At 45.2% G+C, this 144,179-nt stretch overlaps 2 long non-coding RNA genes across 4 annotated transcripts in view; both read left to right on the plus strand.

The window, feature by feature from the left end:
* Positions 1–4,953: 4,953 nt before the first annotated feature.
* On the plus strand, positions 4,954–103,825 carry LOC122187714. Its single transcript, XR_006181391.1, has 3 exons — positions 4,954–5,057; positions 96,587–96,820; positions 102,163–103,825. It is a non-coding gene; the product is annotated as an uncharacterized LOC122187714 (long non-coding RNA).
* Positions 103,826–105,805: 1,980 nt separating this feature from the next.
* LOC122187719 overlaps positions 105,806–144,179 on the plus strand; it is a 135,450-nt gene continuing 97,076 nt past the window's right edge. For all 3 annotated transcript variants that reach the window (XR_006181393.1, XR_006181394.1, XR_006181395.1), the window contains exons 1-2: positions 105,806–106,086; positions 122,590–124,020. This is a non-coding gene — a long non-coding RNA (uncharacterized LOC122187719). The remainder of the gene's footprint in view (positions 106,087–122,589; positions 124,021–144,179) is intronic.

Consider the following 144,179-nt stretch of genomic DNA (forward strand, 5'->3'; position numbering starts at 1 on the left):
GTGAACTGTTTTCTGTGAAACCAAATGGATTGCCCAGCTCTCCTGTGGCTCGATGGGAACCAGCAGCGTGGCAGCTGGAAGCAGGAGGTGCCCTGGGCAGCAGGAGGCTGCAAGCAGACGGGGCTTCCTCTTCCATGTTACCCCAAACAGTGTGAAAGGCACTGCAGGATGTTCGAGTGCTGCTGTCACCTGAAGGATGTTTCATACTGCTGCAGACCAGGAAAAAAGGCCTCTTCTGGGCTCTCGAGCCTGAATAACAGAATGAATGTGGATTTTTCGTGGTTGTCTCGGTTGTCTTTGCTACCTCCTTATGTTTCCTGACGATGGTACCTCTTCCCTGCCTTTTGGGGTGACTTTAGCTTTTCCCAGTGCATAAGCAGAGAGTGTTAGATGCTTCCTTGTCAGAGCTGTACATTGGGCTGACCTGCTGCTGCTTTGCCTTGCAGGAAGCACTTATCGTGCAGATTCTGCTGGTTATTTCATGGGGAGGCAGAAAGTGCCTTCATGCAGCATTGAGCTGGGGGTGATTGCTTCTGTGTAGAGATGGGGCTCTTTGGAGGAAATCAGGGCTTTTGCTGCTGCTGTTCATTCTTTTGTGCAAAGCTTCCTATCAGAGATGAGATCCTCTTGTGCTGAGTATGTACAGATAACATGTGTGTGAGCACGTGCCAGAAACATCAGTGTGCAGAGCAGCAGTGGAATCAAGACCAGCTCTTCTGAGAGCTGTTAAATTGCACCAACCATTGCGGTTTATTTCCTCCTGCTGCCATTTCCTCCCAGGATCTCTCGAGTTTCTACAGTTTGCAACAGACCTCCCCAGTGAGTGAAGAAGTGGAGAGCAGGCAGCAGCTTTGGTTCCCTTCTGCACAACGATGTACCAGCCAGCTGAGTGGATCGCAGATGGGGTGCTCCTAAAGTGAGAGCCCAGTGTGTGTTCAAGTTTATGAGCACTGCTCACAGAAGGTGGCCCTGAAGTGAGAGTTGATGGCTTACAGTCAATCCAACATGGATTTCTTTTTCTTCATGGATGAGGAGTTTTTGCACTCTCCATTCTGAAGATGACACAGCAGCAGCTCAGGTAGAGGCTGCTGTTAAATCAGTTGCCAGACTCTCACAGTTCTTACCAGGCCTGAGGTTTCATTTCCTTTTCTTTGGGCTAACTGCATGCAATGGACTGGAATCACAGAGTTTCCTTGTGCACTCTTTTTTTCTGATGTTTCATCACGTCTCTCTACTCTCAGAGAAGTTATTATGGCTGATGCAACACTGGCTGCATGAAACTTCGGAGTGGAGTGGCTTTGCAGAGTAGTTGAGGAGGACAAAGTCATGGGTAGATTGCCTGGGCAGGCTGTAGTGTCTCAGTCCCTGGAAGGTTTTTGGAAGAGGCTGGATATGTGCCTCAGCCGTGTTAAACAACAGTGGAACCTGTTTTAAGACAGGCTGTGAACTTGTCTTTGTACCATTTGTTCACCTCTACTTTGCAAATAGTATTTTCTAGTTAATTGGTAGTGACAGATGCTCATGGAATATTGCAACTGGGTGAATAATCATCAAAGAAGTATTTGGAAGTAGTTGTTCCTGGTATATTAGGCTTGAGTTTCCAAACAAGAGCTCCCAATAAGTGAGCAAGAAGATGGCATTAGCTGTGGGTACCTTTTGCTGAAAGGGTGTGGGCAATAATCCCATGCAGAAACAGTTACTAGGCCTTGCAGGCTCTGATGTGGTCACATTAATCTACAGGTTTGCTTTATATGTGAATGCAGTCACTTTACTTTCTAATATTTGGCTGGTTTTAGATACGATCTCCTTTTTCCCCTTGTTTTTCTTACGTGAAGCCTTGTTTTGTTTTGTTTTATTTTTTGAGGTGATTTAATCACTAGGGAGGAGTGCAGACTTCTTAGAAACTCAGAAGATGTTTCACTCTTCAGCACTATCCATCTCCTGCATATGGCAAACAGGGGATCTGGGTAAAGAGAATCAGTCAAGAGACCGAGGAGAGCTACAGGCATGAAAGAACACCTCTGAAGAGAGTGAATGGGATGGCAGAAAGCCTGTATTTTTTCAAGAGATTTGTGCATTGCATGAGCAGGGATAATCTTGCAGCCTTTTCTCCAGCAGGTGACTGCAAGAATAAGCCTTGCTTATTCCTTGTGACCAGAAAGTGTTTCTCTTCCAGCTCTTAGCTCTTCCTTTGTTGTGAGTCTTGATTTTTGCTGTTTTTTTTTTTTTCCTCCTCAGCTCTTCACACATGAAGCACAAAGCAGAGGCCACATGTGCCTGCTATACCCCATTTGACATCTTCACAGCATGACCGATGGTAGCTGGCCTTTGAAACAGATGCAGCTGTGATGACACAGAGCCTACCCAGCAGCTCTCCTGTCCTGCCTCTGTTCCAGCTTCATGCATGCATTCAGAGCAGCCAGCCTGCTCCTAATACCATGCCTATGGCTTCAGCCAGCCAGAAGTCATCTACAGTTTGCCTCCTGTGACACTGAGTCACAGGGAAGAGGAAGATCTTGATTCACTGTCTCATAGGAAACACTCTGGCTCCAGGCTTCCTTGGGCATTTCCTCACTTAAACACCAGTTCAGCAAAGCATTTGAATAGAGCTCATTCAGCTGCTGTCTGCACCTCACCACTCCCCACTGTATGACAGTGAATGTTCTCATGGTGCTGATGGTTGTTTCTTGAAGAAGTGTCAGCTATGTGAGGTGGAGTCGATTGCTTTGGAGTTCCCTGCTCAGGAAAATTGTTAAAAATACTTCATTAAAAATCATGAATCTGGTGGCAGAAGCTTTCTTCCTTTTCATCTTTTGCAAGCTTTGTCTGCTGAGCAGCATGGAAATGTGCATGAATGATGGAGAGAGGCACTTCTTTGTCCACTACCAAAAGAAATTCTGGAGAAAAAAGAAAACGCGGTGTTGCTTTTGTCAGAAAATGAAAGTTCAGAAGAAGTCTCACACACATCGTTTTGGAGGAAACTTTCCACTTAGCCACATTTTTGGAGGCACTAGACAGGTCTGCCTTGGCCTTGGTACAGAAATGTCTCAGCTCTCCAAAACTGCCCTGGAAACATCACTAGAATTGCCTCTCCTGTGAGATTTCAGCTTTCTGCTGGGTTGACAGTGCAGCCAGGCTCGGTGGGATTTCCCAGCACTGTGTGTGTCGTGCTGTGGCTGCGCAGCAGCTTAACTCTAAGGCTCCTCCTGAGCAGGTGCAGAATCTACAAAGACCGAGATCAACTTAAATGCCCAACATTTTCACAATCAAGTGTTTTACTGATGGTAATACTTCAAAACCTTCACAGTTGAAAGCAGCCTTTACATTCGTTAATCTTATGGAAAACATTAGAGTCTTGCATCAGAGCCATAGAGAACTACATTGGGCAGGCTAAGAATACAACACCAGCCATGTCTGGGCCATATTCCTTCACTCTACTACTGTCAGCTCACCTCTAGCAGGTCATATACTTGGAGCTACGCTGACAGCTTCACTCGCTCCTCAGGTGCTGTGGCTGGTGTTAGGGGCCACTGGGTGCCTGTCTTAAGCATCGAGGGGGAGGACAGTTCAGACTGCTTTCCTGTTTTATTTCCTCCTTTCCTAATCAAGATACTGAAGTCCTGCAGCTCCACCTGCGCAGCTCTGGGACTCAGAGCACTCATTCATTTTACACTGGTGCCTCAAGCGCCGTTTGTAGGTAGTGGTCCTGGTGGCACTCAAGATGATGTAAAATCCCTGCAGTCTCTTTCTAAATGCCTCATGCCTCCTGCCTCTCTGGGATCTGTTGCACTGCAGGCCGTGTTTTAACAGAATCTGCTGGGTTGGAAGTTGCAGCTGTTCCAATCACAGAGGGCTCATGCTAAATGTGAGCCCACATGATGTTTGTTCATCCGTGATTTGTCTTGTACTTTGTCTGGGAATTCAGGCTGTGTGCCTTGGCCTGACTCTGTCATATATATTTAATCCTGGTTTCTTTGCAGAGACTTCCTAGGGAACAGGAAGCAAAAGGAGAGTTGGTGAGACAACGTGTAGGGAGAGCTGGCAGCCAGCCAAAAGCTCCATCCAGCTACCAGAAGTTTGTAAGCAGAATTATTTTCTTAGCACCTCATCATGTTTCCTGCAGAAGCTTGGGCAGTCAGACAGGTTTTCCATCCTGGTAGGCTAGAAAACATGGGGTGACTAACATTTAGACAAGATGTTGAATGTTACTTGATGATTGCCTTGCAGAGAGGGCTGCTGATAGGGGAGAGGGGAGAAAAAGTCTGGAGGCATGAAAAGGGGAACACTTGAGCCAAATCAGTACTGGGTATTTGAAGTCATATTCCTGTCTTTTTCCTGTGCCTGATAATTGTAAGTCCAAACTAGAGCAGGTTTGACTGCTTTTACAGCTGGATCTGGGAGATGTGTAAGTGCATGTCTCAGGCTCAGCAGAAAGCAGGAATTTTCCTAGGTGGTGAGCTCAGTTTTAAGTTCAGGACTGGCTTTATCCTGGCTCCAGCCAGGAAATGTGGCCGGGAAAGCAAAGCCTGGTGGCTGTTTTACTAACACAAGAGCAGTTCTCTGCCAGTGTCCAAGGGTCTGTTGAGGATCTGCTGCTTTTGAGTACTGGTACGGAGCTGCAGGGACCTTCTGTGTGCCCACCTCTACCCTGTATGCTCATGCCCTCATGGGAGGAATGACTGACCCATGCAGAAAACACTTCTGACACAGTTTACAGCCCAGTGTTAAAATAATGCCAGTTGGTGCCACTTCCTCCATGGAGTTGTTATGTGTGGACTGACAGCTTGTGCACAATGCTGCTGCTGTGATCCTCTGTGATTGTGAATGGCACAGCTAACTTGATGTGATAGAGTGGGGGACTACAGTTCACAGAGAGACCTGGGATCTCCTTTTCTCCTCTCTATGCACATGGCTCTAATTTATGTTCTCACAATTCTCATTCTGCAGCTTGGTTCTGGCTGACTGTTGTGCCCCACACCAGACTCCAGAATGTCAGTGTCACTGGATTACACCATTCTGCTGGGGAAGTCTGTTCAAGTTTCTGTTCAGATCCTCAGGTAAGGCTGAATTTATTTTTATTTCTGAAACACAGAGCAGTTAGAAGCAAGCTCAGGGTCACAGATGGCAGCACAGCCTTGCAGCAGAATGCAGCATCCTTTTCTTCCTGGCCTAAGCTGTTGAGTATCATTTGCTATGTCAGCCTGCAAATGCAGGGATAAATTTCATTGCATGAAGTAATGCCTGAGCATGGATGAAAAACAGATGAAAGCTTAGCATAGGTGAGCATACAGTTAGATAAATTTAAGCTTATTTTTTAATGGTGATGTTTAACAGTTGGCGCCAATTACCAAGGAATACAGTGCTTTTTTTTCTGTCACTTAAACCTATGAAGAAACCGTATCTTTCTGTCTCAGCCAAAACAGTTGGTTTTGGGACATTAGAGGAAATTCAAGAACATTTCTATGCAGTGTAAGTGATCATTAACAGCCCTGGCTGGTCTCTTGAAATCTGGAAGTCTAAACCCTGTCGTTTTCAAGCTGCTTGGCATTCTTTAGGATAGATATCACTGTCTTTAGACAATCCTTCTTCCCCTCTCCTCAACCTGTTTTCCCAATATATTACCATGGGCAAGTAAGCACGTCTTAATGAAACCAAAAAGCAGTCAGGAGCTGTATTTGTTAAAGGCTTCTGTATGTCTGTACAACGTGAAATGGTAGCTTACACCAAACACAGAGGTTGGTGTTTGAAGAGGCTTTGTGCTGAGGTCATGGCTTGCTAAGAGTTTCTTCTGGTAGCAGTACTAACATAAGCATCTACCATTCACACCTGCTGGTTTTTTTGTTTGTTTGTTTGTTTGTTTGCTTCTTCTTTTTTTTCTTTTTCCTTCCAGCTGCAATAGCTTGTATCTTGAGGGCTTTCTCACTGACTCTGAGGAATAGTTCTCTTTGTGGGGCTAGCTGATCTCGTGTCTCAAGACCAGTTTAAGAGTGTAGGAGCTAGGGAATAAACTGGCTACTCTTGAAAGAGGCTGTTTGGATCTTCTTTGTCAGGTGGGAGCAAATGATCATAGACAGAGATCAACCAAGAATCATAGAATCACAAGGTTGGAAACAACCTGCAAGTTCATCTAGTACAGCTGTCCTCCCATCACCACTGCTACCACAAGCACTAAACCAGATCTTGCAGCTCCTCATCCAGACGCCTCTTGAACACTGCCAGGGACAGCAATTCCACCACCTCCCTGGGCAGCCATTGCAGTGCCTGACCACTGAGAGAAAAAGTTTCTCCTCATGTCCAACCCAAACCTCCTCTGGTACAACTTGTGGCCATTTCCTCAGGTCCTGTTTGTTGCCTGGGAGAAGAGGCCAACCCCCTCCTCATCACAACCTCCCTTCAGGAAGTTGTAGAGGTCTCCTCTGAGCAGTGAAAATTGCAGTGAGTCTCTGGTGTCAGTACAACGTGATGAAATCAGCTAGACCTATGGCACCCTATGGAGAAATGTTAGAGGTCAAAGGTTTTGAGTAATAGGAGGAGGAAGTTACAACCCCATATCTGAGTCATGATCTTTGTTTTTCTCTTCTGAGGGGGAGAAATCTGTGCTTTTAGAAGAGCGTTGGTTTTGCTTTGTGAGAGTTCCCTTTGATTTCAAGGGGAGGAAAAGTAGTTGTAAAAGAGGCATTTTTCTCTGACTTTCTCAACTTGCTGCAAAACACTTGAGAAAGTACAAGTAAAATTCAGCGTAGAGAAGTGGAGCTAATTCAGAGAATAGGGTGCTTTCCCCCCCAGCTGGTGAAGTTTGGGCTAAGTTCATCTAAAGCTGAAAAAAAAATCTTCAGCTAAAAATAGCTGTGAGCTGACTGAGGAGGGAAGTGCAATATATTCTTGGCCAGCTCTTGCTCTCACCTAGGTGCCAACTCAGTCTCTGCTGGAGACTGTACTGGGCAGCTGCTGTGGAGCTGGCTGGCTCATCTCAGAACTCTGGGACTGTTAAACCTGGAGAGAGTTTTGTTTCTAGTGCCCAAATAGAAGTGTCAGCACAACTAAAGCTTTCTAGAGTGTCCCGAGGGCAGTGTGTCTCTGTAGAAATGATGCCTAGGTTATTTCTACGTGTTCTGCAGTCTCAGTGATAATTTCCTTCCCTGACCACCTGGCTACAAACTGGCATGTGGTTGGAAGGGCTGGACAGGAGGACACAGGTACTGCTCTGAGCCCGTGTAGGAACCTCTAAACTGGGAAGTGTTGGTGTGTCTCCATGGTTAGCTTTCTCTTGAGCAAAACCAATCCAAAAGAGCAGTGCTGACTGTTGTTTTTTTTTCAGAATGTAAAGCTAGGCTCACTTCTTCCCAGGTATTGGTATTGGCAGGTCTGATAACTCCTTATGTTTGGAGATGTCGGGGAAATGAATATTTCCATAACTGTTTTGCTGAAAGCAAAACTCTGGGGCTTCTTTCTTTATTTCCAACTTCTAAAAGATTAGCTCCAGAAAATATCGTGCCTGGCAGAGCCTGTCTCTCTTTGCGATGGCTGAAGTATGCCTCTGCAGCCAGTTCTTTCTACGTGGGGACTCAGAGAGCTCGAAGAACAAGCCAAGGCAATACAAACGGGACCTTCTGAGAGGCTGCTGCAGCTGCAGAGCACAGCCCTTACACTGGCCCCAAGGTTTGTTTATCTTTTTGCCTTCGAGGAAGCATCGGTTAGGGGGAGCTCCCCAAATGGTACGGTTTAGAAATCTGTATCCTCTGCTAGGAAGTGCACATGCATCTTTCTTTATAAGCCATTTGATATATTTTTCCTTCTCTTCCCCTCTCCCCCTCCTCCCCCCAGGCAGCAGGATCTTTGGCCACTGCATGCTTTTAATTAAATCTTTCTGAATGTAAGCTTGTATGTTCTGACACAGAGTCAAAGAGTACCATTGCAGGGATAAAATCAGCAGCAGAACTGAAAGCATTTTCTGGTTTTGATTACTGGACAACTCCAGTTACTGCGCAGTGTGTTCTTGGCTGGGGGCTGGAAACTATCATGGGAGCATTCCATGATGCTCCAGGAATGCTGAACTTCCCCCGGAAAGTGAGGGGTATATGTGGGTGTTGTCTTGGCCTGTTTCCAACCTTTCTAATGCTACTGTCACTCCTATCCTATGCATTCTGCTTTCACGGTATCCATTGGTGCAGGTTATTTATCTCCCCTCGCTGTTAGGAATAACTGCCACTGTTGTGCTGTTGGGTTTAGTTTGTTTTGTCTCTAAAGAAAGCCCCATGCTTAGTGATGAAAGTGGATAAACAAGTGCTTGCTCAGCTTCGCACCTCTGTTACCTGAAGGTATAATCACTTTCTGAATCTGTTTGCCTTTGCCTCCATGCTGCTGCACGGATGCTTTGGGAGGAGCACAGTGCTGCAGCTGCTCTGCTCTGCCTCAAGGCATGGCAGCATGTTGGGAAGAAGTAGCTCCCTGAGCTATTCTGATGGTCTGATGGTACTGCCTTCACTCTGCACAGCCCTGTGCCCAGCTCCCATGGATTGACTTGCTAATTTGATCTCTGAGCTGCCTGCTGATAGCTGGGCCATGTCTGACCCTGTTTATTGGCACGGGACTTGGACCTGCAGCTTGTCTTTTTGGCTAGGAACTGTCTTGTCACCATGATCATCTAGACTGTTCATTGGTTCTCATCTCCTAGGAAGAAGATTATTCCCTGGCACGAAGCAATATCCTGCTTCTCCCTTTAGAGATCTCTGAGGAGTGGTTCTTCTGAGTCTCATCTCAGTCTGAAGCACTTCCTCAACATGCACCACAAAAAGCAAGAGCGTGTGACTTTGGGGATGCCTGGTCAGTAGAAGCAAATCACCCTTTGCAAGTAGCTTTGAGGTACCCCCTGGGGAAGGTGGCACAGTGCACTGAAGCTGTGCTTTCCTTCAGATCTCCAGTGTGGCAAGTAGGTTTCCAGCAACTCATTTGTTGCAACGTTTGTTATCATTCCAGCCATGAGATGTGATGTAGTTCTTAATATTTCAAGGTGAGGAGACAAGCACTTCTCTCCAGCCTAAGGGAAGGATGCTTGGGAATCCGGGGCTTTGTTTCCCGTTTGTGTTTAAAACTGATAATAATTCTAATGTCTTCTGATGGGATTAGTAATGTGCCCTGCACTGTGGTGTTTTCAACCTCCCGGGACCAAAAGAAAAAGTCTTTTACAGCATCCTACAGGATCCATGAGAAACATGGGGAATTCATGGTTACCTGTTTATTGGAAGCAAAGATCATGACCAATACAGTTACAGAGGAATTACAGTAGCAATCAATAACAGACAGGAGGAAACGTTTCCTGAGAAAAGAAGTCGCAATTAGGGAAGGAAAGCACTTGGATCAGATAAATGAGTTTCCTTGTGAGAGGCCCTGTGCCTGGTCACCCCTCTCACTGTTCTTGTTAGCAGCGGCACATTTCCTCCTGAGGGACAGGTAAATACTCAGAGGCAATTTTTCAGAGGGGACCAGTCTTCCCCTCTACCACCCCTCTACAACTCTTTTTTTTCCTCTTACGGGCTGATGTTCCCTGACAGCCCCTGCCCACTTTCCTCCCAGTCCTCCTGCTACCTCTTTTCGGATAAACCCTTAGGTACCTTACCAGACAGTGTCTGTTGGCCAGAATGCCTCTGTTTCCTCTGTCTTGGAGCTCTGCTGGGACACAGCAGATCAGATTGTAAGGTATACAGCCTGCAGGGAAGCACGCACCTAGGAACACATCTAGAGCGACACATCCCACCTGTTCAGTGGATGCACACTTCTAAGCAAGAATAGTATGTGCCAACTAAGAAGGAATTGCTGTAGCTTCTTGAGCTCCCCTCAGCTCTTGCTGAATAAACTCAGTCCAGGGATGTTTTCCTGCATGGGCTGTTTGAGCTGTCATTGCCATGGATAGGGGCAGCACTGGCACTGTGGCCCTTGGCACACGGTAGCTTCCAAACTCACCTGAGCCACTGCCATATCAAGAGCAGCCATGCGATTTGTGCAGAAATGGTCTGCATGGGACTTGCACTGCAGGAAATCTGATTTCACTTGTGATGTGTACTTAAGTCTGCACTGTTCTGCACTAAATCCCTCCTGCTCCCCTCTTTCCCTGCTGAGCTTGTGTTGAGCTGATGGCAAATAAAACCTATTTTTCCTACTTTTCCATGAGACACTGTAAGTGTAGAGACTGGTAGCTCTTTGCTACCCTTTGAGCTTTATACAAGATCTTTCTGCATGCACTGTGCACCTCATGGAGCAAGCTATCAGCAGCGTTCTGGGGATAGCTGGGATATGTCTGTGTCCTTTGGGAGATCCCCATTTGTCGCTGACAGATAAGATGGGCTCGCCGTGCTGTCTCTGAGACACTCTGCTATCTCGTTTGTCCTTGAGTTGGGGGGTTTGGGTGACTCAGCAGCCCCTGTTGTGTTTGCATGCCACTGCCCCAGAGGAGCTTTATTGGTTGTACTGCATGCAACTCACAGGACACGGCTTCTCATCAAAGTAATTATTCACACCGTGCTCCTCTGATGCCTGTCTGAGTTCTGCAGAGACAGTTCAAGACTGAAAGATCTTAGTGCTGCAGAAAATTGGAAGAATTGTTTTCCCCACACAAAGCTGCAGAAGAATGCTGCAGTGTTGTTGGAGATCTGGGACTGGATTAAGCTGGAAGTAGGAAGCTGGGGACATGAAAACAATGTGAATCAAAACTGTAGAAAATATTCTTGTGAAACGTAATTCACTTACACAGCTAGCAGGTGTTGCGTGGCTCTTAATAGCTGCAAACCCAGAATATGTTCCTGCTACTAAATTTGGCTCACTTTTCTCTTGAACTTTAAGTGGGGTCTTGCTTTGAAGGTGTAAAATCTTGTCTGTATTTATATGTACCACTCTGCCTAAGTAAAATGTAAAGTAACACAATCCAGCTGTATTATCGGTAAGATGTTAAAATATCCCTAGCTTATCTAAATTTGGGCTTCTAATGTGGCAGCTACATTGGAGCTGACCTGGTGTTAGGAAAGCGTTTCCAGCTGTTCCAGCACTGTAGGGATCCTCTGTCAAGGCATGTTCCTGCAGACTGCCCTGTCAGCACAGTTGTCACAGGAGAAGAAGTGAGTTTTTAATATTTTTTTATTTATTAACATGCATGTGTACAACCAGGTCAAGGTGGACCCTAAGCTTCCTAGCACCTCTAAATCAACACACTATTGTGTATACAGAGCTACACCATTTGCAAAATATCTCCTCTCACCTCCTGACGTAAATCAAGAACGTGGGTTTCTTTTCAGATAGCATGCAGCCACTTAAGTGCTGTCCTCTTGAGTGATGGCCTTTTGAGGAAGCTCTGCTGTGAAATAGTTCTGTGAAGCTTCCCCACGTGAAATGTCTTACAAACTCTGCACCCTCTGCTGAGAAGGTGCTTCTTTTTCAAGTAAGCCATTGCACGTATGGAAAATTATTTAGCAAAAAGATCCCTCCTGAAGACAAGCTGCCTGAGCTGTTCTGGAGAGTCTTTCAAAGAGTTTGAGATACCATTCAATGGTGTCAGACTGAATTGCCCTGAAGATTTCAGGGTTAGTGTTTGGTTGGTTTGGGTGTTTTTCTGTGATCATTTTTTAAAAAAGACATCTGAATTTTTTTTTCTCTCTACTCAAGCAACTACTTGAGCAGTATCTCATGTACTCTGGAACCTACTGATCTCAGCGATAGCTGTAAATGTGTCTGAAAGATGGAAGCAGTTGCTGAAGATTTAGAATGAATACTTTAGTACGAAGTGGTTTGTGGGGAGGAATCCTCAGGTACAAAATTACATCTGCTACGATGACATTTCAGCTCCACCTTTTTTTTGTTGTTGTTGTTTTTCCTTGGCAATTGTATGGGAACTGTTGAGTCTTTGCCCGAACCACTGACTGAGCACCCGAGGGAAGGACCTGGTCAGCACTGGGAGCACGGGTGAAGGCAATTCAGCTGTGTGATAGGAAGGGGTGGAGCCTGGCTGCACCTCTCTTAGACCGCATTGAAGGGCTGACTGCTGATGGAGAAGGAGTTCTGGTTGGAGATTGTTCTTTGGGGAAGCTTTCCCCCTCAAACCTGGAATCTTCTGATACAGGTGAGCAATCTTCTTCCCCTCCTCCATAGCACCTCTTTCTTGTGCTGGTTCTCCCATCATCACACTTTGGTTGTAATGCCTTTCCCCTTGTACTGATCCATCCAATTGCTACAGCAATATTTTAAAATCAGGGCGCTGGTAATGATCTGTGAGTCAGAGGTCACTAATGCTTTAGGATTGGTGTTGCAGCTTTTAACGAGTGTATTAGATGGATTTTAACGAGGGTATTGGATGCTCTTATAACAGAGGGAAAGGTTATGTGTCTCCTGTTACGTATTTTGTATTTGTACAAGAAGGTGGTGCAGGTTTGTAGCGATTCAGACTTGCCCATTTCTTATGTAATATGGAATCTGGATGCGAGGTACCTTTTAAAGAGCTGGGTATGGCATAGATTAGGTTACTCAAATTGCTTGGTGAAGCAGGGAATCCAAAGCAGATCTCCTCTTACCCTGCCTGAGAACTGTCCAAGTCTTGGGATGCAGAGCTGGGCCTGAGTAAAATCTGGGACTGCTCCTCTCCATGGCAAAGCCTTGCATCTTTTACAACAAAGGGATGAGGAAACTCACTTACAGTGTCACCAAGATATAACAGTAGGTAACAGATGGTAATATCAAATAAATGCATTTGGTGTGAGGTTTTGTGTGGGGTATACAAGTTTCCTTTATGATAACACCTGACACATAGAAAGCAATCACTGCAGCATGATTTATCACTTGGTCATTTTTATCTCAGCAACAAACAATCTAAGCAGCTTCCCTCAGGATTTGTGACTTGGTTTCAAAGTTGTGTAGCAAGCTTTGTACAGGGCAATGCTTTTTAAAGTTTAATTTGGGAAAATGTTACTTTGAAAAGACTTTAAACCGTCTTTAAATTGAATGTCTTAGGTTTCTCTCCACAGGAAAACTTTAACTAGATCGATTATGTCAGAGTAATCTATGTATGTTGTCGTAAGTAAGATTGTTTCTGTAGGGTGTGTGGAATTTAAACTATCAAAATATAAACAGTTTCCAAAATTTTCAGGAGTCAGAGAGGTCACACATGCTTGTTGTTACGCTCCTCAAGTTCCCAGCCAAATGTGCTGGCAGAATAAAGCGTTCCCAAGTGTTCCTGCACTGCAGAGATCCTCTGTTGACTCTTGTTCCTTCAGCTTGCACTGTTCGCACTTATCACAGGGGAAAAGGTGGGTTCTTTATATGTGTTTTATTTTTGTTCATGTACACTGTCAGGCTAAGGTGGACCTTAAGCTCCCTGTCACCTCTAAATTGAAATGCTAACGTATATTTAGAGCTTCTGCATGTGCAACATGTCTCCCGTTCTGTGCTGACTGAATCCAGGAATGTGCTTTTATTTTCAAATACTTAAGAACTGCTCAGATTTGATCTTCAGTTTGCTTGACTGTCCTGAGCCAGGACAGCAGCTGTTACCCCCGTGGGGAATATCTGCTCTGAAACAGACATTGCTCTATGTGAATCAGTTTCCCGTTTCTCTTGTCTGTATGGATGTGGATGTAGTTCCCTTTGAAAGTCATGAATCTGCTAAAGTTACAGAACACTTTTTCCATAGGAGCTGACTGTAGTAACAATCTCTTGCTTTCCCTCACATTTTAATTCTATTTGGAGGCAATTCATGATTACCACCTGGCAATTGCATATACTATATTACGATTGCAAAATGTCTTAGAGTATACATTTTCATATATAATGCTGTTTTGCCAAGCATCTCTGCACGCTGGCTTGCAGATCCTGCTGTTAAAGACTGAGATGATTTGCTTTCAGGCTGACCAAAGAAAAGGTCAGCTGCTGAGCTCTTCTGTGTTGGCCTCTCACAGTCAAACATCTAGTGCCACTAGCTACAGAAAAGAGATATTTCATATATTCTTCTGTAGTAGTAGTAACCTCAAACTATCCATCATTTCCAACAGCTAGGAGGGACTCTTGTGCTATCCTACTTCACACGTCACTGGAGTCATCCAATGGCTTAGATTGGAAGCAGCAATCAAGACCATCTTGTTCCAACTCTGCCTTGGGATGGTTGCCACCCACCATCCTAATGTCAGTGGGGTGAGAATGCTTTCTCTTCAAGACCGATTCTGGACTGTGCAAGAGACAGGATTCAGATGTGATGAAGTTTTATTCTGTTCCAAATAATGGTGGAGGCCAGTCATGAGTGGTGTTCCCCAAGGGTCTGTCTGGGGTCCACTGCTCTTCAACATCTTTATCAAGGACATAGGCAGTGGGATCAAGTGCACCCTTGACAGGTTTGTTGATGACACCAAGCTGAGTGGCGCAAATGACATAATGGAAGGAAGGTACACAATCCAGTATGACCTGGACAGGCTCAAAAGATGGGCATGTGAGAACCTAATGATGTTTAACAAGGCCCAGATGTTGCACTTGGGTCGTGGCAGTTCCCAGTATGAGTACAGAATGGGAGAAGAATTCATTGAGAGCAGTCCTGTAAAGAAGTCCTGTGCATTCTGGGCTGCATCAGCAGAGGGGTGGCAGCAGGGAGCGGATTGTCCATGTCTGCTCTGCCCTCGTAAAGCCCTATCTGCAGTGCTGCATGGAGGCCTGGGGTCCCCAGTGCAGGAAGGACATGAGTCCAGAGGAGGGCCACAAAGATGATCAGAGGCCTGGTGCACCTCTCCTTTAAAGAAAGGTTGAAGTAGTTGGGCTTGTTTAACTTGGAGAAGGCACTGGGGCCTTTCGTTACGGCCTTTTAGAACTTTAAGGGAGCAGGAGAGGAAACAACTTTTTACACGGTATAATAGTGATAGAAGGGGGGGTGTCTTTAAGCAAAACGTGAGGAGATTTATGTTAGATGTTGGGAAGAATTTTTTCACTCAGAGGGTTGTGAGGCCCTGAAACAGGCTGCCCAGTGAAGTTGTGGCTGCCTCATCCCTGGAGGCATTTAAGGCCCCAATGGGATCCTGATCTTGTGGTGGACAGCCCTGGCCACGGCAGGGGATGTGGAACGAGGTGATCTTTAAGGTCTCCTCCAACCTAAGCCATTCGATGATAGGGTTCTAGGATGGCAAATGTTGCATTCCCAGTGGATGTGGTGTTGAAAGACTGCCACTCTCCTATGAGACATCCTTTGATCAGTGATGTTTACCACTCAATATATCTACCCATTTGCCAAGTTAAATGTAGATATATTTGGAATAGCAATTTAATATCTATACAGTTTTGTATGTGTGCAGGAGGTACAAATGGCTGTTTCTTTTATTATACTTCTTGTGATGGACGCTTGCTTCTGTGCATCGTGGAAGCATGACAAAACATGTCCATTGGGAAGGTAACCGGGAATAAGCAGCTCTGCTCTGACCACCAGCAGTTATTTTCTTCCTTACTTAATTCTGTACAATGCTTTTAGTCTGACAGCTCTTCTATAACAAACTATATTTAGATATGTGGAGTAGGAATCCTTTCATTTTCTGATTCTTTTGACCCTCAGCAATCTGTTGTCTCCTCTCTTGTGGTTGTGGAATAGGCGGTGAGTAGAATTAACCTGCTTCTTGTTTTGAGTCAGTGTGCGTGGCTTGACCTTGAGATTTGCATCCTGAACTGCAGACATCAACCCTTAGCTAAAGGCAGAATACTTTACTGAAAACATTATAAATAAATAAATACAAATCTTTGAAATGGGCTGCAAAGGTTACAATAGCCATCTACTGCAGCAATTTCTTTTTTAAAGAAGTTACCGCAACTTTTGCATTGTTGTTCTGAATTGAAGTCTCTGCTTTAAAGTAACAGTCAAGTTTCTTCCTCTTCAATATGGTGAAATGCTGGAGGTGTAGGAGAAAGATAAGTAAGAAAAAGCGGTTTTATATCTCATGAAAACTTGGACACACAAAATATAACAGACTGCATGAAGTGGTGCAGCTGGGGAGTGATGATCAAGGTTTTCAAAACTGCTCCTGGGGAGTTTGCTCCTGTTGGAAGGTGTAGCCTGTGTTCCAGTCTCTTAACTGCATGGATGCAGTTGCAGTCTTTCTTTCTAGCATTGCTGACATTAGTGCTTTGTTGCTCTTCTTCCACTGTTAAGCACTAACTGGATGAAACTGGTGGCCAGTTCTCCTTGCTGTTTGGCAGGAGGTAGTTACTGTCAGCACTGCAGAGTGAAATACAGACGTTAACTCAGTGTGTGTGTAGCTCTTTTATAGATCCAGGTGTTGCATAGGAGTGATCACCACTCACAGGGAATGTGTGTGGCTTCAGTGGTATCTCACTCATTGACTGGAGTATAGGAAAAAAAAAAAAGACTGTTAACAGGGATGAAACTTCAGTCTTCCTCACAGATGATGTGAACTCTGAGTTGAAAATCTGCTGATTCTCAGAAAACGAGTGGCTGTTTGATCATCGTTCTTGTCTCCAAGATATGTTTGAGATTTTCCATTGACCTCGCAGCTTCTTCAGGCAGCTGGCTCAGCTTGTCCCTTGGTGGAGTGACTTCTTATTTATCAGCTCATTGTCAAAGGATTTACGAAGAGCTTATGCCAGAGGCCAAAGGGTGAACACCCAGAAACATATGCTCTTCTGTCAGTATCCCTACCCAGTGAACCACTTGTGGCCTTTGGCTTTTGAAGCAACCTGAACATGTCAGCGGGAGGCAGACACATCTATGAATTTGAGACACAAAGTATGAAAATGACTATCTGCCTTCATTTGGTTGATCTTGAGTAGGAAGCTTTGTGTCCAGTTGCTCACAGCTCCTATCTCTTTTGCTATCTAGAATCCTCTGGTAAACATAAAGCTTGTGTTCTTACTGAGGTTGGAGAAACAAGTAAGTGAGAGGCAATGAGAAGAACCTGCTTGCTGTAGATCGTGTAGTTTCCTGCCCTACCACTGAGAAATACTTGAAAAAGCTCAGTCTTTCAAGGTGATTGTTGAAACTCTTGGTGGTATACAAAGGGGATCCACAGAAACAGCCCTGGTGAAATTTCACCAGTCTTTGCTTCAAAGATTCCCCCTTAGGACTCCTGAACACTGGAAGGAAGAGAGAGGGTCTGGGACATGGAGAGCTTCCCTCTGGTTGAAGAAGGGGTTGTTTGGAGGCATCTAAGTGGGATCAATTTGCACAAATCCATGGGCCCAAATGGGAAACATCCATTTGTGCTGATGGTGCTGGCAGAGGTGATTGCTGAACTGCTTTCTATCGTCTTTGAGAGGTTTTGGAAAAAGGAGAAGTGCCTGAAGGCTGGAGGATAGCCAGTGATACTCTGGCCTTCAAAAAGGGCAAGAAGGAGGATCTGGGACACTGCAGGCCAGTCAGCCTCACTTCTGTCCCTGGGAAGGTGATGGATGCCATCTCCAAGCAGTTGAAAGAGAAGTTTGTCAGGAATTGTCAGCATGGATTCACCAAGGGAAAACTGTGCTCAAGCAACCTCACAGCCTTCTGTGATGGCATCACCAGCTGGGTAAAAGGGGGGAGAGCTGAGGAGTCATCTAGACTTCAGCAAGGCTTTTGATACTTCCCTCACAACATCTTGATAATGAAGCTAAGAAAGTGTGGGAGAGATGAGTGGGTGGTGAGGTGGGTTGAGAACTGGTGACTGGCTGAGCTCAGAGGGTTGTGAGCAGCAGTCTGGTTGGAGAGCTGGGAGGAATGGCTGACACACTGGAAGGCTGTGCTGCATTCAGCAGGACCTGGACAGACTGGAGAGCTGGGCAGCAATAAACCAGATGAGGTTTGACAAAAGCAAGTGTAGAGTCTTGCACCTGGGAAGGAGTAATCATGAGTATTAGCACAGGTTAGGGCATGATCTGCTGGAGAGGAGCTCTGTTGAGAAGGACCTGGGGGTCCTGGAGAGCATGTTGGCCATGAGCAGCAGTGTGCCCTTGTGGCCAAGAAGGCCAGTGGGATTCTGGGGTGCATTGAAAGGAGTGCGGCCAGCAGGGCAAGGGAGGTGATCCTCCTCTCCTCTGCCCTGGTCAGGCTTCACCTGGAGCACTGTATCCTGTCCTGGGCTCCCTGGACAAAATGGATGGGGATCTCTTGGAGAGAGCCCAGCGGAGGGCTGCAGAGATGATAAAGAGCCTGGAGCACCTCTCCTGTGAGGAAAGGCTGAGTGAACTGGATCTGTTCAGCCTTGAGCAAAGAAGCCTGAGAGGGAATCTGATTAATGTTTGTAAACATCTTTGTGGGAGTCAAAGGGACATGGCTGACCTCTTTCCAGCAGTCTGTGAGGACAGGACCAGGGGAAACGGCCATAAACTGGAGCACAGGAAGTTCCACACTGATATGAGAAGGAACTTCTTCACAGCGAGGGCGACAGAACGCTGGAAGAGGCTGCCCAGGGAGGCTGTGGATCCTCTTCCTCTGGAAATATTTGAGACCTGCCTGGATGCCTACCTGTGCAGCCTGCTGTAGGGGACCTGCTTTGCAGGGGAACTGGACTCAATGATCCTGTCCAGCCCCTACAGTTCTGTGATTCTGTGTGAAAGGAGGGTGGAATAATATGAATTTCCCAGTTTGTTCATGTAAAATGTTGTGTTATTTCAAAACCCTTGAGTTCTGTAGAGGAAAAAATTGAATCTGAAAAAATTTTTTTTTTTTTTCCAGAAAGGTAATTATTTGTAAAACAGAAACTCTGTCATAGAAGTTGATTTCTGTGATTCTAACTGGGGAAGAACAACAATTATTTGGCACAGCATAGGTTCACAGTAGCTATTGAAATAGTTTGGGATCCTGAGCTCAATTATCTACAGGGTGAAGAGGAAGATCTTGTTTGTGTGCTCTACATCAAATTAGGAAATACAGGCTGGAGTTTGGAGGAAAGAGAAAACAGCCAAGATTTCTTGTTGACAGCTTGATGTTTTTGGTTATGGAAAGTCAGCTGCTTTTTAGCAGCCTGTAGAATAGTTTCCCAATTCAATACCACTGTGAAGGTATGTGGGAAAACAATTAGAAAAAAAAAACCAACCCTCAAGTAGTGTGACTTAGCAGCAAGCAATCATGTTTCTTGCAGCCTGGTCTAGTTGTTGGCAATCCTGCCTATGGCAGGGGGGTTGAAACTAGGTGATCTTTGAGGTCGCTTTCAACCCAGGCCATTCTATGATTCTAAGGGTTTATGGGAAAGGAGAGTAAAACAATCTTATCTATGCACTCACCTGTTTAAAAAAAAAAAAAAGACAAAACAATACAAAAACCATTATGCCATGTCAAAATCCCTTAGGGATTCTTTTTCAGTGCATGTTTTCATCAAAGATTTGGGCAAACACAACGTTGTTTTCATTTCCTAAGGCTGGACTGCTTCATGTTTGCCTAACATGAGTCAAGACCATGAGCAGGGAAATGAATGTTTTTCCATCATTGTGAGTACCTTGTGCACAGCTTGCCTCTGAAGGCAGCCAGAGATGTCCTTGTCCCTTTCCAGAGTCACAGAATCACCAAATGACTGAGGCTGGCAGGGACCTCTGAAGGTCATCCAATCAAAACCCCTGCTCAAGCCCTGCACTGCATCTCAGAGAGCTCTGTGCCACCCTTCTAAGAAGTACAGTTTGGAATACAAGCTATATTTGGGCCAGGTTTCTTTTTCCCCTGTAGCTTTCATCAGAAGGAAATTACTTCTGAATATCACCCTTTGCATTTGCTTTACCCTCCATTCTGAGGTTTTCGACATCGTTCCCTGAGAAGCCCCATGGGTCCTGTAGTTTGGTACCCAGTACTGAGATAAACCAGATTAGGACTGTGTGTCGGGTGAAATTATTATCAGATTGTGGCAGCACCGCAGATGTCTTTGCCAAGGAGATACTTTGGCACTAAGTGTATTTTCACCTGTGCAGCAATAGAAGACAATGCTGGTGCCTTACTAGCAGGGGAGCATGCTCATAAAAGTATTCATCAAAATTCAGTTTGGAAAGTGATACAGGATAAAAGTGGCTCATCCTTTCCAGAGACTGATGAAGTCTAAAGGAAGACAGTCTCAAAATAGAGAGACTTCTCTCTCAGCTGCTTACCCTTAAATGAAGGTGAGGAGTGGTGGACCCTGGATGCACACCTACTGGTCATTCAGGTCCACTGATTGCACCTGAGCTCCCTGGCTTACTCACACCTTCTCACCTGGTGCTCAGCCGTTGGTTCAGGCCATGACCCGGCAATTCCCATATAAATCCAAAGCAGCTCTGTCATGTTCAGTTAACTCGAAATATTCAAGTGTGCCTGTTCCCGTTGTGAGCACAGCTAATCTTGCCTTCTGGAAGCAACTTGAGAATTAGCATGTCTATCTAGCCTGCTAAAAGGAGGATTAGCCCTATCCTTAACTAAGTAAACGTGTGTGAATGAGAGAGGTGGGGTCGAGATCTGAAGGCAGCTGCAAAGCTCTCTTCAAACACTGAGCACAGTTCACCCAAATGTCCTGAAGGGATGTGCGTTTGCTCTATCGGTGTCCAGCTGGGGGGAAGGGTCCCAGTGGGTCTGGTGCTGTGTCGAAGAGTGCATGTTTCTGAATACCACATCGTTCTTAGGGAGTTTTATTTGGGCTGCGGTCTGTCTGCTAACATTTTGAGGTTGCTTTCTGTTTCTTTCTGTATTTGTGTTCTAGAAAGCCATTTTATTGCAATGCTGAATGTTCAAACAGAAAGTCTGTGGGTAATGGAAGGTGTTGAATGCACAAGGTGTTGCTGTGAGGTGTCATCCTGCATTCAGATACAGAAACAGAGGTGCTGCTTCTAGATATTTCTTTATTGCAAAACGAATGACTTCAAAAACTGCGTAGACCTAAAACTATACTGGAGTTTGTAAGTATAACCCAAATATCCCCAAAATGTTAGCACAGATAACGACCCAGTAAGTGTTAATTGTTCTACTGAGTTTCATTAACAGGTTTGTGGTACCCAAAACTGTTTCACAGGGAATTTTGATTAAACTGTAACATCTCTGAGCTGGGGACATTAGTTCTAGGAAAAAAGAAAACAAAAACACCATATGAAGTCTGCATGGTTTGAGAGCTGCTTTTCCTGTTCCTGTGTTATCATGTATAATTTCAGCCCCTCCAAACTCAAGTAGGGAAAAAAAAAACGAATTTGTTCCTCTGTTTCCAAAATGTCTTTTGCCATCTCTACTGAGCAGGACACTCGTCTGTCAGTGCGACTACGCTGCTTGTGCTCTTAGTGAAACTTGTGGTTGTGTATTACAAGGGGAAGGTGAACTTGTAAGGAGGGGAAAAAGCCACTCTGTTTTGAGCTGACCTTCTCCGCTTGTCCTAAGACAATTCAGTTACCTTGAATCCACTAGTCTGAAAAAGAAATCTGCAACACAAAAGGGGGCAGGGTAAATGAAGGGATTGGTGGAAAATCCTCCCGCTCTTGGAAACCGAGAATCTGCACTTCAGAGGAAAGGAACTGCTCTTCTGTGCTTCTCTTTATGAGAAGCTTCCCTGGACAAGTCCCTCTTGACCTGGAATTTGCACCAGGAGACATGTGAGACATTCCTCAATCAGCTTTTGAGGGCGGAAACTGAAAGCAGAGATCGGAAGAAGTTGTGGGCCATCCGAATTGCTTTAGTTATGATGTGGAACGTATTACTTTAGAGTTGTTTCAGAACAGCATTTCGCTTAATTATGAACCAGGTAAGGGGGTACAGAGTGAACAAAGGCAAGACAGATGCTGAGGGGGCTGGGGGGAGGCGGGGGGGAAGCTGAGGAATGCAGCCTTATCTCTCGTGCCACTCCAGGCAATTGTGCTCACTTATTGGTTCAAACTGTGCCGCTACAGCAAGGAATAAAACCTGCGAGCCATGATAACTCAGCAATTGGGGTGGAGAATATTGTAACAGCTTCTTGGAACCAATTGTAATATTAGAGTAATCTACGCCTAGTTTCTTGCAATTGTAAAATCCCCTCCTGTTTTTGCCTAAGTTGTCTCTATAAATATCCTTAAACTGTCCCTTTATGGTGTGCAGGCTAAGAGAGGCTACTCCTTCTGCACCCAGCATGTGTGTGCGGTGCTGTAATTAAAATATACCTGCTTTATAACCACTTTGTGGTTATGCAGTGTGATTTTCCACAAGCCAGTTATTCAATTAACTTTGCACCAGTGTTGGTGATGGGAAGATGGAGAGTTCTGATAATGCAGTTTAGATAATGAACTATTGCTGGAGAGTCCTCAGGACTTCCAGGGCACTTTGATAAAAGTGATGCCTGATAAAAGGACTGCATTGAAATCAAGACCAGAATCATTAGAGGAGTTTCTTGAACGATGGGTTCGAGAAAGATGGCAGATTATTCTTGTGAAAGAAAAGTTTGCCTAGGCAAACCTTGCCTGGGTTCTGCCTACCGTGTATGGCTTTGTCTTAAAGCACTTTACTCTGTGCTTGAGTGGGCAGACAGGAACCTCCTGCAGGTGAGCCTGTGCTCTTTGTGAGCAAGGCTTGCAAGCCAATAACTTAGACCAGGCAAGTATCTCACTGAACAGTGTTTTATTTCACAATTACAATGGTGGGTTTTGCAAGCAGAAGCACGTGTTGTGAGGAAAACAAACTCTTCTATTTCGTAGTTCCTGAAGCTGAGTCCCTCCCCTGCTCTGAGGCTCACATTGTTCCAGATTTGTGTATCACAAGCACATCCCTTATGCAGGTAGTTGACAAAATCCATCTCTGTCTTCCCAAGTAAGCAGAATCCACAAAGTAGTCACTAAGGCAGTATCTCCTGCCAGATCTCTGCCAGGTCAGTTTGTTTCTTGTACTGTTCTGAGTACACATGCATGTCTTACAGCATTACCTTTGGGCACTCCTTCCCCACCCCCAGCGATCTCCCCAAGGGAGGAGAGTACACAAATCAACATTCCAGCTGGACCCCCCTTTTATCTCTCAAGGATGTGCATACTCCATTCTTTAACCACAGACAAAACTTATCCTTGTATCACGGGTTCTGAAGTATGTCACTGTGCTGTGACATTCTATTACCTTATTCAAAAACAATTCATAATCTCCCACACTCTGCTTGTCAAAGCCACGACTCAGAGTGCTGCTATTGTGTCAGCACAGTGATTTTTGGAAAAATGATGAAGGAGTTGTTCAGGCTCACAACATCATCTGTGCATACCTCTCTCATGCTTACCTGGCAAATGAGCATGGGTGAGTGAGCTAACTACCCAAAGTTCTTTTTGCAAAAGCTTGGGTAGATGCCTTCAGTTCTTGGACCTGCCTACCAGTGTCCAGCTTGTGGCGTTGGCTATAGACACCAGCTGCAAACTTGTGGTAACAGGTAATGGGCCGGGTTTCCCTTGCATTCTTCTATGGCAGTGATGGCAGGGATGAGGTGGGTTGATTGCTCATGTGTGCAGCTAGTTGCTATGATTTGCTGGGTTGGGGAACAGGGGAAGAGTTTGTAACAGGGTTGGACTGGGGAGAGTGGCTCTGACGTGAAGTTAGAGCTGTGCTGATTGGACAGGTTCAGAGTTTCTCACTTGCTTTGTAAGTGTGAAAAGTGGGGCGAAAAGAATGCACCTGATTTCTCACGTTGCTTGGTAGGTTTTCACTAATTTTATTGTCATTTTTTTCCTGGAGACTGACAGACCTGTAAACCTGTGAGTGCGCGTTCAGAGGCTGTAGCTAAGCTGGGGAGGCAGCTCTCAGTCAGAATGCTGCTCCTTGAGGACTTGGTGGGTTGAGATCTGCCTTGGGGCATATTTTCAGTATCACCCTGAAAGCTCCTCGGTTAAAGATGACTGAGAACAGACAAGTGATCTGGGTTTATTGACCTGATCTGTAATGTGCATCTTGGAAAGAGAGCTCTGTTTTCCCATCCCCACATGTGATTTATTCTCTTTGGTGCCTACTTTGGGATTTCTTTTGTTTCAAGCAATGGCTCTCCTGTTCCTGGCTTTCTGCTCGTGTGTACTTCCACAGGTTAATAATGTTTACAGCTTCTCCATCCGTGCTTTCATTTGAAATGCTCCAAGAAACTCATTTTCAGTGCACATGGGCTTGAATTAGCAGTGTGGGATGTTGCTGGCAGAGAGACAGGATAACAACCTGTGAGTTATTTGGGTAGCCATTTGCTCGCAGGGTGCACAGGTCTGTGGGACTGCGTAGCACCTTGGAGATGCCAGGGTTAGAGTTGCACAGCTGTCTGGCTTCAGTGCTAAGTTATCCTGTGTTCTGGTGATGCTGCACAAGCTGAAGTCTGTGCACATTAGTTGGTGGGTTATTTGTGACAAAACACACATAAAGTGCCAGCAAGATGATTAAGCTGTAGCTTGTCATTAGCTATCATGTTTTCTGTAAGTAATGGATCAGCAATGGAAAGCAGCAGTGGGAAAAGGCCCAGCGAGAAGCAGAGATGCTTCTGGTGATGAATGTAAAATGGCAGTGTGTGTGTTGTGGGGCATGTGGAGAATGTGGGTGATTCAGCTGGAGCTTTTTTTTAAGAATTTGTTCTTCACAGGCCTTGCTGTGTGACGGCCGTGTTACAGCCATCCATAACATGCCTGTTGCTTTTAGAGTGCCACATCTTGTATCTTGCATGACATGCCGGTATGTTGCAGTTTGTGTGCAAAAAGCAGCACAGAGCAGATGCAGAGAAGGGCTGCCACATACCCTACACATGCATGGAGACTCCCTGCTTCTCAGATATTTCTGCACAGGGCAGAGGCCCGCGTGGCACATCCCACCTCTCCTCCTTCTCAGTGTGCTGCTCAGGGGTTTTGCTCGTGTTTTACATGATCCTGATGCGAGCAGCCTGGCACATGCTTTTCCCATCCTCCTCTGCGATGCAGGAGATGCATCTGAGCGTGAGTCAGGCTGTCTCAGTCATCTCAGCAGCACATGTAGATGTCGTTTAGGTCTTTACAGGAAAAGGTGCACAATTCCCTTAGCACTTGTACAAATTTTCCACTGTGTGGTGTTTTGCTGCTGAGTCAGTTGCCTTTGTATTTTAAGATTTGACTACAGTCTCCTTGGCTGTCCTGCAAGAGAGAGGCTTTGTCTTAGCACAGACACCTTGGTATTAGAGTCAGATGTGCCAGAGTGCATGTGCTTAAGTAAACAGCTTCCTTAATAGGTTTTGTTATCATTTTAGTGCTCTGCACTTGATTTGTAGCTCTTAAAGGTTATTTAATGAATTTTGAGGCTTTCTGACAAGTGACGTTCTTTGCCTGCTTGTTATGTGAAATTCATTAATGTCTCTGTCTGCCTACATTGTTGAATTACAGATATTATGACTTAATTAGTTTACTGGAATTTTTGGGACAGCAGAGGTAAGGGTTTTGTTTTTCCTTATTGATCTCATGCAGCAGTAACCTGCTAAAAGGAGCAGACAAACAGAAACTTGAGCAGTTTTGGTTTCCCTGCTGAGAAACACCTCCCTGTGACCTCCAGCACTTGGGGACTTTTCTGTAGCTTGCTGACCTTTATTGTTTCCACGGTGAAGGAAAAGAAGTCTGCTGGCACAAAGCAAAGCTTCTCTTCTAAGGCAAAACCAAACTACTAGCGCTGCTTTGAGCAAAGATTTCAAATATATGTTTTCTTAAAAGCAGGTCCCTACAGGATTTCTTTACTTCTAACTTTAACATAAACATCTGGGGGTAATTCCTTAGCTGATATAATTGCAAGTACTTCCATCGGGAAGTCTGAAAAACATCCAGAAAAATATACCAGCTGGTTATCCAGTGCTTCCTTGGGAGTTCAAATTATTAACACTAGCAGAAAGAAATGGCCTCTCATGGGTAGGCACAGATCTGCGAAATGCTTGCTATCCGAAGTTCCCCTTGTGGCTCAGTGTATGACAGCTATGTGCTGGAAATGGCACAGTGTCCTTTGAAAGTCCTGCGTAGTGAAGGCAGTGCTAGGTAGCCATCAGTCTGAAGTAGTGTGTTCCTGTTGTACCCTGCAGCCCAACTGCTCTTGCTTCCCAGATTTACTTCTTCAACTGGAAGTTTTGGTGGGTGAGGAAAGCATTCAGCAGAAGCTGTGGTCTGATGGCTGCTGCAGGGTGGCAGTGGGGTTGCAGCGCGTCCTGGATGTGTTGGTTATCCTGGTAACCCTCCACACACTGCCGTGCCCCCTGTTTGAACTGGGATAGAGATCAGTGAACTTCAGTCCAGCAAGTTAGGGCCATAGCTGGACTGTTTGCAGAGGAAGCAGAAGCTAATGTGATAACAATGTGATAACCAGGTTGTAAAGGAAATCTGTGGTAGAGAAACTAGATTTTAATGGCAGGAGCATTTTTCCTTTCACCTGATTGATTTCTTTCAGATTTATTCCTGTTCCATTTCCAAGTTCTTCCACTTGTAACTGAAGTGAGGTGCCTCAGTGTCTCCCTTTCCCATCCAAAGTCCTTCTCTGCCCACAGCTGCCTCTTTTCCTCCTTGTTTCCTTCTCTGGAGCGCTGTGAACTCCTTTGTAAATCAGCTGCTGCTGGTGAAGGCTGGGCTTGTTTGGAATCTCACTCCCTCATCAAGACCATAGCAACCCCGCTGCACTGTAGCAGCCCTGTGGCTGGTATCGCTTGCTGTGCGCTTGTTTCATGTGTGCCATCTGCAAATTGCCATTACCTGTCAATCCTCTCTATCCCCAAGAGAGACAGAGGAGAGTCTTCAGTTTTCTTTATTCAGATAGATGGAGATTCTACTGGGGCATTTCCCTTTAGGTCTGTGAACCTGCAGAATTTGAGAGGTCCTCTTTTCATCCTCATTTCCCAATCGCATTAGTCCTCCTCTTTTTTCCATTGGCAGAGGTACTCAGAGTTTACAGACCTTCTGATCCGCTTATCATACACTCAACATCTGCCCCCCCCCCCCTTCATTTCTTTTTGGTTTATACATGATTTGCAGTCTGGATCTGAGAGTTCTTTGTTTTTGCCTACTTTGAGCCATCTTTGAGTTCTGCTTGGCAAAGTCCATCTCCCCTTCACCTTGTCAAGCCAGCAAGAGTTTGCAAGATAAGTTTGTTTAACCAGATCCTTGTGACCAAAACTCTTCTTCTCAGCTTTTTCTTTCTCTTGTTTTGCTGGGACCCCCTATGCTTCCTTTGTTCTTCCTAAGTTTCAGCTTATTTTGCAAGGAAACCTTATCCTTGTTTTTTTCCTTCAATTTCTCCTTTTACTTTTTTTTTTTTTTTTTTTTTTTTTTTTTTTATTTTTATTTTATTGTTCACGCAAATCTGTAGCTATAATAAAATTTCTTACTAATCATGATTCAGTGGAATAATCCTGGGTGTATATTATCTGCACTGGGACAATTTTTACACATCTGATAATTATAATCACAACTATTACTATCAACAGGAACGCAGTCACACTTTGGACATTACTTGCAGGCCATCCTGTCAGGGTCCAACCTCCCAGGTTTTTAAAATTTTTATTTCTTTCTACAACTACAACCAGCAGCCATAGCCTGCCATATATCCAGCATGTTTCTGACCCATTTCTGTCTGAAACTAATCATATTTTACCTTACAATTCTATTTGTCTTATCCAATCCATGACACATTTTATCCTGTATTATGCTGATGTCTCTTAATTCACTAGAGCTGCTTGGAGTTAAAATTCCCCATTGGATAGGATTCTTACTTAACTTTGGTATTGATAAACAGGTAGTAATGCTAGTGAGACTTTGTAATTTCCCAAATTCTTGCATTAGTTTTAGGACCAAATTATTTTCTAACCCTGTGACTCCTGAAATGCAAAGTAATACTATTAGAACTTTGGCCCTCATAAACAAATTCCTGTCAAAGTCTGTATTATTTATCCACTTGTTTTACCTGATCAGCAGTGACTCTTGTATACTAAAATTGGATGGGTTTGATCATGTTTTCTCTGCTGCCACTATCCTCTTTGGCTTCTCTAAAGTCCAGGGGTTCAGGATGGCTACTTGGACAATTTCAGGTGAGCGTTAATTGTAGATTTCCATTCTCTTTCAACATTGATGTCCAGCTCTCTGGGGCCTGTGCAGTTTGACACAGTATAGTGGATCCATCCGTGTTCCAGTTTTCACAGCAGCAAGCACCAGAAAGGCTCTGTTCCACTTTGAATCATAGAATGATTCATAGAATCCTTAGAATTGGAACAGATCTCTGAAGGCCATCTAGTCCAACTCCCCTGGAATGAGCAAGGACACCACAGCTCCATCATGTTGTCCAGGGCCTGATCCAGGACTCTCAGGACTTCTGCCTTGGAAGTCTCCAGGGTCGGAGCATCAAATGCATCACTAGACAACTAGTCTTTTTCAGCAGGACTAGCTCACTTGGGAGTGAGTGGTGATTCTTTCCAGTCTCCAGTTGGATGTTATGCACCACGAAGTCCAAGGGTAGGTTTGTGCTAGCCAGCCTCCTGCCAAAGAGATTTGACAAGAGGCGGTATCTTGCCCACATTCCCTAGTCCTAGTTGGAGGATGCTTGGGTAAGGCATTCTGAATAGCAGCTCATAGGGGGATATGTTTCCCCTAGGTTTTGCCCTTATTTGGGCCAGGGCTAACAGTAGCAGTCTCACCCAAGGGAAGCAAGTTTCCATCACCTGTTTCAGAAAATGCTTCTTTATTTCCCCACTCGTTCCTTCCACCTTTCCTGAACTTTGAGGGTATGCGAGTCCCATTGTACCCCTAATATAGCTATGATTCCTCTCAACGCCTTCTCACTGAATTGAGTTCCTCTAAATGTATTGTCTCTATTATCCCATACCTGGGAATGACTTGTTCCAGGAATATGTTTATGACAGAGGCAGAAGTTGCTGAGGCTAGGGGGAATACTTCCAGCCATCCTATAAACTAGCATATTATCACTAAGAGGCATTTAAGTGCCCGGCCCTTGGCAACTCAGTAAAAGCTACCTGACACTGCTGGAAGGGTTGCCCTGCCCAGGGTTAGCCTCCTTTTGCTGTTTGCTTTGTTTATTATTTACAATAGCACGTCACTCTGTGGTTTGTCTTGCTAGGGCAAATAGCCCTGTGATAGCCAAGATCTCCTGCTAATCCTCTGGAGTCCCAGTAGTTTCCCTCATGAGGTGTTTCACAGCTTGTGGGACCAATGATTTGGGACCACTGATTTGGGTAGCTACTGTTTGCTGCCCTTGTAAATCACTAATTCTTCTTCTCTGGCCCTACTATTTTTAATTAACTCCTCTTGCAGGAAATGTGTTTTATCTGGTTGTGGTGGGCTGTTAGGAGTACAGGGAAGATCTTAGATGCTTCTGGCAGAAATGCCACGTCACTCTGGAAGCTTCTTCATCTGCCAATCAGTTGCCTATGTTACCTGCTGCTGCTTCTGACAATCCTGCCCAATGTTCACTGAGATCTATGATAGCCACCTCCTGGGGGCAGGTTCACCACCTTCAATAGCCCACCCTCATGAGCTAATGCTTTTCCTCTGCAAGTTAACAATCCTTTTATCTTTTAGCACCATTTGGCTTTACACTTAAAAATATATATATATCAAAACACTTGTTTTGGCTTAACCTGACAGGTGGCCCAGCACCACACCGTTGTCTGCCCACTTGCCCTCCATTTCCCATTGTGATGGGGGAGAGAATCAGGAAAAAAAAAAAAGAATGTAGAGCTTGTGGATTGAGACATAACCATTCTCTAAGACAGAGGAAGTGACTGATGCTAGACCCTGAACAGCAGAGGGGATGGATAAATTTCTACCTCTTCCAAAATTCCTTCTGTGTGATGTTGTACAGTATGGAAAACCTCTTTGTCCAGTTTAAGTCAGCTGTCCTAATTCAGCTCCCTCCCAGCTCCTTCCCTGCAAATGGCCTTGGCTTAGGAGGCGGCTGTAGATATTGGTGTATTGTCAGCATTGTTTTTCTCCTTGAACCAGTGCATAGCATCATACTTGACATTCTGAACAAAACAATTCCATCCCAACAGAAACCAAGGCAACCTCTTAAATCAGGACTGAATGCAGAAATTTTATCATTGCACGTATGGCTGGGGAAGCCTACAAACCTGCTCTCTTCAGAAACAAGTTTTAGTTTAACAAAGCAGACTGGGCCGGTTTTCCTGCAGTTCCAAGGGACAACCACGCTCAAGTGTTTGTTCTTCTTTCTCTAAACTTATTTATATACAAAAGGCACAAAGAAAAAAAAAAGAGTTTATTATTTGGAGGACTTGCACCATCAAGCACTGTGTCTGCTTCAGCCTGGCCATCCTCATCCTTCTGCCACATCTCAACCAGGGGCTCAGCTAGGGATGACTCCCTGCCCCCAGCCCTTCATTGCTGATTGAGGAGCATGTCATTTGCTGTGGCTGGAGCTGCAGCCTTTAGCTTGCAGGCATTCCTTTTGTTAATGCCCAAACCCTTTGCAGCTGGCATGGTAACCTTCTGCCAAAAAGGGTCTTCGGATGGGAGGATCCTCTGATTTCCCTCCATCCTGTTATCCCTTTCTCTAATGCTTCAATATACACCCTAGAGGATATTTCTTCAAAGATCTCCCCCTCCCAACAAAGGTGTATTACCCATTATAGAATAACATATGTGACACAGAGCACGCACACAAAAAAACCAGCATGGGTTTGTAGGCCATCCCCACATGTCCTGAGGCTGCAGCTGTCTGTGTGCCACTGCCTTCTTCCTTTCACTGCTTCCTGGTTCTCACGGCCAGCTGTGTGTGGTTGTGCAATGCTTAAGGACAGGATGTCCAAGATAATGAACCCTGCTGTTAACGTTCATCTAATTGACTCCCAGTCACCCTCTACCCAAAGCTGACTTAGCCTTTCCACATGCCTCATCTCAGTTGTTGGGTGCCTTTTTAGTGCAGCAGTGCTGAACTTATTTGAACTAGTCTCACTGGAGGCAAAGCCAAACTTCAGCAGTCCTTAGTTTTTCCCAGTTTCTGAGCAGTCAGCACTTCCTTGAACATAGTCTGTTACTTCCTCAGAAGACAGTTCTCGCTGACATCTCTGACATACCTTGATACTCCACACCCTCTGATTCTGGGTTTGTATGGATAAAGGTTTCAAGGGCAAAGCAAGCTTGAGGAAAATGCTGTCGGTGTCACAAATTTCCTGTCCCCTTCTGAGTCTGCTTGTTTTACAAAGTAGTCTGGGTGTTGGGCTGTGCAGTGTTCTGATATCCCCTGTGTACATAAGAGTCAAAACAAAGCAGTTAAATAAGATTTCACATTTCTGAACTGGAAGTTTTCCTATTTTGTAGGAGGCTTCAGGTATGGGGCTTGAAGGTGAAGGGGGAAGCCAATGTGAAAGCAAGTTAAAAACCAAACTCAAACTACAGTGAACAGCTTGACCAAAATTCCTCCCAGTCAAGCGGAGAGGAGAATGCAGGATAATCTTTTTTGTAGAACAAATACAAATTCTTGTTTACACAGACCTCCTTCTTTTCTTGCATTCAAACAACAAGGCCTTCAAGCCTTGGGTCAGAATCGAACCGTCACCACAGATATTTCACCTTCCTCACCTGGGCAGGTGGGAAGGAAACACGGTCCATGAACAGAAAATGAGGGGAAGTCCAAAGAGCAATAAATCTTTCTCTAACATTACTGTGTGCTGAAGAGTTGGGCATTGCCACCTATGCTGCTGGCATCCATCAGGCACGGGAGCGGCTGAGCATGCTAGCTGAGCCTCACAGGTCTCCAGGCAGTAGAGCATATTGAATGTTTCCCAGAGAATCTCTGTGCAAACATGCTGAATAAACATGCTCCATCTCTGTTCAGTCTTGTTCCCTCAAGAGTGAGGTGCAGATGCAAGATCCAGGAACTCTTCCACATTAATCTTTTGTACTGTTTTCATGCTGCCTCTTTTCCAGCTGTGGCTTGAGAACATGCTGATGGCTTTGACCAGCAGTGTCTGGTTGCTCTGCTCTGCCTGCTGTGCTGTAGAGCAGCTGAAAGGAGCTTGTGGACTGAGGCAGTGTGTATGTCCATGGTTTGGGCAAGTGGCCATGCTGAGAACCATGAGATCTCTGCTGATGCACACTGATGCACCCTTTTGCACCCCAGAAGAGCTGTCAGGTGTCTGAGGGATGTTAAAAGATATGGAACTCATGGGCTTGCTGGGCTTATTCAGAGGGTGCTTGTTACCTTTGCTGAGGCAGAAACATGGTCTGAAATGACTAGTCTGGTTATAGGGATGCGAAGTGACCATTTCTTGCTCATACCAGTGTTCCACAAATCTTTGAAAATAAACAGAGAAGACAGAATTGGGAATAGGTGCATCTCCTATCCCTACAAGTTGGTGAGAAGAGGTTCAGGAGGGGTAGAAGAAACAGCAGGAAGTGGCAGATAGGTATACAAGTGTCTTAGTTTCAGCTGAATTCTTTTCTTCAGAATATCAGGTATGATGCTACATTTTGGTTCTAGGAAAAAGCAATGTTGATGACACCAGTGTTTATAGTTGCTGCTAAGCAGTGCTGTACGGAGCCAAGGGAATTTGTAGTGAAGGGCCCAAGGAGCGGAGAGAGAACAGAATTGGGAGAGCTGACTGAAACTGGACCAAGAGGTTTTCCATGCCATGTGACACCACACGGAAGTTTGGAAAGGAGTGGGAGTTCATCTCGCTCTCTTCTTTTGCTCAGGGGCTAGCTGGGCATCCGTCAGGGAGTGGTGAGTAATTGCTTGTGCAACACTCGTTTTATTCATGTATATATTCATAGCCATAACTATTTTCCTTTTCTCTGTCTTAGTTAATAGCTTTATCTCAACCTACTTTGTTTTTTGGATTCTCTCCCCTGTCCTACTGGGAATAGGGGAGTGAGCAAACAGCTGCATGATGCTGAGCCATCTGCCAGGTTAAACCACAACAGGAGAGCCCGCTGCTGCTCGTTGTCACTGCTCAAAACACAGGATTTGGAAACAGCTGATGGCTATCTTTCATGTTGATTTTTTTTTTTCCCTATAAATGCCACTTGCAGTTTAGATTTGGGGCATTATTCTGTACAACGTAAGAAACTTAGGAGTATTAAAGAACCTTTTTCCTCCCTTGAAACTAAGGCTGTAGTTGAAATAAGCTTAAGTTGCTCCTGCTTCAGCCAGAAGTCAATGGGAACTAAGTTTGGATTGTTTCTATTGTGTACCTCTTACCAGAATGCCTCAACTGTTTTCCCTTCTGGGGTATCTCCTAAGGGCTCAGATAGAAGAGAAGAAATACTTTTGCAGGGAGAATGTCAGCAAAAAAAGGGACAGTCTGATTTGGGATTGATGTTCCCTACCAAACTCTTGTGTGGTTTGGGTCACGAGCTGGGAATGACATCTCTCTGAAAGGAGGACTTGAAAACTTGAAAAGGTCTTAGGGGGGTTTTCCAAGCCACAGAAGAATTGCAGCTTGCCTGCAGTGGCGTAAATCATGCTGTCCATTACTAGATTCAGCAGTTCGGGTAGTAACATGGCCCATCCAGCTGAAGCGTGGACTGGTGACAATATAACCAGTTGTCAGGGAGTTAACTAGGTCAATCTATGTCTGTGACAGGGGGGCAGTGCCCCTGGGCCGCCCCGGCCCCACAGAATGGGAAGGAAAAGGGAAAGGGGATAGGGAGATGGGGGCTGGGCTCAGGGAGGGAAAAAAAACAGCAGCAATGATCTATGGAGGAAAACTTATTTTACTAACTATGATATCGGAATGCAAGAGAGCACAATATAATGCAATCTGATTGAAATTTGAGTCTAGTGAATCAAATAAAATTGGAGAGAAGGAGAGCTTCTGAGACCGAGTCAAGTCTGAAAAGCTTGGCACGGCCAGGGAAGCACCTCCAGCACCACTGCAAGGCAGTAAGAGAGTGCCCCACCAGGAAGGCCAGACCCCATGACTTCCATGACATACAGGGACAGGTACCTGCAATTGGAGCATTAACACTTCAACTCCCAGTGCACTGCATGATGTTATGATGTGGAATGCTGAAAACCAAAAATCACAAAACCGCAACACCAGTGAATTCAACTCTGCATCTGTTTTGGGAAGCGTGAGGGACTCACTTGAGTTTCTGTTGAAGGAAACAGAAGTGGCTTTAGAGTCACTCGGTGTCTGTAACCATCTGGCGCCCCAGCTCTCCGCACACCAGGTTCCTGCAGTGATGGCTTTTGTTGTCTTTCCAGGTTGAAAGAAAAGTTGTATCCTTGACTGCCTCCCTGCTGGAGCCAAGTCCTCTGCAGTGGTGCTGTAAGGGAAGGCACTGTGCCACAACCCTTTCAGCTTACAGGCTGAGTGCTGTGAGGAGTCCAGTAGAACTTTGTGCAAGAAAACCCTGTGGCATTCTGTGTTAGATCTGGATTTTTACTGGAAACATGTCCTTGATGAAAACCTTCCTTGCGCAACACTTTTACTGCTTGCAGGCAATGGTGACTGGCACACTCCAAAGGCTTTCAATGGCCAAATCTTTTCTAGATGTCTGGCAAAAGAAGCACCAGAGCTGAAGAACAAAACCTAACTCAGTGGTTCTTTAACAGGGACAGTGCTATGGATCTGCACTGTAGGTGATGGCCCTCGAAGCTTCCAGTGCTGCTCACTTATAGTGGCTCCTTGGGGCCATGATGCTATGGGGGCTATGTTTGCATGAATGCTTTGTGTTTTTCTTTTAAAGAAGGAAAAGCTTGCCTTAGAGTGAGAAATATGAAGGGCCAAGTTTGCAAGCTCACATCTTGAGTTTCTGAGTCTGGGCATGGTGGTGTTTAGTTTCTATTCAAATACTGAAGCACTCCTGTATTTCTCTGATTTCCAAACTGATAGGGTTCAGAGACACAGTGCCTACAGAGAATATGGAGTTTTGTGTTTTATTTTTAACAGTCCTGTCTATTTCTGGGGAACTGTGGTTGTCATTTGGCAGTATGCCTGGTACTCATGCCAGCCAGGTGTACGTCTGCCCACCACTGACTCAGCCTCTATAAATCCCTGCTGAAGGCTTTAGTCTCTTCTCCTTTAGCTAGTATGGGTTGCTCAGCTCTGCTGGAGCCTGCTTAGGGATGGGGCTATGAGCTTAGCCCTGACACGTTGCCCGTGTCTACACAGATAGACAAATCTGAACTTGTTGCCTGTGCAAACATACAGCCAAATGTGAGCCAGATGCTGAGCCTCTGAGCATGAAGTCATCACTTGTCATTAAATCCCATCCACAAACAAGCAGGTAGTTAGGATTTGTAGGCACCTGGGCTCTTCAGGGTAGCTTTCAGATGCAGAATGAGAAGTAGGACATGGAGTCTCAAGAGGTCTAACCTTTCATGGTTACTTCGAAGATCGTCTTTGAATCTCTGAAAAAAAAGTGAAAGTTTAGCGTGTATTTGGATCCTATCTAAAGAAAAACAGCTTTATTCTGCAATATCTCAAAGAGATACTGCCTCTCTGCTTGATAAGCTGGTGTTAGTGTCGGGAAACTGGGGATGGAGGTGCGGGATGAGCCCTGGACAAGCACAACCCCTGGCCTGCTGTCTGGCTTCGACTGAGGCACTGTTGTGAGCTGGAGTGTGGGGGATCCAAAACTGTATCGTGGGGTGTTTACATAAGAGGCAAACTGGTGACAAAAGGAAAGGACTGAACCCTGGGGCTGGCAGAGAGATCCCAGGAGAAGTGCTGCGCCTCAAAATGCCAGCTGAGACAGAACAATTTCGTGGGAAAGTGCTAGTTTTGATGAATTTCGGTTGCTGAAAAGTATTGGACAGAAATGTTTTGAAAACTGTTTGACTGTCTCTAAATGGCAAAGTTTCAGTGTTTGTAGGTCCACATGCTGCTTCATTCTGGTAGTTAGCATTAATTGAAGGTTAAAAAAAAAGTTGGAACTGAAATGAAATTCCTGAAAATGAATAGAAACAAAATGTTCTCCTTTCCTCCCCCTGTGTTCTTATTCCTAGGGAAATTTTGAAGGATATATTTTTTAATATACTTTATAATTCCTCTAAACAGGGATATTTAAAACCTCATGAGTTGTTCTGGGAGGGCATCCCATCCAGCTCGCTGGCCACCTTCAGTGCAGGCTGAAGTATAAAAGTGCTTTTTTAATTTTCATTTCATTTTGTGATGGAGCTACAAGCACTTTTTTTCCCATCCCAATGGGGTTCGGAGTTCTCTGGAGGGATCGTGGTGCAGGCTGTCCATACAGCAGTCTGTCTGGGACCGTCTGCTTGGTTCCTGTCAAGACATTAATTTCCCCATCTGAAAGTAAGGAGCGTGAGCCATGTGCTGTGATTTGTGATCAGCAGATAAGTGATCAGCAGCATTTGCTAAACTAACGTGCTGTGAAAACACAAAATAATCACTTCAAGTAAGGCTGTGAGGAGACAGTTGTGTGCAGGAGTCAGGAGCCAGGGCTCACAGCTAAGTGCACAGAATAGGACGATGCAGCAGGGGAATGCCTTAGGTCTCAACAAGCAAATGCTGCTCACTGGCTGAGGTGCACAGACAGCAGGAAAATATGTCCTCCCATCTCCTTAAATAGGAAGGATTAATTTCTGTTGTGCTGGTAAACGGGTCGTGCTCTCTCTCACTGGCATCTGTGACACATGCTGTGTTCCTGGCTAATGTGACAAGTGTTCATTTCTTCTCTTCAGCTTTGCAGTCCTTGCCATGTCAATCAGGTAGAGTGTTATGTCACCAGAGGTGTGTAGAGATTTATTACACATGCTCCTGCCAATGTCACTGTCTTACGTGCCTGGTTGGGGTTTGCTGTTTCCCCTTTTGGGGTTACATGGGACGTTTTCCTTGCACCTGCTGAAGTCCATTTAGCCCTGCTTGGTGGGAGTAAGGATTTACACTTCAGTCATCTGCAAGTGCTAGTGTGCAGTTTAGCTCAGCACAAGGGTCGTAGAGTTCAGCTTTGCCTTCTAGGGATGTTCATGAAATGAAAAAGTGCATCCCTCCTGGGTTCCTTTAAATTCGCAGATAGACTGTTGTAAACTCTTTGCACTTATTGATACTAGGTTCAAAGTATGAAACTTGTATAGTAATACTAAAATGATCACAGTGCCAACAGTACTCCTAGAGATCCTCACGAGGCTCTGGATCACCAGGCCTGAATATTCCAGCGTGGAGAGAAGACAGATGAGATGCAGTCTGTGGGCAGAGTCAGGAGACTGGTGTATGGTGAGGTGTAATGCTCCCATAAACAACAAGTATTGATTTCAGGTTGTTGATGGTACTGGGTTTTGTCCTGGTCATTGACCTGTTTCTCAAATGTGGAATGCTTTGAAAATTCCTGTCAATCTGACTTGGCCAAAAATAGAGCTCCTGCAGGAGAGCCAACAATTAGACCTGCATCCTTCCCCCATTCCCCAGTAGCAGAGACCTTTTTTTTTTTTCATTTCCATGTTGGTGTTGGCAGAAATGCTAAATATGAAAAGGTTGTCCTGTGAGTAACCAATTTAAGGAACAAAACAGCCCAACAGTTCAAACAAAGCTGAATGATTTTTAAAGTGTTTCACTCACTTGGAGGAGTGCATTTGTGGTGGGAATGCGAATGGATACAAATAAAGAGGATCTGAGGTGGAAAAAAAAGAAACATAATTTCTAGGAGAGTTAAAAAGCTACCTTCATCCTGGATGTGACTATATTCAATGCAATTATTTGAATGATTAATAGTGAAACCATTTTCTTTCAGTTCATCTAGTAATGCTCATAGAACACATTGATAAAATGCTGTTCTTTAAATAGTGCTTGCATCGTAATGTACCTCACGGTATGTGGTCTGCTTTCTAAAATCCATTTTGCGAGTATCCTTTCAGATACACCTGCAACCTGTGCCTTGGCAGCCTCTCACTGAACACTCTTCCTGTAGACTGCATGTTTCTGAGGCAGGTTCCATGTGCTGTGCTGCACCAATGTGTTCCTTACGCTTCAAAATCACCTTGACTGTAGGGGATGAAACCTTCTCTTACGTGAGAAGACTCCATTTCTCTGAGCAGTCCTCCTTTTCTGCTGAGTTTTTCTAGTTGACATTGTTTTATTTCTGTGTTTTGTTCTAAATATTTTAAACGGACTTCTAGAAATAATTTTTATGGGCTTCTACCACAAGAACAGGGAGTTGGGCTGTGTCTGAACAGAAGGAGGGATGGAATTCCCTCTTTCTTCAGCATGCCGTTCTCCCTTTTAACCTTGTATGCCCTGTGTCCAGGCCCAGTTTTTTAAAAAAATAAATAAATAAAATAAAAAAAGAAGCCTTATTTCACCAGAAATGGGACAGTTAAACTCCAATTGCATCACCAGAGCCAGCACAACTTCCACTGTGGGGATGCTGATCTCTGCTGCAAGTGGATCAAAACCGACTGCGGTAAGCAGTGAGCAAGTAACGGCCATGAGCAGTCTGTGCTGGGCCCTGCAGTGCTCCTGGAAGGTGAGCAGTGCTGGCAGCCTTGCAGAATGTTTAGAAAACAGCCTAAGCCAGGCCGTCTGGAGATGGTGGTGAGGGCCTGAAGCATTCTGCTGTTTGATTCTCCAATGCTGCACCCACCCATTGATTTGGGGCATGTTTTTCTGCTCTTTGTGTTGACTTAAAGAACTGGAATTTGCTTTTACTCTATGACTGTGCACAGGACCTGACTGTTATCATCAGAAAGGGGTAGCAGCGTGGCTTCTGAGAAATTCAAAGGGTTTGACTCATAAAGGACCTTTCAAATCACTTTAAAACATCTAACAGGATTTTACAGCCCTAGCATTATTGCTTTCATTTTTGGGATTCAAAGAAACTCTCAGACTGAAAGATAAAAAAAAATATAATTATTGAATCTGCTCATCAAGTTCCATCAAAAGTACTCACCGCCCATGTTAGTTTCAAGCTGCTGTGTTAGCTGCTGTGGTCAAAAAATCTTGGCAAGAATTTCAGTTGGGTACAAAACTGAAAGTCTGGAGCTTTCCAGGCACTGATGCCTTACAGGTTTCTGTAAGAGTTGAACAGAGAACTGATACCATCTCTTCTCTGGGACTTTGGAAAGCTCCAAGAAAAGCCAAACCAATCCTGTCTCCTTTTCTTTTTGAAGAGTGATTGTTCTGGGGGTTAATTTAGGGTATGGATTCAAGTTTGGAAGCAAATGCTGAGAGAGCAGATCGTGGCCAATGATTTCAGTTGCCAGCCAGCTGTATTTCTGAAGCACCCAGAATTCTACCTGAAAGTTACTAATTAAAAGGATGCAATTAAAAGGAAAGTGCTCATTGATCTTTTCACATGAAGCTCCATATCCAGAGTTATTCTGCACAGCTGGCCTCCTAAGGTGGCTATTTACAAGTCCCACGCCACACAAACTTTGGGCAGTTACTCTTCTCTGCTTGTTCTGAAGTGCATCAGAAGTGTGAACAGGTTTAGAGGTTGTTCTTGGATACTTTTGCATGGCACTGTTGTGGTTTGTCTCCTTGACCATTCCGAGGCAGTACAAACTCCAGCTTTGCTACTTGGCAGCCCAAACAGCAAAGGCGGTTTATGAAATTTCTTTGGCTGGAAAGTTCAGAAACACTCTTGTTCTTAGAATTGTGGAATTGGAGAATCACCGAGGTTGGAAAAGACCTCCAAGATCATCCAGTCCAATTGTCCATCTACCATCTATATTTCCAGCTAAACCGTGCCCCTCAGTACAACATCTAAATGTTTCCTGAACACCTCCAGGGATGGTGACTGAACCACCTCCCTGGGCAGCCCATTCCAGCACCTGAACATTCTTTCAGAGAAGAAATTTCCCAAGACTGCAGCTTCTGTGCTGTACTGTATTTCCATATATATCAGAGAATTGAATTCCCCCATGAGAACAAGGGCTGGCAATCACACAGCTCATGGAACACCCCTTCCGTCTCTTCATCCTGGTTAGGCAGTCTGTAACAGACCCCCACCAGCCTGTCTGCCTTGTTGGCCCTCCCCCTGATCCCTACCTATAGGGACTCAACCTTGTTATTCACAGCCCTGAGCTCAACAACATCAAAATGCTCTCAAACATAGAAAGTCACCCTGATGACCCTCCTTCCTTGCCTATCCCTTCTGAAGAGCTTACAGCCCTCCATTGCAGCACTCCAGTCATGGGAGCGATCCCACCATGCTCCAGTGATGGCAACTAAGTCACAGTTTGCCTGCTGCACGACGGCTTCCAGCTCCTCCTGTTTGTTGCCCACGCTGTGCATTGGTGCAGATGCACTTCAGCTGAGCCCCTTGCCTCACCTCCAGTCCCATCATATGGGCTGACGTACAGGGCCCTGCATTCCCCTCAGAAGGGAGCCACCTGTGACAATCACCCTTCTTTCCTTCTTGGTGGAGGCAGTCTTGAGGCGTGGAGTCGACTGCCTTGTCCTGGAGAACCTTGTGGGTGGACTTCACCTACTTCTCCCTCAAGTTCCAGAGCCTCGACCATGTTACGTAGGGGCACCTGGGGAACCGAGTGGATAGGGGCAGGGGTTGCCTATGATGCCAAGCTGGGACCTGTTTCCACTCCTCCTCTTCTCTAAATCTCCTCGCTCTGCTTGACAAGGGCATGTCACGTTGCAGCTTCTTAAAGGTGCCACAGCAGCCCCTGTCTGTACCTACCCTGAGTCTGTTGTTAGCTCTGACTTGAGTAGGAAAGCTGAGTTTGCAAACAGTGTGACCTAACGAGGCATCAGAGCCCGGGCGAACCTGCAACAGGGTTCATATAGGTAACTCACTATTTGCAAAGCCTGCAAGGAAAGGAGGGTTCCAGCCGCAGATGAGAGCAGAGCTCGTGGTGGCTAAAGCATGATGTCAGCTGGGTGTCCCTGCGTGCCTCTGCACGTGGATGGAGCAGTGCCCTTGCCAGAGCCTAGAACTCCTGCAGCAGTGCTCTGTGACACTGTGACTGCTCACATGAGGAGTGCGCTGTGAGGAGACAGTGATGAGGAAAGGAGTGACACAGCACAGCCATCACACTGTGCCTCTTCTGTTATTTGCCTAGCTGAAATTCAAAACTGGCCACCTGTGTTTTTGCTCATGCGTATCCTCTTTAGCCTGGGCTTGTGTGCACAGGACCCTGCATGGAAATCCTCCTTGGGTGCTAGGTTCTGTGTCCTCCTTCCAGCCCGCCCCTCTTTGCTTCTTCACTTTGTGGTCCTGATGCTTTTCAAGGGGAAGGTTGTAGGAGGCACAAGCTAAGATGCTCAAAAACATGGTGCTGATAACTGTGCAATGGGAAGCTAAGGACATTCTCTTCCAGATAAATTACAGCAGGAGGAGCCCTCCTGTCCCAATCCTCTCCAAGGGCTCTGCTGGGATCTGCTACAGCTCTCTCCTGTTTGAATTTGCAAAACACCTTCTGTGTATTATTTCACAGGCTTCTGCTTGATGCTGATGTGTTCCTGGGATGCCTCTGCATTCCCTGCAAGCTGTGGTCTTTGGGTTTTCAAGGCCTTTCCAAAGGCCCAGAGTGGCACAGCTGTGCTTTTTGAATGCTTTGTGAGGCCTGCTGTGCTTTGGTTCAGCCTCTGTACCTGGAAATATTCATGGTGGTGGATGAGAAGAGGAGAGCGGTGGAAGGCAAGAAGGGTTAATGTACTGGTGCAACAGGAGGTGTTGGGAGGAGTGACAGAAATGTTTTGCAAGTGATGCTCATTCTTCTGTTCACTTTTCTACCACCCTGGCAGCAGCCTCAGCTCTGACACATGGGACGAGGCCCAAAGCTTTAGTGAAAGCAGGTGGGAGATGGTGGTGCAGTGCTCCTGGGTCTCAAGGGCCCTTTGTCTCTCAAGGCTTTCAGCTTTCTCTGAGGAGACGCATCATCACCCAGACCTGCACTCCATAAAGGCTTTTGAAGTCTTCTGTTTGATGCATCACTGCCTCCATCACTCAGCACAAGACCTCCGTTGTTTTTTTTTTCCTTCCCCAGCAGCAGTTTCACCCACCTGGTATCACAGCTGTGGATGAAACAACAGAACCACATGCCTCTGAATAAGTGGGGTTTGAGGAATGCAGTTTCCTAGAGTGACCAGTATCTTCAGAAGGACTTATCTGCAACAAAGATAAATATTTCCCTCCCGTGTGCAAACTGGGCTTTATTTCATTTAATCATTGATGGTCTCAACTCTTTTGCTGTCATCTGGCTGCTCCTCTCTGGAGCCTGTTGGTGCCATGGCCTCAGCTTTTTGCCTGTGGTGGATGCTTCACGGGCATGAATGGGCAAACATGTGGGCTCTGCCCTCTGATCTCCAATGCTCTTTCAGCACATGTGTACATCTCTGGAGAACCAGACGACCTCAGTGATAAGTGCAGACTGCACTACTGTACTGACTGCTTACATTCAGACTCTTGGCACTGACGCCTAATGGAGATACACAACAGAAACCAATTTGGGCTTTCAGATGCTTTGTTAAAGGTTTGAGAGGAGGTCTGGTTTCTGTACTAGTTAATAGTTTATGTTTTCTCCAAAAGGCATGTGATTCCTGTTAATGGAGCAGCTGCATCGCACATAAATGTGCTGGGTGAGATGACCCAGTCTGGCTTGTGAGTAAGGATGTTTGAACAGCTGGTGTCCTCTTAAAACCCTGCTGAAACCAGGGTGCTTGCAGAGTTAATGTTTGACAGTGCAAGAATTAAGTCATGCATGTCATTAACCAAAGGAAGAAGTCATATGAAGGAGTGCCTCACTGTACCAAGCCAATGAGCAAAGCAAACAAATGATGAATGAGAGTTAAAGCAACATTTCAGGATGTATCTAGAAGGAAATTTCTGAGTAGCTATCTGATTGTCAGAATGTCTCTGATTATCTTGCTACTTTTGGGTCAGGGAACTGTGAACGTGATGAACTGTGCAAGATCAATAATAAAAAATCCACTCCCCTTGGATTGTGCAGTTTCTGCTGTGCAAGCAAACAGAATTTCACCTGACTGCCAGGAAGGAAAAGCTAATTAAAGAACTGTTATATAATTGGTCTAGGTTCATCTTTAGTAGTCAGCAGCAGACAAGTGAGCCTGGAAAGAAAATTCTGGAGAGATCATAGAATCATAGAAGTACCACGGTTGGAAAAGGCCTCCAAGATCATCCAGTCCAGCTGTCCGCCTACCATCAATATTCCCCACTCAACCATGTGCTGTAATGCAACACCTAAACATTTCTTGAGCACCTGCAGGGATGGTGACTCCACCACCTCCATGCGGAGCCCATTCCAGAGCCTGAACACTCTTCTGGGGAAGAAGTTTTCCCTAAGTCCAACCTGAATCAGAATCTGAAAGATGCAGCCCCTGCTTGTCACACTCCTTGATTTAAACGTTATGGGTGCCTAAGGTGCAACAGGGATATCAGTTATGAGAGGTGTCTGAGCTCTGCAGGAAAGAGGCTACTTGAAATGGACAGTTAGTGTTCCAGCAACATCTGTGTGAGAGAAGTCAGGATTTAATCCATCTGTGTCTCCCGATGTCTTGCATGGTGGAAATCCAAACAGGCACTGATGTGTTTTTGCTAACGCACAGCTAAACAGGCCCGTGTTGTTGCCTAGGCAGCTAGAGCAGTGTGTGTTAGCAAAGGTGTTCTGTGGGCAGAAGGAAGTTGGCTTTTTGTCTGTGTCCTGCATGGGCATCTGTGACTGGCTGACATCTGGCGTGGTCCCCTGGGATACCCATGGGTCACCTGAAACCTCCCTCCTTGTGCCTGCAGTGCCTGCAGAGCAGACACAGCTTTGCATCGAGGTCAGGGGACGTCGCTGCGGCCATTCTGGGGGAGCATTCACTGCGTGTTTCCTGGGCTGACAGCTCCACTGAAAAGCTTTTTGCTTAAGGTCTAAGAGACAAGAATACAGTGTCTGTTGCAAAGAATTGCCCTTGTCCTCTTCAGTCCCTATTACTTCCCAGTCTTACATGCTCAAGTTACTGAATCAGTGCTTTTAGAGGCTGTATCATTCATTTTATTTGTGACTGTGTGTATCCTGGAGATGCAAGCTGCCAAATATCTGTCAATAATCAACCAGAGGATATCTTATCTTTTTTTTTTTTCCTTCTAACTTGGCCAAACACAACGTAAGGGCTAACAGACCATGAATAACATTGTCATGAAAAGAAATAAAAATAAAAACAAACAAACAACAACAACAACAAAACAAACCAACAAACACATCCTCTGTAAATGTGTCTCAGCTGTTGCTAGGATGAATTTATGACAGCAGTACATAACCAAACTGTTTTCAAGAAGGGAGTTACAAAAAAGCTGTGCTAGAAGTTGTGGGTCCAGCAAGAGATTTGTGCTTTCTGGCCTTTGGGAGGCCAACTGGAAAAGGAAAGGTGTGGGAGGTGATATAAATGATGACAAGGGACTTTGAATTGTTTCTGCCTGCAGTCAGCCAGTTGTGCTGGGTGCCTGACCTGGCACAGCCCGTGGGATTTGCAGTCTCCACGTTCAGTGCAATGGCTGTCTGGAAAAGTAATGCTTGAGAAGCTTAATTTCACTCCCACTAATATATATATAGTTATAGTTATAGTTATAGTTATAATTGAAAGGTTTATTGGGGTATATACCTATATATATACTCTATAGGTGATAGAAAAGCTCTCTTCATTTTTTCCCTTCTGTACAACAAGATGTAGATAACACACTTGATGTGTTGGGTGAGATGCATTAAGGGAACTGGAATTCCCACTAATTTCTGAATGAATTTGGGCTTGAGTTCAGCCTTCTTGTCATCTTCTGATCAGGCCTCATTTTGTTGGCTGGTGGAGCTCTTGTTTCTTTGATTGTTTTCCTCCTTCTCCAGATTTTTCTCATGTTTTGTGTTTAAGGGATCTGAAAAATCTTAAGTTAGTTCTTTTCCACTCTCAAAATATGTCATGAAAATAATAGATAATAGTTCAAATAAATCAATAGAAATTGTCTTTGATTTGCATAATTCTGATGTTTGAAATTCAAGGATTTTTTTTCTGTATTTTACTTTAAGAGGTACTCTCTGGGCATCCCAAAAGTGCAATTTCTACAGGCCCACCAGACTTTGGGATCTGAACTCAGATTCAGGGTTTTATGGGAGAGAATTTTGCCTTCCAGAGATCGTGGGCTGCTGTGATACTTGACTGACAGTGAAGATATATTGATACCATGCACTGGGGAAATGACTGCTGAAATAAACCATCAGTCAAGTGTGTGACTCCCTGTCATCCAAGGGGTCTGGGCAAAATGTACAGCCACCAAATAGCAGATTTATTTGCAGTGTTGTTGCATCTGCAGTAAATCTCATGTCATCTGTAACAAGCCAAAGGCAAAGCTATTCAGGCATGTTGCAAGAATGATTTTCACTGTGATAGGAAATCCTTCCCTGATCTCAGGCAGGCAGGAAGAACTGCAGAAACACTCAGAGAATAAAAATAATTTGGTGGGAGTAAATAGCATCACTTTATTGGGCTGGGATGAGGGAGGGGGATGGGCTCATTACCAAATTTACTGCTGGCTTGCCTGCTGCTCTTGTCATATTTTTCTTTTCATCCAAATGTGTTGAGTATGGTATGTGTGCTTTCCAAAGATAAGGGATTTAATTTTGTTTGTTTCAGAATATACATCAAAAAATGGCTGCTCCTCCCTTTTCCATCTCTAGCAGCTCATTTGCAGCATGGTTGCAGTGCTGCAGGTCTCCACGGCTTCCAGTTATGTCTACTCCTTGTCAGCTGCAATATACAGATCCCCCTCTTCTCTGGAATGGACTGCTGGATGCAGTGTTGTAATTTCATTTTGAAGGAAGGGAAAGTCTTGTGTCTCCTGGCATGCAAGGAAGCTAAAAGTGCCATGGGATTTGAGCCTCTCGATTTTAGCTTTGTGACTTTTCTTATGACTGGCTTCATGATTCATTATTCTGATCAAACCAATTTCCAAGCAGTAAATAGCAGGAGGGAAAAATGTGTCATGTTGATAGCATAGCATGATAAAAGCAGTGTCCCTCAGCTGAGGGGAATGTGAGCTAATTCCATTGCAAAAGAGATGGCTCATCTAGTGTCACGCCACCAGGAACTTCGAGGCAAAGAGATGAGAGAAAGCACAGAAGGAAGACAGAAGAATGAGTAACTCAGGCTCTGATTCAGGAAAGTGCATGTAGTCTGCACCCTGCAGTCCTGCCAGCACAGGCACATCTGAAAGCAGGAGAATGGATGTGTCCCATGCCTAGTCTATGGGCCCATCACACTGTGTTGCAGCAGTGGCTCTCACCTGGGCTTTTGGGTTTTCTGATGGGTTGCCAAGCATACCTACAAATTGGTAGTTAGCTCCCCAGTAAGAAATGTCAGATCAGTGCTGAGACTGGCAGTGATAGCAGGGCTAATTCTGTGCATCTTCAGCACGTTTGAGAGTCTTCAGCCCTCCCACAGGAGAAGACAAGATGTAGGTCTCTGTACTCCAGCACAAGGTATTGAGGTTGCAGCCTGGCAGATGCCTGCCAGTTTCTCTGTGAACATAACTTGCAATCTGGGAGCCAAGATAGCTGTGCAGTAGCAGTGTAGCTGTCACACGCTCATTTGCCTAATGAGCCTAAGCCTTCAGAAAGCAACTAGAACAAGTAAATGTGAAACTAAGCTTTGACTCCATGGATTCAACACATCAGAACTGGGCTTTAGGTGTGAAAGAGCTGCAAAACAAATTCAGTGAAGAATAGCTGCCTGGTTGGGGATGTTGGCTGGCTGTTTGTGTTTGGGCTAGCAGCTCTCTCCCATGACAGTTTTGTTGCCCTCTGTTCTTATTCACAGTGTCAGCTTCATCTCACAGTGGCTCACCTACCTGTTTTCTCCCAGGTAAACCCATTGCCAGCAGCTCACAGGTCCAGGGCAGCTCTTGGAGCAGGGCCCAGCTCCCTTGTACACTCAGGGTTCCACGTAGCCACTTTTGTCATCTCTGTGCATGACGTGCTATCACCAGGCATCTTATCAGCATTAGCACTGCCTTGAAGGGAGCTAATTTATGCGATAAGGGCTTAATGTTCATTTCTATAGCTGTACCAGCACTTTGTGCTCAAAAATAAGATTACAGGATCAAAAACTTGCAGGACATTTACCTTAGATAGTGTTGTACTCTTGTAAATGGTGTACATGACATAAATCTCTTACGAGGGTATCATTTAACAAGGAAATAAGTTACTGCATACATTGAGTATTTCGCATTTTTATTATGTGGAGTTTATTATTTTAATGAGTAACTGAGATTACGGAGCAGCGCTGTTGAGCGATAAGGTGACATTGCTTGGCCAAGTCCGTTGGCCCTGGGTGAAGTCTCAGCTGTGACTTCAGAGCTGGAAGGACAGCCCTGCTGTTGCTTTCTACCATGTGAGGGATAGTGGGAAAGCCTGCCAGGTCATCCTGACAAAAGCAGGACTTTAAGTGTTACTGGCTTGTTCTTATGAATAAGCCAAATCTCTCTAGTTGCCCTTTATAAACAAGCAGTTTGAGCAGTCTGTTTACTTTGAGATTTGTATTAAAAAATGAAGGACATTTCTTCATCATCTTCCACTTCAATAATGAAAAGCACAGCTATGGTAAATTTTGGAGGAGTGTTGTATCTCCACAGATTTTTTAGGTTCAGTACAGCAAATGCCCTCCAACCTGACTTAATTTGACCTTGATTTGTTGATTTTTTCCACCTGCAAAATGTCTCAGATAAGGCTGAAAAAAAGGGAGGGGAAAAAAAGCCTAAAATTAGATTGCCAGGTGCTGCAAACTTGCACAAACTTCAACGGACTGTACACCTAATCTCTGTTTGATTCACGGTGGTGAGCAACTCATTTGGGGATGTATTAACCTTGCACAGATCTGTCAACTGCTCCTCTCTTTGCTGTGGATTTGGGGTTTTCAGCAGTGGGAGCAGATGGGAAGGGACTACATTGGTGTCTGGAGGGTTCCAAGAGTCAGATTAGGGAGAGATCTGTCTAGAAAGATGTAACTATGATTGATCTAGCCTGGGGCAAGGAAGTGGATGAGGCTGACTGTGTTGGAGGGCCATTCCTGTGCTCTCCTTGCAATGATCTGGCTTAATATGTGCGCTGACCACGTCAGGGAATGGCAGAGACAGGACTGCTCAGAAAGTATCATCAACTGGTTTTATATGTGGGGATGGGTGAAAGAAGGTGGGAATGCAGTGACTGCGTCTAATCATAGAATCACAGAATGGTTTGGGTTGGAAGGAACCTTTAAGATCATCTAGTTCCAGCCCCCTGTAATAGGCAGGGACGCTTCTCTCTAGCTCAGGTTGCTTACAGCCATCCTGGCTTTGAGTGCTTCCAGGGTGGGGGCATCCACAGCCTCCCTGGGCAACCTTTTCCAGTGTCCTTTCATAGAATGGCCTGAGTTGAAAAGGACCACAACAGTCATCCAGTTCCAACCCCCTGCTGTGTGCAGGTCGCCAACCAGCAGCCCAGGCTGCCCAGAGCCACATCCAGCCTGGCCCTGAATGCCTGCAGGGATGGGGCATCCACAGCCTCCTTGGCAACCTGTTCCAGTGCCTCACCACCTCTGGGTGAAAAATTTCCTCCTCATATCCGACCTAAACCTCCCTGTCTCAGTTTAACACCATTCCCCCTTGTCCTATCACCATCCACCCTCACAAACAGCCGTTCCCCCTCCTGTTTACATGCTCCCTTCAAGTACTGGAAGGCCACAATGAGTTCTCCCTGGAACCTTCTCTTCCCAAACCAAACAAGCCCAGTTCCCTCAACCTTTCGTCACAGCAGAGCTGCTCGAGCCCTCTGCTCATCTCAGTGCCTCCTCTGGACCCACTCCCAGAGCTCCACATCCTTCCTGTGCTGGGGGCCCCATGCCTGGGGTCTGTGATGGGACACTGAGAAGCTTCATTCTCCTTCCCTTCACCAGCGTGTGAGGCTTCTGAAGAAGCATCCCACCTATGATTGGGTGGTGTGAGCACTGCGCTCCTGTTGACAGTGCTACAGGTTGTTACCCTGTAACAACCTTCCCTCCTTTCTGTTTTTCAGAATGGAAGCGTGCCTCTACCTAGTGAGGTTACAGATTTGCCTCATCCCTTATTGGCAGTAGCAGTGGCTGCAGTGTGTAAAACAAGCATGCAGGGATGCTTCTTTCTGGGTTGTGTCCTCCAGGTCCCCAGTGGAGATGTGGTTTGTGGTGTCTGTGCACTGCTTCATAGCTTCTGATGGGCTTTTCTGTGAATTTGTCAAATTGATTACTGAACCCTCGTAACCTCTTGATATCATTGGTGTCTGATGACAATTAGTGGGTTTATAGGCTGTGGTGGAAGCCTTCTATAATACTTTATTTTCCTGGGCTGAAAAGTCCTGTTCTGAAAGCTTTAATCAAACATTTTCTGGCAAAGCCCATACTCCTGAATCTCCGCAGTCAGGTCTTCTCCTTTTGCTTTTGTGTTAGAAGAAGGTGAACTCTGAAATGTCAGTTTGGAGATGCTGTTTGAACACAGCGGTACGAGTCAGTGCTGTATTTGACCAGCTCTGTTTACTTAAACACACAATTCCTCACAAGCACTATTAATTTCAAAGGCTGCTTTATCTCATTAGTGTCTGAAAGAGAGGTGTCTAAGAGGGTGTTTGCTCAAATGTGAGGTTAAAGTAATGGCACTTCTGTAGCTGCATTGCAATGGCTATAACTGCATGGTTGTCCCTGATCTGCCTTGGCATCTCGACAGAGCTCTTCTAAGATGCTGTTTTATGCCAGCTGCTGGCTTTCTATCATTCTCTCCTCCTTATTATTACCCCAGGACAGGGCGACTCCAGCCCCTGCAGTTGTACAGCAGGCACCTTCATGTTGAAACAGAAGGGAAATGTATTGGTTTTGAGCTAGAATCTGAAAGGTAAGTGACAAAGTCCAAACCACACTTTTGCCTGGGAGCCTATGCCCTTGTCTTGTGATGGGAGTTCTTCAGCTTGATGCCCATGACAAGTGTGTGCAAGGGGCTTGTTGCCCCTTTCAGGAGAAGGGAATGCCTTCATGTCTACCGGGGAGGCTGCTGAGAAGCAACTGTTCTATCTCTGAGCAGCAGACCAGGAGCATAACATGGTCTATTACTATTAATGATAATTTTTAAATGGAAAAAAAAGAAAAGGCAGATTATTTAAAAGCCCCAGTTCTGTTTCCAGATCCAACTTGGAGCTCTTGCATGCCTACTTAGTTTGCCTTTATGTACCGCATAACTTGGGGAAATGTAGGTTTATTGCTTCACTCTGCTGCTCCTGAGAAAGCTCACCCCAGGCCTTCAGGTGGGGCAGCTCTGAGTCTTTCCATGATATGAGCCAGGTGGAAACGGGGTATTCAGCTTGGTCAGAATATCCAAGCACTCTCATTTTTCCTGAGCAATGAACAGTGGCCCTTTTGAGTAACCAGGAAAGCCGTGCCTTCTGCCTATACAGGCCTTGCAAGGACAAAGAATGTTTCATGGTTGTTTGTTCAGATGAACAAGTGTCAAGCCTGAACTATGAATTAGCTGTGGTGGTTTAAGTTAGCCTTTATGATCAATAGAATAACAATTGTTATTTAATTACAGGCGACACCAAGTTGGCAGGAGGTGTTGATGTGTGTGGGGGTAGGAAGGCCCTACTGAGCAATCTGCAGAGGCTGGATCTCTGGGCTGAGGCCAATGGGATGAAATTCAGCAAGACCAAGATGCATACTTGTGCAAAAGATCTGATTGTATTCTGTCTATCAGCTGGAGATAATTCCAAGGTAGTTCACACAGCATTGCTTGCTTTTGAGGTAGCTGGTGAATGGCCAGTTATGCAGACCACTGTGGATCTTGTTATGCGTAATAACTGCAAATTGTTACATCATGCTTTCTGCTCAGAGATCCCCAGGCACTTTGCAGAAGTATACTCACCTGTGTTTTCAGAGGACAGAAGAGTAAAGATATCCATCTGAAATAGATCTTCCTAGTTCCAGCTATTTCCCAATTATGATCCCAAAGTAGCTGATCAGCCATTTGGTTTGCATGGGATAGGGCAAGTTTTTAGATCAATCTAATTAAGATCCCTGATGAAAGTGAAATGAATGGAGACAGAGAGGAACTCTTAATGTGTGGCATTGCAAATGAGTGTAACTGATATTTGAGTGAATGCCTGGACTGATTCAGTCCTGCAGCTGGCAAAATGCATGCTGTTTATTGTGAAAATGAAGTCTCTTTTGTCTCTGGTAAGAAAACCCTGCCATTGCTACATCTGTCTTCCAAATAGAGACTTTTGGGGTGAAATAATCTTCACTTTATGAGACTTTCCTGAGACTGCCCCTTGCCTCCTGCCTAGAGTTCTTCCATCCTGGACTGCCAGAAGAACAGAGCTGTGCAGCAGACTCAACCTGCTGAGGACTGTGCCCTGATGTGCTGCAGCCATCCCACTTGATGGGAGGACACACAGTGGGTGATGCTGCCTGTGTGTCTGCTGAGGGACAGGGCAGATAGGGCACTTCTGTGCTGAGTTTAATCCATGATGGAATGAAAAAGGTTTCCCATTCAGGGCAGTGGATAGTCCTAGGTTATGGCACAGGCTGGTGAAAGATAGCAGGATGCTAGTGCAGGAAACTGGATCTTTGATTTGTTCAATTTCTCCTTCCTTAAGGCAATGAGCAAATACTGGCAGCTCAGGAAAAATGAAAAGTCATTTTTTAGCAGCAATATTACTTCTAGTTTCTGAATGGCAGTAACAAAAGCATTCACCTGTGTATGAGAAAAGATCCTTGCAAGAAATGGGGCACAAAGGGAGAATCATTGGTTTCAATTTGTAAATGCAGAGTTGAACAGAGAAAGGATAAGTGAGCTGCTCCAAACCAGCAATATCAAGGGACATCTGACCCTGCTCCAGTGCCACTGCTTGCAGACTTGATGCAGATTTTCACCTCTTTCCTTCCTGCAGCAAAATGTGCTCTTGGAGCTGGTCCATCAGCTAGGGAGAGGCTCACAGCTTGCTGTGCCAGGGCCTCTGCCAAGTGACTCCATTAAGAATTGCTTTCACGATTACAGTGCCTATGCAAAAGAGGAGCAGGCTCTTGGGAGGATGTTTATATGACTCGGATCCTTTATCTGGCTTCGGTATCTCCTCATTGCATGCGTTGAAGAATTGTCTTTCTTAGTGGCTGATTAAACTGCTAAATCCAGCTTTGTGTAACCCTATTTACCTTCTATACCTGGTTAACCTTTATCATATTTGCAATTGTGTTGGGAGAGTAGCATAAACAGAGAGAGGTGGGTGGAGGAGGCAAAGGCTAGCCAGAGAGAGCCAGCAATGCCCTGCTTGCCAAGGCCCCACAGATAAGAGGAGATGTGTGCCAGGCACTGAGGTGCAGGAAAGCGATTGCCTAATTTGTGCTGATCAGCACAATAGCTGTAGGAGTTTTCCAGACCTTCATGGGATTGACACAAGGGCTGAAGTTTAAGCTAAATAGTATGAATTCCAAACTCTATAGGAAATTATTGGTGGGTCCTCAGGGCTGGCTCTGTCAGGCAGTTGCCCTTGGGTAACTTGGCATTTGGGTCAGTGCTATCCTGTGAGTTCTTCCCAAAATATACCCAAGCACCATTACATCTGTGTGCATCCCACTGTCTTCTGTGCTAAGATGCTTGGAGGATCTGTTTTCTGTGAGCTACAAAAGCAGTTGTCTGTCTGATGGGAAGGGCCTGGCAGAGACCAAAAGGATTGCCTCTGCTGGAATGGGAGCACCGCCTGTGTTCTTGTTGCTGTGTCCTTTATTACTAGGAACAAGAGGGTTTCCAAAGGTTTGAATAAGGGAAGCTCTCCATTTTTCTGAGATCCTGCTCCATCCATGGGGCTCACTTGGGGTAGGTCTTGAGATGGTTTGTCAATCTGGTCACACTGCCCCATGGGAGCTGCACTGCTCCTCTTTGCCTCTCTGGGAGGAAAAATGGTTTGGCCTCGAGAATATTTATCAATGAGGAAAGAAAATTCTGCATGGACAAATGCTCTTCTTCCTTCTCATTGCAGAACCAGTTTCTGTGCCATACCTTTTTGTCTGCAAAATTCCACAGTAATTGCACTCCTAGAAAAACACTTAGGCTAGATTAGTTTTACAGATGGATCTTGCATGCAGTTTGGATTGGATTATGTTGAGGTCAGGTCTTCCTTCTGAAAGTTCAGGTATGTTTCCTAGGACGTGTGACTGTACACCTTTTAGACTGAGCAGCTGAGGAATTGATTAATTGCTATTTGCTACCTGTTCCAGTTTATTTCCCTACTATTTGTCTAAGATTCAGAAAAAGAACCGAATGAAAATTTTCATGGGTTAGTTCATTAAAAAAATTTTACACAAGGATTTCTATACTTGTGGAATATTCAGGGCATTTGAAAGTATTTCTCAGCACTGGAACAAGCACTGGTTGCTGAGATCTGTGTTGTTCCATTGCTGGATTCACTAGGCTGAGCGCTATGAAAAGGAAATCAGAGCTCCCTGGTTTGTGTCACTTTTGTTTAATTGAATGCGATTATTTGTTCTGTGAAACTGATCTCCTCAGGAAACTGTGTTAATCTGAATCATGTAATTTGAACCAAGTGCCTTCCTCTTCCTTTGAAAAGTGGGTTTGAAACCCTTATTCCCTTACTTCTTACTCAGTTAGATCTGAGAGGGCAGGAGAGGCTTCCTCTGGTTTTGGAAGGCAGAACAAAGCACTGCTTGCCCTTAGGACAAGGCTTCTGGGTCCTGATGTCCTGAAGCTGAAAGAAGAGGGATGAGACCCCAAAAGAAATCCTGGAGTGCCAGCATGCCCAGTAGGTGGTGAGACAGGAAGCTCATCTCCTTGACCAGGGAAGATTTGCTCTGGGAGAAGGGAATCCAAGAAACCTTCCACTGGTAAAATGTCATGATGTTATTGCCTTGAGCATAAAGGACTAAAGGCTAGACAAGCAGCAGTCTTGTGCTTGGTGCTAGCCCAAGCGGTGGGTTCAGACTTCTCATGGCTCCAGTATCAGTGCTGTGACTTTCAGCCTCCCATAGAAACACTTCTGGGTTGTAACAAGGAGCAGCCTTAAACTTTTTGCATTTGAAGAAGAATGGAGCAAAATAAAAAGCTACAATTGAGTTCAGCTGCCTAAATAGCTTGCTGTACATTAAGCTTTTGGGAACTTCTCTTCAGAGGAGTCTGTATTGGTCTACATCTAATCACAGGCTCTATGGGAACTGTTGAGTCCCAGCCTGAACCACTGACTGAACACCTGGGGAAAGGGCCATCAGCCCTGGGAGCACAGGTGAAGGCAATGTGTGAGACAGGAAGGGTTGGAGCCTGGCTGCACCTCTCTTTGACCTCACTGGAGGGCTGACTCCTGATGGGGAAGGAGTTCTGGTTGGAATCCTGCCTCATGGAGTCTTTCCTGTAAGCCTGGATCCTCAGAGATGGGTGAGTGCTTTTACTTTCTGTTTGAAATACCATCCTACCTATGCTGGTCCCTTTGCTGTTATGCTGCTGTATTAATCTTTCCAATTGTAACACAGGCCCTTCTGCTACTCTGTGACTTCCAAAGAGTGTGTGTTGTGGTGGATAGAGCAGTAGGATACAGCTGTGCCTTGGCAGGAAATGATTTGGTGCAGAACAGTTACAATGGGAAATGCTTTAGTGTAAATGCTGGACTTAAACCCTTATCCGTGTTTTAATTTGCTTGATTGAACAGAGGGGTAAATGCTCAGGATCTGAGATCGGTTTTACTTCTAGGCTGCTGGTTTGCAGTTTTAAACTAAGCAAGATCCTAAACAGCTGAGAAAAGCATCATCCCAATGCAGACTTGCAGGCTGGTGCTAAATCCCTTCTAATAATTTACATCCCAGTATAGCTTTTCCTTAGTTATCTGCCTTTATCCATCAAGTTCCAGTGGCTCAATATAAACTCTTCCACCTACCTTGCTGCTAACAGACTAGTGATAGTACTTAACCACTTACATTATAGGTAAGAAAACGTGTAAGTCGTATTGCTGTTTGCATCAGTACTGAATTTACCCTGAAGCTGTCCATGGGAACTGAACGTGGGTTGTATCTGGTTCTGCCTTCATTGAGTTAGTATTAAGTCTTGGTGACAAACATCCTTGTATCTTCAAAACGTTTCTTGTTTTCGACTCATTTGAAGTATTAACTTGTAAGCTGACACAAGTAAACCAAAAGGCACGAGAGAAGTAAATGCCTGGACAATGCTGGTGTTTCTGTTGGTTGTACAAGATACTTGGCCCTGATAACAGTAATTAAGTGCATCAAAACCAGTGTCCTCTACCTCCTGGTTGCAGCTCCGATCTCATCTTTACATCCATGTTTGTGGCTCATGGTTGCTGTATCAGTCTGAGATAAATACTGTGTTTGCTAAAGGAGGCTGAATGTAGAGACTCCTTCTGTCTGGTAGGAGTGGAGCTGAACATCCCTCAGTTCCAGGCCTAGGATGTAGCTTACACATGGAAGACTGGAAGCCAGGGGAATTTAGTACCAAGAATATCCTGCGTTTGAACAAAGGCCGATTATTTTGAACTGTTTCATACCTGATGTGCTGTTAGCAGTGGGAGCATGACTTGTATGTCCTTCTTTGGACAGAGCCTTGCACAGCCCCGTGTCAGAGGTAATGTGGCTGATGCAAACAGCAGGGAAGAGCAAGAGAGCTCATGCTCAGCTGTGCATCTGCTTCTTGGCTTCTTCGCTGTGTACAGTATTGTCAGTGGCTCTTTGGAGAGAAGTGACTGCTTTGTTATGTTTCCAAGACACCTGGAGCAGAGCAAGGGTGAAGCAAGTAGGCTGTCCAGAGGAACATTGCCCTTTCCTGCTTGCTGAGTTTGAAACAGATTTCTGCTCTATTTGCTGAGCAAAGAACTCCAGCTCTTTGCTGGTCTGTAACAAGCCTAGTCGAAGTAGTGGTCTGTGTGGGATTTTGTCAGCAGCTAACTTTTTCTTTTCTTAATCATTTAATAGAAGTTACGTCCCAGAAAATGCAAGCTCGGTGGAAATTCAGAGTCTGTTCTGGACTTTGTAAGTTTTTCAGAGCAAGCAGCAGCCAAGCATATAATCCTGTCTTCTCACACCTGTGACTTTGTCCTTCTGTCCTGGCATGAGTTTGATCGTGAGGTCTGAGCTCTTCCTTGGCTGGCTCCTTTCAGAAGCTGGTGGGAACAGAGGTGCTGGGAGGCTGTTGAAGAAGAGAATACCAAGACAAGATACTTACAGTTGTTAAGTAACCAGGTTCACCTGCAAAGAAAGCCCAAAATTATAGGGGATGGTTAATAGTGGTAGAGATCAGAGATTGGCACAGCTGGCTTTTGGTTTGAGTGGTGGTGAAATTGTGTATAAATGTCAAGACTCCATCCTGAAGCTGTAGAGGTACAGTCTGGTACCAGCCTCAACTTTTTGCCACAAGACTGTGAAATTCATTCTGGTCGAATGCCAATGTGAGATAAGAACATTTCCAAAATCAGCCAGCCTGTTGGGTGTGAGAGAAATTTGCTTGTTTCCCTGACGGTTACTGTTTTGTTTCCTGGTCTGTAAGATGTATGTCCAAGAGAATAAATGGATTTCTGCCCATCTGCATTTGGGCAGAAAGAATCAATTTGAAATTTCATTGTACTTGTAGTTTTAAGAAGTTCCTGGAAAAAAAAAAAAAAAAAAAAATGGCAATCAAGGAAGGGTAAAATATCAGGTCCTTGTGGTTGTTTCCTTCCAGTGCTTTGCTTTGGGATACTGAGCCATCACTGAGGCCCCACACAGCTGGTGGCACCTTGTGCAGGCCCTGTGAATGCACCCACAAGGATGCATCAAACCATGTCTCCTTCTTCACTCTGCCAAGGGTATGGAGGTAAGAGGATGCAGCTGCCTTAAGTTTTGTAGGTGATCAACAAGAGCTGAAAGGATGTGTCCCTTGGGATGAGGACTGTGAACAAGGTGTAAGGATGTGCTTTTCCTCATTCCTGGGTGTTAGAGAAAGCTTCCAAGGCTGCTCAGAGCTTTGGCAAGCTACAGAGGACTTGGTTTTGTTACATGGTTTAACCCTCTATTATTTATCACAACTGACCTTTGTAGCTCTCTGCAGCTATTGTTTAAATTGTTCTGTCATAAGGGTTACTAGAGCTGCTCTCAAAGCCTAACAACTTGTAACTGTAACAACTTCTCACTCCTTTTTCTCATCTACTCAAGCTGTAATAGAAGCACTTCTCTTCCTATGCTTTCTTCTGCTTGCATTGTTTTCTTCTAATGCTATGCTCCTGCTGGCCTGTGTCTTACAGCCAGCTCCTTGCTACAGCCTCTGGTGAGCAAAATAATTCCATCCTTTGTTTTTGCTGTGCCAGAGGATTTCTTTTTCTCTTAGGTTTTGTTTGTGTGTGTGTGTGTGTATATATGAATAGGTATGTTTATGTTTTTGTACTTCTCAGCGTGTGTGGATAGGGCAATTCAGCTTCCTAGCACTGCCATCCCAATCCCATGTTGTGCTCTGTACAGCAGTATTTCTTCCTCTCCCTATTCCCCATCTCTGCTTCATCCCCAGATGTACACATTGTCCAATTCACTGTTCATGGTCTGCACTGGAATGGAAGCCAGGGGGTGTGTGCAGCTTCACCTGGGAGAAGCAGTTGCACACCAGTGTGTTGCACACTTGTGCATTCACAGTTATGCTTCCTAGGCAAAGCTTCATTTGCTGTCTGAGCTGTGATGTAGCAAGCTGGTACTTGGCTTCCAGTCTCCTTTAATGAGGTTGGTTATGCACGTGAATTTGGGCACACCGTTAAATGTTCTGAGTATGTGACTAAAAATTGTGAGATTAAGCCTTATCCTAGGTGTTCTGTTTTGACCTGAAGTGAAAACCCGCATCTTTCAAAGCAAGCCACCCTCATAGCAAAAGTTTAAGGGGTTAAAAGAGTCTTGAAATATGGGAATCTGAAATATTCCTCAAATCAAGGTGTTAGAAGCACAGAAGCAAATTGGTAAATGAGCCTGTATTTTCCTGTGTGCACACTCAACTTTAGCGAGATCCAGTCCTCCTCTGGAGGAAGTTTAATTTTCCTGTCTCTTCAGACTGCCTGAGAATGTAGCCATGAGGCTGATGGACTTGCTGTGACTGGGAACTTCATAGAGGGCACTGCCGCTTCTCTGAATGTCCATTGACAGGAGCTAATTTCATTTGTCATTGGTCTGGTAAGCAGGCTGCTGAAGCCAGAGGAAAGGCTTCTTTAGAGAAGATAGATCTTATGATAGGTCAAGAATGGAGGTTGGATTTGCACAAACGTGTTTCGGCTTTGCTCTCTTTCATTTTTGCTCACAGGATGTAAGGGCTTGAGGAAGCAAGCTGCGTGCATGTGAAGTGTTTGTTCATCCCAGGATTTTCCAGCCAGTCTCTGAGTTGGGTTAAGGAACAGAAGCAGATGCAGAAGTTGCTTATGGCAGCTGCCATGTCTGTTTGTTATAGACTTCTCTCCCTTTTCTGAACAGGCTGGCCTGTGCATATGGGGTCTGAAAACCTGACCAGACCTTTGCAACGCAAGCCTTGATCTGAGAAGGTGTTTGGACAGGTAGAGTTAAACAATGGAAGGAAGTTTCCTTGCTTGGGAAGGACTTGCTTGTTTCCTGACTGCAAGCATGCTGACAGGCCATAAAATATGAACAGCTGCTGAATGACAATAGAATTCTCAGTCTCTCATCTGTTTCTTCTTTCTGTCCCATGCCTGCTTGCTTTAGTGATTTCAGGTGCATCCTGAGAGATGCATCCTAGGACTGCCATGAATCTAAATGTAATCTATCCGTGCAGGCCTAACTCCCCACAGCAGCTCTGTCTCACTGCCTGCCAGGACTGTATAGCTTAAATGACATTATTGCTATGCAGGAGCTCTCCTTGAGCTCACTGCACAAAGCTGTAATGAATGAATCATTTGAGACTTTTATCCTTTGCTTGTGCTGTTATCTTAACCCTCCTGCCTTTGAAACCCAAAGACAGCTCTTGCTGTTGCTTGGAACATTCACAAAGCGAAGGGGGCTGTCAGGATATCTTTTAATGGTCTGCTGTGGTTTCCTTTCAGACATCCCACCTTGAGTGCTGTTATTGACAGAGAGGCTGGTAGGCATTGCTGATGGTGTGCATGTGCCTCTTCTGTTAGAGGATAAACAGGCACATATGAGTTACTCAACAGTGGAATGCAGCAGGATGTGAAAAATGGGGTTTGTAGCATCTCTTTTATAGTAGGCAAGAATAAGACACAACTTTATCATTTTTTTTTCCTGGTGTAATCTCCATGATGTTGGCATCTTCACTGCAACTGGTTTACACACAGAAATGGGATTTATCCCGAGCTTTCATTTCCCTCTTACTACAGTCTGATTACCTTTATTCTTCTTAAGAGTGCCTAGATTACTAACAGTTTCTCGTCCTAGCACATGCTCCATTGCATGCTTAGGAAAGGAAGCCATTCTGCCAGTGCTTCCCTCAGCCTTGTGAACTTGTTTCTAAGCCGGAGATACCCAGCCTGCTCCCACCAAGTACTGCTGAACCCCACTGCAGGCTAAAAAGGGATTTGACTAGCTCCAGACAGACCATCTGGTTTGCTTCTCTGTGACTTGATGGAAACTTGAGAAGGTGTCAAATAATAGGAAAGAGCTTTGATTGTTAGAAACGTCCAGGTTTCAGTTGAGAGATGTTTTGGTTATTACTGAACAATGGAATTGCTCCCAAGGCTGGATTGGTCCATGCTGCTCAGCAAGAAAGAGCCACTGACTTTATGGCATGGCAGCAGGAGTGTGGTGGAGCCAGGGCAGCTGTCCTGAATTAGGATAGGGGTTATTCCATACCACCTGACATCATGTTGTACATCTGACATCATGCTGTAAAGCTGTGTGTGGTGCAGATGGGAGCTGCTGGGGGGAGTTGGCTGGGTGATGAGATGTTGTGTTGCTAGCCAGGTGTCAGTCAGCAAGCAGTTGTGTCAGCTGGGTGGTGAGTAACTGCATCGTGGATACAAATGTAGGTCACTCTGAAAGCAATGTCTCCTATGTATTTCCATGGAAACTGCAACAAATACAAGGAGAAAAATAATGCTATTTGATAGATCAAGTTCCCAGCTACAAAACCTTGTTTTCTCAACATAGTCACCAGCTTTAACCAATTTCTTCAGGTGTACTGATTGAGACTATTAATTTCATGGTGTGCTGTCTGTGCGTGGCTGTCTGGACATGGCTTGTCTTTCACATCACTACTGCCACTACTGAAATGCACCACCCACCTCTCGCTGCACTCACGTCCACTGTTTGGTCTCTGTAAACGTTCAGCAGGTGTTGATGAATGTCAGTGGATGCTATTTTCCTTCATGGAGAAAATTCAGTCCCAGCCTCTATCTTCATATGCACTTCCATGTCAGATGCCGTTCTGTCAGACTGTCCCTCTGCTGTCATAAGTCACATGGTGAAAATGTGTAATGGAATGTAGGTGGAAAGGTTCAGCCTCTACTGCCATCCCACCACATCTGCCTCTGTTGTGGGCTGACATCATAAAACAGGAGGCATTACTTTCAGAGCATCCCCCATACATTGTCATTATTGCATTTTTGTTCCCACTTTCCTTTTCTGTCTCAACTGTAAGTTCTATTTTGTCTCTAACTCTCTTCCTGTCCCACTCGCAGGGGAGTGAGCGAATGGCTCTGTGGTGCTTAGCTCTCTGTGAGGTTAAACCACAAGAGAAGGCTGTGTTTTGGTTTGGGCGGTCCTGTGTGGAGCCACGAGTTGGACCTTGTGGGTCTCTTCTGACTCAGGATGTTCTGTGATTCTATGATTCTCATGGGGGAAAACAAAAGTGAGCTTGCTCCTCCCCCTCTCCTCCCCAACCCCCGTTTCCCTAGCTGGTTTATTTTGCTGGTAATTGGTGTAAGCCAGTAATGAGATTCATCTCCTGCTCCCTTTGGAACAGGGCACAAAGAGAAAACAAGACCAGGGTGCTTGCTCTGTAGGGCAAACCCTGCAAAGAAATTCTGTGCGTGTTTGGGCTATGAGCAGATAAGACTTCGAACTTAAGTAATGCTTCCTATTCCAAATGGTCACTGAAAAAGCAACAGGCAGGCAGTTGTTGTCTTGGTTCAGAAAGTGCCTTCTCTAAGGCACTACTGAGGAATTGTTCCACTTCAGGCTGTGAACCCCCATAGTTTTGGACAACACAAGATAAGAAGGATGTGAACAATGTCTATTTATGGAACACTTTGACTATTGAGCTATTAGACATTTTGGTACGTTGCCCATCAAAATTGAGAAAGTCTTGAAAAAAGCCTGTGCTGCTAAAGCGCATTTGCTGTTTATAAAATACAGCTAATCCTAGTGAGTATTGTCTGTAGTAGGAAAGAGTGAAAACAAATGATTTGTATTTCAGAACTCTGCTACCACCATGAAGAAACTGTGAGCCTTACATAAAGAATGGAGCTGAATATACAATTTGAGAATACTGTTTTACTACTACCAGAAGAGTGTGGGCTTTCATACAAAATTGTTGAAGATATGTTTCTATAAGATGAATAGTGGGTACTTTGTGGGTACGTGCTTTTATCTGTAAAACATTGTCCACTGTAACACTTTCCTGCATTTGACTGAAATCTCTGAAGGATTATTAAAAAAAACAAACAAACAACCACTGTGAGGAATAGAAGTGCTCAGCCTGCATTCCTTCTCCTCCTTTCTCTGGGGAACCCTTCTCTATCTTTTCCCACCTCTTGGTCTCGATGGTGTAGTAACTGTTTGCTTTGTCAAGCCCAGCAGGATCCTAGTGGAAGTTTTAAATTCTGATCCACAGCAGCTGAGTGCTGTAGGAGGCTAAGCAAGTCATTTGGACATCCAGGGAAGGGTGTGCTGATCATTGTAGTTGTTTCTGTGGTGTTACTCATCAGGCACAAGAATGGAGCAGAAGGTATGCGGACACAGTGGGTGGAAGGAACTGCTCAATGAAACAGCCCAAACTGCCATCAGATCTGTGGGAAGTGGTTAGGATGGATGACCTGGGCAAAGCAGCATTGTGTAGCGGAGGTGAGAGCAAGGACACCTTTCCTGGACATCAGAATGGCTCTCTGGATGTAGGTTCAAGTGGGTGAGTTAGTGAACCATCCTGATGCGAGGGCAGAAGAAAAAGTCAGTCTGGCCCAAGGTTCAAGCAGAAGCTGTTTACCTCTCTTTCTGTTTGTCAGATCCCTCAGTGCTGTCAGGTCCTGGGCCATGTGTGGGCACTATTGTTTGTCTGTCCCACTCCCTACTTGCAGCGTGCTGTAGACATCCCTGTAGACATCCCTCCCATCTACTGTTCACTGCCCTCTGGCGTGGGGCTGATGATGTCTAGCCTCACTTGCTAGAGTACTTGTTGGAGGCCAAGTGATGAGCACTAGCCAGTAAACATGTTTGTGATGCCTAAACCCACCTTTGTCAGTCATACTGCTTCAAGCTTTTTATTTTTCCCCAGAGTGTGTTTTCAGACAGTTTTAAGCTCCTTGCAGTTTTTGTTTGTGTTTGGCTAAAAACTGCTGCTAAATAAGCTAGAGATGGTGCATGCCATGTAATATTCAGAAAACCAGTTCACAGTACTGTTCCTCCCTGTAGTTAGCTGGTGAAGGCAATCACAGGAGAGGCACAGGACCACATTTCAAATCCCTCTACATTAAGATGCAGAATATGTGTTAAAACTCTTCTGTTCCACAGAACAGCCTTGTCCATTGGCTGCAGGCCATTTGTGAAGGGTGCTTCTGCCTCTCCAGCCAGGCTCCTCATGGAGGTGGGTACAGGTGTTCAGGAGGCCTCGCAGAGACCATGACACTATTTCTCACCCACCCCAAACACAGGACAACTCAAAATTGAAGCAATTTGCTTCAAACCCCTCCTTTGTATGAGGCAAAGGGGAGTTTCGACTCCTTCCATGTCGTGGTCTTTCCTTTTTTTAAGAGAAAAGGACAGCAAACGGAGCATCTCACAGATATGGGCTATTGAAAGTATCCTCAAATGGAACAGTTTGTTTAGTCAGTTGCTGTTGTTTCCATTTAATGCAAACTTCCAAAACAATTTGCTTCCAGTTTAAGAATTAAAGTCATTCAAACCGGCCCATCTCTGGTGTACTGAAATAGCTGTCCCCGGGCAGTCAAGCCTCTGTAAAGTGTCCTGTTCAGCTGCATATATCTTAGTCATAAATTGATATTTCTTCATCTCTAATTACCTCGGTGCTGCTGGTACTCCTGAGTACCTTGGAGCGCTATTAAGTAGTAATAACTATTGATATGTGTGGGAGAAATTAAAGGTAATAAGTAGCTTCTTAGGAGGGCTTTGAGAGGAGCTCAGAATGGGATTTTGTATTGTACAACACAAAGCTTCTCATGGGTGCATCTGAATGCAGACTTGCATCAGAGGAATTAGAAGGTGAATGGTTTGGTTCTTGGGTGTTGGACTCTGTTGACTCAGTAGGTGGAAGAGTGATATTTACAAGCTGAATCTCTGTGGTTTGTTTTGTTTTATTATTTGTTTTGGATTGCCTTTTATCCAGAGGTCTTTGAAACCAAGTAGAAGATCCAGAAAGGCTCTGAGTTGGGCTCTACATCTGGCCATGGGCACATGGAAGCGAGGCACACACCTAACCAAACATTGCCTATCCCCTAGCTGAAGCATAGGCTTCCTCCACGTGCTGCAGCAAGACCTGCATCTCCCAGTGCTGTGCAGAAGGCAGCGGAGCGATGCTCTGATTTGTACCTCACCACAGGAAAGGCCAGAAAAATACTATTTTGATGCATGGATTCTTATAGCTCATAGCCTGCCATGTTTGGTTTTCCTCTAGCTACTTGCATGGTGAACCTGACAGTATTCGAGTCGCTGTAAAGCTAATGACTTAACGAGTTAATAAGGTCAGTAATTTAAATCTGTGCCATGCATACAGCAGAATGAAGGGATGGGATTTAGAGATGAGACTCAGTAGGTTCTGTTGATGGTTAGATGTGACAATCTTGAAGGCCTTTTCCAACCTACATGACTTGGATTCTAAGAGCAGGATGAAGATGCAGAAACTGCTTAAGGTGTGGTGCTACGTGCTGTGCTGGGCATCCAAAATCACCTGTAACTGATGGTATGCTGTGTGGAGGAGGACACAAAAAAAAGTGTCTTGCAAGAGCCACTGGAACTGCTTAGTGGGTACAACTTATTTTTGCTCTGGTGTTGTGGCTGACCAAAAAAGAGTGGAAGAATGTCTTGAAGCTTTTTTGTAGTTCTGTTTTTGTCCTAATGGTACTGATTCCACCAGTTACTGCTCTTGTTCTCTCTGTACTTCCAGTGCCTCTTCTCCAAGGTGAACAGCCCCTATCCTGTACTGCTCTGGCTGTCCCTGTCTTGAACTGTCTGCTTGAGTGTGAGGTCCCAGAATGGAGAGCAGCTTTATCATGGATTAGCAGCTCTATCCAAGACCAGAGCTTTGCAAAGGGCACAGACTTGCAGATGGTGGCTGAAATGCAAGTGCTTGATTTTTTTGCCTTGAGTGCATAGGAGGTCCCATTGGAAGCCTGTTGCCAAAGTAGTAGGTTAGCAATTAACCATGATAATTCGTTTACTTTCAATTGTGTTCTTGAAAGTAAGTCTACCTAGGGGATCACAAAGGGATGTACACCAAAATGTAGCTGAATGACTCCCTTGCTGCACACCTGATCTTTCCCTCTTTTTACCCTGCTCAAGGAGAAGGACAGACTACTGCTGTCTGTCCATATGAGGATCTTGCTGATGACTGCACTGCACTCCAGTGCATGGCATTAAAAGCTAAAAAGGACATACCCAGCTGTCACTGTGCTGTGGCAAGAGTGCAGTTGTATTCTTGTACAGCTACTGCAGTCTGTTTGTAAGACATGATATAATTGAAAAGCCTGGCACATTTCCCACAGCAAACATTGTTAATCCCCACGAGCTAGGATTAGTCACCACTTCTTACAAGCCTTGACACAAAGCTAGCAAGTTATTCAGTTAATCCTTGCTTACAGGATAAATATTGCATCCAGTAGGGAATTTGGCAGTGTCTTCTTCCTCTCCTCTTATGCAGTGGAGTACAGTGATGCGTTGAGTCTCTTCCACCTGAAGTTGGAAGGGAAAAATGCAATAACATGATTGATTCTAGCACCTGCTATCATGATGCAGCTGGATCAGCTGGGAAATTGAGTACAAAACAACCTGCTGAATCCAGGCAGTGAATGTAAGCAGCATCTTCATACTCTCTGTGCTGTTGGAGAATTTTTGTGGTATGCAACAGTAAATGTTCAGTGCCTCACATCTTCAGTTCTCCTCCAAGCATCCTTTCTACCTTTTTTGTTTTTGTTTTTCTTTCATGTGATCTCAAGCTGTATCTATATGTAGTATCCCTGAAGCTGGTTGGAAGATTTCCTGTAAAACCAGGGTCACTGAGATGATGGCATTTTAGGCTCTGTGAACTTTCATGGAGTCTGAAGTGCAGCTTCAGGTTTCCTCATGAACAACCTCCAGAACAGCAGTACCACACTGAGCAGCTGGCCAAATGGCTGCGTGGATCTGGAACCACTGGAGCAATCTGCCTGGGGATTCTGGCTTGAGTCAGGGTGCTGGGATAGCTCAGAAACTCTTCAGCAGCCCTGATGAGGACTTTGTCTTCCAAGCCTGTTGTTGGAAGTATTTGGTGAAACCAAGACCACAAGTAGGGGAGATGGGTCTTCTGGTTGGGGACTCTTGATCTGTGACCAGCCCTGCCTTCCCAGTATCTTATCAGAGTGCATCTGGCTGCCAGATGAAGTCTGACTTGGAGTAGAAATGTTCACATCTAGTGATCTTTTTTACTCCTAACGGGGGGGGGGTCTTCACTTTGTTGCTTTCTTGACAGTCTGTCTGGAAAAAGTTAGTTCATTTCTGTCCCACCACTAGCATGATAAAATAGTTCTGCATGTGGTGCCGGAATCGCAGTCGATCCAGTGGTGAAATCGTGTTAACACCAGGTGCAATAAATGTTCTAACCATGTTTTTTTCTGCTGATCCTGGATGCCGTGAGGGAGGTTGTCACGCTCAGTATTGTTTGAAAGCTCTCCTATCTGTGCTTTGGATTTTTAAATGCTTATTTACGGTGCTTCCATCATTTGTCCCTGCAACTTGGGGTAGCTGAGCAGAAAGGCATCCATCCCTCCTGGCAATTCGGATACAAATGCTGTGACGTTTCTGGACCTTCTCCAAAGTGTTTCTTTGTATCCCATTATATCATGTTGGTAGGCTTCTTAACAAAAATACCATGCCGAGCCTTTTAAGCTGGCACGACCCTGTGGCCCTGAAGGCAGGAGGTTTCCAGCAGCTTGAAGTGAGCAGCCAGGTAACTGCGATGTGCCAGCAGCGGTTTTGTCCCCTTCTGTCCCCACCTGGAACTGACACATGTTACTGTTGTTTCCCCTTTTCTCTTCCCTACCAGACAAGGTCACTTTGGAAGCCAATGACCAGTTAAGCTTTAGTTCTGCTGCCTTGGAAAATGATTATCAGAGGGGACAAGCTTCCATGTAAATGATTAACTGTCACATCCGATGACTGTTCATATTTTAACAAGCTCTTTTTGCACAACTCTTTACCTCTAACTAACCTGAATTTCTACGAAAATGGGTTTCCCAGTGTGTTGTAATAGATCATAGAATCATTTGATTTGGAAGAGACCTTTTAAAGGTCACCTAGTCCAGCTCCTTGAAATGAACAGGGACACCTACAGCTTGATCAGGTGCTCAGAGCCTTCCCCAGCCTGATCTTGAATGTCTCCAAGGATGGGGCAGCTACCACCTCTCTGAAAAAACCTGTTCCAGCGCCTCACCACCCTCACTGTAAAGGAAAAAAAACAAAAACAAACCCAACTTTTTCCATATGTTCAATCTAAATCGCCCCTCTTGTAGTTTGAAACGGTTTCCTGTGGCCACAGACCACAGAGAAAAGGGTGTGCCCTTATTTCTTATGGCCCCTTTAGAAACCACAAAGCTGCTCTCAGGTTTCCCCAGAGCCTTCTCTTCTCCATTCTACACAGCCCTAGCTCTCAACCTGTCTTTGTAAGAGAGTTCTACCCCTTGGGTCGTTTTGGTGGCCCTCCTCTGGACGCACTCCAGCAGGTCCACATCTCTGTTGTACTGAAGACTCCACATCTGGATGTGGTGCTCCAGCTGAGGCATCACCAGTGTGGAGTAGAGGGGCAGGATCAGCTCCCTGACCTGCTGGCCACATTTCTTTGGATACAGTGCAGGATATGGTTGGCTTTATGAGATGCAAGGATGCATTGCTGGCTCATGTCCAGCTTGCCTTCCACCCGTACCCTTAAGTCCTTTTTGTCAGGGCTTTCTCCTTTCATCCCCTGGCTTGTATTGAAAGCAGGGGTTGCCACAACCCAGGTGCAGGCCTTGCATTTGGGTTTGTTGAACCCCATGATGTTCACCTGGACCCACTGCTTGAGGCTGTCTGTGTCCCTCTGGATGGCATCCCTTCCCTCAGGTATGTCAGCTGCATCACAGAGCTGTGTGTCATCCACAGATGGAGGGCACACTCCATCCCAGTGTTGATGTCACTGATGAAGATGTTAAAAAGCAGTGGTCCCAGTGCTGACCCCTGAGGAACACCACTTTTCCATCAGGACACTGAGCCATTGACCACCGTTCTTTGGGTGCACTCTCACAACTAGTTTCTCAGCTATCCATCTGTCCAGTCTTTGTCTTTCTAATTTGGAGAGAAGGATGTTATGGGGGACCATGTCAAAGGCCTTACTGAAGTCCAGATAGATAACATCAGTGGGTCTTCCCTTGTCCACTGATGCAGTTATGCCATCAGAGAAGGTCATGAGGTTGGTCAAGCAAGACCTGCTCTTGGTGAAGCCGTGCTGGTTAACTCATTTTACCTCTCTTCCTAATGTGCCTCAGCATAGCTTCCAGGAAGATCTGCTCTATGATCGTCCTCAGCACAGAGGTGAGGCTGACAAGTTGGCCTTCCTTTCTACTTTTCTTAAAAATGGGTGCATCATTACCTTTTTTCTGATCTTTTTTTCTCATCTGATTTTTCATTGAGATGTGGCTGCAGCATCTAATCACAGCAGGAAGAACTGTTGCAGGGAAGAGGGAAATAGTCCCCAATAGTGAACTTGTGGGAGCTTTCCCTGGAAGCCCAAATCTTGTCCCTGCTCCTACTCCCTTGTTGCTGCTGGTAGAGCATGTTTCCTTTTCTGTTGCCAGGACAATGAGAAGCAGAGTCTGACTCACCCTGGGACTGGTACAGTCTCTCATAAACCTTACCTAATGAAAGCATCAAGTTGCATTAAAGCCTGCCTTGCTCCTGCTTGGCTCAGATTTTGGAGGAGCTGAGAGCCAGGCCAGGCTTCTGTAAGGTGTAATTCATCGAGGAGAGAAACTCAGAGAAGCACTGTGATGCCAGGAGGAACAAAATAAAGGCTGGGTTGTGTCAGCGTGGCCTGAACTGATCCTCCTGATATTGCACTTCAGAGATGTTTTCCTAAAACAAAATGTTTTGGAGCTGTTTTTTTTTCTCTTTTTGTATATATGTGTGGAGCATGCGTGCGCTCTTTGAAGCCCTCTCATCTGAATGAGCTGCAGGGCTATACGAGATGGAGGGCAAAGGGTGGCAATTGCCCTTTGATTTATTTACAGCACCTTCACTTTTATTCTGTTTCCCCTTTTAGCAATAAGGATTAAATTTTATTCTTGGCTTAACAAAGGTAACTGTGAGCAGGTTTGCACTTGTATGCTCCGAGGCTGTTTTTAAGAGGTGGCTGATAGCAACATGTTGTGGTTTGACCTGGCAGCAGCTCAGCACCACACAAACACTCGCTCACCACCCCCAGTTCCCAGTAAGATGAGAGAGAAATTTGAGGAAAAAATAGTAGAACTCGTAGGTCGAGATAAAAACAATTGACTAAGATAGAAAAAGGAAGAGAGAAATAATAGGAATGATTATACATACTATATGTATATTGTACACTTTACAAAATAGATGATGCACAGTGCGGTTGCTCACCACCAGCCGACTGATGCCCACCAGTCCCTAAGCAGCAGCTTCCCCTGCCCACTCCCCTCTGTTTTAGAGTGTTTTTTCATGTGATGTCTGATGATATGGGATATCCTTTCATAGAATCACAGAATGGCCTGGGTTGAAAAGGGCCATAATGATCGTCTAGTTTCAATCCCTCTGCCACAGGCAGGGTTGCCAACTACCAGACCAGGCTGCCCAGAGCCACGTCAATCCTTTGGCCACTTCAGGCCAGCTGTCCTGGTTCTGTCCCCTCCCAGCTCCCTGTGCCACCTGGCCCCTCACTGGCAGGACAGAATAAGCTGAAACCTCCTTGGCTCTGTGCAGCACTGCTCATCAGCAGCTCAAACATTGGTGTGTCATTAACATTGTTTTTCTCCTAAGACCAAAATGTAGCATAGGAGCATCTGCTGTGAGGAAAATCAATTCTGCCCCAGCTGAAGCCGGAACACAGTGTTGTGGTGTAGACCTGGGGAATCTTTAAGGAGAAAGTCAGGGTCTGAGATTAGATTCTTCTGATGCTGGTAGGAATTGCTGGCACCCATCTCAGTCCCTCGAAGGCAGATAGCCAAAATTCAGAAGTCTGCTTGAAGGGTAAATCTCGTGAAGTCACACTGAGTGGCTTCTGAGACAGTTTTGAGCAGGAGAAATGTTTGTATTTGTCCCCCAGGCTGCATCTGCCATCTCAGAAATAGCTTTGAGTCAAAGTTTGGCAGTGCTGTACATACAGCTCATTCTGAAAGTGCAGCAAGCTGGTAAGCCTCTGTTAATGGCTGGGCAGCTGTTAATTGAGACCAGCAGTGCTGAAAGCCTCTGGCAATTAAGAATCTAATGACATGGAGTTTTTCCTCTTTCCTTCTAGCCACGTGAATGGAAATAGGGCTCTTGTTTTATGACGTGATCCCTGTTCCCAGACCTTACAATAAAATCTCAAATGTTTCTGACACTGAAGCAGCACAGGAACCAGTGCTGTTCTTATCCAGGTAGAGACAGGCTCAGGTGTGGGACCAGAATCATTGCCCCCAGGCTGGAAGCTTGTTGCCCTCCTCAGCTGCTGTTCAGTGTCTGTATCTGTTTCTGAGAAGCTGTCTGGGATGGTGAACTGGATCTTCAGCCTGGTAATATTCGGTGGCAAAATGCAAGTTGCTGGAAGTAGTGGGACAGATGCCTGTCTGTATTAGGGCCAGCAAGACAAGATTTGTGGAAAGAGTATCTCAGAACAAATCAGCTGCTACAGGTGGTAATGAAACTAAAGGAATGGCCCTGGAGATCTTCTGTTCTGAAATAGAAACTGCTAAAGTGCAGGGAGATATTAATTGGCTGGACTGTCCATACACCACTGTGGCAACAGCACAGCAGCAGCACAGGCATGTGCTGACCTCTTCCTCAGATCCTCCACTGGGAACATTCATCCCTCCTTTCCCCACCCCAGTCAGATTTCTGCCTTTTAAAATGCTGAACACTCATATAAAGAAATCAAAACAGAGAAAAAGCTTTCGGAACTGATTTTTCATGACGGGCGTTACTGTCAAAACGAAGGAGTCCAACAAAGTACCAAAACAAAGATGGAATACAAGCATTTTTCAGCACCAAGTGGTCCTGTGTGATCCAGGGTGTCATTTTCACAGCAGCCTTTCCAATGTCAGAAAGAGACAGGCTTCATCGGCATGATGGAGGAACACGAGTGGTAGTCTTGTCTCAAGTCTTGAGCTGTGCTTTTTGATAACATTTACTGAATTTCCTTCTTCTGGTGGTCCTGCTTGGGTGTAGCACTGTGCTGGAGCTGCTGTCTGCTAGGAGCAAGGAAGTATTTGCATTATAGCAAACAGCTGTGAAGCCACTGCTTTAAAGCTGATTGCAGCACGAGGGGTTTGCCTATTTCCTTCTGCTTTGGTTGTGAAGTTGTTCACTTCTGTTGTTCAGTGTTCACTTCTGTAGGACTAATCCAGTTTCATCTGTTTAAGCTGGAGCCTATTGGTGGGATGTAACTGGGCACTGGATGGTCGATGTTTCACTGTAGGTTTTTGTGTGCCTTACTCTGTTGGTTTATTATGTCTGTGCTGTTTGTGACGTGCCAGGGGATCCTGTGAAAAGAAACATGGTATAAATGTTTACTATTACATACCTTTTATCTTCACCCTTAAGGAAATTCTGATTGAGTTACTGTTATTTAAGGCTTTGCAATAGCAAAGAATCAGCCTTTAGGTAAACTCCTAGAGGCATTAAGTAAGTCTCTTACAATTTTGGTAATGAAATTGCGGGGAAATAATTTGTAAGCATGGCAGATATGCTCTGTAGGCAGATGCAGGCAGTGCTGAGAGGCCCAGCTGATACCTGCTGGGCTCTGCCTTCACCTGAGAAGTGGTAGAGGTGGAGGGAGCTTGGGAAGCTATGGTGCTGGAGACTGCCATGGGACGGGCAGTGTGGGCAAACAGATAAGATCTGGAGGAGAGAAGCTGGTTCCAGGACACAGGAAGGAGATGAGAGTGGTGGGACCTACCTAAGAAGAGGCGTTTTTGGCAGTGTTTCTAGGTGATTGATTCCAACTTTCACAGAGCTCTGATCACAACCTTTTTCCAGGGCTTTTGCGAACAATACAGCTTAGTGTTACAACAAAATTGGGCTCTGAAATGCACTTTGCAGCCTCTCTGTTGGCAGCCACATCATCCCAATCAATAACATCAGTCCATCAGCATTCCAGAAGCACTTAATGGCTCAGACACAATCAGCTCATTTCAAACACAGTGTCACAAGCTGAATAGCAATTGGTCCTGTCCCAACTGGTGTGAACTGGACCCCTGCTGGCATCAGTGGGCTGTGCTGATTTGAAGGAGCTCATGGACCCCATAGGATGGTGTTTCTTGAAACCCCCTTTCAGGAGATACCTCTGCTGTTAGTGTGGGACTGTATCTCGAATACGAATGCAGAGTTGACCGCTATTGAATATACGAGGGGCTAATTAAATCAAATGAGGTAGCTCGGATCCAAGACCTCTGTGGGTCTGGGGCATTGCTTCTGCTTCAGTATCAGAAACACCATGGCCAATGGCTTTGGTGGGTTCCAGAGTCCAGCTCCTCGTCACTGCTCTTTGAGCTCTGCTTGGAAGCACACAACATGCCTTCTACCTTTTGAAGGTGTTCATAAGTGAGAGCTAGTTCACCTGCAACTAAAGGCAGTGTATTCAACCCTGAGAAAGTTTTTTATAAAGGCAGCTTTGAGGATAGGGTTTTCTCTCTTAACAGTATGTGTGAGGAGGAGGAAGCACGTGGCTATGAAGGAGCGGTGTGAGGAGAAGCCTCTAGTATTTGCAGCCCTTCTGTTTTGTTTCTTTTGTTGTTGTTGTTGTTTTGCTTTATTATCTGTCGGGAAGCAATGGAGAAACACAGACAACAAATAGTTATTTGCTTTAAAAATATATTGGTCTTTACCTTGAAAGTTGGGAGAGCCCTGTACTGACCTCAAGTCTTGTGTTTTGGGTTGGTTTGCCTTGGGAGACGGCAGGGAAGCATAACTATTTATTCTTCCCACTTGTTGGAGAAACTCCTCCAAGATGAAACTGCCATGGGCTTGGCAGAGTTACACTAAGAAGGAGCACCACTTATGGTGCACGGGCTTTGGGTAAAGCATGCAGCAGCTCCTTTGCAGTGATGTCTCTGTTATGTCTACCTGCTATGCATGGATTTCACAGTTACTGCAGAACATAACTCAGAGTGTTGAAGTGATCTGATGAAATTATTATATGAATCTTTCCGAATACCAGGGACAAAAAAAAGGGGGATGTACTCAGCAGTCTGACTGCTGAGATTGAGGCCATGTGGTTTACTGCCACTGAATGAAGTTCTGCATTGAAACCTGCATGCGTAAGCACAAAAGACATCAGAGGTACAAGAGCCCTCAGTGTCTTTGCCAGTGATCTCTGTAGTCTGGCAACATCTTCTTTTAACTCTCTCATGAGAGATCTTGGCTGCTCATGCTGAAGATCTGGCATGGAATTGAACACAATCATTCTGCTGCTTCAGATGGCCATTGCTGGAACAGCAGCTGCATGGCCCAGTGTCCTCTGGAAGCCAGGCATGGTGTCTCCATATCCCGTGTGGTATGGTTGGACTGTTCTGCGGGAGATCACTCCCAGTGCACAGCTCCATTTTCCATTGGGAAGAAGGATGGTGTATCAGTAATGAATTTGAGGCCATCTCTTTGAGCCCTTGTTGTGTTAGGCAAATGAAAATACTTGAACAGGTCATGTTCCTTGTCTTCGGAGAGACATGTAATGTCCTGGCTTTGGTTCCATGATGGCAGAGAAACTCTTATTTATAGCTCATGCCATGCTGAAATTTGCTGGGTAACCAAGTTGTTCCTTTGCACCTTCATGTATCAGCTTAGCACATTGTTAGAGCTGGTGCTACAAAAGACAGAGCAGCACCTCTCCCAGGAGGAATAACATGAGATTCCCATGCCACTGTGTGAAATACAGTATTGAGTAACCCAGACCAAAGATCACAGAATCATAGAATGTCCTGATTGGGAAGAAACCCATCAAGATCTTTGAGTCCCACTCCTGGGTGAAGGTATTACTATTGCAAGTCCAGAACTTTGATGGCCAGCAGGTCGGGTGAGAGCAGGGCTCACCTCCTGCATTTCAGCTGTACAGCAGCACTAGGTTCAGGGGATGGCTGGCACAGCACGACTCCTCAGCACTCCTTTGTTTTCCCTCAGTCAGCTGTTTAAGGGTTTTGAGAAGCGGAGCCTATGCTCAGTGGGCTTTTTCTCTGTCAATTTGTCTAGGTTAATGCAAAAAAAATTCTGGCCTCTAAAATTGCTAGCGGCATGCAGGTGTGTAATGCCATTGTGTATGAAAAAATACACTGCTCGTGCAACTGCAGGCACTGCTTCTTGTAGAGCATGCCACCCCCGAGGCCTTGTTGTGGCAAGATGGAGAGGATCACATTGGAAGGCTGTTTCATGACAACTGAAATCCTGATTAGCACAGCTATCTTCATATGGTACAAGACAATTTCTTTTCTGGAGGAAATAGATGTTAAAGTATATGCAAATAATCAATTAAAATGAGGAGTTCGTTCCTGGCTTGCTCTTTACCTGCAGTTTTATAGGCAAAGTTGGGTAATCTACTTCCTTGACGGATGTAAGCTCACCAGCTGTGCAGTGCAGTGAAGGCAGCCGTATGTTTCCTCAAGCAAGGCTGAGAGCCAAAGCGTTTGACAGCATGGCAACCTTTAGAGGATTAACTGTAATTGTAGGCTGCCATTCTTTGGCAGAGCAATCAAATATTTACTGTTGGGGATGAATTGAGAAGCAAGAGCTTTGTGCATGTGTGTGTGTGCATGCGTGGGAGGTGGGCCTGGTATATCATAGAGCCTGATATGAAGGGTGCCAGCACCTGCTGCTGCTCTTTGGCAGCCCATGAAGGAGACCAGCAGTCATGTGCACAGGTCCAGAGCTGACAACACGCCGTGGCTGACTTTGGAGCTTTTTGTATTTTCAGCATTGCTGATGACAGAGGTACTGACAGCAGAGTGATCCCAGCTACCTTCAAGTGAGAAATGATTCACGCTCTGTAAAAATAAAGTGTGATGCAAGCAGCCCTTGTCTATTCTGAAGTGAGGTCTGCAGCTCTTGAGCTTCTAGACATCCCCATTTTCCAGTTCTTTAGGAAAGATTTTTACTGTTAATTGAGCATGCCTGTTCCCGGTCAGCTCTTCTCAGGATTCTCTTTTGCTCTGGCTGGCAACCAGGTCGAGCGTTAGGAGATTTTAAAGGCAATTCAAGTGCTCTGTGGCATCCCCAATACTGACATGCATTGCTCTCGTCTCCATTTCAGTCAAATGTTGGTCCCTTCACTAAAGGAACCTGGTAAGAGGTCGTGCTGGGCATGTGATCTCCTCCAGCCATTCCCTTGATGTGTTATCAGAGAGATGGTGCAAGCTGGTGATACCAGAGCACCTTGTCCCTGCCCATCTGCTCTGGATGCTTTTAGAGGCAGAGATAGGATCTATTTCTAGACAACAGTCACATGCTTTCTGTGGGAGAATCTGGATCTTTAGCAAAAGACATACACTTGAAATAGCGAAGGGGGAGGGAGGGAGAGTGGAGAAAAAAATCTATTTTAGTAATACTTGACGTTTATGAGGTCTTAGACTATTTCAGCAAATGACATACGAAGGCAGCCATGGGAAAAAAAACAACAAAAACCTTTAGAGAATTGATACCTCTTGTAATCAATGATTTGAGCTGTTCAAAAGGCCATTCGCACAAAGCCAGTGTGGGCAAGCTGATGGTGCTGCTTTCCTTCCCTGACCCCAAATGCAAGAGCCAACCTTTGCTCAGAGGCCAAAGCAGTCTCTTAATAGCATGTGGGGTGGTGGTGTGAGAAGTGGTTGTTAATAATGTGCCTCCATCGCCTCCAGTCCTGAAAGTGGAGATCTTCACCGAAGACCTTTGGGATTCTAGAGGCGGGAGATGATAAAAACAAGCATGCCAGCTGAAAATGAAATTGCATAGACTCTCCAACACAGCCGAGAGTGCTTGCATGTCCTTCATATATGTTCACACAGACTAAATGACTCAGCTCTGGGAGCTGAAATAATGGTTCAACCAAAAGCTTAAACAACAGTTGCAGGATGGGAGAAAACCCTGTTTGTGGACTTTCCAACAACTATGTAAGACGTATCATACAGTCAGATAAGTGGCTTTATCAGACAAAAAGCTCAAGTCTAGCTTAACAGAAAGAATCACTTGGATTGCAAGTGGCATTTATTTCCTTCCTTTTACAAGCTTGACTGCCACTTTGTAAATGGCAGTGTTTATTCCTAGAAGAATTGACGGAGACTTTGGTTACTGATTTATTCACCAGATACCATCAAGTTGCTTTTGTGTTGAGCAATGATCTGTAAGCAAGGAACTGGAAGCTACGGCTTAAAAGGTGAGCATACTGTGGATACCCAGGCATGAGACTTAGGTCACAGCATAAAACGAATACTAACAACTCCTGTGAGTCTACAGGTGTTTTTATTTATTTATTTATTTATTTTTGTTTGAATTCAGCCAAATAAACCACTACATGGTTGGCACTCTGAGGGCAGCTCGGAGACTGACTCAATGAGACCACATCAGGTCAGACGTGAGGCTCATCTATAGAACAGCATGAAACCGTACAGAATCACAGAATGGCTTGGGTTGGAAAGGAGCTCAAAGATCATTTATTTCCAACCCCCTGGTGTGGGCAGGGTTGCCAACCACTACATCTGCCCAGGAACCCATCAAGTCTGGCCTTCAATGCCGACAGGGTTGGGCCATCCACAGCTTCTCTGGGCATCATGTTTAAATTTTAAGTTTTTAAATCTGCTTGTCCTATCGCCATCTACCTTTGTAAAAATTTGATCCCCCTCTGCTTGTAAGCCCCTTTCAAGTATTGGAAGATCACAGTGAGGTCCCCTTGGAGCCTTCTCTTCTCAAAGCTGAACAAGCCCAACTCCCTCAGCCTTCCATCACGAGGGAGGTGCTCCAGCCCTCTGATCATCTTTGTGGCCCTCCTCTGGGCCTGCTCCAAAAGCTCCATGTCCTTCTTGCACTGGGGGCCCCAGGAAATCATACAAAAGACATTGGGTTTATCATTTGATGGGTTGGATTTATGTATTGATCTCAGTGGCTTCTTCCTTTCTGTTATAGCTCCATGTTGCTCCATGAGATGACAGTGCAAATGTATGTTGTGGATGTGTTCTAAGTCATACAGATGTGAGCATTTCTCCATGAAGGCAGAACTGGATGCTGAAATGTCCTGGGTGGACTGTGCAGTAATAAGACCTGTAATATACATATTAGCTAAGCATAACATTTTCTGTAATGTGAAGTATAGCTGAGAGTTTGTGATAGGTATAGAGAAAGAACATTAGCAGCCCCTAGTGTGTTTACTCTGGAGAAGTTGTAAATGGATGTTGGAGGACTCTTTTCATGACTGGTGTTTAAATTAGGAAGCCAGGCAGACAAATATTGCTGTGGAAAACCTCAAACATTGAGGCAATGTTCTTCTGGGGAACTATGGGACAAAGGAAACTGGATATCCAGACTCCTTTACTCTTGTAAAGGTCTTGGGATACGGATAGGGCCCTAGGCAGTCTGATCTAGTTGTTGGCAACCTTGCCCATGGCAAGAGGTTGGAATCACATGATCTTTATGGTCCCTTTGGACCCACATCATTCTGTGATTCTATCATTCTATGATTATGTTGTCACCTATGATTATGTTTATGGGCTGTTCCTGTTCCACAAAATTTCCTTGAAAATGAAGTCACTTAGTTGAAATGATGTCATGAGTATTTTCATCATCTTCTTTGATAGAAATCCACAGCCTTCCTCCTTCCCCAAATCACTTCTGTCTGCTAAGCTACTTAGTTTTGCAAAGCAGGGATTTTAGCCCTGCTTTGTCTTCTCCTCTGTGTCTTCCACTTGTGGGATCAGTGGTACTTCTAATCACATTAACTGAGAAGTACATCAGCAAGGAATTTTAGAGCTGTGATCCTTTAGATAAGGCTTTGTGACCTCTCCTGGGGCATCTTCATGGTTAAGAGAGCTGGGAGTGGGAGAGGAAGTCTGGATGGGTAGCTGAGTAATTGAGCTTCTGTGGTATTGCTCCAAACCATGGTCAGGCTGATGAGGAATCAGCACCAAATGCCTCCTCTATGCAATCACATTGGCTCCAAAATGATCGTTAGGATTGGTGTTACTGCAGGAAAGGTAAAATATGTTTTCTTTCATTGCACTGCCCAGTGAAAGCTACTGAGCAAAGCCAGGAAAGCTTATGTATCAGTCATGATAATGAAGCGTGAACACTGCTTTGGATAAAGCCTTGTAATCAGCTTGGAGAAAAGAATTAATAAAACTTCTTAAGTATGTTCTAAGAATAAGGTAGTCTTTAAACCTGCTCATAAATGTAAAATGGTGATAGTAGATCTCTTTACTTTGAAAAGCCTTATATTCTGATGAGAGAGACACCAGGAAAAACACTGACTTATCTTAGCAGTATCTTAGCCCTTACCCAGCCCATGAAATGCCTGTTTGTGCTTTCTGCTGTCCTGAAGCAGTCTGCATGTTGGGGAAGTTGTCCCTGGCCCTGTGGTGTCCTTCTGAGTGATCAGCTGATGTTCCCACAGTGTAAATATCACAAGATTTGAAATACAATCTGGAAAGTTAAGTTAGAGTTGCTATGCATACATTGTCAGCCCAGCCCAGGCTTCCTGCTGGATGTCTCATTCCTGATCCCTGGCTGAGCAGAGAAGGGCTTTTCCTGAGGCACTGATATGGTGATGGTACAAACCAATGGTGTGCTTCATGGGAAGTCTCAGGCTGACTGCTGCTTGACATAGGCTCTGTGATAGTCTTGCTGTCTCGAGCTTTTGCTTTTCATTTCTGCAGGGAGAGATGTACTGGTACTGGGAAGACCTGGATATTTCATGTCCTTGCTCCATTTGGACTTCTTCAGTTTGCTTTTGGTCTGTACATCAAACCTGATGTATTCTAATGGTGTCCTGCCTGGACCTCATTTTGAGCTGACGTTCGGACACATGAGGCTGTCTAAGGAGCATTTGCTGCACAGGAGCTGGGCGAGCCACAACAGGCTGGGTTTGAACGAGAGAAGTAAAAATGAAAATTACACCAGTGTGATTTTGAACTTCTTGGTGAGTCACAGTCTATTTGGTAGCAACAAAACATTGTTGGGACGTGAGTGGGGAAGGAGAGCAAGAAACAGATCACATCATCTTTGCTCACTGCAAACAGGCCGCTGCTGCGGTACTCCAAAAGATGCATTGTCCAACAGGAGCTGTGCTGGCAGAATTGGGTTCAGATGCAGGAGGGAATTGAGTTAGACTGCAACGCTGAGGTCGAGCACAGTTCTCCATTCTCTTTTCTAGACAGACTGGTAGTGTTAAAGGGGTCACAACGCGGATCTAGAGTAAGTCTTACTTCAGTATTAATCTGTGGGCACGCCTTGTCCACATGTAGTTAGCTTCATTGTTTAACCTCTAATATAATCATCCAGTCCTAACAGGGAGGCATGGCATCTGTGTGATGATTGATCTCTGACTCTATTGGGTTACTGAATGTTATTCAATAAAAAAAGGCTTAAAGTATTACCTATAGAACCTTGGACAGATTCTATATGGTAATTGCTACATTTTAAGACCCCATTTCCTTGTCACTTTTCTGTAATGACTGTGTTGGAAATACCATTTTTAAAGCACTTGCCCAGCAGGTGTGACTTGTGCTCCATTGCCATGTGCTCTGCCTCCATTCCTGCTGAGCTCACGTGGAAAAGATACCTGATTTCTTCCATTCTGATGGCTTCACAACACTGATCTGAACTGGAGCAGTGCACACCTAGAAGTGGACTTTCCACGGAGAACTTGTTAAAATGGTTTTTATGGAAATCCTCCCTGTGCCTACAAACACTTTCAAGAGTTTTCTTTCAGAGGAGCACAGTTAATTACTGTACGAGCCTCTGCACCGTGTGCCAACATAGGCTGCCTCTCTGGAAGTGGAAACCAGAGGGTCTGGCCAGCAGAGCCCACATAGCACTGGGCCACCATGTTGGCTGCTCACCACTGGCCACTATGCAAGGTGTCAGGCTGATGTAACTTCATGACTCATTTTACACTATGGAAACTGCTGGCAAAGACTGACAGTTAGGCCCATAATGAAGTAAATTGATAGTAGTGGTCAGGCAGTGTGGATGAGTACGTGTACGTCAGCTAGCACACTTTTCTTTTTTTCCTATCTTAAGCATTAGGTCTGTCATCTTGTGAACCTTTGAGGAAGAACAAAGGATGGGAAGGACATCTGATTCAGTGATATCCAAAATTTGGTAGCTGCTCACTGTTAATGCAGAACTGAAGATGTGGTGCTTGTACTTGGAGAGATGGGATATCACACCTATGCTATGAACTTCAGATGCCCAGTTAAGCAGCTTCTTCCAGTCCAGAAGCCTTCACACAATCAGGCTAAGAAAAGCAAGATACCCACACTAACAACTCATAGGTGATGGTTCTTCAGCAGGAAATTCTTACCAAGAGCCACATGCACAGAAAATACTTCAGGGATCTGCAGTGAAAATTATAGGATACAGAATCCAGTTGGGAAGGTCATTGTGAAAGGGGTGAGTAGAGGTCAGGCACATAGAGAGGTGCATGCCTTTGTACCTCAGCATAGCCAGTGTCATGTCAGCTCCCTAACAGCAAAGCAGCCTTGCTCTTGAATTTTAGGCTGTCAAGAGTGTTTGACTTTATCAAACAGACCAGGATCTTTGGCATGAAGTAAGCCAAACTTCTGCATAAAATGATCTTCATTTTCAGGGAAAGAAAATGCTATTTTGAAATGCTGTTTTGATCAAGTCTGTGTAATACAGTATGCTATCTTGATCATAGAATAAGACCACATAGCTTTGGTTGGAAAGGGCCTTAAAGTTTATGCAAATCCAAGCCCGGCCATGAGCAGAGTTGCTCCCCACCAGCTCAGGCTGCCCAGGGCCTTATCCAGACTGACCTTTGAGCATCCAGGGATGGACGCCCACAGCTTCTCTGGGCAACAGTGCCAAGGCCTCACCACCATCTCGGTAAAGAACTTCTTTATAATGTCTAATCTAAACCTACCCACTTTTAGTTCCAAACCATTACCCCTTGTCCTATCACTGCAATCCCTGACAAAGAATCTCTCTCCATCTTTCCTTTAGGCCCTTTTTAGATATTGGAAGGTCACTTCTAGGAGGGGTTGTAATTATTCTTGTGGCCTCCTCTGGACCTGCTCTAAGAAGTCTGCATCTTTCTTGTGCTGGGTGCCCCAAAGAGTTGGTCAACATTCAGTTCTGCTGAGATTAGCACTCGAAAACCCTCTGTCCCATAGCTCCCAATGCTTTTATAAGTGTGAGGAATTGTACTAGTTACTTCTGTTATATGAAGTAACTTCTATTAGTTACTTCTACTTACTTCTATTATATGAAATAAAAAAATATTTAAATCTGTTTCCATTTGATGTTGTGACTGTCTCTTGCTAAGTATTTGTGTGTAAGTGTAATTTTGATTACAGAATATCTCCTTGTTTCCTTGTGAAAAGTAAAAGGAATAGGAATTCTTTCAGGTGCCATTTATGGGACCAGTGTTGATCTGAGCAAATAAGGAATCTAGCTGGCATTCATGGTTTTTGTTTTGTTTTGTTTATTTGCATTTTTTGGCAAAGCAACTAGATCATTTCTTTTGTGTGTCCTGCTTAGGCTGTCCTGTTTGAAAGATCTTAGATGGCTGTGTTGCCACAAATTCTGGAGTGTTTTTGAGATGTGTGTGTTACAAAGTGGGATGGTACGGTTGTGCACCATTCTTTCACCTGCTATCTACTATACAGCAGGAGCTGAAGAGCTCTTCTACAGAAAGTTGTCCTTTCAGGTCTCAATGTTGCTGTAGAAAATACAGAGCTTCTTGTTCCATTCTTAGAGGGTGCAGTGCTTCCTGTACCATGGCTGCTAGGCTGATGGCCACTGTTGTTTTCCTCTAAGGGAATGTTAATGGCAAGCTTCAGTTCAGAGACATTAATCTGTATTTCTCCCACGTGTTGCCAGAATGTGGTCAAGGCAAAGATTCCTCTCACATTTCTCACTGCTGCAGGACCAATCAATGGCAACAGGAAATGGCTGTGCTGTTGGTCTGTCTTCTGGGCAGGGATTTGGAGAGGACACAGTAAAGATGACACTGAAGGTAAATACAGGCCACCAGGCAGAAGCAACTCTGAGACTGCAGGCTTTTCTGCAGCTGGACGATGTTAATAGATCCCACTCTCCACTGCATGCTTTAGAGGAAGGCAGAGTCTTCATAACAGGCTAAATTAATGGGCTCCTATTTGTGCCATAATCATCTCTGGACAGAAATTTCTCTCTGATTATCATGTGCCCAGAAGCATTCACAATGAATAGGCCTTATAGTTTCAGTATCTCAGACATTTGGTCGGATCTTCAGCTGGTGAAAACTGGCATTGCTTTGTTGCCTTTCCAAGTCATTTTGCAATGAATGAAGATTGGTTCTTCTGTTCTCCTTCACATGAAGGTCATGTAACTTTTGTGGCTTTGTGCCGTATATTCTTTCTGAAGGGAAATGAATGTACAGTTGTCTTTTATTTTGCAATGATCTTCTAAACTACTCAGTTCAAAGATTGGGTGTGCTTGACACACTTTCCACCAATTTCTTTCAGATTAATGATCCTCTGATGCCTCTCACGTGATTAGAGGGCTTGAGCTTTGATGGAGGAGGAGTCATTGAACAACAAGGGAGGACTGAAAAGTCTGGGGAGCTTCTGTTTCAGAGCCTTTGATATTGCACTGATATACTATCCTACTGTTGAGCTGTTGCAGTATTTCCAGGCTCAGGGTCATTTCATAATAGATACGGGAATGATTCTCAGTCGTCTTTTCTGCTGTTTTCTCAGCTGCTTGGGGAAGATCGTAATAAGTTGCCCACCAAGACTACCATTACCTTCTTTTCAAAAGCATCTAAGACTAGGGTGCTTCGAATGAACAAAGTAGAGAACCGGACTGCTGCTCCATCCCCCAAGAAAGGGTCTCACTCTGAAGCCCTGGTAATAGGGCTGGCAGGCACACATTTTTCCATCCCTCCTTTTCCTCTTGGTGATGATTAAGAGCATCAGCTGCTACTCACTGTGAGCAAAGGTTTAAACATTCCTCTCGCAGGTAGTGGAGACGTGAGTTGTTCTGGAGGCCTACCATAATTGGGGTCAACTTCCTGCACAGTCAAGCTTTGGATCGAGGGAATGGGTTGTTAGCTGAGCATACTCCAGAGCTGCCTCCAAAGGGTCCCAAAAATGAGAGCTCTCTAGAAGCTGGAGGAGTCTGAAAGCATTTACAAGAATAAACTGGCTTGAAAGAGTTGAGGAGGAAAAGCTTGAATGCTGGTAGAGTTTGCGCTCCAATGCCCAGAAGTATTGCTACCAGGAAGAAAGAAGGCAGCAGTTTCACAACTAGCAGCAGGAGTCAGATCTGTTTTCTGGCATGTCCTTCTGGGAGCTCTCCAGGGCTTAGAGAGAGCTCACTTCGTCAGCCTGTGCCATAACAGGGGCACTAACAGAGATTTTCTGCTTTGGTCACTATTTTTCTTGCTATTCATATGAACTTGGTATCTTGGAGGCCCTTCCTTCAAATTCCAGCTGAAGATATGCAACAGTTCCCAACAACTCCAAGAGGCAACTGTGCACATGGTGTGACCACACAAGGAAAAAGATCCTGGTGTGTTAGGAGGAATGGCTGCAGAGCCCTTCTGTGGCAGGTGCCACTTTCATAGGTCTGATCTTCGGGAAGAATCGTGTCTGAAGGGAAAGCAGTGACTGCCCTGTGATGCACTGTGCAGCTGTCAGTGATGTTTCACTTTGAGGCAGTCAGCAACTCATGTCAAAGGTCTTGTTTGCACTTGATGCTGCCTCAGAAAGCCTGAGTCACTACACCCTCACTCACCCTGGTTACATTATGTTTACTCTCTGGTTGTATGGTGGTTGGAAAAGTCCTCAAGTACAAGGGAAGACAAATCTGTCTTCTTCCTAAAAACTTAATCCTACTGCTTTTATAATGAGAAAGCTGTTTGGCATGTCAGCCCAACATCAGGGCTTGAAACACAACATAGTTTTGCTGTCTGCTTCTGCTCAGGGATCTGAGCTCCGAACATGAAATTCAAATTACATTTATGTCAAAACAAAATATCAGGGGGTACCCTCTCAGTTCCTGCCCTGGACGTAGGTCTCCATCAGTATGAAAGAATGAAATGAACAACTATCTTTTCTATTTTTTGCTCCTAAGGGTGTTTGGGTGTTCAGCCAAAGTTTGCTGCTTGCTTCTTTCTGTGTACACAGATGTCTGTGAAACTTGAATCTCTCTGTATTTGAATGGGTTACGAGAATGTGCCCAGATAGTTGCTGGCATCAGCTGAAGTGTGTTTATAGTTATTCTCTGGTAATTTGGTCATGAAATTGTACTTATCCATAGGAGCCTTGGAGCTCACCTCTTTGTATTGGCTTCAAGTTGTCTTCAACTTCAGCCACCACCAGCAGTTGTGAAAGTTTGAAATCAGTCAGTTGTTTGGATAGTCATTAAGACCTACATTCTTAAACAGTGAAACCTATACGAAAGCATCTCTGACAGCTGCATAACAAAAATATAACTACTAATAACAAAATTTTCCTGCTGGTAAGCCTAAATCAATGCTTTCTCAGTAGCTTTTGATGAGGATCTTAATGGGGCCTATCAGCACGACTCCATTTAAACTTTCAGTCATTGTTATGTTACCTGGATGACCACAGATGCTCTGAAGGTAACTTCAGAAAGGCTTAGCAGAATATGAGTTTAGCTGAAATTGGGGCATGGCGACAGAGGTTAAAGTCAGTAATGTGCAGCTTTCTGGGATGCACAGAGACTAGGCTAATATTTTTTCTGGCTGATGGCCTATCAATGCTCCCATAGAACACTCATGTCACGCCTGGTATAGGCAATATGGAATGAAAACCTCAGCCCAAGATGAGAGGCTCAAAAAAACAGCAGCATATGAGTTGATCGGGATATTGGGATGGCAGAAATATTGAGCAGCTGCCACCATTTCCCAATCACATAACTCAGTTTCCTCTAGCAACTGGTGTAATGCAGCTGCTTGAGAATCTCACCTTCATAATTTTGCTCCTGTTTCAAATCTAACAATAAAGGAAGGTGGCATTCATGAATACCCTTGAGGAAGCAGAAACTGAGAGCTTTAGGCACTTATCTTCCACCAGCTGTCCCAGAGGCCATTCAAGCTGTAAAGCCCTTCCGTTGCTCTGGCTACTGATGCTACTGACACTGCCAAAGGTCAGTCGGGCTGAATTATCAAAGTCAAAGCCAGAGATAGCTCTGGTGGGAAGCACTTGAGCAAGTCTGATGTCTTAACTCCTTACTGTAGGATCTAAAAGGGGGTTTGTGCATGAGGGGTGGGAATGCTCTGTTTCTCATTATTGAAATACACGGCCTTGAAAGAGAGGGTGGAGTCAGCATGCAAAAGATATATCATATTAATGCTGTTTGTTTCCCTCTTTTTGCCTTCTGGTTTTGTGATCTTGGAGCTAGAGGCAGAGGGCTTTGCTCTTCAGCTGTTATTTATGGCTACCAGTAAAGGTGCCAGCTGTTTGGGTTTTTTTTGCAGCAAGACAGAGATAGACATAGGGAAATGGGAAATACAGACCCCAGAGAGTAGAGTTGTAGCGATGGATATACTTCAGTCTTACAAAAGAGTTAGACTCTGCTCCCAGGTACCTCATGAGCTGCTCACTTCCAGAAGTGTCATGAAGCAGAGCTGTCACTGGGGCTGACAGCTTGACTGTGCCATCGAGAATGGGTATGAGTGGTGGCATGTGTTCATGCTGGTGGCAGGGAGCAGGTGGACCCACCAGCCTAGAACAGAGCACAGTGGCTTGGGGCTGTGTGTCCTCAGCACAGAGGAGTAGCTGGGAGGCATCTTGGGGCAGTGTGAGCAAAGGGCAGTGATTTGCACTGGTCTGTGAGAGGGCCACGTTCAGATCAGAAGGAAACTCAGAAGTACTTTCTCTTTTGTTTTGTTTTGTTTGTTGGAAGCTGGGGCTTTTTGGTGAGTATGTGTGTCCCTCAGGAATCTATTTCTAGCTTATCTTTCTTTTTTGAAGGGGAACCATGCAAAATGCTTACTTGTTGCCAACAAATCCGCACTTATCCCCCTCCTCTACCCCAAAGCCTGAGGTGTGATTTCTTGGAATGTTATGCGTGTGTTTCACTGGGATTTCAGGAAAGAAGACTTACCAAGAAGCCAACCTCAGAAGAAGACCTCAAAAAAAATTCCAGTTTCACGAAACATTTCTCAGAAGGCAAGAAACAATCCCCTCCCTCCCTCACTGTGATTAAACAAGGCTGAGTGGAAGGGCAAGATGCAGCTTGACAGAGAAGGGACTTATGTGCATTGCTGTTAAGCTGGCAGAAGCCAGCAACTCCCGCCTATGCCTGTAGTGAACCAGGACTGGGAACATGCCCCAGCAGCAGCAAAGTAAGGCCTGAGCAAGAAGAAACAGGTATATGCCAGAGCCTTAATTCCATCTTCAGGGGGAACTTGGCACAGAAATCCAGTGTAAACAAAGGAAATAGCATTCTTTTTGGACCTACAGGGAAAGTTTAACACCATCCACCATCAATTAGCAGGCGAGTGAACTTGAATAAAAGAATGCACAGCTCAAAATATTATGGCTGTAGCTTGCCCTGCATGATCTGCTAGTGCCAAGATGACTGCTGAGAGGTTGCTCAAGTTACTCTGGTAGCAGACTTTTAGGAGCACTAGGACAAGGCACAGCCACAGCACAGATGATGCATCTGTTTGATTCCATTGATTCCATCAATGACTACCTTGCCCATCATCAGATTTGATGAAGGTACGAAGGTCTTTCAAACAGCATTAAAAATTAAAAGAATGGTGCTAATTCTTGTGGCTGCTGATTACTGTAGGCATCTTGTAGTTCAGCTGTTAGGCCAAGCTGCAGGGACATCATAACGAAAGCATGAGATGTGTTGTGTACAGGCAGACAAGCCTGGCTCCGCTCCATGGTGATTCCCCCAGCCTGGTGGGTTTGCAGCAGTGGGACAAGAGTGTCCTGGGGATGGGACAACACGCCACAGTGAGTGACTTCCATTGATTGCCACTGCTGCTGGCTGCTGCAGCTGAGTTCATGAGAACTGAACACACCATGAGGAATGAACTCTGAAAGAGGCCTCCTTAGTTAAAAGTCAATGCACACAGGCAGCAGGGAAAGGGTGTAAGTATTTGTGGACAGCTGACAGCAGGCTGCAAGGCTGTTATTGCAGCATATTTCACTGTCATTCAAAATCTAGGCATATATATAATGGTAAAAAAAAAAGCTGAAAGAAAGCAACAGTGTGAAAGTCTGAAATGGAAAGCTGCAAGAAAGCAAAAAGGCAGTTTCCAAGAGCTGTGTGCCTGGATATAGCTCTGGGCAGAAGACAGATTGTTCTGCAATATAAGCACTCGCTGTGTGCCCTGACAGCGAGATCTGTACTGGCTAATGCCAAGGGCCCATCTTCACCCAGTTTGCAGTGTTTGAGGGAAGGCTAAGAGAGAAACTCTAGGTATTGTGATCCTTCCCCTGCCATAACCCTGGCATACCCACCCGAAGTCTGTCATCGGCTTTGTGGTAATTTTTAGTAATTGCAATGGTTCTACCTCGTGTCATAGAATCATAGACTGGCTTAATTTGAAAGGGACTTTGAAGACCATCTAGTTTCAACGCCCCTGCGCTGGGCAGAGTTGCCAGCCACTAGTTCAGGCTGCCCAGAGCCCCATCCAGCCTGGCCCTGAATACCTCCAGGTATGGGGCACCCACAGTTTCTCTGGGTATCCTGTGCCAGTGCCTTACCATCCTCTGAGTAAAGCATTTCTTTCTAACATCTAACCTAAATTTCTCCTCTTTTAGTTTAACGCCATTCTCCTCTGTCCTGTCACTATTAGTCTGTGTGAAAAGTTGCTTTTCCTCCTGCTCATGAGCTTTCCCTTCATGTTCTGGAGGGCTGTAGTGAGGTCTCCCCAGAGCATTCTCTTCTCTAAGCTAAACAAGTCCAGCTCCCTTAACCTTTCTTCACAGGAGAGGTGCTCCAGCAATCTGAGCATCTTCGAGGCCTCCTCTGGACCCGCAGCAACAGCTCCACATCCTTCCTGTGCTGGGGGTCCCAGACCTGGACACAGTGCTCCAGATGAGGCCTCACAAGGACAGAGCAGAGGGGGATGATCCCCTCCCTCTCCCACCTGCCCCCCCCTCTGTTGATGCAGCCCAGGATGCAGTTGTCTTGAACACTTCAATCACCTTACCACTATGTGTGTCTCTGCAGACCTCTGTCACGTTCCCCAGCTGTCACTTTTCTGAGTTGTGGCATTCTCTTACGTGGAGACAGAGGCTGAGCAATATGCAAAATCACCTCGTCTGCTTATTGCCTGGGCTTTCCAGGAGAGATTGATGAGACCCCCCCCCCCAGGGAATATGGCACAGATGCACTGTGGGCTTCTTCCACAATGGCAAAGTTTACCATCTTTTCCCCTAGTCTTTCTGTAGAACTTCCAGGGATCCTGCATGCCTTCATTCTGAGCCTTGAGCTGGCATTTTTAAAGCCCTACATGCAGTGGCTACAGGCAGAATATAGATAAGTGTGAGAGCAGAAAGGAGTGCTCACACAGCAGAGAACTGCACGCGTGGGTAGACGTTTCTGTGAGTTCCTGTCTTATACTTTGCTGGTGTACTGCCTCAGCTCTCAGAGCATGTCCAGTGTCCCTGTAGTGCCCTGGTCTGCCTTGGAAGAAACCTGACTGCAGTGAGCAGGAAAAGACAAGCAGAGCATGGCATTTTCAAATTCTTGTTCACATTTGAGAGCTCCCTGAATTAGTGGCTGTTTTGGGTGAATACTATGCTAGAAAGAAAGAGGAAGCATTGGTTTGAATTGTTGATTACTAATGTTTCACAATGACCTTGCAATTGCCTGCAAGCAGAGTCAACCATGTATCAAACACCAGGATTAAGCAACAGCAGTGTAATCTGGCCTTGGGGTTATTCCATGTACATCCCCTGCTTACTATGTGCTTTTGAATTTCCCTAAAACAGTATTTTCATGAACTTATGCAGTGAAAACAAAATCCCCCTTCAATGCTTTTTTGTTCCTTTCTGTAGATGTTACTGTCTCACCAAGATGAATTTGATCATGAAATGCCACTCTTCCATTTCTCATCTCTTCCTCTCCCTGGCTAGAGACCTCTGTCCCCTTTGTCTGTGTTGTCATAGAAAGATCTTGTTGGTAGCTCAGGTAGGTGCTGTACAGCACAGGTATTTATATGTAGGTTCACAGTACCTGCAGATGGGACAGCTTCTTCTGCTTCACTGAGAGCAGGTGAACTTCTGCCTGTTAATCAGAGCTGCAATGGGAACTGGATCTCCAGTTCTTACTTTTACTTATGTACATTGCTCACACTTATCAAAGTGCAAGCCCTCTCCTGATCTTGGAAATTTCCACTGGCTCCTCTTACATGTGGCTTCAGGGTTTGACTTCATGTCTTCAAACCTACCGTGCCGGGCAGGGTTATTCCACCCATTTTTATTCAGTAAAAGAGTTAAGTTGGTAACTCTGGACTGCACCCAGCAGAAAGCTGAGTCCCAGCTCTGCTGGTTCTGGCATGGTAAATAACGCACTGTGATGTGTTTGGGACTATCACTGGATTTAGATCTCACTCCTCTATGGAGGTGAATGAGTCTTTGTCAGAAAACAAAAGAAAAAAAGAAGAGGAAAGGAGTGTAAACAGAAATGCATTAATTCAGTTGTCTAAACAATATCTGTAGATGAAAATGATTGAAAACGTAGAGTGAAGTAGAATTTGGGGGGGGGGGGGGCCCCCCGGAGCAGAACTCTTGTGGGCTTTATGCCGGAGTTGTGTTTTGGAGATAATGTAGATGTTCTGAGATATTGAGCTTACTGCTCTGTTTTTCTTTGTCACGGGAAGTGGAGTGGTGTAAAGGGAAGGCAGTGGGCAGAACAGCTTTTACATTTGGGTATGAGCTGGGAGAAATAACATGCTGTAAGTGTTGCAGCTGACATAGCAGTGGCCCATTTGACCTGGATTACAGGGCAATAAATGCAGTCAGGTGATTCAAGGGTGTTGTGCATAAATTTGCTAGGTAGTTAGGCAAAAGCAGATCAGGAAATAATTATAGCTGATAAGGGGAACTTGTAAGGAAGCCAGCACCTTCTGTGACCATGAAACATTTTAATGATTAACTGTGATTGAAAAGCTGGAAGCTCATTCTCCCCTTTCATAGCAGTCACACCCAGCTGCTCTCCTGCATCATTAACTTCTGAGCTGCCTGGATGTCACTGCTGTGCATGAACCAGCTTTAATTCAGGGCAGCCTCTGGGATGTGAATGGCGAAGCTGGTTGGCTCTGAGAAGGGCATGGGTTTTGGCCTGGATTAATTTTGAGGGGAACTCAGCTCTTGTGGAAGCTGCTAGAGATCACCGTCCCTTGGGTAGGAGACAACAAAATATGGCCCCGACCTAGATACTGTTTTTGAACATCTCCTCACATCACATGTGTTTGATGTGTTTTCATCACATGCAGTGATGAAAACAGCAGATGTAAATAAAAGCAGCTCTTGCCAGTGCAACTCTGAAATGATGGTCTGTGGTTGTTCTGCTCCTGCAGCATTTGCAGCACAATGTGGCACTAATATTTTACTTATTTGCACTACAGGCTGCAGTTTTGTAGGCTCATGCAAGAGGAGGGAGCTACCACCAGGACATCTTCCATTCCTAGAACTGGGAGCACAGGTCCAGACCCACAAGATTTCATTTTCTAAGCTCTTCTGGCTAATTGCAAGGTGCTGTAAGCGTGGGTTTGCACCTCGGGAAATGAAGAACCTCAGACCCTGTTTGGTGGATCTCATGTTGCTCAGAAAAGATGACATGAGTTTTACGTATTCTGTCACCACTTCCCAGGGTTGCAGCATCATGCAGCAAAGCACCACAGAGAAAAGTGCCACGTCCTATGCTTGCTGGCTGTGCCTTCTGTTGTCTGCTCAGCCTAACACAGGTGCAGAGCTATCCTTTGCACTCCTACCTTACAGCTGTTATTTTCTAATTGAATTTACTCAATTAGCACTTGCTAATTAATTTCTATTAATTACCTCTCATTTAAAGACCTGCACGATTAGGCACGACTACAAATCTCTGCATGGCACACTTTCAGGAATGGCCGCCCATGTACAATTAGCAGCAGTTTTCACCACTCAATTTCCTCAGGCAGGACAAGGTGCTCATGAGCCCACTGTGCTGGACTCTTGTAGCACATGGAGGTGTGTGCAGCCCAGGGGAGTGGGGTTGTTAGTGTGGGCTTCTGGGAGCCACGTGCTGTCAGTGTAACTGTCCAACAGCCTGCTTGTAACTCCCATGTCAATCTGCATTGCTGTACCTGGTGGATAACCTTGGCCTAGATGCAGGCTTTATCGTCATTTCTGAGAAAATTATGCTGTTAATACATCATCTGTAATCAATAGGCCATGGCCTTCATTCAGGAAGGCACTTAGGAACATGGCTAATATCCATTATGCAGTCTGGTACCTTGATGGTGGTTATTTTTTTTAAGAGCCTGCTATTCCATTTAAAATTAGATTTGTGCTAAACTGAGGCACTTATGCCTACAAAGGACATCAGCCAAGGCCTGACCATGAGGTGCCATGTGCTTACAACTTAAGGATGACTTTGAAGCTGGTAAACACAAGGGCTGCTCTGAAAGTATTTTGTCCCATTCTATGATGTTGACCCACAACACGGTGGTATGGCAGTAGAGACTGAACCTTCCTGCTGGTATCCCATTACATTTTATCACCATGTGATGGATGGCAGCAGGTGAGTGGTCTGACATGGAAGTGCATATGAAGATGAAGGCTGGAATTGAATTTCCTCCTTGCAGAAAAAAATGGCACTTACTGACATTCATTGACATTTGCTGAATGGTTATGAAGACCAAACAGTGCACGTGAGCACAGTGAGGTGCTGAGTGGTGTGTTTCAGCAGTGGTAACAGTGATGTGAAAGACAAGCCATGTTCTGGATGTCCATGCACTGCTCCATATCACCACAAAATGAAGAGCAGCTTGATCCACTCATCCAAGCAATGTGGCAGATTGTGACCAGGGAACTGTAAGGAGAGAAATGTTGGCTTCAGTGCGTTGGCAATGTTGGGGTATTGCAAAGTTTGCACCAGATGGTTCCCACAAATGCTCACACCGGAACAGAAAGAACATCACATGCACATCTGTAAGGACCTGTTGAGCCAATGCAAGGCTGAAAGTGACAGTTTGCCTGATTGCATCTTTACCAGTGGCAAGATGCAGAATCACCAATATGGGCTGGAGTCAGAACAGCAGTCCATGTGAATTCCTCCTCGAAGACAAAGTTAAAGATGCAGCTCTCAGTGAGTAAAGAGTTGTGTGCTGTCTGTGGGGATAGGAGAAGGGTGATCTTTCTGAATTTTCTGGAACCTGAACAAACCATCTGTCCTAACCACTACATTGCAGTGCTGACTAAGCTGAAGGTTTGAACACCCAGAGTAGAGAAGAAGACAACATTTCTTTTGCAACACGATAACACCGGGCCCCATAGTAGTTTGAAGACCATGGAGCACATTGCCAATCCTGCCATGCCCACTGTATAGCCTGGATTTGGCAATTTCCAACTGTCATCTGTTTGGGCCAATGAAAGATAGACTGCATGGGCATCATTTTCCTAGTAACAATGCCATCAAACCAGATGTGAAACAATGGATCACCTCCTCTGGTTTGCATGAGCATGGTTTGCAGACTCTTGTCATTGCTGGTGAAAATGCGCAGCTAATGGTGGTGACTGTTGAAAAATAGTGTTTTGTAGCTGAAAATTTGCTCTACTAAATAGCGTTATTGTTCTCTTTGCATCTGTTGTCATTTCCATGGAAATAAACAGAAGGCATTACATTCAGATCAACCTACATAATATGGAAAACAAAATACTAATGCACAGTGCAAGCCAACAGAGGGGAAGAGATCACAGTCAACCAGTGCACATCATGAACAAATCCTTACAAGGCCCTATTTGATTTTTTTTCTTGACAAACGTTTTTGTTGTTAACTATCTTTAATTTTATTTCAGCACGATTCTTTCCATTTTAAGGATCCACTAAGAATTGTTAGTAAGTAATTGTTCATTAGGATTGTACCTGAGTTTCGTTTATTTTTTAGCTCTGTTCAGCTTGGGTAGTTTTTAATCAGATTAATACTTATTTCACTAATTGTTGCATATTCTGTTCAGTTACATATCTTAAAAACGATTGTTTGTGGGGTGGCCCAGGCCAAGCCTCACTGAGCTGAGCCTGACTTCCACATCAGACTGGTGGCCATGCTGCACTCCCCTTCGAAATGGCAGAGAGCTGATGTTAAGGAATGGACCTGAGGGCACGAGGTGGAAGAAGCTGTAAGAAGCTCCTGCACTGCTACAGCACTGCAGTACCAGGCAGCTTTTTAATTTAGTCAAGCATCCCACTTGGAGGATGAAAATGCTGAAGGAAAGGAACCTCCATGGGCTGTGGGAGATGAGGCCACTGGGATGCAGTTTGGACAGTACGAGAGGGAATAAATGTGAAAGGCTCAGAGGCTCTTGCTGCAGCTGGAGGTAGCTTGCACTGACCCTGATGAGAGCATTGTGGTGCTGTGTGCTGGCAGCACTGTCACCATATTTCAGTTGCTGCCAGCTGCTGGGCAAACATAACGTGGAAGTCAAAGCTAGAAAAGAATCACAGAGCCAGGAGGGTTTTCCAGCCCCCTAAATGGCTGCTCCTGCACAGAGAGGAGACACCATCCAAAGGAGGCAAGGAGGGACTAATTCTGTAGTAGAGGAGTGGCTTTGTCTTTGATCCTTACAGCCTTCAGAGCTCTCTCAGTGCTGGAATTTGTCTTAAAAATTGGAAAAAAGAGAATCTGCCTGCATTAATATATCCCCAAGCTTATTTAAGCACACCTAGAACTGACAATAGATCTGGTTTGCTATTATTTGGTCATGAACCTAGGAAAGCCTGGCATAGATGGACATGAAGTCATATATTCTTCATAGTTTATGAATTATCCTGTGAATGTATGGAAAACATGTCTCATTATTTCAACTCCCAGTGGTGGAAACTGTGCAAATAAATGACTCTGAGTCAGAAGGTGAATCAGTGTTAAGTTAGCTCTATGCCAGTTGCTTAAGAGCACAGACATGACAGGCAATTACTTGGCTAATTAGAGCAGAACTTTGAAATAATAGAGCCATACAATCATTAAGGTTGGGAAAGACCATTATGATCATCTAGTGCAACCACCGTCCTATCACCACCATGCCCACTAAACCATGTCCCTCACTGCCACATCTACATGATTCTTGAAGACCTCCAGGGATGTGACTCCACCACCTCCCCGAGAAACCTGTTCCAATAACTCACCACTATTTCTGAGAAGAAACTCTTCCATATATCCAACCTGAACCTCCCTAGCACAACTTTAGGCCATTCTCTGTTGTCCTATTGCTAGTTACCTGGACAAGAGACTAACCTCCACCTTGCTACAACCTCCCTTCAGGGAATTATAGAGAATGATATCTGTGAATTATAGAGAGGTCTCCCCTGAGCTTCCTCTTCTGCAGATTAAACAGTCCCAGTTCCCTCAGGAGAGTTCCTCTCCTCATAGGACTTATGCTCCAATTCTTCACCAGCTTTGTTGCTCTTCTCAGAACTTGCTCCAGGGCTTCAATGTCTTTCTTATAGTGAGGGGCCCAAAAGTGAACACGGCACTTGAGGTGCAGCCTCACTCAGCTGCGTACAGGGGGATGTACAGGATATCAAGTCAGGATATCATTGACTCTCTTCTCTTCTCTGCCTCGAGCCTGTAGCATTGCCTGGGGTTGTTGTGAACAAAGTGTGGGACCTGACACTTGATTGAACCTCACCCCACTGGTCTCAGCCTAGAATCACAGAATCATAAAATCACCAAGGTTGGAAAAGACCTCTGAGATAAAGCAGTCCAACTGTCCACACATCACCAATATTTCCCACTAAGCCATAACCCTCAGTACAACTTCTAAGCATTTCTTGAACACCTCCAGGCATGGTGACTCCATCACCTCCACCACCTGGACAGCCCGATACAGTGCCTGACCGCTCTCTCAGGGAAGTATTTCCTAATGCCCTGGATCTCCCCTGGCACAACCGGAGGCTGTTCCCTCTTGTCTTACTGCTAGATAATGAGAGAAGAGGCTGACTGCCCACCTCACCACAACCTCCCTTCAGCAAGTTGTAGAGAATGATGAGGTCTCCCCTGAGCCTCCTCTTCTCCAGACTGAACAATGCTAGTTCCCCGGCTGCTCCTCATAAGACTTGTGCTCTAGACCCCTTACCAGCTTCGTTGCCCTTCTCTGGACATTTTCCAGGGCATGAATGTCTTTCTTGTAGTGAAGTGGCCCAAAACTGAACACAGTACTTGAGATGCAACCTACTGATCCAGCCAGTCCAGATCCCTCTGGAGGGCCTTCCCAACATCAAGCAGATGTACACTTCCCCAAACTGGTGTCTACTGCAAACTTACTGAGGATGCACTCAACCCCCTCATCCAGATCATCAATAAAGATGCAGGACAGGCACCAATACCAACCCCTGGGGAGCACCACTTGTGAGCAGTCACCAACTAGGTTTAGCTCTATTCACCGCCACTCTCTGAGTCAGCCCTCCAGACAGTTTTTCACCCAGTGAAGAGTTCACCTCTGCAAGCCACGGGCTGCCTGTTTCTCTAGGACAGTACTGTGGAAGATAGTTAAAAGCTTCACTGAAGTCTAGGTAGATCTCATCCACAGATCCACTAGGTGGATCACCTGGTCATAGAAGGTGATCAGCTTGGTCACCAGGACCTGCCTTTCATGAACCTTTGTTGGCTTGGCCTGAGCTCCTGCTTTCCTGCACACGCTGAGTGATTTCACTCAAAACAATTTGCTCCCTGACCTTCCCAGCACTGAGGTCAGACTGACAGGCCTGTAGTTCCCTGGATTCTCCTTCTGATCCCACTTGTAGATGGGTGGCACATTGGCAAACCTCTGGTGGCCTGGGACCTCCCCATGGTTGGCCATGACTGCTGCTAAATGATGGAAAGCAGCTTGCAATCACTTCTGGCAGCTCCCTCAGTACCCTCAGATGGATCCCACCTGGCGCCATGGATTTGTGACAGTCTGTGTGAAGTATCGTGTCAGTAACCGTTTCCTCTTGAACTGTGGGGGAATTCCTCCTGAAATGTAAGGCTTTCAAATGAGTTTACCAGAATTAGGTGCCTCGTGTCCTTCTGCTGTCGATGGGAGGTGGGTACATCTTTCCTTTAAATGCTCAGTTTAACAGAATGTCTAAGGAGTTTTATTCAGAAGCTGAGGGAGCAGCATTTCCAGTGGGTGCCTGGGCAGCATGCTCCTTGCAGAGGGACAGAATGCCTCTAGACCATACGTGTCCAGTATGTTACTTTTATGTTTTTGTTGCCCTCGTCTTTAGATGTTTGAATAACAACAACAACAAATAACTAAATAAATGCATAAAAATTGTTACTTACGTATATTAACTATTTATTTTATATGTGGCCCACGCCATTCCTGCATTAACTATTTTTTTACATGTGGCCCAAGCAATTCCTAGTCACTCAGGGTGGCCCAGCCAAGCCAAATGGTTGGGCACCTATGACTTTGGCCTGAACCAGGTCCTGCTGATGTTCTCTTGGATGTTGGAAGAGGTGGCATCTGATCCAGAGTCTTTGCCAACACCATTTTGAGAGGACATGTAAATGCAATAGAAATGGCACGGCTTCCCCTTGAAATGCTTAGCAGGCAATTAGTCCTGTGCAAGAGTTCAGACTTAGGAATTTAGAATTAGGATGGCTTCCTTTTGCTCCACTGATAGGCAAACTAACTTGCTTATCCCTTGGTAAAGTTGCCTGGCATTACTGAAAGATAAGCGGCACATTCAAAGTGCTCAACCCAGGCACTTCTTTGCAGAACATGCAGCTGTGTCCTTGATTGCAGCAGCCACTACCCATCTTTGCAGCTGATTGATTTCCCCCTTTATATCTTTCCTAGGGAGAGAGCATGGACTAGTGCTGTGGATGTGAACTGGGCAAGAGTTAAATGCTGCCATGGAGCCGTTGTCTCACCTTTGAAAATGCAGTGGGAGATACGTACCTCTGCTCTTGTGAAGAATCCTGTTTTCTTGCTGGCAGCACAGCCTGCTCCAATTAGGAAAACAAGATCTGAAACAAGGCCTGGAGTTGGTCTGTCCCCTGCTGTGGCAGTGGTACTGTTGCTGCTTTTGTGGTAAGTAGGGCAACTTCTTTGCCAGGCACCTCTCTGAATACAGCAAATGCAAAGTCATTGATTTTCTTTAGACTCAGTATGTTTCCCCTCTGTGGGACTGTGGAGCTGGAAGGACTCTCCTGCCTGCAGAGGATTTGCTTCCATTTGGGCTCCAGCCAGGCAAGACAGGAATCCTAATTGCTTACTGCTTTATGGATCACCTAGAGCAGCAAAACTTGGTGCTTTTTCCTCCAGTATAGGAATGGTCTAGGGGTATTTTTTTGCCTTTTTTTTTTCTTTTCCTATGGATTTATATAAGGCAGATGAAGGGAGAGTAGTAGCATCCTCATTAGATGTGTGTGAAGGCTGTTGCCACAGTTATGTCTTGAAGGAGGTTGCATGAGGTAGCATGGTAAACGAGCACCAGAGGTGGTAGCGTTATGTGGGATACTGTGATCTCAGCTACTAAAGTGCTTTCATGTGGTGGGTGAGGAATTGAGGTGAAGGGGCTGAAGTGACAAAAGGCTACAAGGGAAGTGAGCAGCAGGATTGGGAACTCAGTCACGTTCCCAAATAGCAAGGCTCTGTGGTGATGCATGGTCTTGCCTTGCTGCTTCAGCTTTCAGGAACTCTCTGGGCCAGTAGTAATATCCGTGCACGTAGCAGCCTTACGTACATCTCTACCATCTGCAGCATCCTTTGTCAAGAAGAGATGCAGTGAGGATTTGCACCATGGGAGAACTAACTCCAAAGGCTCCCAGAGGGTGCCAGGAGTTTGTTGGACGAACCTGGTCTGGCCCAAGGTGCAGGAGTTGCTCATTTAAGGTCTTACCTCACTCCAGGTGCATACAGAAGCTCATCCAGCTCTTCTTCAGAAACAGAGATGTGTAGCTGCTACCAGGCAATAAAACCTAGGCAGTCCTAGTCTCTCTGGCTCTGTTGGTTTGCTTTGAGAGACTTGTGCTCACATTTGCCATCATATTTTTGTCCCGGCTTGGGAAAGCAGTAGCTAGAATGGAATGAGAGGCTTATTTGAAATCCCTAGGTACTACTCATAATTAAGGAACAAAGGAGAAGTTTGCTATTAATTAACATTTATTGCCCTATTTTTGACCCTCCAAATGCTGTTGTGGTGCACTAAGTCTCCAAAAAGGCCTGTTATCCTCTCTGGGGTGCGATTAATCTTCATTACTGCTTCTCTATTAGCCTGACACTCTTTGTTAATTTCTCATTAATGATCTGGCAGATCGGGGCTGCCAGTTAAGGGAGTAACAGAGAATATTATTGGGAAAATAGAGCACTTCCAAATGGTATAGTAGCAGCTCAGGGCCCTGCTGCCCAGGCATCATGGCATAGCCTTGGCCACTGTCAATGGGCTGATAGTGGTACTTGCTGGTTGTTGATGTGAAGCAAATGGTGATAAACCATATTGGTTTTTTTCCTTTGTTCATCTGGTCTGGCTTCTCACTTGGCTTATCCATGTGTTGCTTTGAGCCACTGGAGTTTTTGGGTCCTGCTTTGATAAGTTTCCATCAGCTCCCATTAGCCTCTGTGAAATGGTATGAGAAGAGCTGGGCTCATCAGGAGTGCTGATACAGCATTTGTTGCCAGTTTCAGCCATGGCTTGTAGGAAGCTTTTCTACTGACAGGGTAACCCTCACAGCATCTGCAGGGGGATAAAAATAAGTCATTTACAATGACTTACCGGTCAACAAATGAGTCAGTGTCAGAGTCAAGCAGCTAGGTTTCCTGGCACCCAGGGCTGATGTACTCTGCATTGGGCTCCAGAGAGAAGTGCTGTGACAGACATAGATGTACAGCCTGCTCATCTCTAGCTACTTCAGTTTCTCATGGATAGCCATGGAGAAGCAATTTGTTTCTTCACAAGGGCTTCAAATGCAATGTGTACCAAGGTTACATTACTCTGCTGCGACATAATGTTGATTTTTATTGACAAGTCCTGGATCAAGGAATTGTCGTTTTTTCAAGACACTTTGTAGTTGCTGAAAGAACCTGTTAAATGCAGTCTGTGAAGGATCCAAAATAAAATAATAATAATAATAATAGTTCTTTTAAAAAAAGGAGAAACAAAAGCATATCTACAATATATATTTTTTCAAGTTTTATTATTATTATTATTGGTGGCAGAGGTTGGATTTGTAAATGGATTGATTGCAAGTATCAGTGGCTGGCGAGACTAGGAAGCACAGGGTAGTTCTGACTCACTCAGTGGCCTTGGGCTCCGTTGACCACATCCCAAAGACCAGAAAAGAGCAATTCCCTGCTTTCTGCCAGGTCGGGGCACAGCCCTGCAAAGGCAGCGGAGCAGCGTGGTCAAAGATGGGAGTGAGGTGTATTGCCTTTGAGGAACCCTGGGTTCAACAAAACACTCTTTGCAGCTATTTCCTCCTCTCTGGAGTGCCTCAGGGCTTTGCAGTTGCTCTGCAAGGTACTTGGAGCATTCAGGGTGTTGTATGCACAATCTTCAAATCTGTTGCTTGGATCTAAAGTTTTGCCTTTTGGACACATCAGCACCCTGGTATGTTTCTAATCTTCAAGTGGATTAGAGCAGTTTTGATGTTCAGGTTGGAGAGGTAAATACTCACCGCTACGTATTTCAATTCTACTTTGTACAAACGTCTAAAAAATGCGATATATTGTCTCAGCAAACATTCCTGCCTTGGAACGTGTTTGCTAGATAGCTGGCAAAAAGCTAGAGCTGATGGGATGTGAACTTGCACCAAGGTAATCTTGTTTATGCTTTTTGAATACATGACTGCAAATAATTTTTCGTTCTCCTTTCTCTGCCCCAGTATAAGCTGTGCACAAACTAGGAAAGGAGATTTCTGCCAGACTCAGGCTACTCTGTCCCTGTTAGCTGAAGGACTGTTACCATTCAGGCTGGGGATGGGAAGAGGGCTTTTTGCTGACAGAAAATGGAGCTGTTCCAGTAGTAGCATGCTTTCCAGGCTTCTGCTGGGAGCTCGAAATACTGCTGCAGTACTCAGTGGGAATTTGAGGAGAATATTTGGTCAGCCAACATGATGGTGTATTGTCTCAGCTCTTCCCATACTGGGCAGGTGGTTTACAGAGCTCCAGCTGTGCTGTAATAATGGAGGATGCAGGCTGGTAAGAGAGGCAGTGGAAAGGCAAGGCAGGCGAGCCACAGTTTCCGAGAAGTCTCACAGCCATCTTTCCATTTACAAAGAGGTTTTGGATGGAAATACCATCTTTTTTTTTATTTTTTTTCCTTAAAAAAAAGTAGAAAAAAAGGTGGCAGCCCTACTTTTCCTATTCAATCCTACTGAAGTGGAAAAATTCTGATCATACCTACCTATTAACAGCAATTACTGTAGCATCCAGAGCTTGTGATCATCAATCACAGACAATTTGGGTCACTGTGGTTGTTTTCCCATTACAAGTGAGTCCCAATATAAAAATAAAATAAAATAAATTAAAATGCCCCCTGTTGAGGCGAAAGATGTGGCTGAAAGGGGTAGGAATAGCTGTGGTCTTTGCCCAATGCTGGCACATTGGAATTAGGACTTGTGTGTTGAGATGCCGGACCTGTTTATACACCCGTTGAGGTATATGGAGAACTGCTGCAGCTGCTGAAGATCAGGCAGTGGTATGTCAAAAACGTCTAGACAAGATGGAAGACTACAAGGATTGGGGAGAAGAAGAAAAAAAAAAAAAAAGCAGCAAAGAACAAGTAGATTGCGTGATTATATGCTGCCCGAGGAAGATAGATTGAGATCATACTAATTCTCTGGGGAAACTCTACATGTAACAATTATATGTTCAGTTAGATGCACTATGCTATGCAATATTTTTCTTTTTTTAATTAAAAAAAAAAAAATGGAATGAGTGCTCAAAGAAATGTGGAGGAGGTTAGTGAAGTGCTGAGCTGAACCCTTTATCTTTTATATATCTCTGTATGTACTGCGTAGTAGAGGAGAAAGAGCAGAGAAAAGGATGCGCTTGACATGTGTCAGAGATATCAACAGCTCCAGTGACAATTTTAAGGAAATTAAATGGAAATCAAAGCAGAGCATTTTTGAGCAGAAGTCTCAAAAGCATTTAAAAACATAGAACATCAGAAAAGCTCAGCATGTGTCAGCCCCTTTCGTGTCCAGCACGTTAGGACCAGAAAGCCAAGGACTCGATGGGTTCACTACACCAGAGGGCAGGAAAACCTCTATGGCAAAACAGCTCCTTCTAAGAGGCCAGAGCTCTGCAATCCCAGCGTAGCCGAGGGATAAAGGGAGAGAACTGGGATGCCTGGGTACTGATCTGTCAGCATATTGCAGGTAAAACCTTCTTTAATTCTTCAGCTTAGCTGGCCAGAAGAATTCACTTCATTTCATGGGATTTGCCACTGCACTGTATCACTCCTTTTGGCATGCTGCTCCAGTGGCCCCAGCCCCTAGATGTGTTCTTCATCCTCACCTCAAGGAGGCTTGGAGGAGGTGGGACCTCGCTACTCCTACCAGCTGTCGGGCTCTCAGTGAATTCTGTGCCATCTGGAAAGCAGGGCACCATGAGTTATGAGTTATGAAGTGGCTGAAACCAACCACCACTTGACTTCCTCAGTTTGGTTTCTCATGGTCTTGCAAGTCCATGCACCACATGGCGTTTTCAGTGCTCTTCCACTGAAACAAACATCACTTGGCTGCCATCACTTTGCTGGAACAGCACGTGGCCGCTCTTCCATTTCTCACCCTTACTCCCATTTCAATCTCTGTCCATGTCATGGGTATTTTCATCCTCCTTGGTCGTGCATAACACATTAGAGACAGCAGCTGGCATGCCATGACACCACTTCTGTCACAATCCATTGCCTCTGTGGTACAGAAGATCAGGCAGCACACATAGCCTGGCACAGAGAGGAGCCACAGATTGATGCACCAGTGTGTCTATGCAGCAGAACAGTGTGTTGTGTAAGGAAGTGAGAGGAAAAAAAAGACACTGACATGTTTTCATTTCCTCAGGAACCCATCCTCCAAGAAAACCACAAGAGGAATGAGTCATCCACAGAGGATATTGGCCTCTCTCACTTGCAGCTGTTAAGCTTTAATTCTATAATTTTAGTTTACCAGACAAAGAAAGAAAGAAAGAAAGACTGGATAGGATGCATGCCATTGTAGCTGTGTAGAATTCTCCCTTTTCCAGCATGAATGTTGGATATCAGGTGTTTGAGCTATGAGTTACTCAAGCGCAGGTGAAGTTGGTGCATGCACATCCCTGGGCTTCAGGCATAGCTCTGTGAGATCCTGTAAGAACACATCGCTGGTGAAAACAGCAGAAATAAATGTTAGAATTCTCTCTGTGTGGGTACTTAAAAATGAATCGCTGTCTTTCAGATGAATTCCTGTATACAAGACCCAGGCAGTGCAGAGCTGGGAGTAGCAGTTGATTCACTGGAGGGACCGTGCTGCCATTCAGAAAGACCTTGACAAGTGGAGAAATGAGCCTACAGGAACATCCTGCAGCTCAACAGAAAGAAATGCCAAATCCTGATCCTGGGGAGAAAGAAACCCAGGCACTACTACAGGATGGGGAACCCCCAGCGGGAAGACAGCTGGAAGAGGAAAGACCTTGGGATTTTGGTGGACACCTAGTTGAACAGGAGCCAGCAGTGTGCCTTTGTGGCACATCTTCAGCATTAGAGGAATTGTTGCCAGCAGGTGGGAGGAGATGATCCTCTTTCCACGCAGCTCTGGTGAGATGCAGCTGGGCTTCCAGTACAGGAGGGACGTGGACACACTGAAATGTACCAAATGAAGGATCAAGAGGAGCATGAAGAGATTGGGTCACATTTAACTTAAGAGAAGAGGCTGAGAGAGCTGGAGTTATTCAGTATGGAGTAGGGAAAGCTGGGGTTGGAGGAGGACTTATCAATGGGCGCAAAATAAAACACAGGAAATTCCATTTCGAAATAGAAAATCCTTTACTGTAGAGTGGACTAACACTGGAATAGGTTGTTCAGAGAAACTGTGGAGTCTCTACTCTTGGAAATGCTAAAAACCCTAACAGATATGATTCTGAGCAATTCTGCTCTGAGCAGTTTGGACTAGACAATCTGCAGAGCACCCTTCTGACCTCAGTTGTTCTGTGATTTTTATTCCCAGTTCTTAACACCAAATAGATTACTCAGCTGCCAATGACCTGGTAAAGAACTAAACTGATTCTCTTTAGAGTGAAGGTCTACTGGGCTGGCGTGGATTAGGCGAGCCAGACAGGGCTGTCAACTGGATAAACTGTCTTCTTCCTTTTCTTCCAAGTTCCTCCCTTTGGCAAACGTGATGTAATGCAAAGCCAGGACCAGAGTTTATGATCTTTAGGTCTAGGAACTGCTTTTGTTATATAAATAACAAATTGAAAAGTGAGGCTGTAGCAAGATCTTCTCAATATATCAGGTCAGAACCTCTTCAGTTATCAAGCCATCTCCTGTTCTCCGGCTTTGGCTGGAGTGAATGCAGAAGACAGTTTTTTACGGTTCATGCCACAAGGTGTAGGGAACTGGCTGCAGATATCAGCTTAAGCTATTTTATGGAAGAAGAAAGCGGTCTGGGATGAAAAGCAAGGCTAGTATTATGAATATGTGCTATAGCTTGTACTGTTGGTCTAATAGAAATTCTGCTTGTTTCTCCAAAGCCTGTTAGAACTTAGAAGATGGGATTTCAAGGTGTTACTCTATTAGTGATAGAGGATGGAACTGAAATCCTCTCACTTTTTTCATGACACCGTGGGAAATAATTTCAAGTTATGATCAGGGTTCTGAGGAAGAAGGCAAGAAGGTCTCAAAGGTCAGGCTGTGATCATTAAAAGTCTAGGAGGTCTCCCATGGGTACTGGCAAGCTAAGGGCTCTGCAAAACTAAGATCTCAACTAAGTTTGGGCTGCTTGGGGATAAACTAATTCCTTAGAAAATGGAGTGGAATGGTCACCATCCAGCCTTGAAAGGATGAGTCAATGCAAAGCCTTGGAAGACTTTGCACTAAACTAGCCTTGAATGACGTGGAGGTTGGTGGCCCTGCGTGTAGCAGGGGGGTTGGAGATTCATGATCCTTGAGGTCCCTTCCAACCCTGGCCAGTCTGTGATTCTGTGAACCAAAAGTAATAAAAAGTTCCTCGATCATCTGTTGTTCTTGGCTTTTCTGTTATGGTGTTTTCTTTAAGACTGCCTCTATTTCTTTTTGCTCTGTACTGAAATACTCGAGCCAGTGGCATGGAGTACTAGCGACAGGGTGGGTTTGGCAATTAAGCATCTAAAAAGCTTCATTAAAGATCTGTGAAAACATGAGGATTCTCAGTAAAATATCTTTCATTCTGGAGAAGTCAAGGAAGTCATGTAGCCATAAGGTAGCAGAAAGAAGTTCTGCAACTGTTTGTTTTATCTTAACTTGACAAACAGGTATATGCTTCTGGTTTCCTCTTCCCTCCTCATGGAAAAGAAGCCATGGCTTTCAAAACGCAGTTTAAATGTGGAATGCAATGTCCCCATACCCCCAGCTCACTTCTAATTGAGATAAAATACAAACTACTCACTCTAATGTTGAAGAGCCAAGAAATGCCTTGTGGTTAAGGCAAGTTTGGCCATTAGTCACTTTTTGAGTCCCAGTTCTGCCAGCAACAGTGTGTGACATCAGCAAGTAAGCTTCTCTGGTATGGGAAAGTACTTCACTATGAATTTCCCTGGATTATACTCTTGTTCCATTAAAGCTAATCCTGTCCTTCGAGCAGGATATTGATTCAGATTCTGCTTTCTCTCTTACTGACCACATGCTACAAGTGAGAACACCAGCCTCCCAGATCATCTGGCTTTTCTTTGTAGGTAGACTTTCAGTTTCCAGCTGAAGAGGCTAAATATTTCTGGGGGCTGCAGCATTAATAAGTGCTGATACACTCACAGCTGGGGCAGTCAGGGAGCAAAAAGTTGCCACGAGGACACTGCTGTCTGACTTACTGCTGAGAGCACTAGCGATGCTGTGAGAGAAAAACAGAGCAAATGGAAAAGAGATTATTCGTTCTAGGAAGAAAATTCTGATGATCAGGGACAAAAGAAAAAGGTCTGAAATTCGTCCCTACAAACGTCTCAGACTTTACTGCGTGGTCTCATCTGCAGCCTCAGTGGGGTTTCAGGCAGAACCTGCATGTGAATGAACACAAGGAGGCTCAAATGTGCAACTGTTAATTGCAGACAACTGTGGGAGTGATGATGCCAAGGTTGTTACTGTAATGCCAAAAGGATCCAACTGGAGTGGTTAAAAGTCATGTAGGACTGAATTTAGAGCTTGTACTCACCTCTCATGGTGTCTGTACAAATCCTGCTTGACTTATCATCACTCTTCAAAATGAGGCACATGTCTGAAGTTCCTAATTTCAAGCAGTAGCTCCTGAACTCAGGCAGAATTTTTGAACTTTCCTCTCTGAGCAGCCAGGCACTGGTTATCCCTGGCTGGCCCCCTTCTGTGGTAGCATCCCATCCCACCACCACCACCTCACAGATCCTGTGCTGAATCACCTTGCAGATTGCATCATTCCTGCCTGGCCAGTGAGGTGCAGGAAGCTGGTGGAGGAGCAAGCCAGTCTCTTCTGCCCAGAGACACAGCTGGGAAAGCTCTGCCCTGCCTGTGTTTTACACTGAAATAACTGCTCAGGGTACCGTTGATGCCAGGAAAGGCTGTTCCCATGGATGGGAATAAATCAATAAACAAAAATTCCTCTCTACCAAGTAATGCTGAATGTACAACAATTACGTTTATCTGTTGGCCTCAATATTTTGTATTATAGCTCCGACAATTTTTGTGTAAGGTAGAATTGCATCGAATGACTCTTCCCTCAAAATGTTAGTACACTGCTACAGGTGCAGGGCAGCAGAGGACTATCAATAGGGCAGGCTGAAACGTGATCTGGTAATTTCATTGGCTTCCCATCAAGTTAATTCTCTGGGGACTTGACAGAAGCCGTGAAATTATGCCAAGAATTAAAGCCAGAGCAAAGTTGGAAGGATGAGTCTGGCTCCTGTCTGAATCAAATCACTGTGCACTCAACAAGTTGGCTGCTGCTCACACACAGACAAAGCTCCTGCAGTCCACACTCTGCAAAATGTGTGCAAGAGCAGGAGCCCAAGTGCTGTGAACATTGCACAGGCAGCAGCAGTGCCCCCTGAGGCGTGTGCCCCATACAGACATGTATCCAGCGGGGTGAATGGAAACATGCACGGAGAGTGCTGGACTCCTCCTTAGAAAATGCATTGTCACCATGGGAAGATTGCTACAAAAGGTGAGTGGAAATCAGAACTGGAACCGATCTCTGTTTGACCTAAAGCTCTGGGCTGGAGATAAATCGATGTCAAACCTCAATCTCAGCTGTTACTTCAGGAACAAAATGGGTGTTTTTTTCCTGTTGATTTAGCCGGTCTCACCCCTGACTTTTCATAAAGTTCACGTTGCACTGGCAATCGAGGAAGGCTGCAAGTTTCTGGAGCCACAACCTGCAAATACCCACCACAGACAATCCTTTGTTCTCTGCTGGCTCAGCGAGGAATTTCTCTGCAAAATACTCATTTTTTTTTTGGTGGCTGCTCATTGATAGGAAGGAGCACACAAGACCCCCATTGTGGCATAGCTTTTCACATAGATGTTGAAGTTACGTTTTAAAGGGAGGTTGAACAACATTTCATGGGGAAGCACGAGAGTTCTGATTTTTTTTTAAAGCAAACAAATGTAAATTTGAAATACAAAAAAACACGTGCTATGTTACATGTGTGCCCAATAGGTTGTTTCGGTGAAAATCATTTGAAAAACATGTGGTTTTGATGATTTGCCTTTGTCCTGCTGCAGCCTGTTTAGCAGCAATTTTTAATGTTGGCACTGGAGTTAAACCAGGCTTTGAGAGGTCCTGGCACCTGGAAGTGTGGTGTTGTGCTCAACAGCCCCCTTGTGTTTGCCCGCTGACCGTTAGACTCTGTGCTTCCTCAGAAAACTGACTGCTGTGAGGCTGGACCTCTGGATCAGCTGTTGGTCTCTTCTGTTCCAACTAAAAGGGAAGGAAAGTATATAAAACTTATCCAGTAGTTAATCCTTCAACTGGAGGAGCTGGTGGGGATGTGGGCAGTGCTGAGAAGGCACCTTCCAGTTTGTTTACCAAAAAAAAAGAAGGGAAGAAACTTCTCAGAATGGACCATTGCTGGGCTGGGGCTGGGAAGGGCTGGAGCCAGGCAGAAGCTCCTATGTACAGCCAGGAACACGTGATCCAGCTCGTCTGTGGTGAGTGCCTTTGTAGGTAATTAACTCCACACGGACTTTGCTTTGGAACAATCATCCATTAGGAAGTAACACTTTGCTGTTCTGGTGGGCTCTCAAATCAGAGGGCAGTCCTGTCTCTGTTCTGGGAAGGGAAGGAGCAGAACTTGCCCAAGGGCCTGGGGACAAGATGATGCACCAAATCACAGAATAATAGAATCAGAATGGCTTAGGTTGAAAGGGACCTCAAAGATCATCAAGTTCCGACCCCCTGCCACAGACAGGATTACCAGCCACTAGATCAAGTACTGGGTCAGATTGCCCAGGCCCCATCCAACCTGGCCTTAAGCACCTCCAGGGAGCGGGCATCCAGTACTTCTCTGGGCAGCCCGTTCCAAAACCTCAACGCTCTTTCAGTAAAAACTTCCCCGACTGGAATACTGGATCTAAATCTCCCTTGCTTTTGTTTAAAACCATCCCCCCCTTGTCCAGTCACTATCTACCCACGTATAATATAGATAGATAGATAGATAGATAGATAGATAGATAGACAGATAGATATTGAGATACATATCTATATGTATCTCATATATAGATGTATCTCATATATAGATACATGTTGATTTCCCTCATGTATCTAAACTCCCCTTAAATACTGGAAGGCTGCCATGAGGTCTCCCTGCAGCCTTCTCTTCTCCAGGCTGAACAAGCCCAGCTCTCTCAGCCTGTCTTTATGGGAGAGGTGCTCCAGCCCTCTAAGCATCCTTGCAGCCTCCTCTGGACCCTCCCCAAAAGCTCCACATCTTTCCTGAGTTGGGGGCCCCAGACTTGCATGCAGTACTCCAGATGAGGCCTCACAAGTGCAGAGCAGAGGGGAACAGTTATGGTCAACTAAGACCTTCTCTTTCCCTCTTGGGTCTTTTGCTGAGAGGAATTGTCTGTGCCTTGAGTTCTTGTGGTCTGGTGATAGGAGGAAGAGAAAGCGTTTGCAGCTAGTTGATGGGACAGGTGTTCTGGAGCCCTTGTTCTCTGTGTGTCCTCTCGCCTTCCCAGTAAGAGTTTGAAGAGCAAGGCAGGTTTAAAGAAAGCTCTCCAGTAGGGTGGGAACCACTGGCCTAACTTCACTTGAAGTTCCTTTGTCACTCATTAAAGCTGATGCCACCTGCTTGGTCATCCCAGTAGCTCAACATCTGCTCTTGATCGTCCGTGCTCATGAGTGGCTTTTCCAGGAGTGTTTTAAGCTTGTTCTTGCATTCATCTTACGAAACCAGTTGAATAGCTGCTCTAATTCAAGTTAGAGATCTCCTTCTGACATGTCAGTTAAGGAGGAGACGTTACACCTGGCCAAGGAGCCATGCTTTTCCAGCAGCCCACAAGCTGCAGCCTCTCTGCTTCCTCCACAAGGGAAATGTGGCGCTGCTCTCTTGTCACAAGAGGTGTTCAGGTCCAGTCCAGCACAGCTAGCTTCAGTTATCAGCCCACAGCCCTGTTATAGCCATATGAGGATCCTTTGAGGTAAAGGCAATGCAACCGAGGGTAGAGGTGTGTTCCTGGAGTAGTTAAACTGGATTTCAGCACAGAGCAGTTTGCACATCCAAGGTATTTCTGCATGCTCACGTTTCTCCTGGAAATGAACAGAGCTTTCTAAAGCCAATGCCAAGATGGCATGCCTGCTTGGCTAATGGCATGGGAGGCAGCAGGGAAGGTTGTTTCTTTAAAAAAAAAAGGAGTCAAGCAGTCTCTCAGGATCATTCTGAGTATTTTCTTCCGCAGAGATGTTGTGACTTGAGACCTAAAGTTACGTGAAGCAAATTTGAATAGCTTTCTTGGACTCTGTAAGCAAAGTGGGACAAATCAAACTGCTCACTGATTCTGATTAGGAGATTGGAGCTCAAAGGAGATGTTGAATAGAAAGTCTAATTTTCCAGCTTCTGTCATGTCCTAAAGGTAGGACTAGGCCACAGGAAAGTACTAAAGCTAGCTGCTTCAGCATTTAAATTATTTATTCTGCTTACAGAAAATCTAGTGCTCTGCAATAAGTTGCTCGTCCCACTTATAAGTCACGATGGTGGCACTGCTCTGAGTCATACACTAGAGGTCCCAGATGAGTGGGTGCAGCGTGGATGTGGTGTGACCACAATGCCTTGGGCTGCATGGAGCTGGGGATGTTCTGGCAAGGGCATCTGGCATGGAGTGTTTCTGTGACGTCTGTTCTGGCACGTACATACATCAGAACAAGCATGTGCTTGGTGCAGAAAAACCATTTGCTTTTAACCTCAGAGATATGACTGAAACCCACCAGAAACTGATAAAAGGTTTCCCAGGGATTTCTGCGAGTGGTAGAGGCAGCTCTCATTAACAACACATGTTGGCTTAAGCTGATATGAAAGTTGGAGAGCTGTGTGTGTCTGGGCTTCGCAAGGGTCTTTTTGTTTTGCAGAACAGTCTCTTCTTGCAGCTGGGAAGTTCTTGCAGGCTGTGTTAGATGACAAATTCTGCTCATTTGAACAACTTAGTCACCCTATGCCAGCAGTTCTCATGAGATAGTTTTATCGTCTTTTAGAGGATTTGGTGCAAAGTGAGCTAAAAGTTCTTCTCATCTTCGAGGTATATGTGGGCTCCACCCTTTGCATTCTTCTGCCTGTGTTGCTAGTGGGTTCTGGAGCCATAACCTAGAGAATCACAGAGTCATAGGAGCTGGAAGAAGATCAACTCCTCTTCTAAAACAGGTTCTCTAGAATAGGTTGTGCAGGAAAGTATACAGGCAGATACTGTATATCTCTACAACCTCTCTGGGCAGCTTGTTCCAGCACTTTGTCACCCTCAAAGTAAAGAAGTTTTTTTCTCTATGGAACTTCCTGTATTCCAACTTGTGCCCATTGCCCCTTGTCTTGTTGCTGAGCGCCACCAAAAAGAGCTTACCCCACCCACTTGATACCTGCCCTTTTAGATTTCTATAAGCATTGAAAAGATCCCCATTCAGTCTCCTCCAGGCTGAAGTCACAGGTTTCTCAACCTTTCCTCTTACAAGAGATGGCCCAGTCCCCTGACCATGGGCCCTCCTCTATACTCTCTCCAGTCTTTCTTGGACTTTCTCCCCATCTTTCTTGAACTGGAGAGACCAGAACTGGACACAGTATTTCAGTTGTGGTCTCACCAGGGCAGAGCAGAGGGGGAGGATCACCTCCCTCAACCTGCTGACCACACTCTTTTTAATGCACTCCAGGATCCCATTGGCCTTCTTGGCCACAAGGGCACACTGCTGGCTCATGGCTAACCTGTTGTCCACCAGGACACCACAAGTCCTTCTCTGCAGAGTTCCTCTCCAGCAGGTCATCCCCTAACCTGTACTGATGCATGCAGTTATTCCTCCCCAGATACAAGACTCTACTTTTTCTCGTTGCAGCTTATCAGGTTCCTCTCTGTCCAACTCTCTAGCTTGTCCAGGTCTTGCTGAATGGCAGCACAGCCTTTTGATGTGCCAGCCACTCCTCCCAGCTTCTTGTCCTCAGCAAACTTGCTGAGGGTGCACTCCATTCCTTCATCCAGGTCATTGATGTTGATGGTCAAGATGTTGAACAAGAATGGACCCAGGACCTACCCCTGGGGAACACAGGCCTCCAAGAGGACTCTGTGCCACTGATCACAACACTCTGTGTTGTGCCAGTTCTCAGTCCCCCTCACTGTTCACTCATCTATCTCACGCTTCTTCAGCTTACCTACGAGGATGTTATGGTAGACAATGTCAAAAGCCTTCCTGAAGTCAAGGTACAACACATCTTCTGCTCTCCCCTCACCTACCTAGCCAATCAGGACAACATAGAAAGCTACCAAATTAGTCAAACATGATTTCCCCCTGTTGTATCCATGTTGACTACTCCTGATAACGTTCTTTTCTTTCACTTGCTTGGAGGTTACATCCAGAATAAGTTGTTCCTTCGCTTTCCTGGGATGGAGTTCAGGCTGTCTGGTCTGCAATTTCCTGGGTTCTCCTCCTTGCCCTTTTTGAAGACTGGAGTGACCTTGGCTTTCTTTCAGTCTTCAGGTACCTCTCATGTTCTCCATGACCTCCCAGAGATGATGGAGTGGCTCGGCAATCACTTCTGCCAGCTCTCTCCGCATCCCATTAGAGTGCATGGATTTGTGTGTGTTGTTTGCCTAGATGATCTCTAACTAGATTTTCCTCAATCAAGGGGAATCTTCATTTCCCCATATTCTCTCTCTTACATCCAGAGTCTGGGATTCCTGAGGGCCAGTCTTAGCTGTAAAGACTGAAGCAAAGAAGGCATTTAGTAAATCTGCCTTCTCAATGCCCTCTATTACCATGGTACCCATCTCATTCAACAGCAGGCCCACGTTTTCCATAGTCTTCTTTTTGCTGTTGATATACTTAAAGAAGTCCTTTTTGTGTCCTTGACAAATCTAATTCCAAGTGGGCCTTAACCTTTCTGGCTAAGTGCTGGATGACCAGTGTGAGTGTGGGGAAAGGATTTCTTTACACAAATGCCTTTCTCCCCACTTTTTACTGCAGTCCATCTTGGTCTCCTGTGGGAACTTAAGTTTAAACATAGAATCACAGAATGGCTTGGGTTGGAAAGGAACTCCAAGGATCATCAAGTTCCAATCCCCCTGCCACAGGGGGATTCAACCTTCTCTTGGTAAAGCCATGCTGGCTGTCTCGGATCAGCTGCTCATTCCTCATGTGCCTTAACATGTCTTCTAGGAGAAAGAACATCTGGTGCTTAAGCTATGGGGAAATCTGAGTCTCCCACTCAGACATTTAAGTGTTTGCATTAATGTCCTTATAATGTCTTCTGTTAAGCCCCAAAGTAATACTTTGAATTACTTGAGATATTTTGTCATCCACAGCCTTTTAATTGAAAGCCTCAGCAGTACTATAGCCCAGGTCTTTAGATCTCAATGACATTTCTTCATCCACCTGAGCCAGTGGCTCTCACAGAACTCGAGCTGCATGCTTAGCAGGCCACTCTAATGCAAGAGTTTGCATTTGGCAAAGACACAACCTGTTTCTAAAATTGTCTCCAAGATCCTCTGTATACATTTGTGTCACTCAGATGGACTAGCTGGCGGGTATTTTACATGGAGTTATTGTTTGTTTAGCTAATGAAGTGGGAAAAAGCAAAGAGTTGAGATCCTGGGCAGCCCTGAGAGTGAGGAGAAGGAACCTAGCAGCCAGGGTACTGAACTGCAGCTCTGTGGATAGTTTTGATTCCTGATTCAAGAGAGCCATGGATGAAGTGCAGAAAAGGATGCCTCAGCACAAAAAGGGAGGAAGATGCTGGAAGCTGCCTGCTTTCCCTGTTTATCTCACTGGGAGGAACTACTGCAATGATGTGTGTGGAGAACAGCTTTTGTCTGCTGATGCTTACTCAGAGCAGGCATGATCTACTTCTGCCAACATTTCCAGTCTCCCTTCTGAAAGGAAAGAACATGCTCACAGAAGTCTGGTTTCCCTTCCTCGTGGCCTGTCCCCTACCATTTAATGAAAGGCTGTTCCTTCAGTTGTTTTTCTGATGCTGAAGGGTCTAGTGTGAAGCTCCTGCCTGGAGGAGCTTTGCTGGAGAGCAGAAAGCACAAAGAAAACAATAAAATGTCTTCCTGCGTCCCCCACCCTCTTTAATTTTCTGGTTTGACTTCAAATGCAGGCTGCCATCATTCCCACATGGAAAAGCCACATGAAAAGCACCACTAAACAGTTCTGAGTTTCTCAGCAAGAATCACGGCAGCTAAATATATTTAATCTGTGGGTATTGTTCATGTTGGCTTTAATTTCCTGTTCTCAAAAGGTTTAGGAATTTAAACCCCTGAGTCATTACTGAAGCCGTTAATGCTTGGAGCCTTTTTCAGAAATGAAGATAAAGGAAGTGATATTAATACCAGCTTAGCATGAATTGAACCAGAACAGCTCTGTGAGAAATTCACTGCCATCCCAGAGACATCACTTGGTTTCTAACCATGACAAAAGCTGCCCAGGAGCAGGTAGGTGGATGAGATCATTCTCCCTGAGGTGAATAAGATGCTTCCCATTTAAAACTGAAAAACTAAAACTCTCTGGCAAGTTATGGGCTGCAACATCCCCATCTGGAAACTTCTACAGCACTCTACTATTCTTTTGTTTCTAAAAATTGCTGTATCTTTTAAAGCAGCGATTTCTCAGTTTATTCATGAGATTTCCTGGAGCTGGAGGTGATGCACTCACTCAAGCTGAATAAAAGATTGGAAGAAAACTTCCCCTCAAGTTCAGTGTAGTCAGGTCTTCAGATTCGTGCTATACTTGCAGATCTTGATGCTTCCTCCCGAAGTCCTGATGGCAACAGGCACCCAAATACCTCAGAAGCAAGGTCCGGTCACGAGATGCTTCAGTGGAGGATGTGGCTTCCATTGCTCTGGGGACTGAACAGGATTTAGGACATATCAAGTCATTCTCCTTCTTTCAGAGGCCTGGTTTAGATGCAAAACAACAAGCTACCTTTGATTCTAAGTGAACTCTAAAGTCCAGGGAAAATTGAAAAGATCCTAACTAATGACTGTAGCTAGAAGTGAAATGAAAATCTTGTGGGAGCTGGTATTTATTTTCATGTCAGTGTGGTTTAATTTCTGGAATGTGATAGAAAGAGAATAATCCATACTGGAAGAGGCTAAAGCAAACACAGAATAGCCGTGATGCAGAGTGAAATGAGAGAGCAAGCAAGGTTGTTTCAGTAGCAATGGATTTAACTGCTGTGTCCCAAGCAGTGGTGAAGTGTTTAGCTGCTCAGACCACGGGGGCACTTCTATTCCCACCCAGACATGATGCTGCCTCCAGGCTGAGCTCAAAGCAGGACAGAACAGAGCCTTATCAGGAGGAAGATAAATAGATGAGATGGGGAACCATTTTTGTGTTGAGTCCTTGCTGTCAAACAAGAATATAGTGACAGGAAGAAGGGCCATGACACACAGGAGTGTGTTGAGGCAGCTCGGGTCCATCAGGAATGGCTGGAGCAGCTTCCCATCAGAATTCAGGTCAGAGTTTCAGGAGAGAGCTTGCAGCAACCACACTGGAGGGGTGTCCTGGCCAGCGCTCCAGGCAGGTGTGCTCAGCATGTGCTCAGGAAGGACTCCTGCCTCAGCCTGACAGGAGGCTGCAGTGGATGAGTTGCATGGTTGCTTCTGCCTCTTGAGAGGTGCTCTCATTTTACTTGAGGCCCTGTGAGGCCATCTAGGGCAGTTTGGCTTCACTCTCTATTTGCAAAGCCCTGCAGCATGCTTGTTCCTGTGGAGCTAGTTTTAAGGAAAGAGTCTTCTGTCCCCTTCTTGCCTCTGTTCTCCATCATCAATTAGCTTGGGTCTCTGAGACTGCAGCCCATGACCAGTTCTTTTCCTTTCACTCTGGAGCTATTCCTGCCCTCGTAACAAGCTTTCACAGAGCCAGCAAGCATCAGGCTGTGTCTGAGCCTCTGGGGCTGTCTCTCCATCTGTTTGTTTAATGACGCGCAGCAGCCTCATCTCTGACTTTGCACCCTCAGGACAATAATCCACTCTGACGCTCAGGCCAGCCAGCTATTCTGTGATGAGGCTGTGGCTGATGCACAGTAGGTTGGAGGTGGTTTTAAAACGCTTCTTCTGAATTTCATTATGGCTCAAATTCTTTGTGAAAAGAAGGAACGTGAGCAGTTGCTGTTCTGTAAAGCTGAATGTGGGTTCACAATGATGGTGATAGCAGCAGATCTTGTTTTTAAAAAACTTTTACACAGTTTCATGAAGCAGGACGGGTAGATGGCTTGCTGTGCTTGCCAAACAATCCAGAAGCACAACCTTCAGGAAATACTTACGGTAAAATGGCCCACCTGGGATGGCTTTGGAGCTGTCCTCCACCCTCTGAATTCCATGCAGATAAAGAGGAAAGAAAAAGCATTTCTGTATCCAGTGCTTAGAAGATCACTTAGAGGTCAGGATGGAGACGGGAGGAATGGTGAGCAAAAGGGCAGTGGTACCAAATGGTCTCTGAAGGAGGTCCTTGAAATTACTCAGTGAAAGTGATGAAGCTTTAGGGAAGAAAGACCTCAGAAGAGTTCTGGTTTCAAAATCCTTCTAGCTACCTCCTTGGTTCCTGCTGCCTTTGGCGAGAGCTACATGGTGGCTGCATACTAAAGTCAGGCTGCCCAAGGGACAGTCAGCAGGGGCCATCCTGTGGATGAGCAAAATATCCCCCAAGAAAGGAGAGGCCCCCCCAGGGGTGTTTTTAGTTTTAGTGCTGCTCCATCAAGAACGGGAGAACATTCCTCTCCTCTGGGGTAGCATCAGGAAAATTCATAGTCTTCCCCCAATTGGCTCTTCCTTTCTGGTTTGGATATGGAGGTCACGAGTGGTAATTCCAGCTTGTTGTGCCTGACATTGCATTTTACAGATAGATGGAGAGTTTGCCCAGATAGTTAGGTAGAGTCCTCATACAAAATGAGGGGCTGCTCTGTCATGGGCCGTCCAGGCCCAGGATGCTGTGAGCAGAACTTTCTGGAGCAGGTAATAATATGGCCCCAAGGCTTTCTGCCCAGCATGGTCAAATGCTCTTGTGTTTGGTGTCTCACATGCTGGTGGGAAGAGGCTTTGGTACAAAGTGTTCTCCTGGTCCTCTTGAGCCCATATTCAGGCAAGGAGCTCAAGTCCAATGAAACAAGGCTGAAGACAAGCGAATTGTGAGAATGTTCTAGTGTGCTCGAGTTGTTTCCATTGAGGGGGAACTGACTGATTTGTTTATTTAAAGTGGATGTTCAACGTAAAGGTGAACATTTTAAGATGCTTCCAGTTGGTCATCCATAAAATATGGCAAACCCATAGCCTCCACTATATGACAGAGGTCTGGGCTATTGAAGTCTGTACTTGTCATGCCCTTGTGAAGGGAGAGAGCCCTCAGAGCTCTGGAGAAAGCAGGACTATGTTTGAGGTTATGCCTTTGAAGGGGGAAGGACCACTGATGCATGAAGGTTCCTCAATTTCCCTAGCACAGCATTTTTCTGGAGCTTATCTATGCAATAAGCCTTTCAGATGCCTGTTTGTAGTAGAAGGGCAAAGCAATTTGCCCCATTACAAGAATCTCCCTCTGCTCTACCTTATTTAGGAGTAGACAGGGCATCTGACTCTTTCTCCCGCTCCCCCAAAGTGCTTTCCTTTCTCCAAAAGCAGCATGCCACATCTTTCTCTCACCCCACCAGTGAATCTGGGTTACTGTTTGCTACCTGCTGTTTCAACAGGAAAAGCCTCCACACACAGCTGCGAGCGAGCCCGCAGATTTTCAAAATCTCCACTTACACAGAAGACACTGGGCAGAGTGTAAAAGGGATGACAGAAGCACTGCAAGATCCTCCTCCTTCCCTCCCCTTCCTCGCCCTTTGATTCAAGGAGCAGGGGCTGGTTTGTGAATGAGGAGCTGAAACTCATTCAGACTGAATGAATAACTGATAAAGGATGCTTGTTAGATGAAGCCAACCACAAAAAGGTAGCAGTTCTCAGGAGGGGGCTTATTTCCCAGTGATTCATCGGTGCATAACAGATGGAAGGAACTAATAAAATATTACAGACGTGCAGAGCTTTGATCTTTCTGCTCTTTCTTTCCTTTTCCCAAGGGTGATGCTGTGCTGTTGAAATGAATGGAGAGGAAAAGGCCACTCTGGAGGCAGGGCTTGTGGAGGGGAGGTCAGGAGCCCCAGTCCAGAAGCATTCTTCGGGGCTTGACAGAGATTGGCCATAGTGCATTTCTGTAGGCTTTGCAGCACTTGCCCTCCTCCCCTTCACACTGATGTTAACCTGCTTGCAGGTCTGCTGGAGCAGGGCTGGGGCACAGATGAACATTTCACTGCTATATTTCTTTCTGCAAGCTCAGAACTTTGAGCATGAAAAAGTAAAATGCATTTCTGGGTTAAAAGCTCTCGTCTTCCTAATTTCTGTTTCAGCTGCTGTAGCTCCCAGGGACCTAGCAGCCTTGAATCTGGGGCCCTCAACAGCCACCAGCTTGGAATTTATTTTTTTCTTACTGTGACTAATCTTCAGGATGAATACATTTAAGTTTTGTCTCTGTGGATGTGGTGAAGAGAGAAATTTGTTTCCGTTGTAGAGAAATTGCTACAGTAAGACTCCCCCAGCCCGGGGGCTCGAATGGAAAAAAGCGCAAACATCAGTAGCTTGCTGAGAGTGGCCTTCTGCTTCTGGGTTATCTGTCCACTGTTGTCTGTCAGTCTGGCTGTCATTACACAAAGGAAGGTTACCAATTCACATTAGCATGTTGTTTTTGCCGAGGATTGGATTGCAATTTATATATGCATATATATATTTCCTTAAGAAGACATGCTTGTGAGTGTTTTTCCCTTAACAGTGCATTTTTTCTTTAACTCATCAGGTCTGGCTTCTTTCCTAAGCCTTCTGCTCTCCCCACATGACTTATCTAAGCAACTACCCCCTACTCCACCTTACTCTGGTTGACTTGGCTTTGCAGCACCAGTTTCCTCCTTGGCCTCCCCTGTCAGTCTCTGCTGTTTGCTGCTCATTTCCTGCAGAAGTGGGTGCTCTTCCCCTGCAGCAATGAAGTTGTGATGCCTTGTGCATGCTGGGGTGTTGGGCCTGGCTCTGCAGGTCTCCCTCCCCCCCAGATGCTGGCAATCTCCTCCACCCATCCTCAAGTTCAGCTTTTATTGGATTTTCTTTAGCACAGTGCGAGAGTGTTACTGCTCTTTGTTGAAGGAAGACATGATACTTCCACCCAACCCACACTCTGTTCACATCCACTGTTTGGTCTCCATACACGTTCAGTAAGTGTTGATGAATGTCAATGGGTGCCATTTTTTCTGCATGGAGGAAATTCAATTTCAGCCTTTATCTTCATACGAACTTCCATGTCAGATGTGGTTCTGTCATACTGCCCACCTGCTGCCATTTGTTACATGGCAACAAAATGTAACAGAATGTAGGCTGGAAGGTTCAGCCTCTGCTGCCATACCACTAACATCCACCTCTGATGTCATGGGTCAAGATCACAAAATAGGAGGCATTAGTTTCAGAGCAGCCCTTGTACAAGTGTCTCTTGTCTCCTCACTGAGGGTTACTGATCTGTAGCTACATAAGAAACAGCCTGGGTCTGTTAGTGGAAATGGGAACTGTAGGACAATCATAGAATCACAGAATGGCTTAGGTTGGAAGAGACCTTAAAGACCATCTAGTTTCAGCCCCCCTGCTGTGTGCTTGTTGCAGCACACCAGATCAGGCTGCCTAAGGCCATAACCAGCCTGGCCTTGAATGTCTTCAAGGAAGAGGCATCCACAACTTCTCGGCAACCTGTTCCAGTCCCTCACAACCCTCTGAGAAAATAATTTTTCCTAATATCTAGCCTAAATTTCCCCAAGCCATTCATCCTTGTCCCATCACTGTTAGACTGTGTAAAAAGTCTCTCTCCTTCCTGTTTATAAGCTCCCTTCAGATACCGAAAGACCATAACGAGGTGTGCCTGAAGCCTTCTCTTGTACAAGCTAAAGAAGCCCAGCTCCCTGAACTTTTCTTATCAGAGAGCTACTCCTTCCCTCTGATCATTTAATGGCCCTCCTCTGGACCCACTCTAACAGTTCCACATCTTTACTGTGCTGGGGACTCCAGGCCTGGATGCAGCACTCCAGATGGGGTTTCATGAGGGCAGAGCAAAGGGGGACAATCCCCTCCTTTGCCCTGCTGGCCACCCGTCTTTTGATGCAGCCCAAGATGCAGTTGCCCTTCTGGGCTGCAAGCACCATGCACTTGGCCTATTGAACAATTAGGTTCTTGTGAGCCCAATTTTCAGTCCTGTCTAGGTCACTTTGGATAGCATCCCTTCCTTCTGTTGTGCCACCTGCACCACTCAGGTTGTTGTCATCTGCAAACTTGCTGAGGGTGCACTCAATGCCACAGTCTGTCATTGATGAAGATGCTGAATAGCACTGGTCCCAAGATGAACCCCTGGGGGACTACACATCCCTGGCCTCTACCTGGACATAGCGCTATTGGCCACAACCCTCTGGCTTCAACCATCCAACTCTATCCACTGAACAGTCCACTTTCAAATCTGTATCTCTCCAAGTTAGATATGTGGATGTGGTGAGAGACCGTGCACAAGTCCACGTAGATGGCATCAGTTGCCCTTCCTTGGTTTACTGATCACTACATCACAGAAGGCCAGCAGATTGGACAGGCACCATCTACCCTTGAGGGAACTGTGCTGGCTGTCTCAGATCGTCACCTCTTCATCTTGCATGTGATGCAAGTGCTGTGCTGTTCATTTGAAGGTTATCAAAGAAGCTTGCAAATATGTGGTACTGGAAACAGGTAGAGGTGAGGGATTTGTTTAAAGTCAGACTGCAGCTCAGGATCTCCCTAGGACCTGTCTGCTCCATGTACAGTGTTTTAGTTGTTCGGCCCTGAACTCATTGAATTCCTTGACTGTCCTGTGGGCGCTCCAATCACCAGAGCTGGGGGCTCTAGATTAGAGTGCAGGGACAAAGCCACCAACGTTCAGCTATGGATCGTTTTTCAGCTGCCTCATAGATATTATCTGTCAGTTATTTTAGCAGAAATCCTGTGGTTTCTGCATGTTCACCATTTGTGTCATTCTCTAACCAGCTGTTCTCTTGCTGAGCAGGAGTGACAGAAGGACTGACTGCCAAAAGCTGGGTATACAGAAGTGATGGCTGTGGTCAGACCCCCTTATGGAAGCAGGTGGGCAGCTTGGTAGAGAGATGCCTGTGGGAGTCACGACTGGTTGATCTTCCATCCTTGTATGTTTAACATTCAGGAAAAAAAAAAAAAAGAAAAAATTCAATTTAAAATGGCTCTTCTATCCTTTAAACTTAAAAGCAAACTAGAGGGGGGAGGGAGAACTGGCAGACACCCTTGAGGACTGAATACTTAAAATAAGGTCTTTTTTTAAAAAAAAAACTTGGTTTGCCAAAAACTTCTTGCACTGATCTTGGACAGGAAAACATTGCAAAATACAACATTCTAGTCAGACAGTAACATTGCTTCCTGCTCTGCTCAAATACCATCCATGAAGTCCTACTGCCTCAGTTCTTGGGATTGCTTTTGTCCAACGTTTGCCTTCTCCACTGGGGTGGATTCTGACACTTCCTGCTGGTCTGGGGGGATTGCCTGAAACCACTCCAAGTCTGCAGACAGAACAGCTTAAATGCTTGCTTGCTGCTCTGGAGCTAAATCTCTATTCCCAGATGATATTCCCTGCAAGATCCCTCCCATTCACCTCCAGAAAACCAGCTGGCAGGTAAAAATCCAGCCAACTGGATTCGTAATCACCACATGGAAGCTGCAGGATAAATGCAAAAAGCCGTATCCTTCTGTTATTCTCCTAAAAGCATGGCTGAGCTCTAGAGTTCAGCTTGTCACAGATGATGAGGTTAATTCTGCAGGCAGATTGGGTCTGTTTGCCATAAATTGGTGCTGATTTCCGTACACCATTCAGAAATCCCTCATCCGAGGAAGGCAGATCTGGAGCTCGCTGTGTTCAGAGCAGATGTACTTGCCTGGGGACCTGCACTGTCTGACTGATGGTGTGAACAGCTATCTGCTAGAGAGCACCTATCTGAGCAACCTTCACTTCAACCATCATGTGCCCTCTAGACCTGCAGGAGCCAAAATCCTTCAAGCAGGTTGCAGAATTCTCCATGGGGAGCCATACAGTCCTTGTTTTTGCAGTAAAATGAAGCACATAACAGACTGAAGCACAGCAAGCCTTCCTGGACATGTCCTGGTGACCCTGCTGTCCCTGGTGTCCAGCTGGACATCTTCAGCAGGTGGTAATCACAGAATGGAAGGGACACACAAGGATCATTTAGCTCCATGCCATTCCTTTGGGTCCTGTTGCTGTCATTAGAGAGCAGAGCTCATCACATGCCCCTCCGCTCCCCTGAGAAATGGCTCTAGGCTGCCATGAGGAGCTGCAGGCTGCCACGAGAAGCTGCAGGCTGCCACGAGAAGCTGCAGGCTGCCATGAGGCCTCCCCTCAGTCTCCTCCACACTGAACAAACCAAGGGACCTCAGCCTTTTCTCAGTCTTGATGTCCAGACAAATGATGCACAGCCTGTGCCATGCTGCCCTAGTCCTGGTCACTCATTCAACTTCTTGCCAGTGGTTTCAGGCTGAACCATTGGGCTGCGAAGGAGAGAAGTTGAAGGAGGAGCCAAACTGCTGTCCTCACAGCGAGAATGGATGGCTTGTCCTTTTCCACTCCCAGGCCTGCATCTTCTCTCTGCAAAGCAGGCAGTAAATGAATTTTTCAGAACCAGACTTGGGGGTCTGCCCTCCCTGCTCCTCTGTGCTGTGCCCACATCTGCGTCCCTGCAGGCTGAGGCTGGGGGAGCTTTCTCCTTGTAGGTTTCTGTCATATGGTGCACATCAGTATGGTATGCTGTTTACTGTCTCGTCTGTTCCAAAAATGTTACACGGGGGGAAAGCTCTTGGCCAGGGCAGTGTTGACTTTTCCAGATTCTGTTCCATTGGGGTTTCATTGCTTGCAACCATTAGCATGTTTTTTTCCTTTAAATCCAGGCCTCTGCAGCCTTAACTAGCTGACTGGGAACATAAGCTTGCTTGATATATGACAGTTTTGTTGGGGAAACACAAGCAATGGATGTGGAGACTAGAGATGATTGGCAAAAGCATCTTTTTTTTTTTTGTGGAAAATTTTGGGAGTAAGTTTCATTCTCTCTTTTTACCTGAACCTAGATACAATCTCAAAACTTCCCCTCCCAAAATACCCAAAAACAACCGAAGAAGAAATTACAGCTCCTTCCCCGTCTTCACTTTAAATAAAAGCCTAAGCTCTATTTATACCCTTTATTTAAACACAGATTTTATAAATACCCCAAAGTATTCCTGATGATTCATTACATCAAAAATGTCAAAACAGACATTTTGAATTCTTGGTGGTTTTTTTTTTTGCTTGCTTGTTTGTTTTGGTTTTGGTTTTGTTTGTTTGTTTGTTTGGATGTGTGTGAATGTTCCACTAAAGCATTCCAGCACATTCATTTAATGGTGGTTTTGTTTAAAATAAGAGGTGTGTTTGCTGGTCTTTCTGGAGTGGCAGATCCACAGCAGGATGAGAGCAGGGATCCACAGCAGCCCCCATGGCCTCACGTATTTTGCAGCCATGACCCAGACTAAGGCAGGCCAGCCAGGTTCCTGCCTCTGCCCAAAGCTGTCTCCCTGTTATTTGCAAGTGAGTGCAAACCAGGGAACCACCTCAATCCTGTGATATCCCCCGCCTGTAATTCACACAAGGAAATCAAGTTAATGGCAGGCTTGTGAGAAATCCTACTCAATTTGGGTCTAAAATGAGAGCTATGGAAATGACTTGTCTGGGCAGACATTCACCCTGGGTTGTGTAGTAGGCCTGCAGTGTTGTCATGTTCACTACCTTTAATTTCAGGAGCTCAACACAAGTTCACTGGAGCCCTACAGCTAGCTGCTCATTGGCTCTATCTTTAACAAAATGCTCTATTGATTTTGTGTTTTTTAGGTTACGGCAGTTCACAAATGCTGCTCATGCATGGGGTGCTGAATGCTGGCAGGGCAGAGTGTAATTCCTGACATTGCTGGAAGGTTGGAAGAGAAGAAAAGTCCAAGGGAAGCCTGGCAGTGGAGTCAGTGCTGGTTGCTCAACCCAGCCCATTGACATCATGTAACATAATGGTAAATAACGTGGGAGTCCACAGTTCAGTGAAAGGTTCCTGAGATAATGAAAGCTCCAAGAACTACTGTTAGGCATGGAATGTGCTCACAGTGTTATGTTTGCTTATATTTGCTATTTAAAGTGCATACAGAGAGACACAGCTGGGCACTCTAACTCTCTTGGATGGAGGACCAGAGAGGTTTCTGTTCTGCAGAGCAAACCCTATGACTTCCTTGGAGAAGTCCTAGATCTTTTCCTGCCCACCTCTGAGCTGCAGGCTCCTGGATTTCCTTTTGGGGCATGCCCTTCCACCAACACAGGAGCCAGCATGGAGACTCCATCAAGCCAGGGGTGTTGTCTGCATGGGAGCAGCTGCTGCAGGTTCAATGCCAGTAGAAACCCAGATGAACTCAGATGAGCTTTGACACAGAAATGAGGTATCAGAGGAGGACTATAAGCCATCAAAGGTCAATCTCTGTTTGCTGTGTCCAGTGTTGTCTGTTCCTATGCCTTGCTGGCAAAGAAAAAAATCCAGCCTGATCCCGCAGAACACTCCCAGTGACCCCCAATACTGCCTTGAGCTTCCTGAGCACCTCCTAGGGCATCTAGCACTGCTGAGATCACCCCAGTACTGACTAGAGACTCCCAATGCTCCTTAGAGCTTCCCAGTGCCCTCAGTACTGACTAGAGTCCCACGGAACCCTCCCAGGATAGCTGTGCATGCAGTGACAGAGCACCTGGCTGAATTGAGAAAGGAATAAACCCTTCTGACGCCCACCTGAAGTCGAGGAATTAGTCAGTAAGCTCCCACCTGCTGTGAAGAGCAGATTAGGAGCGTCTGCTGAGAACCCTGATTAAACTTTTTCACTGTTCAAATGTGGCTGTCAGTTTTACACAGGTTTGTCATGGCAGACTCAATCGACTCTGGTATGTGGCAACTGTGCTTGTAGCAAAGGTGCAAAAGGACACCATCATGTTCCCGTTCCACAAGATGGACATATCTATGAGACTAAGTTTGCTTTAGAGATTAAATGCAGTGCCTGAAGTAGAAAAAGGTGACCTTGGAGGTCTTGTGTTTTTTGCCCGATGTCTGAGCAGGCTGTGATTCGAGTTTGGACGGCTTTATAATAGAGAAAACCATCGCTATGTTTGAGTTTAAATTACTCATTATTCATTGTGATGGAAAGAAAGCAGCAAAACTCTCTCGTCTCTCTTGAGCCAAGACAGGAGCTGTGATCCTGCTCTTCTCTGCAGCAGGAGAGTCTTTCTACTTCAGCGGTAAGATGCTTGTTTTCTCAGTGGAATCAAATAATGCAAAGCCACAGATAACAATGCAGAGGCTCTCTTGTTTTTGTTTTTCTTTCTGTTTTTTTTTTTCTTCAGGTAGGAGCATTTCTCTCAGTCGCTTTTTACTTTCCCTACCTTCTTTCTTCTAAGTCCAGATCTTTCTAAAGTACATCAAGCGTCTTCTTGATGACACATTTCTGAGCATAATTCTTACCTTTCTCATACAGGATTTTCTTCCAGGGTTTGTGAAGTACTCTTTGTTAGCATGAAATGCAGAAAAGCCAGATGGTTTGGCTGGAGTCCAATTACCTAAGAAACACAGCACTAAGACCCTATCAGAAGCTGTTTCCTCTAAAGATCACTCTTGACCTGCTTTGTTCTAAAAACCAGCTTAGAGTCAGCATTGAGCTGTCAGTGCATACTTTCCCCCCATAATTAATCTACAAGAGTCGGCCTGAAATCAATATCAGTGACTTTGTGGCTCCTATTCCCCCCCACCCCCCCCCACCCCCAATATTGCTTTTCCACACGACTCTTCCTTCAAAGGGGTGTAGAATGATGTAAGCTGTTTTTCACCAGTAGTGCTGTGTGGAAGTTCTGATGGTATTTCTCTCTCCCTGGTCTGAAGCGCCTGGTTTGTCCAAGCTCTGGGATAGCTGGATATGCTCTGATACTTCCCTGTGGCTTCAGAACTCCTATAGCTCCCACGGTTGTTCTGGCCACTGAGGACAGATGGGGAGTAAGGTGTGTGTTGCTGTGCACACATACCTGGGACAAAGAAATGCACGTGGTCATGATCCCTCATGATGAACCCAGAGAGGCAGCGCCCATGGCTCAGGCATGGGGAATGTGATTTTAAGCTGCTAAATGTCTTGCTCCAAGCCGAGTGCTCTGCTCTGCCAATTGATTTTTTGTATTGAGATCAGAGCTGTTTTTTCCTTCTTGATCAAGGGAGATTGCGAGCTGTCAGGCTCAGTAGGAATCTGGTCCCCTTGACTCCTGCAGGGTGATGGCTGTGATTGCTGGCGGGTTGGGTCTCTGTCGGTGCCTTACTTCTAAGGTGTCCTTCTCTCTTCAGAGCTCTTACACTTGTTGTCTTTTTTTTTTTTTTTTTTTTTTGGCCTGTCTGTGATTACTCCTAATTGTTCCATTAAAATGGATGTCAAAATAATTGGATGGTCCCTCAGCAGATGTAAAATTTATGGTCCGCCTGTGCCTCTGCGCTGAAGCTAGGATCTTGGATCTTAAAAATCCTTTTTCTCCTGGCAATGTGGGAGTTTCCCCTAAAGATGTGGAATGTTTACTGCATACCAAAGGCAAGACATTATGCAGGCACGAGGCTCCTAACACCTACAATTTCTAAACTGCATGTGGCCTGTTTGGATTTCCTTGTGCTGAATTCACATGGAAACACAAACACATGTGGCATTTTTGTTACTTTTCTAGGAAATCACTGAGCGCAGCCCTGCAAAATAATACTTCCTACTGTTAGCTCCACTGAGTGTGGGGGAAGGTGCTGCCTTTGTGTCCCAGGCTGCGGGAGCCACATGCCAAGGCTTGTGAGTCATTCACCCTGAGTGTCTGGCTTTCCAGGAAGGCAAATCCCAATTTTAGAACTTATCAGGGACTGAAGAGCACCGTGGGGAAATAATAAAGGAAAGGTCATTGAACATTATCAGAACTGGAGGTTTCCAATGGGAATCATGCCAGGAAATGCACGATTAGTGTAGGAATGGAATGTTGTTTCTGCATAAGGTATTGAAAAGGGGGAATTGACCTGAAGAAGTAGAGCACAGTGTATTTGTATTTTGTAACTTGTCCTTAGAAATAGCTGATGTGAATATATGTGAATATATGACCATGTATGTTAGTAGCATATTTTAGAAATATAGGTGCTAAATTATGTGATTAACTCTTGCTTGCAAAACTGCAATCATTTGTAAATGTTCCAAATATTGTAGGTGTAGTATTATGGACTAGAAAGCATATTGTAGGGCTGTTCTGTTTGGATAAGAGACCCTCAGCAAAAGAAAAACAGACTTAACAAACATCAAAGAAGCCAGGGCCTCTACACGAGGCTGGATTGCCTTGCTCTGTGGGTAGGTTGGGATGCAACAGGCAGCATCAAGATACTCCCCTCTGTCCTCCTTCCAAGCTTATCTCCACGCAAGGACGAGCAGATGTGCAGAAAGAGTGACTGAGTGTTGAATGAGCAAATGTGAGAAGTTAACTAATGAGTGATATGTGTTTAGTTAGCTAGTATCCGTGTGTTTAGTTGAGCGTAGGGAAGATTGTGAACCTGAAGCACTCAGCCAATGAGGAACCAGGGGAGAAAGAGATGAGCATCGAGTGATAGGGCATAAAAGATGGAACGCTGTTTCCTGCATGCTCTCCTGCTTGCAGGAGGCCCAGCACTGCAATTGTGAATAAAATCTTCTTTATCAGAGATACCATCCTGGTAAATTATTTGGATGTTTCCAACAATTAGAAATAGGAGAAACTGTGTTTTGTCAAGACAGCTGGAATAAAGCCAGGAGGATATGGAATGCTTTCAGCCTGCTTGTGGGGAAGCAAGCTGGCAAGGTGTGAGTAGAGGAGACTGGGGAGAAAATGTGAGAAATTAATAGCAGGTGTCTTGCTATGTGTGCTTGACACCACTCTACAGCTATCAGGTGCCCAGTCGTCACCTGGGAGAAGAGAAGCAGAAGGGCATCTCTCTTGCCTCAGCTGCTGCCAGGTGAACATCAGCCCATGCTGGTGTTCCTCAGAGCTTCATGACTGGCACTTGTGGTCCCTCATGCCACACACAGCAATGCAGTGCTGCACAGAGCGTGGAGAGATGTGCGAGTGAGGCACAAGTGGGACAGGACAGATTGCACCGGAGAGCTTCCCTCTCACTGCTGCCATCAGCCTGCTGCCTGTCTTGGGTGGGGGATGTCTTTTCCTTACCACTTTTAGTCATTATGGCTGGAAAAATACCAGTTCTCAGGGAAAGCAGAGGTCCCTTGATTCCGTGGTGCATGTAGAGAGAACAAGAATGCTTTACTTCAGTGTTGTACCTTAGTGCTGATGTATCCTCAGCTGATTCGTTTGATTACTTGCATATGATGTATATGCAATATATTTTGGATATACAGAGCAAAATGCATGTGTGCTAACAGCAGCTGCAGGACTCCACCTCAAGAATCATTCAGTTTCATCAGTGAAATCACACTGGAATGTGCTTCTCATCCAAATGTTAACCCCACTTAACCTGAAAAAAAGTCACACTCCAAGTCTGTCTCGTGTAAGAACAATTCCTTGACTGGTTTTTTCTAACAGAGGGACCTAGGAGTTCTATTTATGTCTCTGCCATATCAACTGTTAGATGGAGAGCTAGAAGATTTAGCCATATTATGTTCATATCAGTTTGCAGGAAAAGACAGCTGAGTGGAAGAGAAACAATCTACTTCCCAAGAAATCCATTTCTGAAGAGCTAGTTAAGGATACACATTTTGTACTGAACTCTTCATTCAAGTGTCCTTCTTGGCCTTTTCTATGCCTTGCAAGTTCATCAGAGCTCTTCTAATCGGGTCTCCTTATCCTTGGTGAGCCCTAAGCCTCCTTCTATTAATGTTCAATTTTAGCACTATTGTCATGCCTCCTTTAGCTGTTCTGCCCTGTTGCATGCACAGAGATACCTCCTCACAAGAAAACTTAAAATGTCCGGCTTCTACTTCAGTCTTCTTACTCAAGCCCTGAACAGTGCTCTTCACAGCTGGTATCTACAGCTGCTTTGCAAATGGCATCCAAAGCGACTTCAGTGTGTTCATGACTTGTACTCCAAGGCCATGGTAATATTCCTTACTGTGATCCTGGCTGTAAGTAAGCCATTGGGATGTGGTTGGTGATCGCCCTAAAATGCTGCAGCCAGGAACTGTGCCCCTGCAGGACCCTCTGGGAAATGAATGCAATGGCACCAGACACGAGAGAACTCCCAAGAGACCCTCTGACCCCGAGGCACACTGATTATTTCAGTCCAGGTTATTACCTCTGCTGTGGTTAAATTCTATTCTTTGGTCTCATCCATCCCAGAAGCACCGAAAGCATTGGATCACAACACACTGCTAATTTTGAGCTGTAAGTGAAGGGTCTTTCAGTAAGTGGATGTTTTTCTCCACCTGGTTTGACTTGAGCTGTCTTTTCCATCACGTGCAGTAGTGACAAAGCAGTGGTACTGCTGACAGCTTTGTGACATACCAGGACAACTTAAGTCCCTTTCTAGTGAACAACTTCAGAAATTGCCATTGTTTCTTTTGCTGATTGCATTTTCTGGAAACTCTTACTAGCTCTTAAGTAAGTTGCCAAAGCTTTAATTCAGCATTTGTATCTCATTTGGAATAGGACTTGAGACAAAACTGAGGGACACCAAGCTTCTTGGTAAGTCCAAAAGCTGTTGATAGTCCCCAAAAAGACACAAGGAATGTTGATGACATGCTGAATTTTCACTTTTCTCAGAAGTAAGAAAAACAGAAGGATCCTAAGTAATGATGGTTCTTCTGACTGACAAAAATGTGCACCATTAGGCTGTTATTTGGTTTTAAATTATACCTTCAAGGCAGCACTAGTTTTTCTGCAGGCAGAATAGGAACCGAATAAGTTCTCAAGTGGCAGAAAGATTCCAGCCAACTCCAAACTCCATTTTGTCTGTGACAGTGGAAATCCTGGCTCTCTGAATTGGGGTTGTAGAGAAATTCTGGAAAGGAGTACTGAATGGCAGTAGCTGATTTAGCAGATATGAACACCCATGAAGGTTTTTTGGATGTAGAAGGTGGCTGGTATGTGACTTGAGATAAATGTCCACTCTGTCATTGCCGCAGAAGGAGAGAGCCTTGCACTGCCTTGGGACCAGCTGCAGCAAGGCGTGCACAAGCCCTTAGTGGCAGTTTGGATGCTTGGATGCTTGGTGTGCATTTCTACTGCATCTCTGAGCTAACTAAACTAAAGGCAGTCCTGGGTACATCTGCGCTGCTGCCCTCGACTCGTAGTTACAGTCATTGTGTGATTCAAGAAGAAGAGAGGCTCAGTGCTGGTATGAGGCTGGAGCAAAGGAGCAGCAGATGCTGGCACGCAGCACGTCCAGGCAACGCTGTGCCATAAGGTCATCTCTGAAGCTGTTTACCAAACCTGCATAATGTAGTTTAAAACCATATTCCAATGAAGGTCTGTGTTTTTCTATGTTTCTCACCTTTCTCAGGGCACAGGCATTGGCTTGTGTTTCTGAGCAGTGCGTTGCTTTGTGCAGCTCGGGAGGACAGGAAGGAAGCCGTGAAAGATCCTGGAGTGCGGGCTTGAATTGGTGGCATAATTTTTTCCACTGCAAACGTTTGTTAGCAGAAAAGACTGATGGGTACTAAACAGAGTAAATAGTCTGACCAAAACACTGTGGGAATGAGATACTCACACCAGAAAGCCAACACTTATTAAAATATAGCATCTGATTAGGTGACAGCTACAAGTTATTCCCAGGGAAACCCATTTAATTAGTTGGAAGGAGTCAGTATGTTTGATCTTCCAAGAGAAAGACACTTCAAAGGGCTGGTAAATGTGAATTCAGGAGGGGAATTCTGTGAAGTGTTCGCAGTGCCTTCTGCTCACTCAGACTTGTAAAAATCATCACAGCCTTCAACTCTCTCGTGTCTCTTTGAATGTAATGAATGTTCATTCCAGCAAGTGTTTTGGGTTCACATTTCATCTGCAATCAGCCAATTTTTTCCTATGCAGCTTCTTTTGTTGCCAGCAAATTCAGACAACCTGAAATCAGTTCAAATCTATCACAGCTCAATGGAGAAGCAGCACATCAGCTATAAGCAGGTAAATCTATGATCATGATCTCTGTGCATGGTTTCAGGACAGGAAGGATCTCTCTTCCTCTGATGATGCTGGTGGTTTTGGAGATCCATTATCCCAGCCACAGCTGGCGTTCTATTCCTTGTGGGCACAGAGTTTTTTGTTTTTGTTTCCCAAATTCTCCTCCTTTCTGCACACAGTGCTGGCCGGAGCAGCCAGCCCTTGTTCTGCATTGCTGGAGGTGTTCTGCACTGTATGAAAATAAATTGTAGGAAAACAGAAATCTGAGTCACAGGAGGATACTTCCAGCTCAAAGGGCATATGTGGTTTCCACACTCACCTAAACACATGAATGTGGCACAGAAACTGATTTCAAGAAGTGAGGATCATACTGGGAAATGCTTTGTCACGTTTAAGTGCTTAATTCTTTAAGCCATCTCTCCTGCCTTCCTGCAGTGCTTTAAAGAGCACGATAGAAGAATATTCTACTCCTTTACCTTGAGTAATTATAATTTTTATCCAAATTCAGTATTTGTTTTATTAATTCAGCCTTTGAAGAGGATAATTGCTCCCGCTACCCGTTCCATGGGCATGGGGTAATATATTTTAGCGTAACTAGGTAATTAAAGGAAACAAAAATCAAAACCCAAACAATCAAAAAAAACCTGAACAAAACAAGAGTGCTATTTATCCACAACATTGTTCTATGTAGTAGCTGTGAAATGAGTGGGCAGAGGTCAGGACGATTTTGGGGTAGGTAGTGTCCTTCCCATCTGCCAAGTGAAGTGAAATGTCCCTGCTTTCTTCTTCCATATAAAGCTCCAGCCCTTCATCCACCCATCCTGATGTTGAATCTTCCTCTTCTGGTCAGAAAGTATCTCTGTATTTCTAGCAGGAAGGAGGGGAACAGCTAATAACGGCATTAAACCTGACCTTCTGTGTGTGCTTTCCCAAAAGTGGTGCATATATTAACATTCTGGCAATAATACTGAGCCTGTTTAATTTTCTGTTTGACTAGAAACACTGAGAAAATGTCATGGTATTTGATCTCATCTTTGTCTATTTTTGCTCCTGCTGAATGAAGCTTATTGGACTCTTGAGACCCAAGTGCACGCTGCATGGCTGGAAGCAGGCTGTGCATAAAGGGGCACTGTCCCTCAGCCATGAGCTCTTCAGCCACACAGGAAGTATTTAGTTTTATATTTGAAGGCTGGCTGAGGTTCCCTAATGGCTGTTAATCCACTGGCTTCTTTGACTTCGTCCTATGCCAGGCCATGTCCAACACCTGAAGCCTTGAGGTTTCTGCTTGCTTCACATAAGCATTCAAAAATGCATAGGAGCAGGAGTCTGTGCTGCAGGTGGGGTGTGCAGGAGAGGGATGGGTTGAAGGGATGGATATGACAGCTAGGTTTTTCTTCCTTAAATAATGAAAATTTAAACGTCTTTTCAAACACTGAAGGAGCAAACCATTCTGAAGGAAGAAGAGCCCAACCCAAAGGGGCTTCAGTGTGTAAGCAGGGGATGGTAGGAGAAACACTGGTGCTATCAGCATCATTCTGGTGTCCTATGAAACCAGCTGTGAGACTGAAAGCAAAGCCTGAGAGCACTGTCCCAGCAAGCAGGAGCGTGCATCCGTGTAAATTAAGAGACTAATTATGAGCAATGTCTCCAAAAGATGTTTAATAATTGGACCTCCTTTTGACATTTTATTAGCACGCCTTCACCTTAGTATTTCCTTCCCCCAAGGAAAAAAAAAAAAGAAAAAAAGTAACTTGTCCCTTTCTGTTTGCCTGCCTGCACATACACACAACTTAGCAGCCACTGCTTGTCTGCAGTTGTGTTTGGAGACCCTGACTCCCAATGGCCATCCAGACTGTCAGAGTACACAGTAAAGATCACAGAATCATAGAATGGTCTGAGTTGACAAGGAGCTCAAAGATCATCTAGTTTCACATCCCTTGCTGTGTGCAGGTCGCCAACCAGCAGACCAGGCTGCCCAAGGCCACATCCAGCCTGGCCTTGAATGCCTCCAGGGATGGGGCATCCATAACCGCTTTGGGCAACCTGTGCCAGTGAGTCATCACCCTCTGAGATAAGCCCTGCTGCGAGCATCTTGCACTCTAACCAGCCAGGACAGCCAGCAAAAAGGGATTTTTTTCCACTTTTCTCTTCAAAAGGAATGCTATGTGGCTGGCTGAGAGTTCACAAGAATGGCAGCGCTGGTAGTGGAAAGGAAAACCAGATCTCCCAGGTACCAGACCTTCAAAGGTCAAACATCCTTCGCAGACCCTTCTGCATGTTTTTTTCTCTGGTTGCTGCATGATGCCCAACCTTTCTGTTCTTGAAGTGGAGCCTGTGCTGGAGACACTGCTGCTTGCAGCTGACAGAGAAAGACACAGCATAACTTTCCATGCCTCTGTGCAAAGTCAATGGCAGAATTAGGCTCTCAGTTGAGCCATCTGACCTAGGAAAAGAATATGAACTTAACTCCCACTTTTGGTGGGGCTCTGAATCGAGCCTTGATGAAGTTTGCAGTGTTACCATCCCGGGTAAAGCATAACTAGTAGCAAGTGGATACAGATGGGTCTCCTCATAGGGTGTCACTTGGGGAAGTTTTCAACCAGCTTGAGCATCTGAGGATCCTGCTTTCCCAGGGCTGCTGCTAGGCATCCTGGAACTGCTTCTCTTGCATTCTCCATTTCGTGTGGTTATGGTAAAAGCGTTTTTTCCACTGCTGGCTCAGAGTACTTTTGCTTGTAGTAATTTTCGTATTGTTGGAATAGTTATTAACCCACCACATAAATATCTGTATGTTTGAGTCAGTGATGAAGTCTCAAGGAAGGGAAAAATAAAAGAGAGAGAGAGACCAGACCACAATCAACACTGATCTATATGTGTAATTGGTGGTACGAGTTTTATACACGTGGTATTGGGTAATTCTAAGCAACTTCTGTTCTATAGTGGTGTCTCTGTCCCACATTAACGCCCTTTTTGCCACAAAAAATCAGTGCCTTCTACTGAAAAACAGATGGTGACTCAGAAAGTTTTTTTACCATGACATAAAAACCCACAAGCATGAAGTAAAGTTCTCCCCTCCAAGGCACACTACCAGTAGCTCCTAGGACCAAGAGTTTCTGGAATTCAGCTCCGTTCCACATGCTAAGCAGCAGATAGCTTGGCTTCGTGCACTGCATGCACTGGGAGTGCTAGCAGTAGAGTCCCTTTGGGGGGCTTGGCCTTTTTTGATGCTTGGTTCCATGAGGTACGTTTTCATCTGTGTTACTATTTTTCTGGAAGTGGTATACAAGACTGCTAGACAGGAGCTCAAGTGTTGGACAAATTGATGGCTTTGAAGCAGTGAAACCCCAGGGCCAAGCCTGAGATGATATATTTCTATTAGCACTCCCTGCAAGATGTATTTGTGACATTACTGCAAATAGCAGGTGTGTATGGTGAATCGTGAGGGTCTGGCAGGGTATCTAAGAGTGAGATACCTGCCCGTCTTTGGCAGTGCAATGTTATAGGTACAGTTGAAAGGAATTCAGTAACAGTTAGATGGTAATCATTATGCCAAGTCTCAGCCTTGTGATGAGGAACTCTCACTAGACCAAGCCCTAGTACAAGCCACCTGTCTGGCGTACAAGTGGCAGATGGCAAGGGAGTTTGTAGGAGGAGATGCTGGTAGGAGTTCCTTACCCATGGGCATGTTCCACATTCGTACCAATTACCACTTCAGAGTGATGTGAGCACGATGACCTGCCACAGTGTTTGGATAGCACCTGCCATCACAAAGTCTTCATCTACATCCGGTCCTCACATGGCAGTATGTGTAAATGATGGGGAGTTGCTGCTCTGAGTGCTCATAAGGCCCCTTTTCGCAGCAAGTCAGTGGAGTCTTATGGGTGACAGGTCGTAAATCCTGAGTTATTTTCTGCATGCTACCTGTCTCAAGCAGTAAATCTGATTTTCATTTACCCTAAGTTAACTTCTTTTCAGAGGTAATAACATTGCCTGTGAGCCTTCCCCCCCCCAAATTTGCAAACTCATGGCTAATGGATGGTTTGGGTGGGCTCCAGGACATCAGGAAATCAATTGCTCCCATTCTGGTTAATATTGAAAAAATGTCAGTGTTCAGTAACACTATCCAGAGGCAAGCAGAAATATGAAGTTACAGAAAAGCAAAAAGAAAATACTCTGTCCTGCTGTGCATTACTTATCTCTGATCTGGGCTTCCATGATCAGTCCAGAGCAGTGCTTTGCTGGAAGGGGCAATTACATGGGGCAGGACACCCTGCAGCAGGGGGTGGTGAATTGGGAAAATAAGTCAGGCAAATCAGCAAAACATTTTGATGCCAGAACTCAAAGGAAGGGTCTAGAGACTTCAGGATCAAGTCTATTTTGCAAGCATGAATTGTAACTGTAGAAGAGTATCTTTCTTGAGTACCAGGTTACTTCCTGTTAAATTCAAAGTGGCATTCCCATGGAGTGCTGCAGTAAGGGAGAAAGACTTTCACAAGCAAATATTTTTATCTGGAAACCACATCTCTAAGGAGATGTGAAAATTTAGAGACCCAATTCTTATATCTTTTGCACCAATAAATTGCTGTGAAACAAAAACAAGCCTGCTGCCTGTACCTGTGCTGCCCACGGTTGCAGGCAAGTACTTTCTTTAAACTCTATTTTCTGAAATAATACAGTTTGCAAGATGTGTTTCATTCAGAATGGGAAATCAAATTTATAGCAAGCCCAGGCACTTAATCCATTAGCCACATGGAGCTAAATGGATCGAGTGCAATTATCTGCCTGATGTACTCCTCCACCTTAATGGAGTCTTCTGACCACGTCAAAAGAGAAGAAAGGCAAGACACCTGCATTTTGTACTCCTGTGGATAAAGCAGAGCATGGTGAGCTCATTTCATTCTCAACATGAAGGCAAACTTGAAGAGTATTAGCTAGTATGTGGTGGTTTTTTGTTTGTTTTGTTTTTTTCTAGAAGCCAATAGTGTGTTTACATGTATTCTTTCTCTGACAAACGTGTGTCACAAACAAGCTACCTGACCAGATAGCATTGTCACTAGCACATAATGTCAGACTGAGCTCTTGTAAGTCCTTGCACCTTTGCACAGTGACTAGCAAAATGCTAAATGAACTGGTAGGTGCCCACAGCCACCCTGACAAAATGTGGCAGAAGATACACTGGAGTAGAAGCCTGGCTTCTGCACTGTACAGTCCCTCCAGAAGCTAGAATGGGGTTTGCTCTGCGGTTCTAGTTGGAAAAAAATGGATGTGTGATGACATACTTATTGCTTACTTGGTATTTCAGTGTGTGGCCTCATTTAGATTATGAAATCATAGTTCTTTTTCCTTTTATTCCTCTTATTATTCCTTATTTCCTGTTGTTATGTAAAGAGTTAAAGCATGAACCCTTTTTTTTTTTTTGCTTCATACTTGTGGGGATTTGGGGTAGCAGACCCCAAGAATGCTTACTTCCATGCGATGCAGTGATCTCATCTCTTTATGTCCCTGCTTTCTTTCCCATTCTTCATGTACCATGTCTATACAGACTTCAGATGCTTCAGATGTTCAGTGGTTTACTGCTCAAGTGTTTTTGTAGTCTTACATACACACTCATTGGAGTAGCTGCACTGAAACCTTTATGTTCCAAGATTAACCTGGTGTGAATTGCAATCCAGAAGCTCTTGAACAGATCCCCTATCTAGAAAGAAACAATTTTCTGTACAGCACAAGCAACAAAGTAGATTTGCCTTGGGTTTCTTGTAAAATGGTTAGTAATGGTCCCTGTACAGATCTGTGTGGATCAGACACAAAGTTAGAAGACGTTGAAGATATTAGCAGAGATACCAAGAGTACTGTGAGTGTGAAGTATCTCCTCCAGCCCTACCTAGAAACCCTGCCAGCCTGGGCTGGTGTGCAGTGTCTCCTGTCCCATGTAGTGGAATTTCTCGTCTAGCTTGGAAACGTAGCTGAAAAGAAGAACCTGGCCAAGCGTCTCCATCCCCTACCCAGCCTCCACCCTGCCTTGAGAACAAGAAGTTTGTTCCAGAGGAAGTTGTGAATGGCTGAATCTGAGCTTGTGCAATCTAGAGGCAGTTCCTGCAGTGGCCCCGACAGAGAGAGGGTCTTGCCCCATGGATTACCCGTGCCATACAGCGTGTTCTGCAAGTGCATTTCCCCTCAGCTTACACCTTCTGAGAATTCATCAGTGTGGGTTGTTAGAGGGAGGGTTCACCCCTTCACGTGTGGTTTGGTAGTCATTGTTTCAAATGAGCTCAGCACTGAGTCATTTAGGATCTCTTCAAAACGTTTGTGTCCAAGTGGCCTGGGTGAGACACGTGGACATCTTTCCTGAGGACAGTGAATGAAGATCTCTTTCCATATCCCCACTGTTGTGTGCCCTGAGACCAGAAATTCAGTCAAGACCCACTGTGTTCCAGACACTCACCAGGAAAATGGTACTGCAGGGTTCTTCCAGAAGTGATCATAATAAGGAAAGTGGAGACAGAGGAATTTGTCATTTCCACTTTATAGATGGCACTGGGCAGAGAATACCCATGTTAGTGGAAACAATCCATTTTTTGACAGCATGGGTTACCCCAATAGAAAGGAGTTTCTACTGCTTCCACTTGGTCTTCTTCCAGTGTGAGTAAAGGTTTATTGGAGAAACAGCTTGAATGCAGTACAGGCAGACAAGTTTGCACTGACTGAGAGAAACTACTATCAAAGGAGCAAACTCTTCCATCTGGAGAGAAGACCCAAAATGCCTTTCTCAACCCATTTGAGAAGGTGAGGACTGATGAGTCCTTCTCTGCTGGCTGACAAGTGTCATTGGGCTCAGTTTTCACACAGAAGTAAATTAAAGCTAAAGAAAACACAACAGCAGGAAAAAGTCCTGTCACCTGGCAGCATGGCTCCCCTGCAGAGAGATTTGTTTTGACAGATCTGTGTTGGGTTTACTTGTTATGTGTTTATTCTTATTATTATTATTTCTTAATTAAAAGTGATGTCTTTCTTCTTGTAGATCAAGAAGACCGAAGACCTCCTTTCTGTGAAGACCATTTTTGGCAGCGTAACTCAAAATAGGCAGGCATGCACACATGTATGTATGTGCATGTGCACTAAAGAGAATAAATATATGATATTATTTGCTTGATTATGAACATACTTTCCTCTGAAAAGAAATGCCCTGCCTCCAGGCAACTCCTCCTAAATTGAGAGGAGTTTTCTAAAGAACAGATGGGCTGGAATGAGGAATAGAAATATTTTCAGGCAAAAAGGGGCCAGATGATGTAATAAGCCACAGGAACAAAGTTCAGTTATTTTGTGCTCTCATCCAGACCTCAGAGCTGAAAATGCCTCTGTTGTTGATTTCAGATTTATCTGCTTTTGAAGGCTGTGTCTGTCTTTCAGTGCTATTATAATACATATGGAGTTAAACTGACTAAATAGCGATTGAGCAATGGTGGGAGAATATATTTGTCAGCACTGAAAGCACTTGAGTAGTGTTTTCACTGCAGGTGATAGATCAGATGTGTGTTTAACTACGTTTGAAGGGAAAGGATACGCCTTGAATGAATGACCTTAGCAGAAGTCCTCAAGACCTGCCTGACAGAAGTGAAATTTGTCATTGAAGTATGGCATTTGAGGGCTCAGTCAGTGCTCACAAACACTCCTAGAAGTATAGCTAGCTCTTGTGTCAGTGACTAACTTCCTTCCTGCTCCACTCATAAGCACAGATCTACTGGTGAGGGCTTGTAGATGTGCCTGTTCCCACCCTGTGTTGCTTTAGGGATCTCTTCATGCTCCCACAAGCAATTCAGAGGGAAGCAGACATGTTAGCTGCTCAGCAAGGGCAACCGGTTTGGGCATGTTGGGCTGTATTGTTATACGAGTTCAGGATGGGGAGAGAAGCAGAATATCTTGTGGATCTTGATAAAGACAGTTCAGTAAATGAAGGAAAAGGAAAAACCACGAGTGATGCACCAGCAGACCAATGGCCATCCAGGTATCAAGCAAGGACTCCCTTGGGAAGATTGTCTCCAGATTTTTATTGTTGAGCATCCAACTGCATGGCTTGGAATATCCCTTTGGTTCTACCTGTGTCCCCTGCCCATCTCTGCCCTTCCACAGCACTTCTACTTTTCTGCCCAGCCAAGAGATGCCATCAACCAACAAGAGAATAATGCTTTGTGAGAAAAGGGAACCTGGTGTTTCCAAAGGCCCTGCAAACTGGAGCCCTGATTTCACCTGGGAGGGTTGGCACAGTGCATGAGTGCTTTAGTCAGCAAGGCAACAAGGTTCTTTCATGTGCTGTTGTCACAGGAGGTTGTACCATGAGAGAGAGCTTGAAAAATCACTTGACTAGAGGACAGGTAATCCTTCCTGTTTCTACTCTGTCACAACTGTAAGTCCAAGAGATATAGTGCTGCCTGGTACAAGTGTCTTTCCTCCTAGAGGTTACTATAACCAGGAAACAGTTGCCATTTTGAAAAATGCCAGATCAGAATACATTGCAGTAGGCCAAATGTGTCTGCTACTCCATCCTTTGGCTATAGATGGAGAAGACTTTCATGTGCTTAGTGCTTGATGTTCCGTGGAAGTAGGCTGATAGCATCTGCAGAAGCCAAAACAGAAAATACATGCAGGAGGAAGGGCAGGTATGTGGTATGAAGACTTGAATACCTGCCAAAGAGCTAGTATGTGTAATTAATCATTCTGAGGAATTCCAGAGACTGTGTGGTGCAGTGAGGGTCCCTTGAGATGGCAGCATTTCTGACCATAAGTAATGTTCCTTCTTACTCCCACTGACACTTTATGTAACAGTCCTGCTCTAATCCTGACTGCTTGTCAGATCTAAAATAGCTTTCCTTCTGATGTTTTCATGATGCGGGGGGAATTGAGGGGATTTTAAGTATGATACCAGCAAGCAAGCAAGAAAATGTGTTTGCTCTGTGCTGTCTTCTGAAGGAGCATGGGTGCTTTAAGGCAGATGATGAGGGCCCAGATGCTGAGCGCTATAGTATTTTTCTTGGAAGTTTCCGTACCTGAAATAAGGATTGTAAGAACAAGATAATTTCTTTGAGGGGAAAAGAGACCTTGTGATCGGCCAGATGCTTCAAGGAGCTTTTCCATTAAAACACAAAGTAAAAATCTTAGCATCACAATCTTAGCTACTTCCTTTACACCAGCTTTCTGACTTCTTTGCCGTGTTGTATTTCCACTTACACTGCAGAAGGCAAGGCTGTTTCTAGGAAAACAGCGCAAAGGCAAATGTCCAAGTGTATCTGTGGTACTTGAGAACTGAAATTATATCCCAAGCAACCCCAACCTGACTCCAAAAGAATTGCTCATATAGCAGCACTTACTGGAGTGATATTTAATTTGCCTTGAATCACTGAAAAAAATAATCTCTAATGCTGTTTCTTTTTCCCCTTCTGTAAGAAGTGGAAGAGGCAGCTCTGTTGGAAAAACACGGTGCTTCAGTGCTCCAGGGAACCCATTGCGGTGCAAGGCAGACGTGAAAATTGCAACAGCATCTTAAAGCAATTCAAGGTGTCAACAAATGAGTTCCCGTCAGGAGAGCTGCTTTGAGGATGCACCAGGCTTATATTCCAGGTCATGGTTCAGTTCATGTTCAATGAACAGCAAAGCTTATGGTGAAGGGCTAGGCTCTGATCCTCTTATTTCACTCAGAGATTTACAAGGACAGAAGCTCCCACTGAATCATTCTGAACAATCTTCCTTCTCTATTAAGTAGAGGAAGTGAAGCAGCGGCTGAAACTTGACCTTGTTTAAAAGAACTCTAATTATTTGCATCCTTCTTATGGTCTGCTGCTGCCAGCAGCTTTCTCTCATGTTGCAGCTGTGAGTCATGCTGGCTTCTCCTAGGATATGTTCATCTGGGCAAGTATTGCCTGTCGTGTTCCATGAGTACACTCCCTTGATCAAAAATCAGAATTTCTTTCAGCTGTGTTTATTTCTCTCTTTGACTGCACTTTTTCTCTGTCTCCATCCATCCGTCCACCATAATCCCACCAAACATGACCTACTGCTTGCTTTTTCTTGAAGCTAACACAGTCTGAAAATAGAGCTGCTTTCAATTTTGTGTAAGGCTAGACCTCTGAAAAATCTTCTCTTCCTCATATCTTCTCATAAGATTTTTTGAGATGTTTCAAGGGATGAATCTCAGTTGCGTTCATCTATTCCAAAACTCTGAGGCCTTGGCTTTGTCAGGACAGCCTGCACAAAACAGAATGCCAAAGGTTGTTATACTTACCAAGAGCTTCCTCCTCTGGACACAGCTATGCTTTGTGCTGTCAAAAAGTACAGGAGAAAAATACACCTGAGTATGGACACAGAAGTGCAGCACAACACCCACTGTCTTTGTTTAAACAATAAAACAACATTTTGCTGAAATAATCATATCAGCATATGGGATTGGTGCCAGAGCAGCTCCATCAGTGAAGGATCACACCTCCTTGCAGCCCCAACTAGCAGAGCTGTGCTGGGAGAAATGCTTGTGCATCCGTTGTTGCCTTATTTTTCTCTTTAAGAGGGTTCTGCTGAAGGGAAGCAGGGAAGAGTGAGAGACCTGGAGTGAATTCCTCTGCTTCCCCCACAGGGTAGTTCCCATGGGAGAGGAGATAAATGGGATGTGAGTTTGAGATACTGGTTCCCTGACAAAAATGCAGCTTGGCTGAAGTGGTGTGAATCCAGGCTGCTTTTGTCTCTTTGGTATTATCTCAGGCACATTATTCTCATTACAGCTGGAGGAGAGCTACATGAGTTTGGTCCTTGATGGGAGAAGGGAAGCACTGTGAGGTCCCATCTCCCTTCAGCATCTCTGAAATGAAGCTGTACTTCAAGACTGCATTGGCTGTTTGACGCTTGGCAGCGGTCAGTTGACTTTCCTCAGTCACCTGCAAAATCACCTGGTGACCCAGTTTCCCACTGAAAAGGCATGTGCATTAAACTTGCTTTACTTACAGGTTAATTCTGTATATTCTATTTCAATATATTTATGGTCACCCAGTCCTATGCCTCCCTGCTTCTGCCATGAGTAACTCACAATCAGGAACCACGCTTGCGGGGTCATGGATGTGGAACTGAAAGTATCAGCAAAGACATCTGTTTTTCACATCCTTTAACCTCACAAGAAAAACCATAGCGTTACCAAAGTCCCTGTAATTCTCTTTGGAATTTTACCTCTGATGCAAGCTTTAGCTCTGGAGCCTGTCAGCCAGGAGGCAGTTGTCCATGCCATCTTGAAAGGAGACATTTCCATGCTGCATCTCCCCAGATTAGCCCTGGAGCTTGAGGAACCTGCAGCCCTGGTTTCTTTGATATACCAAAGCGTTCTCCAAATCCTACTATTCTAGCACTTCAAATCTGATTAAGTGCTGTATAAGGTCAGTGTGTTCAACTTGTTATTTGGGTTTCCTGATGCAAAATTTGTATTCAGTTAGCCCTGGTTTGGATGCCTGTAAAATTCCTAACATGCAAATGTCCAACATTTGACAAAACTGGACTAGAAATCTCATTGGAGCAGCCTTTTGCGTGCTGTCCCTGACTTTCCTTTCAAATAATCTGTCTTTATGACAGTCCTCTTGGGATTTGGGATTTTCTACTCCTGCCTCTCGCCAGAACGGGGGAAAAAAAAAAAGAAAAAAAAAAAGAGGAATGCTGTAAAATGACAAATGTAAAAATAATTTTCAGAAATGGATTTTTATCCCCAATCTTCTGAACAGCTTTGTTTCAGATCAAAATTCAGGTCATTGCCCAGTGCCTGAGGTTTGTTATTTTTCATCTTTGCAATCCGGAGGATGATGGAACTAATACAAAGTGTTGCCAGTCTCTGTGTGGACATTACTTGGATCCATGAAAATGTGCTCAGTGTTTTCCAGGTGTGAAGAGCCAAAAGAAACCACCTTGGGATACCATGTGATGTTGTTTGCTTTGACCGAGGTTAACTAAAATGAAAGATCTCTCTGAACACGGACTGTTCAAAGCCATCCAAGTTTTTTACATGTGCATGTGAAAAAGGAAATGTGGTGTTTGCAAGGGTACAAGTTGAGCTTCAGCTTGTGTATTTGTATGTCCAGACAGAATTTCCCGAGTGAAATTGGTTTGGTTGTTTGAGCCCAGCTTTTAAAGGTAGGCAAACAGGGCGCTCATCTCACGAAGTACACAAATAGAGCTTTCTGGTGGAAATGGCAGGCCTGGATGCTCCTTCCAGCCAGCCCTGCCTCTCAAGCAAAGCTTTCTCGTTCGGGTTTGGGAGAATTCCTGGCCTCCAGGTGAGTCCCTTCTTGTCTGCAGGGATCTTAGTTGCCACTGCAGCTTGAGGCCAAGGGAGCCCAGGTGGTTTGCGTCTGGATGGGGTGCAATTACTGATGAGAGGTGCTCAGATGGATCAAAACTTGGGAGTTGCTTCTCTGTTTTTTCACATGCAGCTGCAACTTTGTACTTTCAGTGGAGTTGTTGCATGGGGTTGTGGCAGTCAGAGTACTGCCCAGCAGGGATGGATGCATCTGCTGTGCTGTTCCACACCCTCTGACACCAGTTCTGGTCCTGCAAAGAGCTGCAAACTGTCAGCATCCCTGTGACCCATCATGAAGCATGATATAACTGTCATGCCAAAGCAGAGCTGCAATAGAAGGCCATTTCCCTGGAGGGCTGGGTCAGAATGCTTTTATTCCAGTCATTTTAACTTTTCATTCTAGTTTATTTTCTTGCTGCTGTTTCTTCAGTCCTTGATCAAATGCCTCTAGAGGCAAAGACTTGCAAAACTCCATCAACTGCTGACTAAAACCCTGTTTTTTTGACACGGGGGGTGTTGTGCTGTCTTCCCTCTTCCACCGACTCCTTGCTGATCCTGCTGCAACAAGCTGCATTGCACCTGCATCATTCTTCAGCAAGAAAAGTTCCTTTTGCTCTGTGTGCTTGAAGTTCATCCTGCCTAAAATAGAAATAGCTCAATTTTCCTTTTTTCATCTGCTTTCCCTGGGATGGTGCTGCGAGGTGCACTGGTGAGCAGCAGCACATTGCACAAATATCAGGCCAGCATGTTCAGGAGCTCTTAGCTGGTCAACAACATCTCACACAATACCTGTGCAGTTTTCACAACCTTGTACTTAGGTCAACAGTGTTTGTTTTATCACGCAATAGCTTTTGGTTTAAGGGTAATAAGAGAATGGAAGGTGAAATAGTGGGACTCGCACTGCCTGCTGAGCACAGACTCAGTGTCGGTTATCTACAGCCCCAAGCAGAGGCTGATGTTATAAAGGTACAAGACATGCAGAGGTCAGACTGATGTGATTATGCATGGGAGCCCATTGGTCAGCTATGAAACAGCTCCAAAGGTAATGTGAACTGAAACAGGGAAAAAGCTGAACCAGGACAGGAAGGCAAAGCAAGCCTTAGGCTTGACGTTCTCTCTGTCAGCTGCCAAAGGAGTTTTAAGTGGCAGTCACTGGGAATGAGATGGTGTTGCTCACCCTCTGCACGGTAGTTTGGTCCCACATGTGAGTGCAGCTTCCATGTTTGCTGCGTAAGAATGAGTGAGCTCCTTCCTCACTGCTTGTGGTGGCCGAGTTCATCAGGTGAGACCACATCCTTGCCTCTTTATTAACACAGTGAGCATTTGCAACAGCACTATACCTTGCAGTTAGCTGCTATTCACAGGTGAACACCTGAGCACACAGAAGAGTACCTGTGGATGCTATGTTGTCCAAGTCCCAGTCCACTGCTCCCTTCCCCAAGCAGAGGTACATCTCCTCACTGCCATCACTTACAGCACTGCTGACTCTCTCTCGCTCTGTGCTGTGCATGGCTCTGGGTTTGACCCAGCCTTGCTTACACAGATTGGTGCTGAAGGGTTGAAGGGCACTGAACTCCTCCAGCCTCCCTGAGGGTGAACCTGATACTATTACATGGTGCTGAACCAGTTGCTGAAGCTGACACAAGACAAGGAGTCTAACCTAACTGCTGCTCCCTGCTGCAGGGCCTGTGGTGCACTGGGACTTGGTGACACTCACTTTATTTAATCCAGGACAAAATCCCTGCTACATACCGGCTCACCAGGTACTGTCTGTGCTCTGCCTGCCTTGACACAGGCAGCGTCCCTTGCATCTCCATGTAATGAAACAGAGCAGGAAGGACTAAAAGCAAGAGGAACCCAGCTCTGTGGTGACGGTGCTGTTGCAGCAGTAGCAGGGAGGTCTAGTTGGATTTGTTTTTTGGCTTTTGGATAAAAGAGGCAATAGGTTGTTGTTTGATCAGAAGCCATTGATTAGTGATGGCCT

Source organism: Lagopus leucura, unplaced genomic scaffold (assembly GCF_019238085.1).
Source record: "Lagopus leucura isolate 7727_CA_CO unplaced genomic scaffold, USGS_WTPT01 Super-Scaffold_100050, whole genome shotgun sequence".
Lineage (NCBI taxonomy): Eukaryota > Metazoa > Chordata > Aves > Galliformes > Phasianidae > Lagopus > Lagopus leucura.